Below are 132,152 nucleotides of genomic sequence, written 5' to 3'. Positions count from 1 at the left end.
CAGATTTGATGAAAAACCATATAGGTACTAGTGATGTAATAACTGGTAAAATGATGTCATTTAACTTGAGGTCTTAGCAGATCAAACATTTTTCGTAGACACAATTCAGCCATAAATTTTGGAAGGAATTCGTTGATGCATTTTATCATTGCTTTTATATATGACTTGTAAGCACAAGCTGATTGATGACGCCTAACTGATCAGTTAGAATGTGGTGTAGTGGTTTATAAGTTAATAGAAGGTCCCTTTACCATTTTGTCATATTTTATGACTCCCTTCAGTCAATGTTAAATTTGTGTATTATGTATTGTGTCATAATGTAAAAAAGGGTATATTGGGTTTCGAAATTTACTCAGAAAAAAAGTATCCCCAGGTAAAACAATTATTGTTCTGTACATGATCTTTGAATTTAAAAAATAAAAATAAAATAAAAGAAAACCAATTGTATCTGTTTTGTGTTTCTGGCAGTGAGATCAGGAGAGAGTAAGCTACAAACGTTAGACATTAGTTAGGATTAGGGTTGGTCAATTAAAGAAACCAATCCGTCTATACGGGCAACAGATTCATCAAATCTGTTATTCGATGAAACAAAAGAAAGAAAAGATAAGAAAGATTTACGTGCAGATGACTTTTTAAAAGTACAAGGAGAATAAGAGCAGGTGTTTCGGGAGAGTTATCATCTTCTACCTTGGCAACATCCTCCAATAATTCTTGGTCACTTCAAGTATAGAGAGTAATATTACACTCCCAACTGAGAACAACGAACTAAATTGCGTTAAACACGTCCATCTTTATACAACAAAAGGAAATATCGTTCCCAGTAAGATCATTATGACGGCCATAATATTCAACCTGCATCTCTCGACCGTCATCGAAACGTCAAATTTAAATCTTTTTTTGGTTGTATTAAGAACTTCTATTAATTTTGATTTAAATTTGCATATTCGAATTCGCCGAAAATCTCCTTTTTCCGACCTATTTTCATTTGGTAATGGTTAGTTTGAACGAAATGCCAATATTTAGATGGATTGGTCCAATTGCCCCATAAATCAGGTGGAACAGTGAAACCATGGTGGACACCTAGCGAGAGCAGTTATTGGCATACAGGAGAGATGGAATATACGATTTCCTGAGAGTCCAGGTTAACCGTTCTATGATCCCGTTTCCGCTCGGATGGTATTGGGTTGTCTGAGACAATTTCCAAAATACCACAAAGCTCAGTGATGATTTCGCACTCAATGTTGGAACCTTGGTCTTGAATGAAACCTTCTAGGTATCCCGTAATGCATTATAAAATTGTTATACAGTACTTCAGCTGTCGTCTTCGTTTTATCACAGGTTGGGAAAACCTGAACGGATGTCGTGACGTGATCGGTAACTACAAGTACATTGGTTAATCCACCTTTACATAGTTCCAATAAAAGAAAGTCCATGCATAAGAGCTCTAGGGGGTGTGAAGTATGAATTCCAAATAGAGATGCGCGTTCGTTCCATGGGGACTTCACTCAGATCTCCGCCAGGATGTCCAATGACAACATGAAACCCTTCAAGGGCTTTGTCGATATATGCCGAGGGTAGCATGGTACCAACTGGTATCTGTAAACGCCATCTTTATTTACTTCTTTGAAGAGAATACCACGGAGCATTTTCAGACTCTTGGCGATATTGAACATCTGTGTGTCATGGCGATTGGTGTCTGTATACTTGGCATCCACTGCATCCATTGTTTAAGAAATTAATCTTGCCGCTGTGCTCTTCTCCAATCCCATGATATCATTCCCTCTTGTCCACCTATCCCTGGATCCTGTAACACATCCAACACCTGTACAGGTACATACAAACTCTTAACACACGGCTGTGTGATACCAGAATAACAGACTGGTTCACTGCACGCACAGCACCAATGGTTATTGGTAGTCTGGAAAGGGCATCTGCGTCAGTATTCTCTTTGCCAGGACGATTCTGAATGTAAACATCATGCGCAAGCTACTTTTTTGGTCTGGAAAATAGAAACTTCACATACAAAATCATTCAGCAAATTCAGACATATGAAAAATTTATTTTCACAAAGCAGAAGAGAGATATTGGAAAGAATTAAGTTATTTTATAAAGTCTCTACATAAGTGTTGATATAACAAATGTGAAGACTTAATTTCAACAACAATCCAAAACTTACTGTTGCAGAATTAAAAAAATTAGAAGGTTAGTAAATGTCTAAAGAATATGAAAAACAACAAAACTCCAGGATCAGATAATTTCATCGTAGAATTTCTTTATTTTTTCTCGAATCAAAAAAAGTAGTTTTGTGGTAAGGTCTCTAAATTTTGGGTATTTACAAGGAGAGTTATCAGTTATTCAGAGACAAGCTAATATCACCTGTCTACCTAAAGGGAACACTTTTTAATGCCAACAATTTTGTGCATAAAGACGTTACATTGAGTTTGTATTGGTAACAAAGAGGTATGGCAAGCTGTTACACCATCTGAAAGTTCACCTTGACTACCTTAGCCAGTCACTCCATGTCAAGAAGTTCCCATATCTACACACAAAAAACACTTAATCAACTTCTACCCTGTACAAAAACAAACTGTCACTTTCCATTACCAGACAGTGAGGAAGAAATTGAGAAAGATAATGCAGTAGAGTACCAACAAGAACAACAAAAACGGTCTATCATGTTTACTACAGTACAAATGAGCGATATTGTGAATCTTGCACCTAGTGAGGGCCAGCACTCTGTTTCTGTGTACAAGCAACCACACTTGAAAGAAGTGACATTTCCCATTTGTACCTTACCGGAGAAAACACTTTCAATACAGCACGTCCAAATAAGATACCTGCTAAAGCTTCTGTTATTCAGAGATTGCTGAATAGCGACGGTAGATCTGCAGACAGCACAAAGTATATATTTCAATCTTTACACTGGCTTGAAGCAAACCACCTTCAAAATTGCATCAGTATAGTACAAATCATGTAAATTTAACTGTTCAACACATCAAAGACCCCTCAACTGTGAGAGGACTATTATCTAATTGACTTAGAAACTAACTTGAAAGGAAGCATCCAATAAATGTATGCGAGATAGACTATATGACATAGACAATTTGTTTCTAAAGCGTGAGGGGTTTCTGAGTATAAAGCATTTTCAAGAATCTTGTCAATTACAATGAACAGATCTAATGTCAAGGTAGCTTTCATTCCAATAGACCTAAAAGAATAAATAGAACCCGAATGCTGAAACCTCCCTTGGTAATTCAGACGATGAATGATGATGAGGGATATATATATATATACTGGACGCAGTACGCAGCCTGTCATAAATCACTGGAGGCATGTTCTCTTTTTTTTCAAACTACACTTATCAGGGAAACTGATGAGGATGAGGTGCAGGCTGTGGAGTAGTCTAATAAGACAAAATAGCTACATAACTCTTTCAAATGGATTAGGAAGAATGTGCAACAGGAAATATCCTTGTTTAATACGGATATCACTGTGTTTCAAAAGAGAAAGATTCTGAGATGTATTATGACTGGCTGCTGGTGTTGTACTACCACTGGAGATCAGAAATGATTCACATCACCTGAAATTTAATCAAGAAATGTCAGAAATTGTGTTTGTCGTCAAGCACTTAAAACCTTTCTACGAAGGAAAATACATACGAGATCCAGAATATGAATTCCTCAGCCCTCCAGATATTACTCAAGACAACAACCAGAACATTCTCGCATTTTTTATACTATTGGATTGGCAAACATGTTCCTGATGATTTATTCTTGTCATTGGTAATATCTCTAAACAAAGAAGTTTTTACTTCATTTATTAGTGGTCACCGAAAAACTGCCTAAGGCAGATGAATATCAAGAACCATTCTACAATTTCCTGAATGGTGGTGCTGGAGTAGGGGAGAGTTATATAATGAACGTCGTATATGATAGTATTATCCATGCACTTTGAACACCTAGTGTACCAACCGACTACTAATTGTAATCCCTGGAAACACAGCCAGAAATATTCAAGGTAAAACATTTCATTCCACTTTTTCTCTCCCAGTTCGTCAAATGAGCAAGTTATTTGTGTATTGCAAACCACCAAGCAATTTTCTGGTGTACCTGCATTTGGGCTCACTGTCAACAAATCACAAGGCAGCACCTACAAGTACATATATGATGAACTGACTGTGCTGCACCAAAACACCACAAGGACTTGTTTTATACATGTAGCGTCAAGCTTCTTGCAAAGTTGGGCTGAAAATTACAGCTTTGCAAAGGAAAAAAACTAGACTAAATTGCGTTGGAAGATATGCAAGACGAAAACTCCTTCCTGTGGAAGAACCTGTTGGTATTATTCTCTCTCTCGCAGATATAGTTGTGGCACATCTCAATGTTGTCTGTATATATGAAACCCATCTACCAAACAATCCATCACCAGATCAGTATACACTGCCAAAATATTCAACAGTTCTTTCAAACATCCACCATGAACCATTTTTATGAAAGAAGACATTGCTTATCATGATACCCCCCTTCCATCAAAGTACACTTTAAGCAATGGCTTGCATCGTTCACACTAATATATAAAACTTGGAACATACAAATTATCTACTACTAACTGTAAAACAACAAGTACTAATTGTAATGGGGACCATTAAAAATGTCCTCCAAACGACCCCTTCAGCAGTAAATGATCACAATAATCAAATCGGACAATATCTAAAATTTGGCCAAATTTTGACCACCGCTGACCGCAAAGATGACCGAATGAAAATTGATACGCCATTTTGCTCCTATAGTGCCACCTAATACATATCAACCAATTTTCACGAAAATCACACAATATCTAAAATTTGGCCAAATTTCGACCATAGCTGACCACTCAGATGACTGATTGATGGCCGAATGAAAATGGACTACGCCATTTTGCTTTTATAGTGCCAACTAATACACATATACACAGCTGACCGCTCAGATGACCGATCGATGGCCAAATGTAAATGGACTACGCCATTTTGCTCCTATAGTGCCACCTAATACATATATACCAATTTTCACGAAAATCAGACAATATCTAAAATTTAGCTACATTTTGACCACAGGTGATCGCTCAGATGACCGATCGATGGCCAAATGAAAATAGACTACGCCATTTTGCTCCTATAGTGCCACCTAATACATATATACCAATGTTCACGAAAATCAGACAATATCTAAAATTTGGCCAAATTTTGACCACAGCTGACCGCTCAGATGACCGATCGAGGGGCAAATGAAAAATGGACTACGCCATTTGCTCCTATAGTGCCACCTAATACATATATACCAATTTTCAAGAAAATTGGACAATATCTAAAATTTAGCTACATATTGACAATAGCTGACCGCTCAGATGACCGATCAATAGCCGAATGAAAATGGACAACGCCATTTTGCTCCTAGCGCCACCTTTTACATGTATACTAATTTTCACGAAAATCAGACAATATCTAAAATTTGACCAAATTTTGACCACAGTTGACCGCTCAGTTGACTGATCGATGGCCGAATGAAAATTGGACTACGCCATGTTGCTCTTATTGTGCCACCTAATACATATATACCAATTTTACGAAAATCAGACAATATCTAAAATTTGGCCAAATTTTGACCACAGTTGACCGCTCAGATGACCGATCGATGGCCAAATGAAAAATGGACTACGCCATTTTGCTCCTATAGTGCCACCTAATACATATATACCAATTTTTCGAAAATCAGACAATATCTAAAATTTGGCTACATTTTGACCACAGCTGACCGCTCAGATGACCGATCGATGGCCAAATGAAAATGGACTACGCCATTTTGCTCCTATAGTGCCACCTAATACATATATACCAATGTTCACGAAAATCAGACAATATCTAAAATGTGGCCAAATTTAGATCACAGCTGACCACTCAGATGACCGATCGATGACCGATTGAAAAATGGACTACGCCATTTTGCTCCCATAGTGCCACCTAATACATATATACCAATTTTCAAGAAAATCAGACAATATCTAAAATGTTGCCGATTTTGACCACAGCTGACCGCTCAGATGACCGATCAATGGCCGAATGAAAAATGGACTACGCCATTTTGCTCTATAGTGCCACCTAATACATATATACCAATTTTCAAGAAAATTGGACAATATCTAAAATTTGGCCAAATTTTGACCACAGTTGACCGCTCAGATGACCGATCAATAGCCGAATGAAAATGGACAATGCCATTTTGCTCCTAGTGCCACCTAATATACTGAAAGGATAAAGAAACGTAGGGTAATATTTGTTCCGATATTTTGAAAACGCGTTCTCCAAATAAAGTGAAACTTTGTGGATTGAGTAATTAGGTCACATTACACCTTGTCATGTATCGAAAATTTAGTCACGGTACAGTGCGCAGCTCTGGTAAATGGAGGAAGGAAAAAACAAGAATCTCGTGCACCGTGTTGTTCTGGTCTCATGCAGCGTTGGTCAAGTCACTCTTCGTTAGTCTTTATTCAGACCAACTGCTTCCCTAAAATGAATTGAGAATTTGATTCGTTTTAAGAATGGCACGACTCACAGAAGTTCAGAGGGGTCAGGCCATTCAGATGCTGATGCAAGGACAGCTGCAAAATCAGGTTGCTAGGCACTTTGGTGTTAATGTTTCCACCATAGAACGTCTTGTAACACGTCTTCGGGAAACTGAGCGATTGGCCGATCGACCTAGGTCAGGACGTGCGCGCGTAACGTCACGACGTCAGGATCGCTATATCGTCGTTTCTCATGTGCGTAATCGGCGCATTACTGACGTTGAGAGTGAACTTAATGTTCGTGGAAATCATGGGCGTCCTATAAGTTAAAAAAACTGTAAGGAATCGATTACGAGAAGTTGGTGTAAGAGCACGTCGCCCCTACGTAGGTCCACACCTTACCCCTGCTCGACGTCAGCGTCGTATGGCCTGGGTCGCTGCACATGCTCCAGGACGGTTTCCACTGAGGCAGTGGAGACAAGTTTTCTTCACGGACGAGCCTCGATTTTGTCTTTATCGATCTGACGGCCGTCAACGTGTCTACCGACGTCGTGTCGAACGTTTTACGGACGCTTGCGTTGTAGAGAGGGATAGGTTTGGGGGCGGTTCAGTAATGGTGTGGGGAGGAATCTCACACGGGTTAAAATCACAATTGGTTGTTATTGATGGCAATTTAACAGCAGCTAAGTATAGAGATGAGATGCTCCGACCCCATGTTATCCCTTTCTTACAGCAGCATAATCTAACCCTCCAGCAGGATAATGCTAGGCCCCACGTAGCAAGGATTTTCCAAGTCTTTCTGGCCAACAACAACATTCAACCACTAGATTGGCCGCCATATAGCCCTGATTTGTCCCCGATCGAGCATCTTTGGGACCAGTTGAATAGACAGGTTCGAAAACGCCAGCCACCCCCTGCTACTCGAGAGCAGTTGACCAGAGCTCTGATTGAAGAGTGGGACAACATCCCCATAAGACGGATTAACGCTCTCGTGAACTCTATGACCAGAAGAATAAGGGCCATGATCACAGCAAACGGCGGACTCAGTTCAATTTCAAAATCCTATGGGTCCATTCAATTTAATCGTTAGTACCTCTAAACCAATTGTCAGATGCAAATTACAGACTTTGGAAATTTTTAAGCTTTAATTTATATCTGTAAGTATACAAAATTTCGTTTTCAATGAAGCCCGATATCATACTTAATTTCTTGTTTAAAGTTCACCCTGCGTTTCTTTATCCTTTAAGTATACATATATACCAATTTTCACGAAAATCAGACAATATCTAAAATTTGGCCAAATTTTGACCACAGCTGACCGCTCAGATGACCGATCGATGGCCAAATGTAAATGGACTACGCCATTTTGCTCATAGTGCCACCTAATACATATATACCAATTTTCACGAAAATTGGACAATATCTAAAATTTTGCTAAATTTTGACCACAGCTGACCGCTCAGATGACCGATCGATGGCCAAATGAAAAATGGACTACACCAATTTGCTCCTATAGTGCCACTTAATACACATATACCAATTTTCACGAAAATCAGACAATGTCTAAAATGTGGCCAAATTTTGACCACAGCTGACCCCTCAAATGTCCCATCGTTGGCCGAATGAAAAATGGACTACGCCAATTTGCTCCTAGTGCAAATTGGACAATATCTAAAATTTGTTCCTTGCCTAAATATTACCAAGTGAAAATCACAATATCTAAAATTTGGCCTAAATTTTGATCACAGCTGAACGCTTAGATGACCGATCGATAGCCGAATGAAAATGGACTATGCCATTTTGCTCCTAGTGCAAATTGGACAATATCTAAAATTTGGCCAAATTTTGACCACAGCTGACTGCTTAGATGACCGATCGATGGCTGATTGAAAAATGGACTATGCCATTTTGCTCCTATAGTGCCACCTAATACATATATACCAATTTTAACGAAAATCAGACAATATGTAAAATGTGGCCAATTTTTGACCACAGCTGACCAAGCCATTTTGCCTATAGTGCCACCTAATACATATATACCAATGTTCACGAAAATCGGACAATATCTAAAATTTAGCTACATTTTGAAATATCCCATCGTTGGCCGAATGAAAAATGGACTATGCCATTTTGCTCCTATAGTGCCACCTAATACATATATACCAATTTTCATGAAAATCAGATAACATCTAAAATGTGGCCAAATTTTGACCACAGCTGACCGCTAAGATGACCGATTGGAAAAATTCAAGAGGCCTACACTCCGCCTCGCATGTATGAATATGTGTGTAAAGATTTGTTAAATTCCATGCAATAGTTTTTGAGAAACGCATCGGAAACCTCGCCGGCGGAAGAAAGTGAAAGAAATAAGAATAATAGAAATAATGATAATAATAAGTATAAGAAACGGAGCAAACACAATATGTCCCCGGGGACATAATAATAATAAGAAGAAACGGAGCAAACACAATATGTCCCCGGGGACATAATAATAATAATAAGAAACGGAGCAAACACAATATGTCCCCGGGGACATAATAATAATAATAAGAAACGGAGCAAACACATCAAAATTTTGCTAAATTTTGACCACAGACAATATGTATATGTCCCCGGGGACATAATAATAATAATAAGAAACGGAGCAAACACAATATGTCCCCGGGGACATAATAATAATAATAAGAAACGGAGCAAACACAATATGTCCCCGGGGACATAATAATAATAATAATAATAAGAAACGGAGCAAACACAATATGTCCCCGGGGACATAATAATAATAATAAGAAACGGAGCAAACACAATATGTCCCCGGGGACATAATAATAATAATAAGAAACGGAGCAAACACAATATGTCCCCGGGGACATAATAATAATAATAAGAAACGGAGCAAACACAATATGTCCCCGGGGACATAATAATAATAATAAGAAACGGAGCAAACACAATATAATAATAATAATAAGAAACGGAGCAAACACAATATGTCCCCGGGGACATAATAATAATAATAAGTCCCCGGGGACATAATAATAATAATAATAATAAGAAACGGAGCAAACACAATATGTCCCCGGGGACATAATAATAATAATAAGAAACGGAGCAAACACAATATGTCCCCGGGGACATAATAATAATAATAAGAAACGGAGCAAACACAATATGTCCCCGGGGACATAATAATAATAATAAGAAACGGAGCAAACACAATATGTCCCCCCCACTTGGTTTGGGGGACATAATTATCAATCAGTTAGATCATTATCTGCAAATCATGCCTATCAGTCGAACGTGCAGCTGCTGCTCTCTAACATATGGTGGAGAAATATGGACTCGTTCAGTATGTAAAGGAACCAACTCAAACCCATGGCAAAATTTTGGATTTATTCTTCTCTCCGCCTGATTCACCATAACTATATCATTCCTTGTACCCTATTCAGATCATCATGCTGCGTGTGGAAAGCTGTCTAGGTTATAGGAGGTATCCCAGTGGCCATTCAGTGCCATCCATGTGCGTCCTCTGCCGTTACATTATGTTACAATATATGATGAAACAGTGTCATCTTTATTTTTATGTTTCCAGTTTTATACAAAATATTTATAATCTTATATAATACTTACATCATTGTTATTTATACATCACTTATCCACATGTGGAATTTTGATTATACATCGTCTCTAAATCTCTGCAGCAACTGTCTGAACAATTGCTTATTAGAATCGGATAGATACCTCTTGACTTATTCAGATGACCATTGTATATCAACATCACATGTGTTATAAATAAGATGAAGTTCCATGATTTTTGTGTCACCTGCAAAAACATCAATATATCGACGGTGGCATTGTCCGCACAAAGGTATTTGCCTAATAACTTGAGTTTCCTTGTCGAAGGGGGCTTACTAAGGATTGCTTTTCAGGTTCAAAGATCAAAGGTCAAGGTCGCTGTTACTATCAATTGAAAACCAAACTGTTTGGTGTCTTGACACATCTATCACTCTTGTGTTGATCACAGCAACTAATGCCAACTATTGATTTTCAAAAAGACAGAGTAAGATTGAGCTTGTGAACCTGATAGAGACCAAGCTGTTTAGACTACTCTCATCAAATGCACTTGTATGAAGTGAAGATTGCAATGTACTATGCTGAAAAAAAATTACCACCTATTATCCAGGAAATTAAGACACATAGATTATTAATTTCCACAATGTCAAAACTACCATAGGAAAATCTATCTTTGGGATTCAGTTCCCTTAGACACTACATCTATTCTGCAAATTTACTCATCACATGGGATTCCATGGACAAATTGTAAAATTGATACAATGAGTATCTACAGCAATAGTTCCTTAAAAGTCATATCCAGAAAGAAGAGCACCTGGTCTCATTCACCTTTTTCAGGAGTCTTCGTGTAAAGCTTTCTTTTGTTAATATTTTGCCAAAGTTTCATTGAATTCGAGTTTAGATTATGATTCTGTTGGTATGTTGGTATTTTCCTCTTGTTTTTGCAACAGTTCGCCATCAGATCTGGTAAACATTACAGAGGTACATTCTTGAAAGTATCACAGGGACAAAATCATACTATCACCTTGGTATATAGTCATTTCCAACATCACCCACATATCAATCAATATTGTATACTATTCATTTGCACATCTCATTACTGGGTTTCCTTTATGAAACATAAAGGTTATCCATACTCCAAAACAGAATTACCTGGCAAAGGTATGTTCTGTATGGAAAAAGTATCATTATGACCAATGACACTGTAAACTTGGACAAGACTTTAACTTCAAAAAGTGACCTTGAGCTTTAACCTCTGATGCATTTGCTGTCTAAAGTATGTTGGTGTAAATGAACATTTTGAACATTGAAGCTATCACAAAAATGAACAGCAACTCGGGTATTCTCAAGTTGAACAATTTCAGAGATGGATAATGTGTTCTCACAAGGTGAAGCAAGCTCAACAAAATATGATAGAGAAATGTATGCAACATAATTGTGCGATATTTCTTGTCTTTGAAATTGATTCCAACGTCAAATACACACATCTTGAAATCCATGTGTGCACGTCTAGGAACAAAGGAAAACATACATATACATAGAAACTTAAGAATTATATATCTAGTAATTCTCAATGAAAGAAATTTAAAGAAATCAAAAATAATATCACTGTCCTTGAAGTCTCAAAATATGTAATTTACAACCAGGAACAAAAAAAAAACCCAAGAATGTAAGAATTTAAGTCAATTCAGAATTTCTCAAGAGGTTACAACTAAAACAGTTGAGATCCATATTTGCATGTTTATTATGTCACCATTCTACTATCATAATGAAATCTCCCGTCAATTGTCCATTAGGTCAGAGTTAACATAACACCCCTGAGAGTACTTCAGGGCAAAATTCTGAGAAATTTTGTCCTGATGAAGCCACTGCGATAGAGGTGAAACTAGTAAACAGAATAAAACCCATACTTAACTGGTAACGCGAGTATGTTGTGATTAATATCTTCATCAAACATACTTTTAGTCTTTGTTTAATTGCCCTGCATACCCCTGGATCCATACTCCAGTGAAGTACCCATCTAATACCCTTTTATTCACATCTGATAATGGTTCCTTCCCTTTGAAGTTTCTTGAACATTCTACTAACTGCAATTATAAATTCACAATTCAATGAATGTACAAGTAATCAACAGTCACTGAGGGCGGTAACCAGAGGTTCTACACAAGGTTACAGCTTACAGAAATCCCTATCATGGATTTCAAGATATGGATTATATAACAACAAAACAGTTAAAAGTAGTACAGGTCATATTGCATCAAAATAAATGACTTTAGAAGGACATAAAATTCCATCTAAATCTGCCAAGAAATGTTTACATAAGCTTGACTGATGACTGACAGGGCTATAACTCACAGGTGTGTTTTATTTTTCTCCTCTTCTTCATTTGGGTTCAGAGGGATATAAATAAACAATGATTTGATACCAATACAGTGTAAAGTTCAGTATACTCTGGTCCCTCACAACACTAATTCTCCTACAAAGAAGTAGATAAACATTCTTTTAATTCTACTGTCAAGGAAGGCTTACACAAAAGTGTTGATGCAATATAGAAGACCATGTGGAAGATTAGCCGTTTAGCTTAACATGTTCCTTCCTCAATAAAGAAAGTTTATTATTATCATACAATACATATCTATAAAAAAAATACAACTCATGCAAGTTTTTCAATAAAAAGTTTATTAACAAAACTAAAACTGAAATATTGGTAACATGTAACTGACCAGCAGTCTGCCACATAAAATAAATGTACTGAACAGGTTACAGAAGGTCATAGGTCACATATGTAACATTTCATTATGTTAATTTTGGTTTTTACCAAATCTCATTGAAATCTGTTCAGGAGTTTTTTAAAAGAAGTCAAAAATGTTGAATATTTAATGCAATAGGTCATCATGAGAGATTGGTTTGCATGTCCAAACGATCTAAGAACTTGAAACCAGTTATCACCTTTAATATTGTTCCCCCTGAATTAATGTTTACCTGTTTTCCTGTTTCCATGTAAATTTTGTTGATGGAAAGAAAAGCATTGAAATAATTTCCTTACTTGAACATATACTCCTTTTTTAAGACAACATATTGAACAAATGCATGAATTTGACAAAACTTAAATATAGTATATATACACCAGACTCACAAAAGTTTATAAATTAGTATGTACAGTATGTACAGAAACTGAGGACAAGAATTGCACAATAAATGACAAATGGAATGTTAAAGGAAATGAGTTGGGCTGTTATAACAATCAAAGTCAGGTCCACAAAATCAGTGTATCACTATGAAAGGAAATCCATTTGTGTTTCACAAACAAGGATATCCTTATTTATCTAACAAGCAAGAATTTATCAACTGTCTCAATAATACAAATTTCTGTAACTGTCTCACAAAGATTCCATTATTGTCACACTAAAATTATTCACCTTGTATTACTGTAACTGTCTCACAAAGATTCCATTATTGTCACACTAAAATTATTCACCTTGTACCACTTAAGATACAGGATCTTGGCCTTCATACAAAAGTCGAAGGATTTTATGAAATTTTTTCTATTTTTACTATTTTCCCGATTGGGCTCTTCTCCTCCTGCTCCAGGGCAACAAGACCTGATTATATATAGAACTGACTCTCCTTTCTGTCTCACCAACATAGAAATCCCCTTCTGTCTGACTACCAACAATTTCTTTTGTTGTCTCAGTAACAAGACTTTCCTGTCTTTCTCACCAACAAGCGTTTCCCTGTCTTTCTCACCAACAAGCCTTTCCCTTTCTTTCTCACCAACAAGCGTTTCCCTTTCTTTCTCACCAACAAGCGTTTCCCTGTCTTTCTCACCAACAAGCGTTTCCCGGTCTTTCTCATCAACAAGCGTTTCCCTGTCTTTCTCACCAACAAGCGTTTCCCTTTCTTTCTCACCAACAAGCGTTTCCCTTTCTTTCTCACCAACAAGCGTTTCCCTGTCTTTCTCACCAACAAGCGTTTCCCTGTCTTTCTCACCAACAAGCGTTTCCCTGTCTTTCTCACCAACAAGCGTTTCCCTTTCTTTCTCACCAACAAGCGTTTCCCTGTCTTTCTCACCAACAAGCGTTTCCCTGTCTTTCTCACCAACAAGAGTTTCCCTTTCTGTCTCAACAACATAGAAATCCCTTTCTGTCTGACTACCAACAATTTCCTTTGTTGTCTCAGTAACAAGACTTCCCTGTTTTTCTCACCAACAAGCGTTTCCCTGTCTTTCTCACCAACAAGCGTTTCCCTGTCTTTCTCACCAACAAGCGTTTCCCTTTCTTTCTCACCAACAAGCGTTTCCCTGTCTTTCTCACCAGCAAGCGTTTCCCTGTCTTTCTCACCAACAAGCGTTTCCCTGTCTTTCTTACCAACAAGCGTTTCCCTTTCTTTCTCACCAACAAGCGTTTCCCTGTCTTTCTCACCAACAAGCGTTTCCCTTTCTGTCTCACTGACAAGAATGTGCCTTTCTGTCTTACAAGCAAGAATTTCTGTTTCTTTCTCACTAACAAGAATGTCCCTTTCTGTCTTACAACGAAGAATTTCCGTTTCTTTCTCACTAACAAGAATGTCCCTTTCTGTCTTACAAGTAAGAATTTTCGTTTCTTTCTCACTAACAAGAATGTCCCTTTCTGTCTTACAAGCAAGAATTTCCTTTTCTTTCTCACTAACAAGAATTTCCTTTCTGTCAATTTCCCTTTCTTTCTCACTTACAAAAATGTCCCTTTCTTTCTCACTAACAAGAATTTCCTTTCTGTCTCACTAATAAGAATTTAGTTGCTGTCTCACTGACAAGCATTTCCTTTCTTTCTCACTAGCAAGAATTTCCTTTCTTTCTCACTAACAAGCATTTCCTTTCTGCCTCACTAACAAGCATTTCCTTTCTGCCTCACTAACAAGAATTTCCTTTCTGTCTCACTAACAAGAATTTCCTTTCTGCCTCATTAACAAGCATTTCCTTTCTGCCTCACTAACAAGAATTTCCTTTTTGCCCCACTAACAAGCATTTCCTTTCTGCCTCACTAACAAGCATTTCCTTTCTGCCTCATTAACAAGCATTTCCTTTCTGCCTCACTAACAAGCATTTCCTTTCTGCCTCATTAACAAGCATTTCCTTTCTGCCTCACTAACAAGCATTTCCTTTCTGTCTCACTAAAAAGCATTTCCTTTCTGCCTCACTAACAAGCATTTCCTTTCTGCCTCACTAACAAGCATTTCCTTTCTGTCTCACTAACAAGAATTTTCTTTCTTTCTCACTAACAAGCATTTCCTTTCTGCCTCACTAACAAGCATTTCCTTTCTGTCTCACTAACAAGAATTTTCTTTCTTTCTCACTAACAAGCATTTCCTTTCTGTCTCACTAACAAGCATTTCCTTTCTGTCTCACTAGCAAGAATTTCCCTTTCCGTCTCGCTAGCAAGAATTTCCTTTCTGTCTCACTAACAAGAATTTAGTTGCTGTCTCACTGACAAGCATTTCCTTTCTTTCTCACTAGCAAGAATTTCCTTTCTTTCTCACTAACAAGCATTTCCTTTCTGCCTCACTAACAAGCATTTCCTTTCTGCCTCACTAAAAAGAATTTCCTTTCTGTCTCACTAACAAGAATTTCCTTTCTGCCTCATTAACAAGCATTTCCTTTCTGCCTCACTAACAAGAATTTCCTTTTTGCCCCACTAACAAGCATTTCCTTTCTGCCTCACTAACAAGCATTTCCTTTCTGCCTCATTAACAAGCATTTCCTTTCTGTCTCACTAACAAGCATTTCCTTTCTGTCTCACTAGCAAGAATTTCCCTTTCCGTCTCACTAGCAAGAATTTCCTTTCTGTCTCACTAACAAGAATTTAGTTGCTGTCTCACTGACAAGCATTTCCTTTCTTTCTCACTAGCAAGAATTTCCTTTCTTTCTCACTAACAAGCATTTCCTTTCTGCCTCACTAACAAGCATTTCCTTTCTGCCTCACTAACAAGAATTTCCTTTCTGTCTCACTAACAAGAATTTCCTTTCTGCCTCATTAACAAGCATTTCCTTTCTGCCTCACTAACAAGAATTTCCTTTTTGCCCCACTAACAAGCATTTCCTTTCTGCCTCACTAACAAGCATTTCCTTTCTGCCTCACTAACAAGCATTTCCTTTCTGCCTCATTAACAAGCATTTCCTTTCTGCCTCACTAACAAGCATTTCCTTTCTGTCTCACTAAAAAGCATTTCCTTTCTGCCTCACTAACAAGCATTTCCTTTCTGCCTCATTAACAAGCATTTCCTTTCTGCCTCACTAACAAGCATTTCCTTTCTGTCTCCCTAACAAGAATTTTCTTTCTTTCTCACTAACAAGCATTTCCTTTCTGTGTCACTAACAAGCATTTCCTTTCTGCCTCACTAACAAGCATATCCTTTTCTGCCTCACTAACAAGCATTTCCTTTCTGCCTCACTAACAAGCATTTCCTTTCTGTCTCACTAACAAGCATTTCCTTTCTGTCTCAGAAGCAAGCATTTCCCTTTCTTTCTCAATAGCAAGAATTTTCCTTTTTGTCTCACTAACAATAATTTCTCTTTCTTTCTCACTAAAAAGAACTTCCCTATCTCACTTACATGAATTTCCCTTTCTTTCTCACTAACAAGCATTTTCCTAACTCACTAACAAGAATTTTCTATTCTGTCTCACTTTCAAGGATTTCCCTGTCTCACAAACAAGAATTTGTGTGTCTCACTAACAAGAATTTCCCTATTTCACTAACAAGAATGTTTTTGTCTAGCTAACAATAATTTCCCTTTCTGTCTCATTAACAAGGATTTCCCTTTCTGTCTCACAAACATTTTTTTTGTGTCTAGCTTACAAGAATTTCCCTGTCTCACTAACAAGAATTTCCCTGTCTCATTAACAAGAATTTCCCTGTCTCCCTAACAAGAATTTCCCTGTCTTGCTTTTTAACAATGATTTCCCTTACAGTTTCATTTACAAGAATTTCTCTTCATCTCATCAACAAGAAATTCTCTTACAGTCTTATCAACAAGAATTTCAATTACAGTCTCATTCACAAGGATTTCCCTAACTTTCTCAATAACAAGGTTCTTCCTTACTGTCTCATTAACAAAAATGTGTTTTTCTGCCTTACAAAGATATCCTTTAATGTGTCATAAACAAGAATTTAATGAGAATTTCCCTTCCTGTTTCACAAACAAGAATTTCCTTAACTGTCTCATTCACAAAACATTTTTCTGACTGTCTCATTAACAAGAATTTCCTAACCTGTCTCACAAAAATTTCCCTTTCTGTCTCATTAACATGGTCTTCCCTTACTGTCTCATTAACAAGAATTTCCTTAACTGTTTCACAAGGATTTCCTTCACTGTGTCATTAACAAGAATGTCCTTAACTGTCTCACAAGGATTTCCCTCAATGTCTCATAAACAAGAATTTCCTTATCTGTCTCGAAAGGATTTCCTTACTGTCTAATTAACAAGGACTTCCCCCACTGTCTCATTAACAAGGACTTCTCTTTGCGTCTTACCAACAACTATTTCCTACTTATTAACAAAAAAATTCTATAACTTTCTCATTTACAATGACTTCCCTTACTGTCTCAATAACAAGAATGTCCTTAACTGTCTCACAAGGACTTCCCTCACTGTCTCAATAACAAGAATGTCCTTAACTGTCTCACAAGGACTTCCCTCACTGTCTCAATAACAAGAATGTCCTTAACTGTCTCACAAGGACTTCCCTCACTGTCTCAATAACAAGAATGTCCTTAACTGTCTCACAAGGACTTCCCTCACTGTCTCAATAACAAGAATGTCCTTAACTGTCTCACAAGGACTTCCCTCACTGTCTCATTAACAAGGACTTATCTTTGAGTCTTACTTACAACTATTTGCTTGTCAAAGTAACAAATATTTTTTTACCCATAATACTGATCATCCTTTTACATCATCTTTAAATCATGAAATAGCAGAAGGCTACAAAAACCTAAAAAAAACAATTATGCATCACAACAACAGAAGTCTCTTGATTAACAAATCTGTAATGAAGTGCTGCCTTAATACAAGTGGCCAACTGAGCCTGCATCATGTATTCAGATCTATTTATTTTCAGAAATCATATTTGTAATTCCTTTGCATGAAGTGTCGGTCTCTTAAAACAAACATTCACAATTGGTTAATGCCAATGGAAGAAAGGAGTGGGACCAAATTAGAAATCACCTTGTAATAATGAATGCTTCATACTGAAAGAGACAGGCGGGACCAAATTAGAAATCACCTTGTTTTAATGATTGGTTCATACAGAAAGAGACAGGTGGGACCAAATTGGAAATAACCTTGTTGTAACGATTGGTTCATACTGAAAGAGACAGGTGGGACCAAATTAGAAACTGCCTTGTTTTAATGATTGGTTCATACAGAAAGAGACAGGTGGGACCAAATTAGAAACTGCCTTGTTTTAATGATTGGTTCATACAGAAAGAGACAGGTGGGACCAAATTAGAAATCACCTTTTTCAAGAGGCCAAGGAATAACAATTATAACAAGATATGTAACTACATGATACACCACTTTCACATACCTCTAAATGAGTAGGGAAAAACTGACTTTATGTTTAAACACTGCAGAATACCTACAGCTGAAAACCATGCAGTCACCTGTAGCTAAGGTGTGGTTCACCACTGTGACATACCTCTAGCTGAGTCAGTGACAAGTGACTAGATGGTTCACCACTATGGCATACCTCTAGCTGAGTCAGTGACAAGTGACTAGATGGTTCACCATTGTGACATACCTCTAGCTGAGTCAGTGACAGGTGACTAGATGGTTCACCACTGTGACATACCTCTAGCTGAGTCAGTGACAAGTGACTAGATGGTTCACCACTGTGACATACCTCTAGCTGAGTCAGTGACAAGTGACTAGATGGTTCATCACTGTGACATACCTCTAGCTGAGTCAGTGACAAGTGACTAGATGGTTCACCACTGTGACATACCTCTAGCTGAGTCAGTGACAAGTGACTAGATGGTTAACCACTGTGACATACCTCTAGCTGAGTCAGTGACAAGTGACTAGATGGTTCACCACTGTGACATACATCTAGCTGAGTCAGTGACAAGTGACTAGATGGTTCACCACTGTGACATACCTCTAGCTGAGTCAGTGACAGGTGACTTGATGGTTCACCACTGTGACATACCTCTAGCTGAGTCAGTAACAAGTGACTAGATGGTTCACCACTGTGACATACCTCTAGCTGAGTCAGTGATAGGTGACTTGATGGTTCACCACTGTGACATACCTCTAGCTGAGTCAGTAACAAGTGACTAGATGGTTCACCACTGTGATATGACATAATCATGGGTTCAATGAATCTGTCTTTGTTAAAATTGCATATTTTTTGTTTAGTTTTTTAAACAAAGGTTTTGATTATATCAGAATTTTAGCACCTGATTGATGGTATACTGTCATCTTTAGATGTCCATTTAAAAAATCACAAAATAAAAGATGACATAAACATCCTCCCAGTTCTGCTTAAAAAAAGGTACGACAAGTCCTGGTAACAAATTTTACCCACAAAGGAACATAACGGTTCTGCTGCTGGAAGGTTGCTTCTATAATAGTGGATGAACGTTGGTACAAGTCCTCATGTTCCTTTGAAACAACAGAAGAAAATATATGTGAGTGACAGAAGGTACAGATACTCTAAAGCATAAGGGATATTGTGAGAATGTACAGACACTTCAATAATATGTAGAATATAGTGAGAATGTACAGACACTTCTATAATATGTGGAATATAGAGAGAATGTACAGACACTTCTATAATATGTGGAATATAGAGAGAAAGTACAGACACTTCTATAATAAGTGGAATATAGAGAGAATGTACAGACACTTCTATAGCTATACAAGATATTGTGATAATGTTGAGATGCTTTGATAACCTGTGTGATATTGTGAGAAATTAAAAACACTTAAATACATTAGGGATATTGTAATAATGTTGAGATACTCCAAACAAATGTGGAATGTTGTGAGAATGTTTAGACTTTCCAATAATATTGATAGCATACAGGAAATTTAGAGAAAATATAGAGATGACGTATGGAACATTGTGAGAACATACAGATAATTCAAAATGGCAGGAACGATTGAAATAACAGGAACTGTAGTAGAAAGAGTAGAAACTGTAGCAGGAAACAAAGTTTTACCTTTTTGAGTTGTTTCTGAAGATAAGCATTGTCTGTCACCACAACTGCTTGGCACTCTAAATCTCGGTAAACAGATCGATGACCTGCAACAGTGATCAAGAATTAGTGTTCATCACAAAGAGCTTATAATATGCAAGGTGTGGAATATATTCTATAGCTTTCAGTTATATCTGATTTTAAAAAACAGACCATGATATATTTACCCCCTCACTTCCCCAAGTCTCAAGAGTTCCTAACATGTAAAGATATCCACGACAACAATATACAGATGAAATGGGAAAACATGTCTAATTCCCTTTTGATATTACTTTTGATTTGAGAATTATTATATATATACTTTTAATTGTATATGATACAAATTATCCAGGCTCACTATATGAATTAACTTGTCAAATACATATTGTATGTTCACTACTTGATTAAGGTAAAGAAATAAGCTAATGTTTACTTCAGCCTAAATGGCAATATTTGTGTTTCATCTGTCCAGGAAACAGAAAAAAATTTCTCAACAAGCTTAACAAGATAAAAACGACAAGGGGCAGTACTCTTCCAAATACAGATTTCTCAACAAGCTTAACATGATAAAAACAACAAGGGGCAGTACTCTTCCAAATACAGATTTCTCAAAAAGCTTACTTAACATGATGAAAACAATGGGCAGTACTCTTCCAAATACAGATTTCTCAACAAACTTAACATGATAAAAACAACACGGGCAGCACTCTTCCTAATACAGATTTCTCAACAAGCTTAACATGATAAAAACAACAAGGGGCAGTACTCTTCCAAATACAGATTTCTCAACAAGCTTAACATGATGAAAACAATGGGCAGTACTCTTCCAAATACAGATTTCTCAACAAGCTTAACATGATGAAAACAACAAGGGGCAGTACTCTTCCAAATACAGATTTCTCAACAAGCTTAACATGATGAAAACAACAAGGGGCAGTACTCTTCCAAATACAGATTTCTCAACAAACTTAACATGATGAAAACAACAAGGGGCAGTACTCTTCCAAATATAGATTTCTCAACAAACTTACCATGATGAAAACAACAAGGGGCAGTACTCTTCCAAATACAGATTTCTCAACAATCTTAGCATTATGAAAACGACAAGGGGCAGTACTCTTCCAAATACAGATTTCTCAACAAACTTAACATGATAAAAACAACAAGGGGCAGTACTCTTCCAAATACAGATTTCTCAACAAACTTAACATTATGAAAACGCCAAGGGGCAGTACTCTTCCAAATACAGATTTCTCAACAAGCTTAACATGATGAAAACAACAAGGGGCAGTACTCTTCCAAATACAGATTTCTCAACAAGCTTAACATGATGAAAACAATGGGCAGTACTCTTCCAAATACAGATTTCTCAACAAACTTACCATGATGAAAACAACAAGGGGCAGTACTCTTCCAAATACAGATTTCTCAAAAAGCTTACTTAACATGATGAAAACAATGGGCAGTACTCTTCCAAATACAGATTTCTCAACAAACTTAACATGATAAAAACAACAAGGGGCAGTACTCTTCCAAATACAGATTTCTCAACAAGCTTAACATGATGAAAACAACAAGGGGCAGTACTCTTCCAAATACAGATTTCTCAACAAGCTTAACATGATGAAAACAATGGGCAGTACTCTTCCAAATACAGATTTCTCAACAAACTTACCATGATGAAAACAACAAGGGGCAGTACTCTTCCAAATACAGATTTCTCAACAAGCTTAACACGATGAAAACAACAAGGGGCAGTACTCTTCTTCTGGTGGTTATGATTGAATTAGGTCCATTGCTTATCTTTCCCAAGAATTTTAGTAACATAAGGCATGATATCCAATACCAGAAAATTTTTAATTTTAAATTTAATGAAGTTATTGTATAGGTAAGGACCTGAGGCACTGAAGTTGGAAAAGGACACAAGTCTGTAAGTTATAACCAAATATATTGCACTGCTGAATGTGTACAAGATCTTTTATATATATAAGGCTGCATATCTGATTTCATCAAAATTGTTTATATGTACTCAAGTTATCATGTTCTCAAAGTCTTATGAGAATGAAAGTCCAAAAGGATAGTAATTTGCAAGTTGTGATAAAATTTGTCCCATTGCTGTACAAAGTAGAAAAATTTCATAGATGACTATAAGTCAATGTCAATTTATTTCCCTAACTTTGTCGGGTTTCATCCTAGGACCATATGAGCCAAATATAATGCCTCTAGGCCTTTTAGTTCATGAGAAGAAGTCATCTAAATGTTTTAACAAATTTGAATCCTTTGACCTTGAATATCAGTCAAGGTCATTTCTTTTTGCAAACTTTGTCAAGCTTCATTACAGGAACATACCAGTCAAACATCATGCCTCTAGGCCTTTTAAGTTCATGAGAAGTCAATTAAAGGTTTTAACAAATCATACCCCAGTGACCTTGAATACAGATCATCCAACAACCATTCATATAATTTCTTTGACTAAGGTGAGTTAAAATAATGTATATGATGAAGCCTAACATCACAACAAATCTCATAATTCCTTTGACTAAGGTGGGTTAAAATAATGTATATGATGAAGCCTAACATCACAACAAATCTCATAATTCCTTTGACTAAGGTGGGTTAAAATAATGTATATGATGAAGCCTAACATCACAACAAATCTCATAATTCCTTTGACTAAGGTGGGTTAAAATATTACATTATTAAACTTAACATCACAAACTATAATTTGATTACTTTGATTCTAGTGAATTAAAATAATACTATAAAACCTTGTATCTGAACACATTGTTTGATTCCTAAAGTAAGTTAAAATGGTATGCTATAAAGAACACATCATTTGGTTAGGAATATAAAACCTCGGCTACAATGTCATTGATAATGACAATTTTGTTTAAGTGAGGTCTTCACAAAAAGCTTTTTACCAAAATTGCTGGAGCCAATAATGGTCATTGCTGGATACTTGGAATCACAGAGATAGTACCACAAGCCCTTCACATGAAAAGACCAAGTATGGTGGAAGTACTCTTGCAATTTTATACGGGCCTCCTGGTCCCCTTCACAGATCCTGTTGTAAAACTCCTTAGCAGTCTGTACATACACGTAAGGCACAGCTCCTGACACACCTTTTGCACCAAAGAATCCATTTGTCTGGAAACAGCAATCAATATCTATAATATTGAAATGATTTTAACACATTTGGCCCTTGTGACCATTAAAGTGGAACAAGGCCATTAATTTCATCAAATTTGATGTGCCCTTTCGTTCTGCATTTTACACATCTAATGCTAATACCTGAGGCACTCTTTATTATAGAGATGAAATCACTTGAAGTGTTTTACACTATCAACCTTTATGAAAATCAGTCAAGGCCATTCATTTGAATACACTTGGTAGCCCTTCATTCTGGCATGCCAGTAACCTAGTATCATTACCCTGGGCTTTTCTTTTATGGAGCAAAAACAAGTGTTCAGCTTACTCCAAATGGACAGATGTCTTACCGTGGCCAATGCACACTTGTCTTGCAGGCAGTTTGCACAAAAGAATGGATAACTAATAATAACCTTTGACCTTGACCTATCATCAACAAGAGTTGGCAACCGTAGGATTGTATACCTCTGGTGAAGACATTAATATGTCGAATTCAGCATCTGTTTCTTGTAAAATTATCTGCATATATTCTTCTGTCAAGTTGAAGTATCCAGATGCTAGTAGTAGTTTTTCATCCTTCTTTGCTTTTCTGAACATGTGTTTCATGACCTGTTCATCATCCTGGATCCCTAGTGGTCCCATCTGTACCAGAGGGTATACCCACGTATCTACACCCTCTCCAGCTAGTTGACCATCACTCATCTGATTCTTAACAATGTCTAGGATTCTCTGACGAGCCTCTTTCTTGTAACCCTCACCATCATCTTTGTCTACAATTCAAATTTTATGCATAAATAATCATATCTGCATGCAAGTGTAGGACCTAACTCTAACCCTAACCCTATTCTTGGGTAATGAGTTGTCATAGGAGAAAACAAATGAGGGGTAAAAAGAAGGCAACAAAAAAGTATACAAAATTTGGTAAGGAAGAAGAGTTACATAAACTCAGGGTTAGCTTTATAAATAGCACAGTAGCTAGTAGTCAGTATTGTTTACACTAAAGAAAGTGAAGCTTAGTTAAAAGGTATTGCATAAAGGTTACTGCAGGGAACACAGATAAAATACTGATTCAAAAGATCCCAGAGGGATACCCACCATTAATTAATCTTTATTTGTTATTTGAAAGTTGGATCTCTCCTCTTACCTCTGTTTATGCTCTTAATTATATGAAATTTTAAAAATCCTTTAAGAAATAACAATAATAATAATTAAGAAAATGGTCACCTGAGAGCTGTTTTTTGCAAAATCAAATGGGCGCAGCCAGGGACCAAGAGGGTCTACATATGAAATTTGAGAAAGATCCATTCAGAACTTCTCGAAAATAGCAGTAACATTTTTTCTTTGTCAAAATCCAAGATGGCCTCCTGGTTGCAATTTTGCTTCTCCTGATCAGTCCCACTTCAAAATGGTACAAGAAGAGACTAAGGGAAAGTAAGAGACATCTAATTGAATACTTCGCAAGAAATAGCGATAACAAACTTCATTGTAAAATGAGTCTCATGGGCCTTAACGGTCATCTGACTATAAAGATCTACATATGAAAGAGACAAAGTAGGCTTGAAATAAATTGCCCAACTACTCTACAGCTTATACAGAAGATAGAAGACATTGTTGGTTCATCAAGACATTTTTTTTACAAACTTGAAATCATTTTCTTTATACATGCACTATACAACTGCCATTACTCCAAATGTATTGCTTGTTGAAAAAGCAAGCTACAGGCCCAATATCAAGACCCTTGGCATGCTTCAGGCATAATAATATCATCCCAAACCTTTCCATTATTGAGAGAAAGTTTTAAGCATTTCAACATATTTGACCCCTGTGACCTCTCAAGTGGATAAAGGACATTCCTAATAACAAGGGGTAAAATCAAATTTCTGAATTTAAGAAATGATTCTCCAATATCAATGATGTTTCAGAAAAAATATGGTTGAAATCCATTACAGCATTAAAAAGAAGTAGTGTTTTGAAACAAAATATTGACTGATTTCCCCTTTTGGGGCCCTGCATGAAAGTCCCTAGGGGTCAAATCATATGTCCTGCTCACTAGTAGAGTCATTGTATCTGTTTCCTCATCATTTTAGGACTTACTAAATATATAATATGTCCTACTCACTAGCAGAGGTTTGTCCTCGTCATTTTAGGACCTTCTAAATAGACTATGTCCTACTCACTAGCAGAGGTTTGTCCTCGTCATTTCAGGACCTTCTATATAGACTATGTTCTACTCACTAGCAGAGGTTTGTCCTCATCATTTTAGGACCTTCTAAATAGACTATGTCCTACTCACTAGCAGAGGTTTGTCCTCGTCATTTTAGGACCTTCTATATAGACTATGTCCTACTCACTAGCAGAGGTTTGTCCTCATCATTTTAGGACCTTCTATATAGACTATGTCCTACTCACTAGCAGAGGTTTGTCCTCATCATTTTAGGACCTACTACATAGACCTACTATACAGACTATTTCCTACACATAAGCAGAGCCATCTATATCAGTGCCCTAGTTATGAGTAGTTATATTGTTTACAGACATATGAATAACAGTTGCTGGAGTAGTAATGAAAACACAATATTGTTTACAGACATATGAATGACAGATCCAGGACAACCTGCCAGGAAATTCTAATCTTTGCCCAGAAGAATTTATAAAAATCAATTGTTGTATAACTGATATGAACAAACCATCAAAAGGATGTGCCTTGCAGTGTGGTGAGAGTGTGACAGTGTTGTCTGAGTGGAGGATGAAAGAAGATGCTGCAACACCCTTCACTAGGGCAGAGAAAAAGTCAGCCATCTCCACACAGTCATTGAAGAGTATATAACGGTCCTGTCTATCTGTAAAGTAGGATTCACTTAGGTTGGCCCTGCAAAAGCATTACATTTTATCATCATAACTGAGTTTGCGCTGCTGCTGCATTTACATTTTATTCCATTTACTGAAGTTGACCCTGCAAAAGCATCACATTTCATCATCATCTCTCAGGTTGGCCCTGCAAATGCATCACATTTCATCATCATATCTCAGGTTGGCCCTGAAAAAGCATCACATATTATCATCTCTCAGGTTGGCCCTTAATCATATTAAGAGTGCGGCTTAAACCCTGGTGCAGCTAATACTTCGTGAATGTTGAAAATTGCTAAAAACTGGTTTATAGGCCAGGAAATACGGTAAATTCTTTTAAATCTCCAGCTAGAATCACAACTATGGATGGACCAATAGGAACTTACAAATGAACTTCTATCTACCAAGCGCTTCATAAGAAATAGTAATTTAGATTATTTCCAAATTTAAACAATTGATACTCATAAATGTAATCTTCCAATATAAACTATAGTACATTTTACACCCATAGGTCAAGATATTCATAATTTTGGTAAAGCGCCAGAAGATAATTCCATCCATGAAAAGTACTTCTCCAATATCTGGGTGCTGAGAAGATGTTCAAGTCAAAATGACCACTAAAAAACCAAGATGCCTCTCTTGAGCCATTTTATTTTTTCTGACTAGTCTGAAAGTTGAATGGGCACCATTATGGTCCAAGGCTAATTTTCATAAAAGGATTAAGAAGGATTTCTCCCGAAAGGGCAATAACAAGAACAGACGGGAGGCAGACAAATGAATAAAGGACCACAGCCATGGGCTATCAGAACAGCATCTTATGATAGTGGGATAAAAAGCTCAATTAAGATACCAAACAATGGGGGTGACTAGTATGCTACCCTCACATAGTCATAGACAGACCATCATCATATTTCTCATATAACCTCCACCCTCTAAGTTGGGGTTTGGAGGCAGGATAAAAATAACTTACCCACTGATGATGAAACTATCATCAAACAAGTACATCTTCATGTGGTGCAGTCCAACAATTTCATCAAATCGTTGTGGCAATAAAGAACGGACTAGACCACGCAAGTTTGGTGAATGGAAAAGATGAACATGAAGCATTCCTTTGAATTCTTTTAACAGTGGTGTGAGCATTGTTCTCGATGAATTGTCATGTCCTCGTGAACCACGGACAAAATCCAATAGTACATGCACTTCAAAGTTCTCATCTTTGTTCCTTCTGGCTTGAAGGCAAGCCTCACGTATATTGTCTACCTGTACAGAGAAACAACAACGGGCTATTAAAACTTTCTACATATTTCTTGGACCCTAGAGAGACCTCCGGATTATATGTTGTCTACCTGTACAGAGAAACAACAACGGGCTATTAAAACTTTCTACATATTTCTTGGACCCTAGAGAGACCTCCGGATTATATGTTGTCTACCTGTACAGAGAAACAACAACGGGCTATTAAAACTTTCTACATATTTCTTGGACCCTAGAGAGACCTCCGGATTATATGTTGTCTACCTGTACAGAGAAACAACAACGGGCTATTAAAACTTTCTACATATTTCTTGGACCCTAGAGAGACCTCCGGATTATATGTTGTCTACCTGTACAGAGAAACAACAACGGGCTATTAAAACTTTCTACATATTTCTTGGACCCTAGAGAGACCTCAGGATTATATGTTGTCTACCTGTAAGGAGAAACAACAACGGGCTATTAAAACTTTCTACATATTTCTTGGACCCTAGAGAGACCTCTGGATTATATGTTGTCTACCTGTACAGAGAAACAACAACAGGCTATCAAAACTTGCTATGTATTTGTTAGAAAATGATAAATCTTGCTTTCTTTGTTTGAGAAACATATTTAGTACATACCAATTCTTGTTCCAACACTCCAGTCCCCAAGTAGAGAGAGGCAAGCACAACTCTTTTCTTAGCCTGTTTAACTCTCATCTGCAAGATTGTAACAAATTTAATGGGTACACAGATAGTTTTAATAGCAACTATTTATTTTAAGCTCTTAAAAATCAAATGACGATTTCTCATCAATAGTCAGGAAAGATCAGTTTTGCTTTGACAAATCTGTACCTAAATGGGTGACCCCTGATGTAAGACAACTATCATAGTGACACCTGATGTAAAACAACTACCATAGTGACACCTGATGTAAGACAACTATCATAGTGACACATGATGTAAGACAACTACCATATTGACACCTGATGTAAGACAACTATCATAGTGACACCTGATATTAGACAACTACCATAGTGACACCTAATGTTAGACAACTATCAGAGTGACACCTGATGTTAGACAACTACCATAGTGACACTTGATGTAAGACAACTATCTGAGTGACACCTGATGTAAGACAACTACCAATGTGACACCTGATGTAAGACAACTATCAGAGAGACCCCTGATGTTAGACAACTACCATATTGACACTTGATGTAAGACAACTATCTGAGTGACACCTGATGTAAGACAACTACCAATGTGACACCTGATGTTAGACAACTATCAGTGTTATCTGATGTAAGACAACTATCATAGTGACACCTGATGTAAGACAACTATCAGAGTGACACCTGATGTAAGACAACTACCATAGTGACACCTGATGTAAGACAACTACCATAGTGACACCTGATGTAAGACAACTATCAAAGTGACACCTGATGTAAGACAACTATCATAGTGACACCTGATGTTAGACAACTATCATAGTGTTATCTGATGTAAGACAACTATCATAGTGACACATGATGTGAGACAACTATCATAGTGTTATCTGATGTAAGACAACTATCATAGTGACACATGATGTGAGACAACTACCATAGTGACACCTGATGTAAGACAACTACCAAAATGACACCTGATGTTAGACAACTACCATAGTGACACCTGATGTAAGACAACTACCATAGTGACACCTGATGTAAGACAACTATCATTGTGTCACCTGATGTTAGACAACTATCATAGTGACACCTGATGTAAGACAACTATCATAGTGACACCTGATGTTAGACAATTATCATAGTGTTATCTGATGTAAGACAACTATCATTGTGTCACCTGATATTAGACAACTATCATAGTGACACCTGATGTAAGACAACTATCATAGTGACACATGATGTGAGACAACTATCATAGTGTTATCTGATGTAAGACAACTATCATAGTGACACATGATGTGAGACAACTACCATAGTGACACCTGATGTAAGACAACTACCAAAATGACACCTGATGTTAGACAACTACCATAATGATATATTTATTTCCACTTTCCAATAAGAACTGACTCCTAATATCAGACTCTTTCTCTGTTTGGTGGTTGAATTAGAATTGATCAGATTACCTTTAAAGTTTCATAAAACTGATCAGGTTGCTGTAGAACTTGAACTTGGTGGCCGTTGATACCAAAACAAGGAGCCTTACTGCCAATCCAGGAAAAAGCATTCTTCACTTGGTCATTTGTTGATATAATCTGTTCTTGTTCATTACTGACTTGTCTCTCAATGTCTTTCATGCAGTTGGTCTGTGATAGATATCTATGAATATAAGAAATACAACTGATAAACCTCAAACCTTACTGGTTGATGAACACTACAAACATCTTTATTTTCCTTATAATTTGCCACTTGGGCTTTATTTCTTCAACTGGAGTTTGAATAAGATTCAATAATTAATTTTTATTATTTGAACACAAAATGCAATTTTTTCTTTCATCAATTTTTTCTTTTCCTTTCTCCATGAATAAAAATGCATCAATCTCTGCCCACTTGATAATGATTGGAGGAGTCAATTGCAACATGTCACCTTGTACATGTCGAACTCATTTTTTGAAAGACAGGAATTCAATTGGTGCATTGAACATTGTCATTCAATGATGTAAACAAAAAAAAAGTGAACATCATGAAATTCAAATATCTTACAATGTACAATAAACAATGAATAAATAACAGATCTAACAGAGGCAAAATATCTGTTATTTCATATTTTTACACATTTTGAACTCCGGGCTAAAAGCAATATGACAACACCAGATCAAAACATAGTCTGCTTATAAATTTTATGTCCAACTTCCAATAACAGAATAGATTTCAATCTCAGTGGTGTCTTTAGCTTTCCGAAGCCTGCCAATGATTTTCTGAATGGTGAATTAGATGAGAATCTAAAAAACACTTTATCTGTTGTATCAGGACCACAAGAATGCTAGCAACTCTTTTCCTACTCACTACTGTCACAAATCACTTCTGCTTTTAATCCAACAGTGCTCTTTCCAAATAATGATGTAAACCAACCACTTGTCACATATATACTGAGCCCCTTTGTCCATCGTCTGTTACTATGATTTCTGCTTGAAATGTGATGGGCCAACTGATGAATGAATTTTGAATTACTGAAAATGCTGCAAATTAGCTGTAAATAATGTCAACTCATATCCTGCAAGCTGTTATGTGTAGTGATTGTTATAATTCTTCATTAAATTATCATATCTATTCATTGATGTGATATTTTTGTTTTTGAAATGTATCTAAGAAATTCATTTGTGTGATATTTTTGTTTTTGAAATGTATCTAAGAAATTCATTGATGTGATATTTTTGTTTTTGAAATGAATCTAAGAAATTCATGGATGTGCATTCATTCAGCTTGCAAATCAGTTTTTCTTTCATACCACCATGAAACCAAACAAATATTCCTTATCCAACCTTAATTAAACTGGTAAGAAAAACCCTTCCATGTATACAAAATTGAAATTCCATCATCCAAAGATGCTCTTGGTTCCTAGTATTTTGTTTTCTATAATCCAAATCCATTTCATTCTCTTAACATTAGCATTTTTAAGGCAGACACTATATACTCATATCACATCAACACCATGTCCTTATCTCATAAATATACAAGTTCAAACTCACATCATCATATCATATAAACTTAAAATACATATCTATAGCTTCAAATTCACTTCCTGCTTATCTAATACCATGTAAGTAAGTTTCCCGAGGCCTGTATCCAAAGCTTTACTCAGGTTTTTGGAATCCCTTTATCTGAGCAGATGGATTTCCAAAATTATTTTCTCTTTATTCAGCGAGTCCTTCTTGGCTTGTAGTATCTCAAGAGCAAAAGTAGAAAGAAAAACATATAGGCACCTAATGCCCCACCACATACCTGCCAACTTTTCAAAATTCTGATGCAGAGAAAAGTGTGTGAACAACATTTTTGACTTACCACGATACCTTGCATGTCAGGACATTTGTCACAAAGGAAAAATTGATTAATAGATATTTAATAAATACATCTTGACAACTTTGAATTGATAAAGTGCCTGCTTTGCTAAACTATAACAATGAAAAAAATATGGGTTTTTTTTCACAAGTAGGGATCAAGTTGGAATTTATTCATTTAAATTATCAGTATTCATTGAACTCGCACAATATAACAGATATTAAGATTTATGAATGTCTGTTTGATTGTTAGTAAACATATTTATTTTCAAATATGATGCTTCTAAAAGAATTTGTTTAATTGAAATATGGAAAAAGTAATATAAAATCATCTCATGAAATTTTAAGCTATTATTTGATTAAAATGTTGAAAGAGGCAAAAGCAATCATTAATGAAAAAAATTCTTCCATAAAATTCAAAATGTTTTAATCTAGATAAAATGGTCCATGATAATTGAATTTTATTTGAAATATTTACTGTTATATATATATTTAGATAAGAATTGTAGACAGATACAAATACGGAAATTTGGTCTGGATCCTTTCGTCTTTTTAAGTGTAGCTACTTTCTATTCAGCTATAATCACGTTTTCAGGGGGGGGGGGGGGGGGGAACCAAACATGCTTGAAATCTTATTCAACTCTTCACTGAGTGAAATATTTTTTTATCTGAATTTTAACTCATAATGCCAACTTAAGGAATGGCATGGTTAAATTACAGGTATTGACTGGCATGGTTCAATTACAGGTATTGACTGGCATGGTTCAATTACAGGTATTGACTGGCATGGTTCAATTACAGGCATGGTTAAATTACAGGCATTGACTGGCATGGTTAAATTACAGGTATTGACTGGTATGGTTAAATTACAGGTATTGACTGGCATGGTTAAATTACAGGCATCGACTGGCATGGTTCAATTACAGGCATGGTTAAATTACAGGCATTGACTGGCATGGTTAAATTACAGGTATTGACTGGCATGGTTAAATTACTGGTATTGACTGGCATGGTTAAATTACTGGGGGGGGGGGGGGGGGGGGGAACCAAACATGCTTGAAATCTTATTCAACTCTTCAGTGAGTGAAATATTTTTTTATCTGAATTTTAACTCATAATGCCAACTTAAGGAATGGCATGGTTAAATTACAGGTATTGACTGGCATGGTTAAATTACAGGTATTGACTGGCATGGTTCAATTACAGGCATGGTTAAATTACAGGCATTGACTGGCATGGTTAAATTACAGGTATTGACTGGCATGGTTAAATTACAGGTATTGACTGGCATGGTTAAATTCTAGGCATCGACTGGCATGGTTCAATTACAGGCATGGTTAAATTACAGGCATTGACTGGCATGGTTAAATTACAGGTATTGACTGGCATGGTTAAATTACTGGTATTGACTGGCATGGTTAAATTACTGGTATTGACTGGCATGGTTAAATTACAGGTATTGACTGGCATGGTTAAATTACTGGTATTGACTGGCATGGTTAAATTACAGGTATTGACTGGCATGGTTAAATTACTGGTATTTACTGGCATGGTTAAATTACAGGTGTTGACTGGCATGGTTAAATTACAGGCATCGACTGGCATGGTTCAATTACAGGCATGGTTAAATTACTGGTATTGACTGGCATGGTTAAATTACAGGTGTTGACTGGCATGGTTAAATTACTGGTATTTACTGGCATGGTTAAATTACAGGTATTGACTGGCATGGTTAAATTACAGGCATGGTTAAATTACTGGTATTGACTGGCATGGTTAAATTACAGGTGTTGACTGGCATGGTTAAATTACTGGTATTGACTGGCATGGTTAAATTACAGGTATTGACTGGCATGGTTAAATTACTGGTATTTACTGGCATGGTTAAATTACAGGTGTTGACTGGCATGGTTAAATTACAGGCATCGACTGGCATGGTTCAATTACAGGCATGGTTAAATTACTGGTATTGACTGGCATGGTTAAATTACAGGTGTTGACTGGCATGGTTAAATTACTGGTATTTACTGGCATGGTTAAATTACAGGTATTGACTGGCATGGTTAAATTACAGGCATGGTTAAATTACTGGTATTGACTGGCATGGTTAAATTACAGGTGTTGACTGGCATGGTTAAATTACAGGTGTTGACTGGCATGGTTAAATTACAGGTATTGACTGGCATGGTTAAATTACAGGTATTGACTAGGTAGGGAACAATCAGTCATGTACCCTGATTAGGTAGGAAACAATCAGTCATGTACCCCGAGTCCTGACCAATATTTAGGTAGGGAACAATCAGCCATGTACCCCGCGTCCTGACCAATAGTTAGGTAGGGAATAGTCAGTCATGTACCCTGATTAGGTAGGAAACAATCAGTCATGTACCCAGAGTCCTGACCAATATTTAGGTAGGGAACAATCAGCCATGTACCCCGTGTCCTGACCAATAGTTAGGTAGGGAATAGTCAGTCATGTACCCTGATTAGGTAGGAAACAATCAGTCATGTACCCAGAGTCCTGACCAATAGTTAGGTAGGGAACAATCAGTCATGTACCCCGAGTCCTGACCAATATTTAGGTAGGGAACAATCAGCCATGTACCCCGCGTCCTGACCAATAGTTAGGTAGGGAATAGTCAGTCATGTACCCTGATTAGGTAGGAAACAATCAGTCATGTACACTGAGTCCTGAGGGCTGGGTAATTAAAATCAGGAAAATCACCACTGAATCGGGAAAGTTAGCAGATATGCCATCATATGAATTCATGCACACAGTACTAATCTAGACCAAGTGAACTAATCAGCAGTACCAGTCTAGACCAAGTGAACTAATCAGCAGTACCAGTCTAGACCAAGTGAACTAATCAGCAGTAACAGTCTAGACCAAGTGAACTAATCAGCAGTACCAGTCTAGACCAAGAGAAGTAATCAGCAGTACCAGTCTACATCAAGTGAACTAATCAGCAGTACCAGTCTAGACCAAGTGAACTAATCAGCAGTACCAGTCTAGATCAAGTGAACTAATCAGCAGTACCAGTCTAGACCAAGTGAACTAATTAGCAGTACCAGTCTAGACCAAGTGAACTAATCAGCAGTACCAGTCTAGATCAAGTGAACTAATCAGCAGTACCAGTCTAGACCAAGTGAACTAATCAGCAGTACCAGTCTAGACCAAGTGAACTAATCAGCAGTACCAGTCTAGATCAAGTGAACTAATCAGCAGTACCAGTCTAGACCAAGTGAACTAATCAGCAGTACCAGTCTAGATCAAGTGAACTAATCAGCAGTACCAGTCTAGATCAAGTGAACTAATCAGCAGTACCAGTCTAGACCAAGTGAACTAATCAGCAGTACCAGTCTAGATCAAGTGAACTAATCAGCAGTACCAGTCTAGACCAAGTGAACTAATTAGCAGTACCAGTCTAGACCAAGTGAACTAATCAGCAGTACCAGTCTTGACCAAGTGAACTAATCAGCAGTACCAGTCTAGACCAAGTGAACTAATCAGCAGTACCAGTCTAGACCAAGTGAACTAATTAGCAGTACCAGTCTAGACCAAGTGAACTAATCAGCAGTACCAGTCTAGACCAAGTGAACTAATCAGCAGTACCAGTCTAGACCAAGTGAACTAATCAGCAGTACCAGTCTAGACCAAGTGAACTAATTAGCAGTACCAGTCTAGACCAAGTGAACTAATCAGCAGTACTAGTCTACACTAAGTGAAGTAATCAGCAGTACCAGTCTAGACCAAGTGAACTAATTAGCAGTACTAGTCTACACTAAGTGAAGTAATCAGCAGTACTAGTCTACACTAAGTGAAGTAATCAGCAGTACTAGTCTACACCAAGTGAAGTAATCAGCAGTACTAGTCTACACCAAGTGAACTAATCAGCTATGTCCAGAATATATATATTTCAAATCTTCTGTCAATTACTGATATGAAAATTCTACGCATTTATACATTTTTGTATGTAGTACTATCAAATTTGTATATATATTGATCTGATCTATATATATATTTACCAACTTCCTTTCCTTGTTAAATAAGTGGACATATGGCTTAAAGGCTAAAGATCAGTAAAACCTGTATGACTATGTGACACATTGTGACATGGCATTTACACTTCCTTGTTCCTAGTGTTCAGCTCCTTCCCCAGGCTATTTCATATATGTAGGATATACGTGTGAAGGTAATACCTAGAGGTGAACATTGATATTTGCGGAAGTCAAATCAACAGGTAGCTGAAATATAACATTATCTTCAGAATATCATGATCACTTAATTTTTTGTCTGCATATAGATAATCTTTTAAGGCACTGTTTTTAGGGAAAAAAAATTTCTTCAACATTTAACAGAAGGCAAGCAAATCTTTTTATGAATTTGCAAATTTATGAGCATAATGTAGCGGTATGATCATAATGAATCCGCTGGGTTCGATGTTTTACTTTTATCAAAAGAGAGCAAGATTAACTTGTATCATGCAATAATGTTACACTCGACAGCACAGATGACACCACAATAGCAGATGCAAATGCCAGAAAAATACAGAGACAGGCTTACTAACACAAGAATTCCACCCGTCACTCAGAGTGATAGAATTCAAATGTACCAAAGTACTAATGACAAATAAAAGAAAGCAACAAGACAGAAACTTTCAACCAATCTAACAATTTCGTCAAAGGCTGTCAAGTGTTACATGTCCAGTCCGCAGCTGACCCCAACTCACATACAGCACACATACGTACAAAGTGCAAACAAAGAAACATACTTGCACTATACTTGATACATTGACAGGAAAAATGTAATGCCAGTTTTACTGATAATATACAAGTGATTAAAAAACCAACAAATTCAGTATATTGTACTAAATGACAAATAAATATCTTTCAAATCCAAAAGAATTTGACATTCAATATAATAACTTAATTTTGATCCTGTTACAATAAGGGTTTGTCTTTGGAAAACTTACATGAACTGTGTGGAAATCACGTAATCGATACAAGACTTGTTGTCCAATGACAATTATAACAGTTACGTACATATATATGTATCACCCACTAGTCCGCCAGCGGAAAAGGTGTCTGATCCTATGACAATGATGACTATAGTACAACAGAATAGCATTTTACATACATTGTATAAAAAATACTGCCAGTACATATCAACCACAGACTGATGACAATATAATGATTAATAATGTTAATATGCTGCTCTCTTCTTGGGGTTGATCTGTTCCATATTAACATACATCCTTGATTGGTGAGGTGCCTTTGAACTCAGGCACAATGGTTTACAAATAAGTCATTGAATGGTCTTTCAAAAAACTGAAAAAAATAGTATTCTTTTTTAATTCACAGGCTGATTTGTATTTCCAAAATATGTTATTGACTTTTTATGAAAACAGTTCAACTGCTCCTTTATTCAATATTGCTAATGATGTCATTGAAACCTTTTGTTACAAAAAACACAGGTGGGAACATTCAAAAAATAGTTTCAAATTCTTGTGCATAATTTTGCTGAAAATGACCGCTGAACTACAATGTGCAGTGTATTGTTCACTGAATTGTAAACAAATTAGACAACATATATTTGGTTTTTTTTTCACACGCGCATTTTATGGATTGATCATTTTAAAGTGAATATGCCATTCTGTCCGGTTATTTCCACAAAGCACTTCATGACTTACCTGTAGACCATTGTGTTGGAGTTCCACTTCCTGTGCAAATCTAAGGATGTTCCGTAGTTTATAATTAATTACTAGTGTACCCCGAGCAAGTACCTTAAATCTTATATTATAAGAGGATGTTTCGCTGCATCCTATGATCCTCACAATCATAATAAAATTATCATTTAATTTTTATTTCTGATAAATTCTTTGGTCAAAATGGAGTAAATGTTACCTTAGACTGCCGAACATCCCCATAAAACCAATCACTTTTTGTCCACATGATTGGAAGAGACGGCTGAAACCACGAAGTGCCATGTTGTTGTCTTTGAAATATTTTGTGATTTATCAATGTGTTCGAGACTATCCGAAGATACAAACGTTTTGATGATTCAGGACAGTTTCCGTGTTATTCCGACAATGTTCGTTTAATCATGGTTGTAAATACGCTTAACGCTTTTAATGTGAACGGAAACTCACGAAGTACAGCGCTTTGTAAGGCGGAAAGTGACGATACCTGCGTCTCGTGTTTATTGCTGCTATTGGCAACGGCTGTCATTACCAACGAGAGAAGGGAAGGGAAGACAGAAGAAAGTCTCTTTGATTTGAATGAATTAGGCAAAACAGTCATCAAGATCTCGTCCTGTGGGATGCAGGAGTGAAACGGGATTATTTTGAAAGCATATAGACTGAGTTTTCGCAACTTGTAAAGCTCAGAATGGCGTCTGACTTGGAACTCGGCGATAGCCGAGTAGAGTTCATTGCTGACTATGTCATCAAAACACTGAAAGTTAAGCCTGACAAGTTTTCAAAGATGTACAGTCAAGAGGAAACAAAGTTGATGATACTTGAATTTTTTGAGAAACCGGAGTTCGTTTCTTTGGTGGTTATTTCATCAGGCAGCGGCGCTTTGAGTGTCCAGTATGAATGGCCATCAAATCCCAAAGCAAAGGCATGCTACTTCGTGAAGAGAGGTCGTGAAAACATTCAGAAAGACGCAGATTATAGGAAAAGTTTCATCTATGGTGATTTGTCTTATGCACCGTTGGATCAACTCTCTGCATTTGTTGACGAGGTAACCGTTTAAGTTTAACACTTTAATATGGATAACAATGATGATATGTTCAATGAATGAAAATCTCTCTGGTATACTCATAAGCCCTAAAAATAGACAATCTCAAAGGGGTCAATAGGGACCCTTTAATTAGCACTATGAACATGTACGTAACAGAATAATGCCAACTGGCTTATAAATGTGTGATGAAATTCCAGCTAAAGCTAGAAAAATGATAAAACTTGGGTATAAATTTAACATCCCAATGACGGGACGATGTAAGACCGATGTTGGGTGGGTAATGAGAAGTTAAGGAGGAAATCAAGGTGTTATTTTGCTGATGGGACAGAACAGAATTTTAAGTAGAATAGATTAGATTGAGAAGTAGGGAGGCTAACTTCACCTCAGAATGTGGAATAAGATCGGCTGCTGACTAGAGGTAGAGAGAGCAAAGACAAATTATCGGCTTCATAGACCCAAAATAATCTCTAAGCAGGATATTCTACTTTCAAAATCCTACAAAGCAAAACAAAGTCCACACGGAATAGGCAACCAATCAAAAGTTGGTTAACATAAATAAACCACTTCTGCCAACATGATGATTAAATAGGACTGCAAACAGGGTACAAAGTACTCTGTGACACAATACCAGCTTTATGAAATTCCCCAATAACACACAGTATTACAAAATGGAACCTAGTAGAAACAAACTATCCTAGCTGGCCTAGTGATACAGTGTCACTATATGCAAAGGTGTGTATAACTGGAAATCTTGTATCGCAAAATCTGACTCTGCTAAAATACTTGCCTGATATTATGTTGTATTTGGAACACAGAACAGAGAAATAAACACACAAAATATTCTTCACAATAATAACCTAAAATCTTAATAAAAAAAAACCTAATTATATGGCCTTAGAGACTCCTAGTGGTGCTTTTTACCCAGATTTTTAGAAACTTAACTTTGAGATAAATAATCCTTTTCAAAAAAGCAGACTACCGGTACATTACTTCCAAGTTTCAGAAGACATTTATTTACAAACAAAAGTTTGAAAAACGATGCCTGGTTACAGATCAGATCATCCTTGTATATTTTTCAAAGTCGAGCCAATAGTGGATACTGAAACAAAATACTTCTCTATCAAAAGATAGACTAACTTTTATACAAGTCGAGCATATAACAGAAACTTAAGACAAATGTCTTGTCAAAGGTGATATAGAAATAACATTGTAGATATTGTGGCCTAATTGACAAACTCTCTTTTTTTAAGATTTTAGATTAAAGTTCACTTACTGAAAAAAGTTTAGAGTTGAAATTAGAAGAACTAGAAAAACATATGTATTGGGAAAAAATTAAAAACAATAAAGGAGAACTGGAATCTGGAAAAGTAAAGTGGAAGGGCTTCTGTCATGATCAGAAGCAAACTGGTATGATAATGGGAAAAAAAACCCAGCAAATTATTTCTGATCAAGATGAGACGATCTCATGATCAGTTGAAGAAATTCTCTAAGAATCATCATCTCACCAAGAGTGTGTACAGTAGCTAGTTCATCTGCTAGGTTGAGAAGGATACCTAGTGGTTAGTCAGAAGGGTTCTGACTACCATATATATATCAATCTGCTGTTATATTTTTGCCTTGGTTGTGGTCTTCTTCAACCAAGACAAAAATAAAATTGCAGATAGATGGTGAGAACCCTTTGGGCTACCTAGCGGTATGTAAGCCGTCTTAAAAAGTTAGTAAACAAACTAAAAACGAGGAAGAAGAACAACTCCTGAAGTCAGGTTTCAAACAGTATATTCTACTTTCTTCTTTGAAAGTTGGTTGCCAACATGTTTAGGATAACAGGAAACCCTTCAGAATTTTGTGATGATCTCTTGTGAGATCTCTGTTATTGAACTCTCTAGAACTTATTTCTTGTTCATGACCTATAAACAGTTCACTTCACTTCAGCCATACCTCTCATGCTCGCTGCTATAGACCTATGCAAAGAGTCAGTCAGCTAAGACTGAACTATATGAACTATCCAGCAAAATCAGGCAAAATTAATAGCATTAAAAGATAGTCAGATGTTTCCGATTATGTCTCAACTCTCTGGTTTTAAGAAATCAATGATTTTATGTGAAAATTAGTGTAAAATCAACAATTCACTGGAGTATAAAATTACCTTTACTATTTTGCTAGTGTTAACTGTTTGGTACAAAAATACAAAGTTCTTGCATGCATGTCTTTTATGATACTTCTGGGTTTTTTCCAAAATTGCATAACTAATCTTTTCAAAAGCAACAATAAGAAAAAGCATAGAAATTTTCAAGTTGAACTGCAATGCTAATTATCATTATAAATCATTTCTTGCATGTGATATAACTTAAATGAAGGTTGGAACTTTTTTTACCTAGCATTACAGTAACTACTTTCAGTCTCAGATTTGAATAAAGTTGTTTCTAAATCAGTTTCACTGACATTTTGAGATAAATAATCTTATTTTTATTTGTAAACTAGTTGATAGATTTACTTGTCAGACTGGTCAGTTCTAAGTGGACACTAACTACAGATGAAAACGAAATGGGCATAAGTTAGATTAACAGCTGTGAAAAATATAAGGGGCTATATATGACAAGTTCATGATCATGGCTCAGTGAAGAAAAGCTACAACTGTATGATTTCAATGAAAACTGATAAACAAGAGATTTGATGTTATCAACTATAAAACTGCATGTTGGTCTGGGTGAAACTAAAAACTTGAATCTTGAGAATCAAAATGTTATGGAAAGATTTCTTTTTTCTGACAGGTGCTAGTTCCTCTGCTATCAAATGATAGGAATCACGAACAATGGCCCCAAGTAGTGTCAAACGATGTTACTCGCCATGTACACAATTTGAAAAGCAATGTGTATGTGGTTTCTGGACAAGCCAAAGGGAAAACTCTTCTGCCATTACCAGTTGGTGCAGAAAGAGTGGAACAGGCGGATGAGGATAAGTATGTTTACTTGAGTAAAACATTAATATGAAATAATCTGATGAATTGATAAAGGTAACAATATGTATGTATATTTCTTTAAAAACCCAGAAATTCCTGAAATGCAGATGTTGATTAAAAGTAATGTATTGCATATCTAATGTGCTAAAAAAAAATAAATGCTGTGGAAAAATTTTGTTGAATGCAATCAATATTGCAAGTAATTGACTTAATCCAATTGATTAAATGTAAAATAAAAAATGGCAGGCAAATACTGGTAATGAGGAAGGGTATTCATTTTTACAAAAATAATAAGTAATAAAGTATTATCATAATAATCTTAATATGATGTCACAAAAATTGTGTTTTTTTTTGTCAACTAGGGATTCGTTTGACAGAACTTTGATACACGCCATTGAGTCTGTGATCATTGAATGGACTCATCAGATCAGAGATGTACTTAAGAGGGATTCTGCACAGCCCATCCTTGAAGGTCTCCATCCCACACCATTTGTTGAAATTGAGTTTTGGAAAAACAAAGCTACCAACTTGGAATGTATCTATGACCAGGTAATTAGGATGGGGATGTTATATATATATATAAGACATTGTCACATACCTGACAAAAGAAGACAGTTTTTCACTTGTGCCCTATATGGGCCTCCAACACATTCAATGGCACCAAATTGCCCAGATAAGAAATTCTACAACTGCCTAATCATTACACCATCTGTGTCATAGTGGTGTCAGGATGTTTCGATGGTGTAATAATTGACCATCGTTGAATTTTTTGGCTAGGCAATTTGAGGCCATAGGTCATTAGTTTGAAGTCTGGATAGGGCATATGAGTCAATAATTGTCTTTCTTTGTCATTTCTGTTACAATGTCCAAAATATTAGTAAAATCCAGATTTGCATTACCTGTTGTAATTGTACCTGTGTATGTTGTGTTTTCATTAAGTTCTACTACAGTGCAAATTATATTACATTTACTTTCCTTTGTTAAGTTCCACTACAACACATACATGGGTGTCTATATTGATTTTTTTCCTATGTTCATAAATAGAACTACTCTTTTTAATAGCTTCGAGATTCCAAAGTCAGAAAGATGGCAGAGTTGTTGGAGCGCACTCAAAGTAGTTATTTTCCTACCTTTAAAGACATCTTCAGAGATGTTGTGGCAGGTATGTTATGACTGATTTCTTTCAATTATAATTCTTCTAAAAAATGTATGTATGAAATAAATATCACTTATCATGGTGGTTATAAAAAACGCTGCATGCTGAACATAACTTACAAACAAAATTTAAATATTGTAAAATTGAAAGATCACACAGCACTTCATTGATTCAGAATGCCTATGTGATTTATATTTCAGCCCTCACCGAAGCCCAAGATATTAATATGTACATGACACCACTTCGTCATCACTTTGAAGACTATGAACAGGCTGAATTTGATGAAAGTATTCCACTTTTGGCTCCAATGATGCAGACTGTTTGTCTGGTGTGGTCTCACTCTCAGTATTACAATACACCAGCTAGAATCATTGTCCTACTCAAGGAGATGTGCAACATGACCATCAATATGGTGTGTATAATCATTAGACAATCTGAGGGAGAGTTTAATAATATTACAAAATTTACTTCCCTAATATCTCATTGGTTTTATTCTCAAAAAAGAAGATACTCTGTCAGAAAAATAGGTTTAATACCTTAAGTATAAAAACAATGAAGGATAGTATCTTTTGTGTAAACACATAAATCCCTTATTTTCATTTCATGATTTAGTTACAGTTTTCAATGCCTTTTGATGACTAACAATATAACAGAAAAAACACCAGTATGCCAATAAGCTATAAATGTATACTTTGTCAGTGGTATATGCTAACTAATAAAAGTCTCAATATGCCCCCATTAATTTGTTGTTACAGTGATCAAAATAATTGATCTATTTTCTTTAATTTGTAGGCATCAAATTACTTGGAACCAACAGAGATTTTCAAGGGGGAGCTGGAGGAAACCATAGAAAAAGTACGCAAAGCTTGTGATGTTCTTAATGCATTCAAGGCCACCTATGAGGACCACAAGAACAAACTGAAGAGCTACTTTCCAGAGGGAACTGAACCAAGACTATGGGAATTCGCTCCAAAACTTGTGTTTGCAAGATATGACAAATTTCTTGAGAGAGTTGAAACTGTGAAGGTAATCAAGTTATAGTGACACTTTCAAATATACATCTTTTGGTCAGAACATATTTGGTACCCACTATACAAAATTGAATATCTCTCTACAAAACGATCTCAGTTTCTACTTATCTGCAGAATAACTTGAGAATATACCAATATTTGTAATATATAGCATTCTGTAACTTTGTTTTGGCATGTAATTGTTCTTACAGATATAACTGTGCGAGTTATATGATGTGACATGCATTAAAGATTTTACTTACAAGTATCTTAGAATAAGTCTGGTTAATATTGCTGTGTTTACTATTTGCCTCCTTATTAAGTGAGCTTTGTGGAATTAGTTTATATTTCCTTCCCCCTTTTTCAATTTCAAGGAGTTGATGGAGACTGCTCTTGAATTTATGAAGCTGGAGAAGATAGAATTAGGTGGAATAAAGGGTAAAATGCTCAGTCAACAAGTTGTCCAGCTGTTTGAAGAGTTCAATGCCCAATACAAGGTGTTTACAGAGAAGAACTATGACTGTCTGGATCCAGCAAGCAATGTGAGCAGATATTTTTACTTCACTGATCTTTTACTAAAACCATAATTTAGCATAAGGATATGGTCCATTGAAAATGTAACTTAATGCAAACAAAAAACCATGAATCTTTTATGGACTTGGAAAGTTGGCAAGAAAGTAATTCCTCCAAAATTCTTTCTTAGATCTAAGGGATATATTGCATCTTAATTCAAGACAAAAAAAGGTATTTCAATTAATTGATATGGTCCATTCTTGAGATGTAATACATGAAATTGTGATGAATTATGAGAATTTTCAAGAACTTTGAAAATTATAGTGAGTGAAATTGGGATTGGGAAAACTTACAATTTGGCAGAATTCTTATTTAAAAATCTTTGCTTGGCTTTCAAATTTCAATCAATGAAATCTTCTTGGTTTGACAGGAGTTCCAAGATGATTACAACACTTTTTTGGAGAAGGTTTTTGACTTTGATAGACGACTTGCTACCATTATCTGCCAAGGATTTGATGACTGTTCAGGCCTGGAGGCACAATTTAAGGTAGGTTTTCAACAACTATTCTGATCAGAAGGCCAGCATCCCTATTGCAATACAAATGGATAATTAAAGACATTTCCTGATTTTGATTATATATACTACTTATCCCTTTCCAATTTCTAGTAGGGCTGGTACGAGAGCTTGAGTAAATAGACATGAGTGGAATAAGAGGAGTTTGATGGTTTGAATGTGTACCCAGATTGCTGTTAAAATAGGAAACATTCTGTCTGCCATTTGTGTCAATGGTAAAAAGTGATTCACCAATACAATATCTCACTCACCAAGGAAGACATCTTTTTATCCCCCAGGAAATGCTTTTGTTGGGGATATTAATTTGGACTCTGTCCATCCAAGGGTTTTTCCAGGCTTGAACTTCAAAACCGTTCAACTCAACTGAACAAAACTTAAAGTAATTATTAAGTTAGTGCCCTTGTTGTGCATTTTGCTATTGACAACACTTAAGTTTTCAATTTTTTTTTCTGTTACCATGGAAACAGTAAAAAATTAAATTAGTGTTAACTTTTCATTCTGGGCTACAACTTCGGAACAATTCCACTCAACTCCACAAAACGTTTTGATATATTAGGTTAGTGCATTATTTTTGCCATTTCTTATTGAAGATATTTTTTCATTTCTCTTTTTACTGTTATCAAATTTTTCAATTTCCTGTAACTTCTTTTTTACTTCAAAGCTTATAGAGTGTTGCATAAATTTGTTCAAGGATGATACCAAGCTCTATTCATATATCAACAGTCAAACAAACAGGATCTACATCAAGATGTAATTTCTTACTACAGGGTTGATATGTAAGATATATATATATATAATGTTGAAATTGAGGAGATACAAGGAAATTGAATTTATATTTGACAAAAGGAGATGTTACATTTTGCACTAGCACTGCCATAATATTAGATCTTCAGGTGATAGTAGCAGTACATAATTGATGTTACAATAGTTATACAAGTGTAGTATGATAAAATGAAGCTCATGGTAAAGTGAACTGGGGTTAATTTTACCATTATGGTGCAATTCATCATGGCCATGTTAAGGTGAACCATTACACTAATTTCTTACTAATTACCTATTTTTACCATTTTTTTCATAATCACCCTTTTTAAATCTTATAAACACACAAAAAACAAGAAATATATCTTGAGTGAGGACATTTACGGTGGGGCAGAGGTTCACTTCATCATGGCCATGATAAAGTGAAATATTACACTATTTTCTTTATCACTTTTTTTTCTTTATCACTTTTTTTCACCATTTTTTTCTAATTACCCTATTAATTAAATTAAACACATAAATAACAAAAAAAATATGTCCTGGGTGGGGAAGTGAACCCCTCTTACCCTGCCCTGCCTTGCCCTGCCCTGTCCTGCCCTTCCCTTCCCTGCCCTGCCCTGCCCAGCCTTGCCCTGCCCTAAATTTCCCCACCCCAGAGATATTTGTTCCTTACATGTATATATGATTGAATCAGGGTGATAAGGGGGAAAAAAATGATGAAACACATGGTAAACAGTTTATGACGTCTTGCACTGGTACAACATTTCCCTCCCTATTCTGCTGTTTTTGTTTGTTTTATCCACATATAAGCCACACACCCAACTCATAAGGAAAAAAGTTGTGGCTTATAGGCCTTAAAATATGGTGCACATTTGAAATGATCTGTTTTTAAGCTTCTGGACATAATGGGTAGTCTGTTGGAGAGAGAGATGATCAAAAAGGACTTTGAAGAAAAATATCCCATGGTTATAGCCACAATGCACAAGGAGCTGGACAAGGTGAAAGTGATTTATGACAAACAGATGGACATAAAAGACAGTACAGGCAAAGCTGCTATCCACAAGAATATGCCCAAAGTGTCAGGCAGTCTGAGATGGGCACAGGAGCTTCGTGACAGGATCAAAATTCCAATGGTCAATTTTAAACATTTAGAACATCCGTGAGTGTCATCAATTTTTTTTATCAATGAATGTTTTTGTTTACACTTCGTTTTGGATTGAAGTGAAAAATAAAAGAATAAAGAAGAAACATACTAGGGAGCATAGTAGGTGAAACTTCAGATCAGGTCACAAAATGAATAAAGAAATATTTTTTGACCATGCTATTTTATTAGACATGTTTGATTGAGTAACCAACTCCTCTACTCAAAGTATACGTTCCAATCTATGAATTTTCAAAGTCACAAGACAATACTGTTCAATGATTATGTTAACTGGTAGCCTATAAGTGCTTAAACATTGTGACTATTAACTTGTCACAGAGTATAAATTTTACTCGTCACTTGATGTAGAAATTGTAAAATAATTAGAATTCGTCATTCTGTAGATTCCTTTTTGTATGATGTTTTTCAAACCTCTATCATCATAACAGATGTATGCAGTCTGAAGATGCGAAGCTGGTCTTCACTAAATATGAAGAAATGCTACAGCTGCTAAGTGGGTATGCATCTTTACTTTCTCTCATTTACATCAGAATGTATTTTTAGGTCACCTGAGAGTATCAGGGTGACCTATTGCGATCCCCTTTTGTCCTGTGTTGTGCGATGTAAACTTTTAACTTTTTCGACTTTTTCTGGAAAACTCCCAAACAGATTTCAATGACATTTTATAAAAACCTTCCATGGCTAAAGGTGCACCGAATTTGTAAATTATATGGTTCCCAACCCCCAGGGGCCTGAAGGGTGGGGCCAGAAATGGTAAAATTGATTGAAACTTCAAAAATCTTCTTCTCGAATCCCAGGTATGGTGGAATCAAGTACTCATCATTGATGGAAAGGCCTTTAGATGCTTTATCAAAATCATAAATTTCATAACCCCAGGGTCTCACATTTTCCTTTGGGGAGGGGGTAAAATTTTCTATAGTTGATATAGGAAAATGACATTTTTGAACAGTATTTGTTTATTTTCTTTTTGCGCATAGTTTAGACCTGGTTAGAATTATTAGTTTAAGATGAAAGTTTAATGAGATGCACATACTGACATCGGCTGTCCTCAGGGGCTGTAGAACCGAATACTCTTTATGGACAGAGGTGTCTTATGGTGGTTTATAAAAATTGTAAATTTCATGATCCTAGAGTCTCACATTTCCCCTTGGGGAGGGGATAGAATTTACTACATTTTATATAGGAAAATTCAAATCTTGAGTGTAATTTCTTTTAATTCAAACTTGGTTAGAAGCTTTAGCTTGGGACAGCAGTTAATGTATACACAATTTACATTTGCATTATGTGTACCATATAAATAAAGTTATCTTACTTTATTTTAACATAATCATTTGTATGACATGTTACAAGAAGCATTTTGACTCATGTGACATACAAGCTATATACAATGTCTCTTAATTTTGGAGCAATTACATGTATTGATAGAACATTGAAACATACAAGTGTTTAAAGAACATCTTAAACATTAGAACAGGCCTAGGGTAATAAAGAAACCTGTAGGTTAGTGTTCTAGTTACATCAGTTAACAAATGTTGGACTTTACATACAGACATATCTTTGTTTGTTAGGGTTAGGGTTATGTAATAAAGAAACCTGTAGGTTAGTGTTCTAGTTACATCAGTTAACAAATGTTGGACTTTACATACAGACATATCTTTGTTTGTTAGGGTTAGGGTTATGTAATAAAGAAACCTGTAGGTTAGTGTTCTAGTTACATCAGTTAACAAATGTTGGACTTTACATACAGACATATCTTTGTTTGTTAGGGTTAGGGTTATGTAATAAAGAAACCTGTAGGTTAGTGTTCTAGTTACATCAGTTAACAAATGTTGGACTTTACATACAGACATATCTTTGTTTGTTAGGGTTAGGGTTATGTAATAAAGAAACCTGTAGGTTAGTGTTCTAGTTACATCAGTTAACAAATGTTGGACTTTACATACAGACATATCTTTGTTTGTTAGGGTTAGGGTTATGTAATAAAGAAACCTGTAGGTTAGTGTTCTAGTTACATCAGTTAACAAATGTTGGACTTTACATACAGACATATCTTTGTTTGTTAGGGTTAGGGTTATGTAATAAAGAAACCTGTAGGTTAGTGTTCTAGTTACATCAGTTAACAAATGTTGGACTTTACATACAGACATATCTTTGTTTGTTAGGGTTAGGGTTATGTAATAAAGAAACCTGTAGGTTAGTGTTCTAGTTACATCAGTTAACAAATGTTGGACTTTACATACAGACATATTTTTGTTTGTTACAGATGGGATGAGGACATCTACAAGGAATGGGTTGCTGGGGTTGGTGAAGCCTGTTCTTTCAATCTCAGCCAGTCATTACTGATGAGAAATGAAGAAACTAAGTTGGTTTCTGTAAACTTTGATCCCCAGCTGACAGCTGTTTTGCGAGAAGTGAAGTATTTGGAATCCCAACAAAAAGAGGAAATTCCTGATAGTGCCAGTGAAATATTCAAAAGGAACGATACTCTCTGGAAGTTTGTAACTAACTTAGATCTGACTGTGCACCTGTACAACAAAGTACGTAAGACAGTTCTAGAGGTGGAGTTCCCCTTAATAGAGAGCCAGCTCCAGGACATTGATCAGGAACTTAAACAGGCTGAACAGACCCTGAACTGGAATGGGGAAGGTATGCAAATCGATACAGATGTGGAAAGGATATCACACAGTATAATCTATTGTAATTAGCACCTGGCTAATCAGAGTACCTGTTTATGTCTAATTTAAGCATGTGTACAAGATTTACCATGAAACTCTAAATAGATTTAACTGATATTTACACCACATTATCATAACATCAAGTTCTATGCCGCATAAGATTTTAATGTTAATCAAGGTTTCACAATATCTAATGAAACCACACAAAGTCTATCACCTGGTCAAGCATACATATACATGAGCTCCTTCCTGGCCAAGTGATGGAGACAAATGTAGATGTGAGCTCCTTCCTGGTCAAGTGATGGAGACAAATGTAGATGTGAGCTCCTTCCTGGTCAAGTGATGGAGACAAATGTAGATATGAGCTCCTTCCTGGTCAAGTGATGGAGACAAATGTAGACATGAGCTCCTTCCTGGTCAAGTGATGGAGACATATGTAGATGTGAGCTCCTTCCTGGTCAAGTGATGGAGACAAATGTAGATATGAGCTCCTTCCTGGTCAAGTGATGGAGACAAATGTAGATGTGAGCTCCTTCCTGGTCAAGTGATGGAGACATATGTAGATGTGAGCTCCTTCCTGGTCAAGTGATGGAACCATACATGTATGAGCTCCTTCCTGGTCAAGTGATGGAGCCATACATGTATGAGCTCCTACTCACCCGTTGCAGCATTTCCCTCTTTAAATACAAATGTAGAACTGTAAGACTGAAATGTATTCTGGACCACCATTCTGACCTTTGTATTCCTATATCATTCTGCTGAAAACAATGAACACAACCCCAGCACTGCAGTTGACTGCCTTTTAAAGTACTGAATCAATTTATATCTGATGTACTATAGATACGTGGTAATGTAATTACAGGTAGGCATCATTAAAAAGAAATGTTACAAAATTGTAGCTAAATCTTCGAGAGTTCTTGATTATGTTTTTTCTCCTTAGGTGTATGGGAGTACATTGAGAAGACACGTGACCATGTGATTGACTTAGAATCTAGAGTACAAAAAGCTAAAGATAATGTGGAGGAGATTAAAAAGTTAATGAACACTTGGAGCAAACTGCCTCTGTTTGAGAGAAAAGAAGACAAGCATGAGACTCTGCTCAATTTGGAGGACAGAAAAGATCGTATCAACAAGCGATACACAGAGATTAAAAATGTTGGAAACAAAATACATGAACTTCTAAAGGTAGGCAAACAATGATGGTTAACAATAAGTGTCGCCTTCATTAGGTTTGTATATCACTTACACTATATGTTATATGAAATTAAAGAATGCACTTGACACTTTTTATTATGAGAATAATTTCAATAATGATATAATTTTTTGCAGCAAAATCTGGAGTTTTTCAAAGCAGATGCATCTTCAGATATCTGGAAAGCTTATGTTGACTATGTGGATGAAATGATTGTGGATGGATTTTATGCCACCATTCACTGCAGTGTAAAGTTTATGTTGGATAATACAGACAGCAAAAACAACCCTGACTCTCTGTTTGAGGCCATGCTGGAACTGCAGGCCCCCGAGATGGTCTTCCAGCCTTCATTGGACTATGGTGTGGCAGATGGTTTCTATGACCTTGTTGATGGTCTAATTGGAGATATCTACAAACAGGCATCTCTCATACCCCGTCTGGCTGCTCACAGTGGACAGGAACACTACCAGCCTGATCTAGAGGACATGGAGGAGCTGTCAGAAATGCGTCAGGAATTGATGGACCGCATAACAAACATTATGAACAAAGCCTGTGAGTACAGGAATTCCTTTGACAACTACTCCTATCTTTGGACGGATGACAGAAATGAGTTCATGCGTCAGTTTCTTTTATACAACCATGTCCTTACTACAGAAGAAATTGAAGCTCATGCTGAATTAGGTGTACCAGAATGTCCTCCAACTCTCAAGCAATTTAAAGAACAGGTAAGTGATCAGGTTATAAATGAAATTCTAGGTTGATTAACTATTGTAAAGTATTGTGACGATCATGGTGTGAATAATCCAACAAACTCATTTATTTATCTTTTGACTGACACAAATGAGGATATAGATAGGAATTAGGTTACATTTATTTATCTTTTGACTGACACAAATGAGGATATAGATAGGAATTAGGTTACATTTATTTATCTTTTGACTGACACAAATGAGGATATAGATAGGAATTAGGTTACATTTATTTATCTTTTGACTGACACAAATGAGGATATAGATAGGAATTAGGTTACATTTATTTATCTTTTGACTGACACAAATGAGGATATAGATAGGAATTATGTTTTGTTGATTTATCTGCAGATTGATACATATGAGAAGATATATGAAGAGGCTGAGACAGTAGAACCAATAATGATATTTGAAACATGGTTTAGAGTCAACTCAAAGCCATTCAAACAGGCTCTACTCAACACAATCAAGAGATGGAGCTTCATGTTCAAACAGCACCTCATTGACCATGTGACCAATAGGTAAGTCTGTAAACTCAGAGAACTGAGAATGGACAATATTGAATGACCATGTGACCAATAGGTAGGTCTGTGTCAGGAAGACTCATGTTTTACTGACAGACCATGTGACCAACAGGTAGGTCTGTGTCAGGAAGACTCATGTTTTACTGACAGACCATGTGACCAACAGGTAGGTCTGTGTCAGGAAGACTCATGTTTTACTGACAGACCATGTGACCAATAGGTAGGTCTGTGTCAGGAAGACTCATGTTTTACTGACAGACCATGTGACCAACAGGTAGGTCTGTGTCAGGAAGACTCATGTTTTACTGACAGACCATGTGACCAATAGGTAGGTCTGTGTCAGGAAGACTCATGTTTTACTGACAGACCATGTGTGGACAGAAAATGTTTAATTATGAATGATTACCATATGTTGCTTCTATGAATTGTGGGATGAACATCCAACATCTTTGGGAAAAGGTTTAAAAGAGGTAATAATTGGTTGGTAATAATTGGGTTGAAATAGTAATAATTGGTTGAAAGAGATAATAATTAGAAAATATGATCTTCATTTGACACACTTCTTTATTTGTGACATTTTATTGTAAAATAATGTTTAAAAAACACATAAACACATATGGATCCCTGTATATTTAAATGTAAATTTAAAATTGAAAACCAATGTTAATTTAAAGTTATGGTAAGTAGGTTGGAACTCATTGTATAATGGGCAGATGTATATTGTAGCTTGCGTGAGCTGGGTGATTTCATCAAGACAACAGATACAGGCTTGACAAAGCCTGTGGAGGAAGGAGATTACAACGGTCTGGTTGAGTGTATGGGCTACTTGTTTGCTGTGAAGGAGCGCCAAGCCACTACAGATGAAATGTTTGAACCTCTGAAGCAGACCATTGAACTTCTCAAGACATATGAGCAAGAAATGCCCGAAGAAGTTCATATACAACTCCAGGTAAGAATTCCGCCTCCATCATAACTCCAGGTAAGAATTCCACCTCCAACTTCATTCATGTTAGATTCCATGTTTGACTACAACTCCAGATAAAAATTTCACCTCCAATATAACTTAAGGTAAGAATTCCACCTCCAACTTCATTCATGTTAGTTTAATGTTTGACTACAACTCCAGATAAGAATTCCACCTCCAATACAACTCAAGGTAAGAATTCTTCTTCCAACACAAGTCCAGGTAAGAATTCCACCTCCAACTTCATTCATGTTAGATTTAATGTTTGCCAAAAAGAAAAGTCAGCGCTATTTTCCAAGAAGTCAGTGTTGATATTCAAAAGTACCTGAACTTGACATATGTAATGATGTTGTGCCTCCGCCCACTGTAGTGAGATGACATATGTAAATTATATATATTGATAAAGATAGAAAAGAAGTAAGATTTTCTAAATGCTGTTCTTTTCCCTTTGTCTATCAGGAATTGCCAGAACAGTGGAACAACACAAAAAAGATCGGCATCACTGTTAAACAACAGGTGGCACCATTACAAGCCACAGAAGTGGCCAACATTCGTAGGAAAACTGCAACATTTGATGTGAACCAGCACAAGTTCAGAGAAAAGTTCCGTTCCATACCACCATTTAGATATGACTGTGAAAAGGCGTACCAACACATAGATAAAGTAAGGATATGTTTGTCAACAAGCTTTAAATTGATTCAAGTAATTTTTTTGTGATCCTGAAATATGAATCTTATAAACTCCCTTTATAGCCTTAACAAGTGTATTTAAACTATGGTGTAAGGTCAAACCAACAACAGATTTGATTTTGATGATAAATTGGTTGATATCAACCACACATCCTGATTTGGTTCATGCTGTTGCCATAACCATATTTGGTGTAATTAACAGTGTTAAAAAAACAAATCTATTTTATAATCTTTATTTAAATACCTATTTCAGTACCATGAGGAGATCGCTGCCATGGAAAAAAATATGAGTGACTTGTTGGACTCTGCTGGGTTATTTGAAGTAAATGTACCTGACTTTAAACAACTGAAGCAGTGTCGTAAGGAGATAAAGCTCCTTAAGACTCTCTGGGATTACATTGTGATGGTTCGCAGTAGTATTGATGATTGGAAGACTACACCCTGGAAGGACATCAATGTTGACCAGATGGACATGGACAGCAAGAAATTTGCCAAGGACATCCGTACTCTAGATAAGGAAATGAGGGCTTGGGACTCCTATCTGGGACTGGAAAATACAGTCAAGAATATGCTGACCTCATTGAGGGCTGTAAGTGAACTCCAGAACCCAGCAATCCGAGACAGACATTGGCAGCAACTTATGGCAGCAACAAAGGTACGTAAAATATTGGTAAGGTGAACAGCTAAATTAAGTACTTGTTAGACCTAGTGTCTTTTTCTCACCTGCTTGTTTCTGTTCCAGTGGTCAAGTAAACAGTTATATTAAGTACTTGTTAGACCTAGTGTCTTTTTCTCACCTGCTTGTTTCTGTTCCAGTGGTCAAGTAAACAGTTATATTAAGTACTTGTTAAACCTAGTGTCTTTTCTCACCTGCTTGTTTCTGTTCCAGTGGTCAAGTAAACAGTAATATTAAGTACTTGTTAAACCTAGTGTCTTTTCTCACCTGCTTGTTTCTGTTCCAGTGGTCAAGTAAACAGTTATATTAAGTACTTGTTAAACCTAGTGTCTTTTCTCACCTGCTTGTTTCTGTTCCAGTGGTCAAGTAAACAGTTATATTAAGTACTTGTTAAACCTAGTGTCTTTTCTCACCTGCTTGTTTCTGTTCCAGTGGTCAAGTAAACAGTTATATTAAGTACTTGTTAAACCTAGTGTCTTTTCTCACCTGCTTGTTTCTGTTCCAGTGGTCAAGTAAACAGTTATATTAAGTACTTGTTAAACCTAGTGTCTTTTCTCACCTGCTTGTTGTTTTTTTCATCAATATTGAATGTTTGTTAGACCTATTCTTTCCCCTAAATGTTAGATTAGTTGCATATGTATTTGTAAACTGATGTCAACTCAAGAAATAAAATTCATCCATTTTTAATTAAAGATATAAAAAATAACCTTCACATTATTATGTATTGTTTTCATCAAAATATTGATTCCAGACTGAAAATGTACGTTGGGGCTGCAAGTATATTAAACAATTTTTCTGATGTTTATTTTTGTTGGATCGTTGGACAATGCATGACCATGGTATATTGTTTATTTTTTGTGTTATTTACCGGTTACCTTGTAAATCAATCTGCATTATGAGTTCACTTCTTTATCAAAATTTGGATGTAAAAATGTTTTCTGAGTGAAAGTCAAATTGAATCATCTTCAGATATCAAGTTACAATCTTCATCACTTTATCACCCACCATTCAGTAATGAAAAAATCAAGCAATTTCCTGAAGAGGCAAGAAATCAGCATCTTTAGTAAGAAGAAACAATGTGAAGAATTGAGAAATTAGTTAAAGTACAAGAAATCAAGTAACCATCTTCCATAGTTACCATGAAGTTATTACCTTCCATGGTTACCATGAAGTTATTACCTTCCATGGTTGCCATGAAGTTATTACCTTCCATGGTTGCCATGAAGTTATTACCTTCCATGGTTGCCATGAAGTTATTACCTTCCATGGTTGCCATGAAGTTATTACCTTCCATGGTTGCCATGAAGTTATTACCTTCCATGGTTACCATGAAGTTATTACCTTCCATGGTTACCATGAAGTTATTACCTTCCATGATAAATATTTAGTTACTGATCTCAGTATTGAAAATCTAATTACCACCTTCAATTGTGCCTATCAAAATATCACCTTCAGATGTGAATATCAAGTTATCACCTTCAGTAGTGCCTATCAAAATATTACCTTCAATTGTAATAAATCAAGTTACTGCCGTCTAAATCATTATTTACCATCTTCAGAAGTATAAATTATTAACCTTCAGTAGTAAATATCAAAATATCACCTTCAATTGTAATAAGTCCGGTTCTTTTCTTCATTACTACCTTCATCAATCAATACTGAGTTACCTATTTCAGCACTGAATATCAAGGTTCATCTTCAGTTATCAGTTGACAAATGTGCCTATCTGGATGGACTGTGTATGATATTTGTATCTTGTACTAGGAATTTCTAGACATCTTGCTGTGATGCTGCATTCAATGTTCACCACATAACTGTCTATCAATGTTTCTTTAAAGCTTTGACTCCTGCATAGCGCATAATTTAGGAAATATTACACCATGCACAATTTTCTGGATGTGTTTTTCCTGCAGTGCCTGTCTGTGAATAGAGTTGGTATTTCCACAGGTCTTTCTGCTTCTGTGAATTATTGGCTGAACCTCAATTTTTCATTCACAGAAATTTGCACTCGACCCCAAAAGCCAGCCTAGTTTTAGAGTATTCTTTTTTTTAATGTCATACATACGAAAAGTAACATTATTTTTAGATTGGTATGATCTTAATTGAAGTCAATATTCACTTGATACACATTGCTAAAATTTGCTGTTAGAGACTTTTACTAAAAAAAATAAATACAAACTAAGGTAATAATGAATAACAATAATAATAATAGGTTAATAGTCACTCATTGTATCTGTCATCTCACCTGTAATACAAATCTGTATTGAAGACTAAAATATACTTTTAAAGGTACGTTTTGTTATGGATGAGAGTACCACATTGGCGGACTTGCTGCTACTTAACTTGCACAACTTTGAGGATGAAGTACGTGGCATTGTAGACAAAGCAGTGAAGGAAATGAGCATGGAGAAGGTGCTGAAGGAACTTGACACTACCTGGACAACGATGGAGTTTGACCATGAGCAACACACACGTACAAAAATAACTATGCTCAAGACCAGTGAGGAGCTCATTGAAACCCTAGAGGACAATCAGGTAGTCACATCACACAATGTTAAGTTTTTATACAGTCATGATATTATACAAATTTTACAGATTTTACATAGTCATTACATAACATCATTACAGATTTTATATAGTCATTACATAACATCATTACAGATTTTATGTAGTCATTACATAACATCATTACAGATTTTACATAGTCATTACATAACATCATTACAGATTTTATGTAGTCATTACATAACATCATTACAGATTTTATGTAGTCATTACATAACATCATTACAGATTTTATATAGTCATAACATAACATCATTACAGATTTTATATAGTCATTACATAACATCATTACAGATTTTATGTAGTCATTACATAACATCATTACAGATTTTACATAGTCATTACATAACATCATTACAGATTTTACATAGTCATTACATAACATCATTACAGATTTTATGTAGTCATTACATAACATCATTACAGATTTTACATAGTCATTACATAACATCATTACAGATTTTATGTAGTCATTACATAACATCATTACAGATTTTATATAGTCATAACATAACATCATTACAGATTTTATATAGTCATTACATAACATCATTACAGATTTTATATAGTCATTACATAACATCATTACAGATTTTATATAGTCATTACATAACATCATTACAGATTTTATATAGTTATTACAGATTTTATATAGTCATTACATAACATCATTACAGATTTTATATAGTCATTACATAACATCATTACAGATTTTATGTAGTCATTACATAACATCATTACAGATTTTATGTAGTCATTACATAACATCATTACAGATTTTATATAGTCTTAACATAACATCATTACAGATTTTATATAGTCATAACATAACATCATTACAGATTTTATATAGTCATTACATAACATCATTACAGATTTTATATAGTCATTACATAACATCATTACAGATTTTATATAGTTATTACAGATTTTATATAGTCATTACATAACATCATTACAGATTTTATATAGTCATTACATAACATCATTACAGATTTTATATAGTCATTACATAACATCATTACAGATTTTATATAGTTATTACAGATTTTATGTAGTCATTACATAACATCATTACAGATTTTATATAGTTATTACAGATTTTATATAGTCATTACATAACATCATTACAGATTTTATATAGTCATTACATAACATCATTACAGATTTTACATAGTCATTACATAACATCATTACAGATTTTATGTAGTCATTACATAACATCATTACAGATTTTATGTAGTCATTACATAACATCATTACAGATTTTATATAGTCATTACATAACATCATTACAGAATTTATATAGTCATTACATAACATCATTACAGATTTTATATAGTCATTACATAACATCATTACAGATTTTATATAGTTATTACAGATTTTATATAGTCATTACATAACATCATTACAGATTTTATATAGTTATTACAGATTTTACATAGTCATTACATAACATCATTACAGATTTTATATAGTCATTACATAACATCATTACAGATTTTATGTAGTCATTACATAACATCATTACAGATTTTATGTAGTCATTACATAACATCATTACAGATTTTATGTAGTCATTACATAACATCATTACAGATTTTATATAGTCTTAACATAACATCATTACAGATTTTATATAGTCATAACATAACATCATTACAGATTTTATATAGTCATAACATAACATCATTACAGATTTTATATAGTCATTACATAACATCATTACAGATTTTATATAGTCATTACATAACATCATTACAGATTTTATGTAGTCATTACATAACATCATTACAGATTTTATATAATCATTACAGATTTTATGTAGTCATTACATAACATCATTACAGATTTTATATAGTCATTACATAACATCATTACAGATTTTATATAGTCATAACATAACATCATTACAGATTTTATATAGTCATTACATAACATCATTACAGATTTTATATAATCATTACAGATTTTATATAGTCATTACATAACATCATTACAGATTTTATGTAGTCATTACATAACATCATTACAGATTTTATATAATCATTACAGATTTTATATAGTCATTACATAACATCATTACAGATTTTGTATAGTCATTACATAACATCATTACAGATTTTATATAGTCATTACCTAACATCATTACAGATTTTATAAAGTCATTACATAACATCATTACAGATTTTATAAAGTCATTACATAACATCATTACAGATTTTATAAAGTCATTACATAACATCATTACAGATTTTATATAGTCATTACATAACATCATTACAGATTTTATGTAGTCATTACATAACATCATTACAGATTTTGTATAATCATAGCATAACATCATTACAGTTTTTGCTACAATCATAATCATGATCATAACATCATTACAGATTTTATATAATCATAACATTACATAACATCATTACATTTTGTATGCATACTTGACAAAAACAGAAAAAAATTCAAGCTGGAATGCAATACCAAACATATATTGAATCTGTTGAAATTGAAATGTTAACACTTTCTATGAATTCTGTGTATTGCTTTGACAGGTACAACTACAAAACATGTTGTCTTCCAAGTATATTGCTCACTTCCTTCAAGAGGTGTCAAGCTGGCAGAAGAAACTGTCAACTGCTGATCAAGTCATTTCCATTTGGATGGAAGTTCAGCGTACATGGTCGCATTTGGAGAGTATTTTCATTGGCTCTGAAGATATTCGAGCTCAGCTACCAGAAGACTCCAAGAGATTTGATGGAATTGACAATGATTTCAAGGTTGGTGATGTTATAAAATTCTGTAATCCGAGCTGTGTTATATTAATCGAATTTAAATGTCTTAGACTACCGAAATAATTCCATTGCTTGTTAACATATTTCAACACTTGCTGTTGAATTTTATGATTTCAGGAATTGGTGTCAGAGATGGAGAAAACAAAGAACGTGGTGGAGGCAACTAACCAGCCGAACCTATATGAACGCTTGGAGGCCTTGCAGGGTTCCCTGACTCTATGTGAAAAGGCTTTGGCTGAGTACTTGGAAACCAAGCGTCTTGCTTTCCCAAGGTTTTACTTTGTCTCCTCTGCAGATTTGTTAGACATCCTCTCTAATGGCAACAATCCAACAGCAGTAAGTTTTTTTCCTCTTCTTACTACCCATATAAACTGACCAACCAGGAGATACTGAACTAGGAAACTGTACTACACAACAGAAATCATGAAGCGACCATATACTGAATTATTTACTACGTGCCTTTGCTTTGATGTTATGAATAAACAAAAACTCTGTGACATATTTCACTGCTTGAAAATGGAGTTCTATTGGGGAAAAAACCCACTATAGTAACAGATAAAAGTTTTGCTAGTTGAAATTGTGTTTTAGAATGATAGCAGATAATGAAAACTCTGTTTCGTAGCATGATAGTTTTACTAACTTCAGAAAGAATGCTTGACAATACACTGATGTTTTTTATCAGGTACAACGTCATTTGACCAAGTTATTTGACAGCATGGCCAAGCTGAAACTTGTCCAAGATGATCAGGGTAATGATACTAAGGTAGCCACACTGATGTGGAGTAAAGATGGTGAGAGCGTGGAGCTAGATAAGGAGTGTGACCTCAGTGGACAGGTCAGTCTTACCAACAACAAAGTGGTGTATACACTGCATCAGACCTTATATAATAATTGAGTCAAGTATCGTATTGATGTTGCTTTATATTTTATATTGTGTATAATTTGCAGGGAGATGCTTGGTTCTGCTTTCTTCTATAATTTTCGAGTGATGGGATTCAGTTTTATCATTATACTTTAATAACAGCAATACAGAGCAAATGAAATGTAAAAAGGTTTGAAGAGATAAAGTCTTAGACTGAAATAAAAGATAAGAAAGATGTAAGTGCAACGAAGTCATTGAAGCGTTAAATTGATACCAAATATATAACTTCAATTGTATGTATAGGTGGAGGTGTGGTTGATGAGACTGCTCCATGCCATGTGTAGCACAGTGAGACATGAGATGACTGAAGCTGTTGGAGGATATGAGGAGAAGCCAAGAGAACAATGGCTGTTTGACTTCCCTGCCCAGGTAGCTTTGTGTGGCACACAGATTTGGTGGACCACTGAGGTGAACATTGCCTTTGGAAGACTAGAAGAAGGTTACGAAAATGCCCTCAAAGACTACAATAAAAAACAGGTAACAAGTTGTCTACTCTCCAATGTAGTTCCTTCCCAGTCTTCTCCAAATAGTTGGTTCCTATCCAGTCTTCTCCAAATAGTTATTCCCTATCCAGTCTTCTCCAAATAGTTGGTTCCCATCCAGTCTTCAGAGAGTTCCTATCCAGTCTTCTCCAAATAGTTATTCCCTATCCAGTCTTCTCCAAATAGTTGGTTCCCATCCAGTCTTCAGAGAGTTCCTATCCAGTCTTCTCCAAATAGTTATTCCCTATCCAGTCTTCTCCAAATAGTTGGTTCCTATCCAGTCTTCAGAGAGTTCCTATCCAGTCTTCTCCAAATATTTATTTCCTACCCAGTCTTCAAAAAGTTTCAATCCGATCTTCGCAAACAATTAGTTCCTTCCCAATCTTCTCCAAATATTTAGTTCAAACCAGTACTCATATAATTCCTACCCTGTCTTCAAATGGCTTTCCCCATTTACTGTAAATTATACCATCCCTGTATTGCTGACTGTAGAACTTCACAAGGGTAAAGGTCGGAGATCAAGCATGTGTGCCACAATAGATATAATCGTGAAGTGTAAATCTATATTTATCTTAGAAAGGTACTAAAATAGTTACAATAGATATAGGTATGTGAACCCTTGTTCACTTTGTTTTTATTGATTTTCAGATTGCCCAGCTGAACAGCCTCATCAGTATGTTGATTGGTCAGTTGACCAAAGGTGACCGTCAAAAGATTATGACCATTTGTACCATTGACGTGCATGCTCGAGATGTGATTTCTAAGCTGATAGCAACCAAAGTTGACAGTGCTCAGGCTTTTGCTTGGCTGTCCCAGCTCCGACACCGATGGGATGACAATGACAAGGACTGTTATGCAAACATCTGTGATGCTCAGTTCCGTTACTCTCATGAATACCTGGGCAACACTCCACGACTTGTAATTACACCTCTGACTGACAGGTAATCTTCTATTTAACAGAATTGTGTAGAATATCTGTTGTATCTAACAGTTGTTAGTGTTTGATGTAATGCTTTGTTACAATATAACTGTTGTACCGATGTGTTGTTAGAGTTTAACACTGTACCTGAAAGTTTTACGCTGTACCTGAAAGTTTTACACTGTACCTGAAAGTTTTACACTGTAACTGTGAGTTTTACACTGTACCTGTGAGTTTTACACTGTACCTGTGAGTTTTACACTATACTTGAGAGTTAGATACTATACCTGAGATTTTAATACTAAACCTGAAAGTTTTACACTGTACCTGAAAGTTTTACACTGTACCTGTGAGTTTTACACTATACTTGAGAGTTAGATACTATACCTGTGAGTTTAACTCTATACCTGAAAGTGTTACACTGTACCTTAGATTTTAATACTAAACCTCTATACCTGAAAGTTTTACACTATACCTATGAGTTTTACACAATACCTGTGAGTTTTACACTATACATAAGAGTTTTACACTATACATGAGAGTTTTACACTATACCTGTGAGCTTTACACTATACATGAGAGTTTTACACTATACTTGAAAGTTTTACACTGTACCTGTGAGTTAAACACTGTACCTAAAAGTTTTACACTGTACCTGTGAGTTTTACACTGTAACTGTGAGTTTTACACTGTAACTGTGAGTTTTACACTGTACCTGTGAGTTTTACACTATACTTGAGAGTTAGATACTATACCTGTGAGTTTAACTCTATACCTGAAAGTGTTACACTGTACCTTATATTTTAATACTAAACCTGAAAGTTTTACACTGTACCTGAAAGTTTTACTCTATACCTGAAAGTTTGATACTATACCTGAAAGTTTTACACTTTACCTATGAGTTTTACACTATACCTGTGAGTTTTACACTATACATGAGAGTTTTACACTATACCTGTGAATTTTACACTATACATGAGAGTTTTACACTATACCTGAAAGTTTTACACTATACCTGTGAACTTTACACTATATGTAAGAGTTTTACACTATACCTGAAAGTTTTACACTTTACCTGTGAGCTTTACACTATACATGAGAGTTTTACACTATACCTGAAAGTTTTACACTGTACCTGTACGTTTAACTCTATACCTGAAAGTTTTACACTTTACCTGTGAGTTTTACACTATACATGAGAGTTTTACACTGTACCTGAAAGTTTGATACTATACCTGAAAGTTTTACACTATACCTGTGAGTTTTACACTATACATGAGAGTTTTACACTATACCTGAAAGTTTTACACTATACCTGTGAGCTTCACACTATACATAAGAGTTTTACACTATACTTGAAAGTTTTACACTGTACCTGTGAGTTAAACACTGTACCTGAAAGTTTTACACTGTACCTGTGAGTTTTACACTGTAACTGTGAGTTTTACACTGTACCTGTGAGTTTTACACTATACTTGAGAGTTAGATACTATACCTGTGAGTTTAACTCTATACCTGAAAGTGTAACACTGTACCTATGATTTTAATACTAAACCTGAAAGTTTTACACTGTACCTGAAATTTTTACTCTATACCTGAAAGTTTGATACTATACCTGAAAGTTTTACACTATACCTATGAGTTTTACACAATACCTGTGAGTTTTACACTATACATAAGAGTTTTACACTATACCTGAAAGTTTTACACAATACCTGTGAGCTTTACACTATACATGAGAGTTTTACACTATACTTGAAAGTTTTACACTGTACCTGTGAGTTAAACACTGTACCTGAAAGTTTTACACTTTACCTGTGAGTTTTACACTATACATGAGAGTTTTACACTATACCTGAAAGTTTTACACTGTACCTGTGAATTTAACTCTATACCTGAAAGTTTTACACTGAACCTGAGAGTTAAAAACTGTACCTGTGAGTTTTACACTAGACCTGTCAGTTTTACACTATACATGTGAGTTTTACACTATACATATTAGTTTTATACTATACATGTGAGTTTTACACTATACCTGAGAATTTGACACTGTTCCTGAGAGTTTTACACTGTACCTGAAAGTTTTACACTATACCTGTGATACACTATACCGGTGTGTTTTACACTAAACCTGAGAGATTTGCACTTCACCTGAGAGTTAAAAACTGTATGTAAGTGTTATGCATTTACAGATGCTACATAACCCTGACTCAGTCACTACACTTGATCATGAGTGGTGCCCCTGCTGGTCCTGCTGGAACAGGGAAGACTGAAACTACCAAAGATTTGGGCAGAGCTCTTGGTGTAATGGTGTACGTCTTCAATTGTTCAGAACAGATGGACTACAAGGTATGTTGCTTTTGGTCATCTTTACACTATCTGACCAACAGAGTCTAAATTAATGTCATCACTGTCTGCCATGTAGAAGCTTGTTCTTACAACTTTATAATGTTTCTGCTTCCTTATTCCTGAACATATTTCAATCAAATATTAACATTACAGGGGAAGGCAATCCTAATTTATATATTTTAGCAGGAGGACCATTCCTTCAAATTTTAACTACAAGAAATAATTATACTGTTTAATTTTTATGCTTATGTTTTATAAGAATGTAATTCACAATAAATTGTGGTCTGAAGTTTATCCAAACATATTTGTATGTTATCTTGATTCAAGAGTGACCATCACCTGAAATTCCAAAGTCACTGAGGTTGATAGCTCTAGTAACTTAATGTGCTGCTCCATGGTGGGTATTCAATTATTAGCAAATGATTGTCTCTAGATTATTTTACCACAAATAAGATAGAGAAGATTTGACAGAAGTGTTGTTGTTGGCAAAGTTATCAGTGTTGAAATGCATTCTCATACAATGATCTCAATGGTAAAGTGAAGCATAACCCTATTTCTTAATAAGTAACTTTTTCTACCATTTTTGTTCTATTGCCCCTGGTTAAATCATATGAAACACACATAACAAAAAATATGTCTGGGGTGGAGAAATTTCAGGTGGAATGGATATGAAAAGGTATGGGTCACCTGCCTGTCACACTGTGGGTTTTCTGCACGCACTCCAATTCCCATCCACACCAACGAGAGTGATTAATACTTGTTGGGAAAACTTGATTCGCATTTGTTGTAAAGTAAATGAATTCTATTTATATCTATCTCAATTTTTCAGTCAATTGGAAACATTTACAAAGGACTGGCTCAGTCTGGAGCTTGGGGCTGCTTTGATGAGTTCAACCGTATAGCAGTGGAAGTGTTGTCTGTCGTAGCTGTTCAAGTGAAATGTATCCAGGATGCCATTCGCGACAAAAAACAAATTTTCAACTTCCTTGGAGAAACCATCAAGCTTCTACCCACTGTCGGCCTTTTTATCACCATGAACCCTGGTTATGCAGGTCGGACTGAACTCCCAGAAAACCTCAAAGCTCTGTTCAGGTAAGAGAACTTTGCTTTTTTCTTGTTGTTTGGTCTAACTTCAATGTTGTAACTGAACACATGTTTTATTGGATATTTTTCTGATCGAACCTTTTTATTTATGTGGTAACTATTCTCGCAGCCTTACATGAAGGGCAGGTCAACATTACAGAAATAATTATAACAAATAATGCTTTAGCAGTTTTATATTCTATACCAAGTTGAGTGACATGTAGGTCCCTGATCAACTGTCTGTTAATTGTTTGTAGTAGTTCTGGTTTAGGGGTTTGCTGAAAAACAATCTAACACAATGTTTATTACAAATTGACAATAATTCCTGTTTGTGTCAACCCTTTCTAGTTGGTATAATTGGTGAACTCTAAGTAAAACTGAAAACAAAGACCACATGATATACAAGATGCAGCATATAAATATGTGTTGGATGTAATGTATATAAAGAGGTTATCTTATGATTTTCCATTTGGTGTCATATATGTATTTCATAAATATGACAGAATATCTATATTTTTCAGATGTGCAAAGAACACATGAAAATACAGATGTGTTTTGTCTTATCAGTGAAATCTTTGTGATATTTAAAAACATTAAATTTTCTTTTTATTACATATTTCTAAAAGAACAGGAAAATTTCATTACAGTGACTAGGAAGCACCACTCTGATAGGTCAAAAATAATTCATATATCATCACTGCAGTAAATATCAATTTTCATCAAATTTATGAATTCTAGTTTTTCACAGGCAAATTTCTAATGTTTTATAAAAATTGTCACCGACATTAAACTTGAGCTTATGCAGTGGCGCAATATCTGTTGTCTGCCCAGCATCAACTTTTCCATTTAAACATCTTCTTCCCAATAATCAACAGACTAGATGTCATGATAGGTAGGCCAAAAGTCCAGGATATTTGTTGGAAAGGTGTTACAAGGTCAAAGCCGAACAAATTTCAAGAAAAAAAGAAATGACGTTTACTTTTTAACCAGGTCATACCTGTCAATGTTTAGAATTGATTGGTTGAACTTTTGAAGTAACAAAATTTTTACTCAAAATACTTCATAATTTACAGACCATGTGCTATGGTGGTGCCAGATTTTGAGCTCATTTGTGAAATCATGTTGGTGGCTGAAGGCTTCCTGGAAGCTCGTCTTTTAGCCAGAAAATTCATCACTTTGTACAGCTTGTGTAAGGAACTGCTATCCAAACAGGTGAGTACAGTTTTTGTAAGGAACTTTGTGTAACATAGCAGACAGAAACAAGGAAATTTCAGGTTTAGTATAGATAGTTTAGGATAGAACCCAAGGAAGACTCTCCTATATTGTAGGTGTAGTAGATAGAAACAAGCAAGACTCTCCTATATTGTAGGTGTAGTAGATAGAAACAAGCAAGACTCTCCTATATTGTAGGTGTAGTAGATAGAAACAAGCAAGACTCTCCTATATTGTAGGTGTAGTAGATAGAAACAAGCAAGACTCTCCTATATTGTAGGTGTAGTAGATAGAAACAAGCAAGACTCTCCTATATTGTAGGTGTAGTAGATAGAAACAAGCAAGACTCTCCTATATTGTAGGTGTAGTAGATAGAAACAAGCAAGACTCTCCTATATTGTAGGTGTAGTAGATAGAAACAAGCAAGACTCTCCTATATTGTAGGTGTAGTAGATAGAAACAAGCAAGACTCTCCTATATTGTAGGTGTAGTAGATAGAAACAAGCAAGACTCTCCTATATTGTAGGTGTAGTAGATAGAAACAAGCAAGACTCTCCTATATTGTAGGTGTAGTAGATAGAAACAAGCAAGACTCTCCTATATTGTAGGTGTAGTAGATAGAAACAAGCAAGACTCTCCTATATTGTAGGTGTAGTAGATAGAAACAAGCAAGACTCTCCTATATTGTAGGTGTAGTAGATAGAAACAAGCAAGACTCTCTGATCTTGTAAATCAATCAAGCATGTCAAGATATCTATGGTGCTTCCTCATTATCATTCAATAATAAAAAATATCTTCTAATGACAATATTTTTTTCCCTTTTTAGGTCATCTGACCCGAAGGGTCCGATGACCTATAGTCATCATGCTTCGTCCGTCGTCGTCCGCCGTGCGCCGTGCGCCGTGCGCCGTGCGTAAACTTTTCATTCAAACGACTTCTTCTCAAATACTAGAAGGTCTAGGGGGCTAATACTTGGCACAGAGGATACTGGCATGGAGCTCTACCAAGTTTGTTCAAATGAATGACCTTGACCCACTTTAAAGGTCACAGGGGTCAAATATGTTAAAATCTTTAAACAACTTCTTCCCATTAACCAAAAGGCTCAGAGTGTAGATATTGGGCCTGTGACATGCTGGGATGAAGGACTACCAAGTTTGTTCAAATGAATGACCTTGACCCACTTTAAAGGTCATAGGGGTCAAATATGTTAAAATCTTTAAACAACTTCTTCTCAATAACCAAAAGGCTCAGATTGCTGATATTGTGCCTGTGGCATGCTGGGATGAAGGGCTATCTAGTTTGTTTAAATGAATGACCTTGAACAACTTTCAAGGTCACAGGGGTCAAATATGTCAAAATCTTTAAATAACTTCTTCTCAAATACTAGAAGGCCTAGGGGGCTAATACTTGGCCCATAGCATGCTGGCATGGAGCCCTACAAAGTTTGTTCAAATGAATGACCTTGGCCCACTTTCAAGGTCACAGGGGTCAAATATGTTAAAATATACAAAGGACTTCATCTCAATAAGCAAAAGTCTATGAGTGCCGATATTGGGTCTGTAGCATGCTGGGAGGAAAGGCTACCAAGTTTATTCAAATGAATGACCTCAACCCACTTTCAAGGTCATAGGGGTCAAATATGTTAAAATCTTTAAACAACTTCTTCTCATTAACCAAAAGGCTCAGAGTGTAGATATTGGGCCTGTGACATGCTGGGATGAAGGACTACCAAGTTTGTTCAAATGAATGACCTTGAACAACTTTCAAGGTCACAGGGGTCAAATATGTCAAAATCTTTAAATAACTTCTTCTCAAATACTAGAAGGCCTAGGGGGCTAATACTTGGCCCATAGCATGCTGGCATGGAGCCCTACAAAGTTTGTTCAAATGAATGACCTTGGCCCACTTTCAAGGTCACAGGGGTCAAATATGTTAAAATATACAAAGGACTTCATCTCAATAAGCAAAAGTCTATGAGTGCCGATATTGGGTCTGTAGCATGCTGGGAGGAAAGGCTACCAAGTTTATTTAAATGAACGACCTTGAACAACTTTCAAGGTCGCAGGGGTCAAATATGTCAAAATCTTTAAATAACTTCTTCTCAAATACTAGAAGGCCTAGGGGGCTAATACTTGGCCCATAGCATGCTGGCATGGAGCCCTACAAAGTTTGTTCAAATGAATGACCTTGGCCCACTTTCAAGGTCACAGGGGTCAAATATGTTAAAATATACAAAGGACTTCATCTCAATAAGCAAAAGTCTATGAGTGCCGATATTGGGTCTGTAGCATGCTGGGAGGAAAGGCTACCAAGTTTATTCAAATGAATGACCTCAACCCACTTTCAAGGTCACAGGGGTCAAATATGTTAAAATATACAAACGACTTCTTCTCAACAAGCAAAAGTCCATGAGTGCTGATATTGGGCCTGTAAGATGCTTGGAGGAGAGGCTACCAAGTTTGTTCAAATGAATGACCTCAACCCACTTTCTAGGTTTGGCTTGCTTTTTGTCAGATGACCGTTAAGGCCCATGGGCCTCTTGTTTAAAAAGTGGTATATATGGTAAATAAACCAGAATGGTTATTTGATGATATCATAAAAGGTATTGGTGGAACTGACATTATTCTGAAAATAATTCTGCTTATACCAGATGAATCATACATGTCCTGTGGGCCTCTTATTTGTTTATATAATCATATGTAAAGCAGTAATATTTTTGACATTTGTTTGCAAACAGGACCACTATGATTGGGGACTTCGTGCCATCAAGTCTGTCCTTGTAGTAGCTGGCTCCCTAAAGAGGAGTGACCCTGACCGTCCTGAAGATCAGGTTTGTATCAAACTTTTTAATTATACTGCAAAGAGAATTCTGTTGATAATTCTCCAATAATTGGCTATTATTTTATAGAAATATTGGAGGAAATAAACATATCCATCATTTAACCAAAATTTATTGAATCAAACAAAAGTGCTCCACATGAATGTAGTTGTTGAGTTTCATGTCTGTAAACATTTATGTGTTGATTTGTCCTGTAGACTACACTTTTACGTTTCTTTTTACCAAGGTGTTGATGAGAGCATTGCGGGATTTCAACATTCCCAAAATTGTCTCAGATGATTTGCCAATCTTCATGGGTCTCATTGGAGATTTGTTCCCAGCACTCAATGTGCCACGAAAGCGTGACCTTGACCTTGAAAAATTAATAAAAACAGCCACTCTTGACCAGAAACTTCAACCAGAGGACAACTTCATTCTCAAGGTAAGCCGTTGTGGATATCTTGATTTCTTTATTCCCAAAGTAAGATTATATATCATAAGCTTAATCAAGATTGTGTCAGAAACAACAGATGAAATATAATGAATTATTTTGCTTGATTTTATAGTGTGTTCAGCTTCAAGAGTTGTTTGAGGTACGTCATTCAGTGTTCTGCCTTGGAAATGCCGGGGTAGGAAAAAGTAAAGTGTGGGGTACACTCATCAGGACATATAGAAACCAGGGCAAAAAGCCTTTGGCCATTGATCTGGATCCCAAGGCAGTCACAAACAATGAATTGTTTGGCATCATTAACCCAGCCACCAGAGAGTGGAAGGATGGTAAGTACAAACCCCAGCAACAATTCCATTTTTGCACATTTTTTTTTAATATGCTGTTGTTGGTATCGAAATATTGCGCAGATATTTTATTCACCTGGCAAGTATTAATTGATGGAAATAAGATAAATCAGCTTCAGTGGGTTTTTGTATTGCCTGTGATTGAGAGTTTACAGATTTTGCATTATGATCCATCACTCAAAAAATAAGTTCTACTTTGCCAAATTTCACATGACAACATGGCAAAAACACTTACATGGTGTTTCCATTTCATCAATTGAAATTAATTTGCAAATGTGGATGAATTTTTTGTTTGTTTGGAGATAGTTGGGATGTTTTTAAGTCTTGTATTTTGCTTAGAAATAATCCTACTAACATAGTAAGGCAGTTAATATATCTAACTACACATAATTCTTGGTTTCAGTCTTGCTTTGGAAACATTTTATAATAGAAATAATCTTTGGCAGGTCTATTTTCTGTGATCATGCGTGACCTTGCCAACATGACTGGGGATGGACCCAAGTGGATTGTCCTCGACGGAGATATTGATCCCATGTGGATTGAATCCCTTAACACTGTCATGGATGACAACAAGGTGTTAACCCTGGCCAGTAATGAGCGGATCCCTCTCACCAACTCTATGAGACTGCTGTTTGAAATCTCCCATTTGAGGACTGCCACTCCAGCTACTGTGTCTAGGGCTGGTATTCTCTTTATCAACCCTGCCGATCTTGGCTGGAATCCGTAAGTGGTTTCAGTATGTAACAACGGTAACTGGTAATTGCAAAAACTGCAATTGCCATGACAACCATGCTAAGATCAATGGTGGCCTCTGATTGAAATTTAGATATTGCCAATTTTGACCAAATTTGGTTTATAGGGTGCCATTACTAAATGGGTTTTATTGTCATGACAACAAATTGTGGGCTTTGTAAAATTAAATGGCCTTGACATATATTCAAAGTCACAGGGGTCAACTTTGGTCTAACATTCCAACTACTTTTTCTCATGAACTGAAAGACTTAGATGCATGATATTTGGCCGGAATATTACTAGGATGAAACCCATAAAAGTTTCCAAAAAAAATGACCTGGACCTATTTTCTTACCCTAACCTTTAAACGACTTGTTCTCATGAAGTAAAAGGCCTAGAGGCATGAGAAGCTTGACAAAGTTTAGAACAAGAAATGACCCTGACCTTCATTCCAGGTCACAGCAGTAAAATTTGTTAAAACATTTAAACAACTTATTTTCTTGAACTAAAAGCTGTGAGGCATGATATTTAGCTAGTATATATATATATCTACCAGGTGAGCGCTGCAAGCCCATTTTTACTGTTTATAGCTTTTTCATGGAGTTTTGACCACATTTGGTATTTAGAGGTCTTTGCATCTGTAAGAGAGGTATCAGTTATTCTCAGAGTGACAGTTCTTGGTGCGTACATCATTGTGTCATATGTCAGAAAGGCAGTTGGGTATGGCATTATTTTGGTTGTAATGTCAAATGTTTATCGTCATGTGAAATTAAGGTACCTGATAGATTCAATGAGTGAGAAAAATCCAGCAGTGACAGAATGTGTGATCTCACTGTCTTGTATATGAGAAAAGATTTGATTACATGTTAAATATTGTTTTCAGTGTTCATGTTTCACTCCATTGTTCCTTTAATGTGTTTTTAAGATGTAAATGCTTGTTTTGGTTTTTACAGGTATGTACAGAGCTGGATAGACACACGTGAGGTACAGTCAGAGAAAGCTAACTTGTCCATTCTCTTTGAAAAGTATATACCGTTATGCCTGGACACTATGCGCTTCCGCTTCAAGAAGATCACTCCAGTGGCTGAAGTGTGCCAGATCCAGATGTTGTGCTACTTATTGGAATGCTTCCTCACTCCAGAGAACACTCCTCCAGACTGTCCCAAGGAACTGTATGAACTGTACTTTGTGTTTGCATGTGTGTGGGCATTCGGCGGAGTAACCTTCCAAGATCAGGTAGAATGAGCAGTTATCTGATGCCTGTATTTTAGAATTCATGATATCAAATAATTATATGTCTGCTGGACCTGTATTTTAGAATTTATGTCATCAATGCATTATCTGCTAGGCTTGTATTTCAAAATAAAGTCATTGATTCTATTTTACTTGAATAAGGCTCGATGATAAAGACAAAGAATTTTAATATTTGAGGATCTGATAAGCACAAGGCATTAATCATACTTTATTAAAGTTTCATTACGGAACAAATTGTTTTATCTCCAAAGCTTGTCGACTATCGAGTTGAATTTACTAAGTGGTGGACAACAGAATTCAAGACTGTGAAATTCCCAATCCAAGGCACAGTGTTTGACTACTACATTGACAATGAATCAAAGAAGTTTGAGCCCTGGACTAAACTTGTACAAAAGTTTGAACTTGATCCAGACGTACCATTGCAGGTAACATATTTATCTTGTACCTTCAAAAACTTGTGTATTGATATTACTAAAATTTAAGTGTATAAATGAATGTTGCTATTTTGATAAATGTTATTTTTGTTTATCTTTAGGCTGCATTGGTGCATACCTCAGAGACAACCAGGATCAAGTTCTTCCTTGACATGTTGATAGACAGGAGACGACCTGTCATGTTGGTAGGAAATGCTGGAACAGGCAAAACCGTGCTCATGTCTGACAAGCTAAACAATGCCTCTGAAGAGTACATGGTTGCAAATGTGCCCTTCAATTTCTATACCACTTCTGAGATGTTGCAGTCAATCCTTGAGAAGCCACTAGAGAAAAAAGCTGGGCGAAACTTTGGACCTCCAGGCACACGCAAGCTCATCTACTTTGTAGATGACATGAACATGCCAGAGGTAATCATAGTAAAGTCTTTTCAGATCTGTTAAATGTAAGTTATGGTGAGAAATTCCAAGATTTCTATTTTCAGCCTGACAAGGCGTGATTGGGTTGTTCCACTAAAACTTTGTTATTAACATACTGTTGACAGGTGGACAAGTACTTCACTGTACAGCCCCACACACTGATGAGGCAACACATCGATCACAGCCATTGGTATGACAGGACTAAACTGACACTGAAGGACATCCACAACACCCAATATGTTGGCTGTATGAATCCCACTGCGGGTAGCTTTACCATTGACTCTCGTCTACAGGTACATCTCATAATCTACTGTTTGAAAGCCATAAAAATAATATCTTGATAATGTCAAGTTTTTTCCTGCTGACAGATTAGTGCATGTTTCATTAAAAGCATTTTGGAAAAAGTTAGCATTTACTAACCATGGTCTGGGGCAGATTTCTCACAAGAGGAATTCCTCTCATTCTTCATTATCTTTTGATTCTAAGAATGATGTGTCTACTTGTAATATTACTTAAATTCAGGAATGTTTAATGTTCCATTTTATGGTCTGAAAATATGATCATTTGAGAATATGTTTTATAACTATGCATTGCTTTGTGTTTTCAGAGACATTTCTGTGTGTTTGCGATGAATTTCCCGAATGGGGAAGCCTTGACCACTATCTACACTAGCATCTTGTCCCAGCACTTGGCTCAGAACAGCTTCGCTCAGGCAGTGCAGAAGTATGTCCCTGCAATTATTACTGGTGCCCTAGCTCTCCACGCCAAAGTCACCAGCACCTTCTTGCCCACTGCCATCAAGTTCCACTATGTCTTCAATCTCAGAGACTTGTCCAATATTTTCCAGGTAAAAGTTGAAACTATTTGAAGGGTTATAAGTAACCTGTACAAATATATCATTTACATCAAACCTGCACAATCTTGGTGTTTGTACTCTATGTGTGTACTCCTGATTCACACTTGGTGTTTGTACTCTATGTTTGTACTCCTGAGTCACACTTGGTGTTTGTACTCTGTACTCCTGACTCACACTTGGTATTTGTACTCCTGACTCACACTTGGTATTTATACTCCTGACTCACACTTGGTGTTTGTACTCTATGTTTGTACTCCTTACTCTATGTGTGTACTCCTGACTCACACTTGGTATTTGTACTCCTGAATCGCACTTGGTATTTGTACTCCTGACTCACACTTGGTGTTTGTACTCCTGACTCACACTTGGTATTTGTACTCTGACTCACACTTGGTGTTTGTACTCCTGACTCACACTTGGTATTTGTACTCCTGACTCACACATGGTATTTGTACTCCTGACTCACACTTGGTGTTTGTACTCTATGTTTGTACTCCTGACTCACACTTGGTGTTTGTACTCTGTTTGTACTCCTGACTCACACTTGGTATTTGTACTCCTGACTCACACTTGGTATTTGTACTCCTGACTCACACTTGGTGTTTGTACTCTGTTTGTTCTCCTGACTCACACTTGGTATTTGTACTCCTGACTCACACTTGGTATTTATATTCCTGATATTTATACTCCTGACTCACACTTGGTGTTTGTACTCCTGACTCACACTTGGTGTTTGTACTCCTGACTCACACTTGGTGTTAGTACTCCTGACTCACACTTGGTATTTGTACTCCTGACTCACACTTGGTGTTTGTACTCTGTTTGTACTACTGACTCACACTTGGTATTTGTACTCCTGACTCACACTTGGTATTTATACTCCTGACTCACACTTGGTGTTTGTACTCCTGACTCACACTTGGTGTTTGTACTCCTGACTCACACTTGGTGTTAGTACTCCTGACTCACACTTGGTGTTTGTACTCTATGTGTGTACTCCTGACTCACACTTGATGTTTGTACTTGGTGTCTACATCTTTTTTGTGCTACTGACCCTGTGTGCAATCAGACCCTTTATTGTACCCTTAACTCATATCATTGACTTGATCAATTTATAAGCAATAATCATTTCACAAGACTTCATTTTCTTGTGGAGGGATTCTTATTTTATGTGCTGATGAAAAATATTGAAATTCTGGCATTCTTTTATTAGATTGGAAAAACTGAAATAGATTTGTTAATTCCTTTTTATTGTCAATTTTCTGCAGGGTCTTCTGTTTGCTTTGCCTGAATGTGCAAAAACACCGGTGGAATTGGTCCGGCTGTGGCTTCATGAAGCAGAAAGAGTATACAAAGATAAACTTGTTGACCAGGCTGACCTAGAAGGATATGACAAAGTTGTCAAAGACATTATCAAAAAGAACTTTGAGGTAATGGTTTTTAAAGATATTTTTAATCAATAACAAGTTATTTTACTATTAGATGATGAAAAATATCATTTCAAAATTTATTCCAATAAATGGAGTATTTTCATTGCAGGATGTTGATGAGGCAGTTCTGTACAAAGAACCGTTGATGTACTGTCACTTCTCACAAGGTGTTGGAGATCCAAAGTACAACCCAGTTACATCTTGGGAAGATCTGAACAAAATCTTAGTGGAAGCTCTGGAAAACTATAATGAATTGAATGCTGCAATGAATCTGGTTCTGTTTGAGGATGCTATGATGCACGTGTGCAGGATCAATCGTATTCTGGAATCACCAAGAGGAAACGCTCTCCTGATTGGTGTGGGTGGCAGTGGAAAGCAAAGTCTTTCCCGACTTGCTGCTTCTATCAGCAGTCTGGATGTATACCAGATCACACTGAGGAAAGGATACAGCATTGCTGACTTAAAACTTGAATTGTCCACTCTATATCTGAAGGCTGGACTTAAAAATATGGGCATAGTATTCCTCATGACTGATGCTCAAGTGGCAGATGAAAGATTCCTTGTACTCATTAATGATTTGTTGGCTTCTGGAGAAATTGCTGACTTATTCCCAGATGACGAGTTGGAGAACATCATCAATGGCATCAGAAATGAAGTGAAAGGTGTAGGACTGGAGGACAGTAGAGAAAACTGCTGGAAGTTCTTCATTGACAAAGTCAGGAGGTTGTTGAAGGTATTGTGTTCATAATTGTTCATAATATAAACTTGGAGAAAAAATGTGTATAACTGCAAGATGCTCATTATTATTGAAGTATTGAGTATATGCCTTGGATAACTTAAACAAATCTGTGCAGTGTTTTCAGATTTTTTTTGCTTAGTTAGCCATAGTTTTTTTCAAATATTTTTGAAACTTTCCAATGGAGACCATAACCTGGCCGATTGTATAAAGAAATGTTTAAAGTATTCTGGTAATGTATGACATGACATTCACAAAGTGATATACAAAATTTTATGACAATCTTAAGAATTTTTGTGTACAGGTTTACTGTAATATAAATCTTTGTGTACAGGTAGTACTGTGTTTTTCTCCTGTTGGCTCTACTCTCCGTGTCAGAGGAAGGAAATTTCCAGCTGTCACCAACTGTACCTGTATTGACTGGTTTCACGAATGGCCCGAAACTGCTCTTATCTCTGTGTCTAGTAGGTTCCTGGAAGAAATTGAGCTACTTAGTGTAAGTTCATAGCATTTAATTAATTTTCATTTACTGTAGAGTACTGATGGTTTTCATTTTGTTTAATCTTCAGAGTAATGAATGTTTCATAATATTTTAACTCTAGTGCTAAAAGTACTAAGGACTATTTTCAATTACTTTCTTCAGTCGGACATGAGAGAATCCATATCAAGATTCATGGCCTTTGTGCATCAGTCTGTCAATGAAACCAGCCACAAATATCTGATCAATGAGAAACGATACAACTACACAACACCAAAGAGTTTCTTGGAGCAGATCAAGCTGTATGACAACCTTTTGAACAAGAAGAACGTGGAGTTGCAGGCTAAGATTGTTCGGTTAGAGAATGGTTTAGAGAAGTTGAGAAGTACAGCTACACAGGTAACATTTTCATCAGAATAAGGTAGTTTTGTCAGTGAGATGATCTGTTCATCCCAGTTACAAATGGTCAATTATTTCCAAGATACAACAAAAGTGACCATTCTGAGAAGTCTTACCTGCACAAACTCTCCTCACCTTAAGGTTGAGTCTGGGGGATTCCCCTTTCTTAACACAATTATGTGGTGATAACAATGCTAAGCATTGGTATAATGACATGAAGGTCAGCAGGATAAAAGAAAAATAATCATTCACCCTTTGGAGAACAAATCTCATGTAACTTTTTAATTTGTCCTGTTAAATACCCCCTACCACAACCCCAAGGAGATAAAAGATGCTATAGTCTCCTATGATATAAAGACGTGACCCCAATCAATCACTGTTTCAAAATCTTCTCTATCATCTGCAGGTGGCTGATTTGAAATCAAAGTTGGCATCACAGGAGGTAGAACTGGCCCAAAAGAATGAGGATGCCAACAAGCTGATTACAGTGGTCGGTGCAGAGACAGAGAAGGTATCCAAAGAAAAAGCAATCGCTGATGAAGAGGAGAAAAAAGTGTCTGTAATCAATGAAGAAGTTGGTAAAAAGCAGGTGGATTGTGAGCGTGATCTTGCAAAAGCTTTGCCTGCCCTGGAGGCTGCCAAAGAAGCATTGAACACTCTGAACAAGGTATATACCCTGTATTTAGCTAACACAAAACAACACCATAGGTTATCTTATTATAACCCTCAGCCTGTTTATATACAAGTGAAACAGGTTGTTCATGTATTGTCTATATTATATGCTGTCTTACAATAAAACATCATTTTACAAATCAAACTAAAGCTTCTTAAGAGAGGGGGGTGTTTGTAATCCCCTTATACAGCTTAGCTTTACATAATTTATTACTAGGGAAATATTTTTTACTTCAAACATGGTCCATTAAATCTTACATTTTACACAGTCTTGGAGAACAGTTTCAGAGAAGGGTACACATCTATATAGTCAAGTAATTATGATGTACTACATACAATCTTTTATTGTCTAGGTTTTGATGATTCTGAAAAGCTTTAATGCCTCAGATAACATTACATCTGAAGTTGAGCACAAAACATATAAATAGCTTAATGAGTCTTTATTAAATATTCTTACATCATTTCATGTTATCTCATGTTGACTTCACTCAAATATGGAAATGTGTGTCAGTGCACCTGGTTTGTATCAGGATAAACAGGAAACATCTCCTTGGATGTAAATAACAAATCTGAAAAATCCTTTTTTTCTTGAATAAGTTGTATTTAGAGTAGATAACTTAAACAAATGTATAAAAAAAACTTAAAACAAAGCAAATATTTCAAAATGCTAGTATTTTTTTTCTTTTTCTCTTTTTTTTTTGTGAAAATTTCATTTAGGTTAGATAGAATTGATGCATACCTGTCAACCTTCCCATTATTTGCAGGTGTCTCCCAAAAGAAAAAATAAAGTTTCCTTACTTTGTTATAAAGAACAATTTAAAGAATATTAGCAGGGGTAAAACTGAAATACATTACTGTTATCTAGAAAAAAAATTGTGTAAGTGCAAAAGTTCCACAGTTAATCAGCTTTTATCAAAGTAATGTAATGTTATACATAACTCAGAAATGAATATTCTAAAATACATTTCTGGGATGGAATTGAAGCACATGTGAACTTTGTTATATAGATAGGGATATGGAGATATTTTTGTCTGCACTCATCAATTAACATAACTTTACATCCATTCCCACCCACCCCTGTTTACCATCCTTTTTTTTGTCTTAATGCCAATATTCTGTTTTTCAGACGAATTTGACTGAATTGAAGTCTTTTGGTAGCCCCCCTCCCTCTGTTATCAATGTCACTGCTGCTGTCATGGTTCTGTTATCACCAGGCAACAAAATTCCTAAAGACAGAAGCTGGAAGGCTGCTAAGACCCAAATGATGGGAAAGGTAAGGCAACCTATTTTTATTTGTGCCTAGCAAGCCTCAATCAAACCAAGTGTCAGTGAGTGTACCAGATAATGACAGTCTGTGTATCAGGGACCCTAGTGGCTATAAATAAATCAAGTTACCCTAGTTACGACAAATGGAACAGTTACCTTAGGGACAGTAAATGAATTAGTTACCCCTAGTGATAATTAGTGAATCAGTTACCCCTAGTGATAATTAGTGAATCCGTTACCCCTAGTGATAATTAGTGAATCCGTTACCCCTAGTGATAATTAGTGAATCAGTTACCCCTAGTGATAATTAGTGAATCCGTTACCCCTAGTGATGATTAGTGAATCTGTTACCCCTAGTGATAATTAGTAAATCCGTTACCCCTAGTGATAATTAGTGAATCAGTTACCCCTAGTGATAATTAGTGAATCCGTTACCCCTAGTGATAATTAGTGAATCTGTTACCCCTAGTGATAATTAGTGAATCAGTTACCCCTAGTGATAATTAGTGAATCCGTTACCCCTAGTGACAATTAGTGAATCAGTTACCCCTAGTGATGATTAGTGAATCAGTTACCCCTAGTGATAATTAGTGAATCCGTTACCCCTAGTGATAATTAGTGAATCTGTTACCCCTAGTGATAATTAGTGAATCCGTTACCCCTAGTGATGATTAGTGAATCAGTTACCCCTAGTGACAATTAGTGGATCAGTTACCCCTAGTAATTAGTAAATCAGTTACCTTAGTGACAATTAGTGGATCTGTTCCAAGAAAGTACTATACATTTACATCACATTTTGTCTCTCTTTACAGGTAGATCAGTTCCTTGACAACTTGGTCAACTATGACAAAGACAACATCCATGAGAACTGCCTAAAGGCAGTGGATCCATACCTGAAGGATCCTGAATTTGATCCTGAGTTTATCAAGGCAAAATCTGCTGCTGCTGCTGGGCTGTGTTCCTGGGCAGTAAACATTGTTATGTATTACAATGTATTTTGTACTGTAGAACCAAAGAGGCTTGCCTTACAGCAAGCAAATGCTGAACTGTCTGCTGCCAGAGAAAAGCTGAGGGTCATTACCAACAAGATTCAACAGCTAGAGGCTGATTTGGGCAAGCTAACAGCAGAGTTTGAACGTGCCACATCTGAGAAGTTGAAGTGTCAACAAGAAGCAGAGATGACAGCAAAGACTATTGAATTAGCTAATCGTCTTGTTGGTGGTTTAGCTTCAGAAAATGTACGTTGGGCTGATGCCATTGGAGACTTCAGAGAGCAAGAGAAGACCCTTGCTGGAGATGTATTATTGATCACTGCTTTTGTGTCGTATTCAGGCTGCTTTACCAAACTCTACCGTGTGGATATGATGGATAACCACTGGCTGCCATATTTGAATGCACTGAAAGTCCCTATTCCTGTCTCAGAAGGATTAGATCCATTGACACTTTTGACAGATGATGCTCAGATTGCCTCATGGAACAATGAAGGTCTTCCCAGTGATAAGATGTCTACAGAAAATGCCACTATATTGTCGAACTGTGAACGTTGGCCCCTGATGATAGATCCCCAACTACAGGGTATCAAGTGGATCAAAACAAAGTATGGAGCTGACCTGAAAATAGTTCAGCTAGGACAGAAGGGATATTTGGATGCCCTAGAACGGGCAGTGTCCTCAGGAGATGTGGTGTTGATTGAGAACTTGGGAGAATATGTAGATCCTGTCCTTGATCCTCTTATTGGCCGCAACACCATCAAAAAAGGACGAGCCATCAAGATGGGAGACAAGGAGGTGGAGTATCACAAAGACTTTCGTCTAATTCTCCAGACTAAGCTGGCCAATCCTCATTACCAGCCAGAGATGCAAGCTCAGGCAACTCTCATCAACTTTACTGTGACTAAGGATGGTCTTGAAGATCAGTTGCTGGCTGCAGTGGTCAGCAAGGAAAGACCTGACCTTGAGAAACTGAAAGCAGACCTCACTCGCCAACAAAATCAGTTCAAGATCACCCTGAAGGAGTTAGAAGATTCACTCCTTGCACGATTGTCTGCTGCTGAAGGTAACTTTTTGGGAGATTATGCACTGGTAGAAAATCTGGAGACAACAAAGAGAACTGCAGCAGAGATTGAAGTTAAGGCTGAGGAGGCTAAGAAGACAGAAATCGAAATCAACATTGCCCGTGAAATCTACAGACCAGCAGCTGCCCGTGCCTCACTGCTCTATTTCATCCTCAATGACCTACACAAGATTCACCCTATGTATCAATTCTCTCTCAAGGTAAAGTACTTATTCAACAAACAAACCATTGCATGAATGCCACACATCATTTGCTTGACAGTTATTTGATACTATGTTAGACATTTAATTTATCTATTAAGATCCACAATACAACCATCACAAAATTTATCTACGAGAATAAACAATACAATGTTTTCATAATCAGTATCTCACAATCAACAATACAATATTTCATAATCAGTATTTCACAATCAACAATACAATGTTTTCATAATCAGTATCTCACAATCAACAATACAATGTTTTCATAATCAGTATCTCACAATCAACAATACAATGTTTTCATAATCAGTATCTCACAATCAACAATACAATGTTTTCATAATCAGTATCTCACAATCAACAATACAATGTTAACACAATTTAGAAATTATCTTTCACTATTAAGTATACCATAGTGATGCAATTTATCTATCAAGGTACACATGGTTTATTTTATCATACTTAGACCAATGCCTTCTTTGGAGTTTGTTACATGAGTTAATTTCATATATTTGTATTAATTACTTTTGATAAATATAAATATTGTTTATACTTTTACAGTCAAGGTTCTAATCCTTTTGTCATTGATACAGGCATTCACTGTGGTGTTTGAGAAGGCCATAGATAAAGCTGAAGTAGCAGAGGAAGTGAAGGCAAGAGTGAATAACTTGATTGACTGTATAACCTACTCTGTGTTCATGTATACAGCCAGAGGTCTGTTTGAGAGGGACAAAATCATCTTCACTTCCCAAATGGCATTCCAGGTAGGTAGTGGTCACTATAGGTCAGTACCTACTGTTGTATATGTATTTACAACTGAGCTCACTATTCTAGCTATATAGTGGTCACTATAGGTCAGTACCTACTGTTGTTAATCTATTTACCACTGGGCTCACTATTCTAGCTATATAGTGGTCACTATAGGTCAGTACATACTGTTGTTAGTGTATCTACCACTGAGCTCACTATTCTAGCTACATAGTGGTCACTATAGGTCAGTACCTACTGTTGTTAATATATTTACCACTGAGCTCACTATTCTAGCTATACAGTGGTCACTATAGGTCAACACCTGCTATCAATATTGTGTCAAAGTCTGACTACTATGGAGTTTCTTATCAATCATATTAGGCCAGCTGCCTAGAGGGAACTAACACACCAATGATGTTGATTTGTTTGATGAATTAATCATCTCAGAAAATCAAAGGGGGACACAAGAAACATATAAGGTTACTAGTAGTATTGTATGGATTTATTGACAGTGTAAAGGCTATTACATGGTATATCCTGATGGTGTAAAGGGCTGTAACATATATTTTGACAGTGTGAAGGGTTATTACTTGATGTATTTTGATAGTGTGAAGGGTTATTACTTGATGTATTTTGATAGTGTAAAGGGTTATTTCTTGAAGGGTTATTGCTTGATGCATTTTGATAGTGTGAAGGGTTCTTACTTGATGTATTTTGATAGTGTGAAGGGTTCTTACTTGATGTATTTTGATAGTGTGAAGGGTTCTTACTTGATGCAATTTGACAGTGTGAAGGGTTATTACTTGATGTATTTTGATAGTGTGAAGGGTTATTACTTGATCTATTTTGATAGTGTGAAGGGTTATTACTTGATGTATTTTGATAGTGTGAAGGGTTATTACTTGATGTATTTTGATAGTGTGAAGGGTTATTACTTGATGTATTTTGATAGTGTGAAGGGTTATTACTTGATGTATTTTGATAGTGTGAAAGGTTATTACTTAATGTATTTTGATAGTGTGAAGGGTTATTACTTGATCTATTTTGATAGTGTAAAGGGTTATTACTTGATGTATTTTGATAGTGTGAAAGGTTATTACTTGATGTATTTTGATAGTGTGAAGGGTTATTACTTGATGTATTTTGATAGTGTGAAGGGTTATTACTTGATCTATTTTGATAGTGTAAAGGGTTATTACTTGATGTATTTTGATAGTGTGAAAGGTTATTACTTAATGTATTTTGATAGTGTGAAGGGTTATTACTTGATCTATTTTGATAGTGTAAAGGGTTATTACTTGATGTATTTTGATAGTGTGAAAGGTTATTACTTGATGTATTTTGATAGTGTGAAGGGTTATTACTTGATGTATTTTGATAGTGTGAAGGGTTATTACTTGATGTATTTTGATAGTGTGAAGGGTTATTACTTGATGTATTTTGATAGTGTGAAAGGTTATTACTTAATGTATTTTGATAGTGTGAAGGGTTATTACTTGATCTATTTTGATAGTGTAAAGGGTTATTACTTGATGTATTTTGATAGTGTGAAAGGTTATTACTTGATGTATTTTGATAGTGTGAAGGGTTATTACTTGATGTATTTTGATAGTGTGAAGGGTTATTACTTGATCTATTTTGATAGTGTAAAGGTTTATTACTTGATGTATTTTGATAGTGTGAAGGGTTATTACTTGATCTATTTTGATAGTGTGAAGGGTTATTACTTGATGTATTTTGATAGTGTGAAGGGTTATTACTTGATGTATTTTGATAGTGTAAAGGATTATTTCTTGAAGGGTTATTGCTTGATGCATTTTGATAGTGTGAAGGGTTATTAGATAATGTATTTTAATAGTGTAAATGACTATTGTGTGATGTTTTAACAGGCTACAAATTTTACAAGCTATTTAATTTTCTGCTAAGCTAACCAAAATTGACTGTAAGTTTGAATAGTAATGCTATATTCATTGTAATTGTACAGATCCTTTCAACTAATAAGGAACTGAATCCCGTAGAACTGGATTTCCTCCTACGTTTCCCTGCTGTGCCTAACGTTATTTCCCCAGTTGACTTCATGAACAACAACAGCTGGGGAGGGATCAAGGTAAGAGATGCAAATTTCCTGTTCTTTTTCCTTTTTTTTTTTTTTCCTGTTCCATTTTCTGGAGGGTAGGGAATATTTCTGACCAGGTCTATCCTTACCTGAGAACTATATGTAAAGGTCAAATATGACAATTAATGGAACAAATTTTAATGGAATCGCTGGTATCTATGTCTTATATGCAATTTCTACTTAATAAAATCTTTTGTAGTTGAATAGGGTAGAGTATTGAAAAACAGTATATAGTACTAGGAACAAACATGTCTGTTATAGGCTATGGCAAATATGGATGAGTTCAGGAACTTGGACAGGGACATAGAAGGGTCTGCCAAACGATGGAAAAAGTTTGTTGAGAGTGAGTGTCCTGAAAAGGAGAAGTTCCCGCAGGAGTGGAAGAACAAGACATCACTACAGAAACTGTGTATGATGCGTGCCCTCCGTCCAGACAGAATGACATATGCTGTCAAGTATGTATATCATAAAAAAAAATTGGATTTTGTATTTCTGATATAAATCTGATGTTGTGTTAAGAATGATATTCTTGACGGTTCATGTGCACCTGTGATAGGTCTAACTTGTTGCTAACAATTGTTTCAGGAATTTTGTGGAAGAAAAGATGGGTACTAAATATGTTGAGGGCAGATCTGTGGACTTCGCTACATCTTACGAGGAAACCGATCCTGCCACCCCAATCTTTTTCATTCTGTCTCCAGGAGTTAACCCTCTTAAGGATGTTGAAGCTCATGGAAAGAAAATTGGATTTACTGAAGACAACAATAACTTCCATAACATCTCCCTGGGGCAAGGACAGGAGGTGGTAGCAGAACAGGCCATGGATTTGTCAGCAAAGGAAGGACACTGGGTTGTCTTACAGGTAACTTACACTGTAGCCTACTGGTCATTTCACTTGTGTAGCTTGACATCTGACAGGTAACTTACACTGTAGCCTACTAGTCATCTCACTTGGGTAGCTTGACATCTTACAGGTAACTTACACTGTAGCCTACTGGTCATTTCACTTGGGTAGCTTGACATCTTACAGGTAACTTACACTGTAGCCTACTGGTCATTTCACTTGGGTAGCTTGACATCTGACAGGTAACCTTTACACTGTATCCTACTGGTCATTTCACTTGGATAGCTTGACATCTGACAGGTAACCTTTACACTGTATCCTACTGGTCATTTCACTTGGATAGCTTGACATCTGACAGGTAACCTTTACACTGTATCCTACTGGTCATCTCACTTGTGTAGCTTGACATCTGACAGGTAACCTTTACACTGTATCCTACTCATCTCACTTGGATAGCTTGACATCTGACAGGTAACCTTTACACTGTATCCTACTGGTCATCTCACTTGGGTAGCTTGACATCTGACAGGTAACCTTTACACTGTAGCCTACTCATCTCACTTGGATAGCTTGACATCTGACATGTAACCTTTACACTGTATCCTACTGGTCATCTCACTTGGGTAGCTTGACATCTGACAGGTAACCTTTACACTGTAACCTACTCATCTCACTTGGATAGCTTGACATCTGACAGGTAACCTTTACACTGTATCCTACTCATCTCACTTGGATAGCTTGACATCTGACAGGTAACCTTTACACTGTATCCTACTGGTCATCTCACTTGGGTAGCTTGACATCTGACAGGTAACCTTTACACTGTAGCCTACTCATCTCACTTGGATAGCTTGACATCTGACAGGTAACCTTTACACTGTATCCTACTCATCTCACTTGGATAGCTTGACATCTGACAGGTAACCTTTACACTGTAGCCTACTGGTCATCTCACTTGGATAGCTTGACATCTGACAGGTAACCTTTACACTGTATCCTACTGGTCATCACACTTGGATAGCTTGACATCAGACAGGTAACCTTTACACTGTATCCTACTGGTCATCTCACTTGGATAGCTTGACATCTGACAGGTAACCTTTACACTGTAGGCTAGGGTCACAGGTCATCTCACAATTCAATACAAGAATTTTCCCTTCATCAGAATAAATTGATTTAAAAGGTTATTGATTTTTCATGTATCACCTTCCTTATTCTGTTTTCCTAATCTTGACAGAATGTTCACTTGGTGGCAAAATGGCTGGCAACGTTGGAAAAGAAAATGGAAATTTACAGTCAGGAGAGTCATGAAAACTACAGATTGTACATCAGTGCTGAGCCAGCAGGTTCACCAGAATACCATATCATTCCTCAGGGAATCCTGGAATCTGCAATAAAAATTACAAATGAACCTCCAACAGGAATGTTTGCCAATCTACACAAGGCTTTAGATAACTTTAACCAGGTAAATCTTACTAGACCAGTTAATTGGTAATGTTTTATAATAAAAATGATCCAACCAGGTCAGTTAATTGGTAATGTTTTATAATACTAATGATCCAACCAGGTTAGTTAATTGGTAATGTTTTATAATACTAATGATCCAACAAGACCATTTAATTGGTAATGTTTTATAATACAAATTATCCAACCAGACCAGTTAATTGTTAATGTTTTATAATACAAATGATCCAACCAGGTTAGTTAATTGGTAATGTTTTATAATACAAATGATCCAACCAGGTTAGTTAATTGGTAATGTTTTATAATACTAATGATCCAACAAGACCATTTAATTGGTAATGTTTTATAATACAAATTATCCAACCAGACCAGTTAATTGTTAATGTTATATAATAAAAATAATCCAACCAGGTTAGTTAATTGGTAATGTTTTATAATACAAATGATCCAACCAGGTTAGTTAATTGGTAATGTTTTATAATACAAATGATCCAACCAGGTTAGTTAATTGGTAATGTTTTATAATACAAATGATCCAACCAGGTTAGTTAATTGGTAATGTTTTATAATAAAAATGATCCAACCAGACCAGTTAATTGGTAATGTTTTATAATACAAATGATCCAACCAGGTTAGTTAATTGGTAATGTTTTATAATACTAATGATCCAACAAGACCATTTAATTGGTAATGTTTTATAATACAAATGATCCAACCAGGTTAGTTAATTGGTAATGTTTTATAATACAAATGATCCAACCAGGTTAGTTAATTGGTAATGTTTTATAATACAAATGATCCAACCAGGTTAGTTAATTGGTAATGTTTTATAATACAAATGATCCAACCAGGTTAGTTTATTGGTAATGTTTTATAATACAAATGATCCAACCAGGTTAGTTAATTGGTAATGTTTTATAATACTAATGATCCAACAAGATCATCTAATTGGTAATGTTTTATAATACTAATGATCCAACAAGATCATCTAATTGGTAATGTTTTATAATACAAATGATCCAACAAGACCATTTAATTGGTAATGTTTTATAATACTAATGATCCAACAAGATCATCTAATTGGTAATGTTTTATAATACAAATGATCCAACAAGACCATTTAATTGGTAATGTTTTATAATACAAATGATCCAACCAGGTTAGTTAATTGGTAATGTTTTATAATACAAATGATCCAACCAGGTTAGTTAATTGGTAATGTTTTATAATACTAATGATCCAACAAGATCATCTAATTGGTAATGTTTTATAATACAAATGATCCAACCAGGTTAGTTAATTGGTAATGTTTTATAATACAAATGATCCAACCAGGTTAGTTAATTGGTAATGTTTTATAATACAAATGATCCAACCAGGTTAGTTAATTGGTAATGTTTTATAATACTAATGATCCAACCAGGTTAGTTAATTGGTAATGTTTTATAATACAAATGATCCAACCAGGTTAGTTAATTGGTAATGTTTTATAATACTAATGATCCAACAAGATCATCTAATTGGTAATGTTTTATAATACAAATGATCCAACCAGGTTAGTTAATTGTTAATGTTTTATAATAAAAATGATCCAACCAGGTTAGTTAATTGGTAATGTTTTATAATACTAATGATCCAACAAGATCATCTAATTGGTAATGTTTTATAATACTAATGATCCAACAAGATCATCTAATTGGTAATGTTTTATAATACAAATGATCCAACCAGGTTAGTTAATTGGTAATGTTTTATAATACAAATGATCCAACCAGGTTAGTTAATTGGTAATGTTTTATAATACTAATGATCCAACAAGATCATCTAATTGGTAATGTTTTATAATACAAATGATCCAACAAGACCATTTAATTGGTAATGTTTTATAATACAAATGATCCAACAAGACCATTTAATTGGTAATGTTTTATAATACTAATGACCCAACAAGATCATCTAATTGGTAATGTTTTATAATACAAATGATCCAACCAGGTTAGTTAATTGGTAATGTTTTATAATACAAATGATCCAACCAGGTTAGTTAATTGGTAATGTTTTATAATACAAATGATCCAACCAGACCAGTTAATTGGTAATGTTTTATAATACTAATGATCCAACAAGACCAGTTAATTGGTAATGTTTTATAATACAAATGATCCAACCAGGTTAGTTAATTGGTAATGTTTTATAATACAAATGATCCAACCAGGTTAGTTTATTGGTAATGTTTTATAATACAAATGATCCAACCAGGTTAGTTAATTGGTAATGTTTTATAATACTAATGATCCAACAAGATCATCTAATTGGTAATGTTTTATAATACAAATGATCCAACAAGACCATTTAATTGGTAATGTTTTATAATACAAATGATCCAACCAGGTTAGTTAATTGGTAATGTTTTATAATACAAATGATCCAACCAGGTTAGTTAATTGGTAATGTTTTATAATACAAATGATCCAACCAGGTTAGTTAATTGGTAATGTTTTATAATACAAATGATCCAACCAGGTTAGTTTATTGGTAATGTTTCATAATACAAATGATCCAACCAGGTTAGTTAATTGGTAATGTTTTATAATACAAATGATCCAACCAGGTTAGTTAATTGGTAATGTTTTATAATACAAATGATCCAACCAGGTTAGTTAATTGGTAATGTTTTATAATACTAATGATCCAACCAGGTTAGTTAATTGGTAATGTTTTATAATACTAATGATCCAACAAGATCATCTAATTGGTAATGTTTTATAATACAAATGATCCAACCAGGTTAGTTAATTGGTAATGTTTTATAATACAAATGATCCAACCAGGTTAGTTAATTGGTAATGTTTTATAATACAAATGATCCAACCAGGTTAGTTAATTGGTAATGTTTTATAATAAAAATGATCCAACCAGGTTAGTTAATTGGTAATGTTTTATAATACAAATGATCCAACCAGGTTAGTTAATTGGTAATGTTTTATAATACAAATGATCCAACAAGACCATTTAATTGGTAATGTTTTATAATACAAATGATCCAACCAGGTTAGTTAATTGGTAATGTTTTATAATACAAATGATCCAACCAGGTTAGTTAATTGGTAATGTTTTATAATACAAATGATCCAACCAGGTTAGTTAATTGGTAATGTTTTATAATACAAATGATCCAACCAGGTTAGTTAATTGGTAATGTTTTATAATACAAATGATCCAACCAGGTTAGTTTATTGGTAATGTTTTATAATACAAATGATCCAACCAGACCAGTTAATTGGTAATGTTTTATAATACTAATGATCCAACAAGACCAGTTAATTGGTAATGTTTTATAATACAAATGATCCAACCAGGTTAGTTAATTGGTAATGTTTTATAATACAAATGATCCAACCAGGTTAGTTTATTGGTAATGTTTTATAATACAAATGATCCAACCAGGTTAGTTTATTGGTAATGTTTTATAATACAAATGATCCAACCAGACCGGTTTAAACTTGAGTATCATGTGGGGAAAAAAAGCCAACATTAAACAGATAATGAAGTGACAAAGGTGCAGGCTACGGACTTTTGTAAACATCATTAGAATGAAATTATTTCTGAAATAATTGAGGTGGACCCAAACGTTACTCCTGAAATATCATTGAGGGTGGAGACATTTCTTATATACAGGAGGCAGGGTTAACCCTTTTTGACCCAAGGACCGTGCCTACAGAAAAGAAACTGACTCAGATTAAGAGTTGAATGCTATCTGAAAACTTTTATTGTCAAAAAATAGGTAACACTTGTTACAGTTACCTACTGCTCACCAAAACTACCATCTGAATCATGGAAAATAGCTTCTTAGTAAGATTTCATTCCAGTAGAAAAAGTAGAAAAATAATGCCTCCTTGCTGAAAGTTTTTGTAGTCAGATGACTGTAAGGCCTGTGGGCCTCTTGTTTATAGTGGAATGGCTTGGAAACGTGAAGACAAGAACCAAACAATTTACAGTTATTTTCATCAGATTTTCTTTCACTTGCAAATCAGTAACAAACAGTAAGTCTGGTTTATGTCTTTTAAGGTGAGATATAAGATTTTGTTCTAGTTTTTTTAATGAAATGGAATTGTCTTTTTTCTGACATAGGACACCATGGAAATGTGTGCAAGAGAGACAGAGTTCAAAAGTATCCTTTTCTCACTGTGTTACTTCCACGCAGTGGTGTGTGAGAGGCGTAAGTTTGGGCCTCAGGGCTGGAACAGAGTTTATCCCTATAACACTGGAGATCTTACCATTAGTGCCATGGTACTGTACAACTACCTGGAAGCCAATGCCAAGGTGCCATGGGAGGATCTACGCTATCTCTTTGGTGAGATCATGTACGGAGGACACATCACAGATGACTGGGACAGGCGACTTTGTAGGACATATCTGGAGGTCTACATGCATCCTGAAATGGTTAGTTGCTTCTCAAACTTTAATGTCAATCATAGTATGGCTGCTTGAAATCTATGGTGGTAGATAAATGTGGCTCATGATGAAGTTTCAGTGAGAGGCATTTCAGTCCAATCATTCCATTTCATAAGTTGACCTTATAGACAAGTAGGCTAAATGGAAAAAATGTTTTTGAGAGGCATTTCATTATATGATCATAATTTATTTGTATCTACAAATTAATTTAGATCACAAATTTTTACAATAAATTTGTCATTGCAGTTGGATGGTGAACTATACCTTGCTCCAGGTTTCCCTATTCCTCCAAACTCAGATTACAAGGGCTACCATGCCTACATTAATGAGTGTCTTCCTCCAGAAAGCCCATACCTTTATGGCCTCCATCCCAATGCAGAGATTGAATTTTTGACAACAACATCAGAGACTTTGTTCAGAACAGTGTTTGAAATGCAGCCTCGTGAGGCAGGAGCAGGAACTGGTGCTGGTATCAGTAGGGAGGAGAAGGTAAGTTAAGCAGTATATTGACGAGAAGAGGTTGACTGTGGAGGTGGCCCTGCCAAATTAGGCCAGGTGTCATTAGGGAGAAGGTTTACATGACAAAACTAGGCCATGTATCAGTAGGGAGAGGGTGGCCTTGCCAAATTAAACCAAGTGTCATTAGGGAAAAGGTTTACCTGTCAAACTGAGCCAGCTTTCAGTAGGGAGAGGGTGGTCTTGCCAAATTAAACCAAGTGTCATTAGGGAGAAGGTTTACCTGTCAAATAGGCCATGTGTCAGTAGGGAGAGGGTGGCCTTGCCAAATTAAACCAAGTGTCATTAGGGAGAAGATTTACCTGTCAAACTAAGCCAGATTTCAGTAAGGAGAGGGAGGCCTTGCCAAATTAACCAAGTGTCATTAGGGAGAAGATTTATCTGTCAAACTAGGCCATGTGTCAGTAGGAAGACCCTGCAAAATTAAGCCATAGTCAAGCTATAGAAAGTGTCTGTAAATGGTTTTCAAAAATTTGAACTACACTGAATATGTGAGAAATTTGACTGGAAACTTCAAATATTTGCTTAATTGTTTGCATATCATTATCCACGAGTGAAACATGTTGCTCTGGATCATTATATTCAAAGTTTGCATTTGTACTTGTCTTGTACTCAGATTAAATCCATCCTTGACGAGATTATGGAGAAGCTTCCTGAAGAGTTCAACCTTGTCGAAATCCAAGCCAAAGTACCACCAGATGAGAGGACCCCATATGTTTTGGTGGCATTCCAGGAATGTGAGCGTATGAATTCACTGACAAATGAAATAAGAAGATCATTGAAAGAGCTGGATCTTGGTCTGAAGGTAAGGCATCTTCATTTCAATTTTAATTGGTTTAGCTGTCCAATAGGACACAGTCAATGAAATGCTATAGGATCTACTTCAGAGTCTAAGCTGTTCAAACAGATTGAATCCCCCGAGTCAAGGGTATCCTACTAAAGTTACCCATGACCATCAATTGTCTTGATTACTAAGTTTCTGGGCCAATGATAAGGGGGAAATAGTAGGACCTTAGGGTTGGATCTGCCCTTGCACCATCCAACCTAAATAAAGGAGAAAAGTATCTGTTTTGAGATTTTGAAATTTGTTTACTTTACATCCGACATTGGGCATCTCTGTCATGTGATTGGTCAAAGCATTTTTGTCTTTGATAGCCTCCAGTCTAACTTCTTAATCAGAAACATGTGAACAATAAACTGTCCATGACTATCGTCATTATCAAAAAAACATAACATTGACATGAACTGCACATCCCTATTTTGGATCCATTTCATGAGAAACATGACTTAAAAATGAATATTCTCTTTCTCAATCAATAGAACTATTTGAAAGTATATTAAAAATGTAAAAGTTGTATATTGACGAGGATATGCCATAATCTCTCATGAATGTCTTCTACAGGGAGAACTGACAATTACTGCCGATATGGAGACCCTTGGAAATTCCATGTTCTTGGATGTTGTACCAGCAAGTTGGACAAAGAGAGCTTATCCTTCCCTGTTTGGCCTTACTGCTTGGTATGCTGATCTTCTGCTTCGTATCAAGGAGTTAGAAACTTGGACATCTGACTTCCAGCTTCCTGCTGCAGTATGGTTGGGTGGGTTCTTCAATCCACAGTCCTTCCTTACTGCCATTATGCAGCAGATGGCACGTAAGAATGAGTGGCCCCTTGATAGAATGGCACTACAGTGTGATGTGACCAAGAAGAATAGAGAGGACATGGCTGGCCCACCACGAGAGGGTGCATATGTCCATGGCCTTTTCATGGAAGGTGCTCGCTGGGACATGCAGACAGGCATGATCAACGAAGCCAGACTGAAGGAATTGGCTCCACCAATGCCAGTCATCTTCATCAAAGCCATACCAGTAGACCGTATGGACATGAAGAACATCTACGAGTGTCCAGTGTACAAGACAAAGAGTCGTGGTCCAACATTTGTCTGGACATTCAACCTGAAGAGCAAGGAGAAGCAGAGCAAGTGGACCCTCGGTGGGGTAGCATTGCTACTGCAGGTTTAGGCTTGGACTATAAGTGGATTTTCTTACATTCCCAAATGCATGGATTTTTTTTGTTTTTGTTTTTTTTGAAAATGATAAAGACTTTACAGTTTACATTTGCATTATTTAAAAAAATATTAATTTTGTGTTGCAGTGTTTAAATGTTGAGTACCTTTACATAATTACACGCTATGTTTGAAATTTGCATGGCAGCATGTTTTATCTAGACCTGCAAAATTTTGATAGAAAATGACAATCGATATAGTCTTTTATACTAAACATGAGAATATTGCTGAAGAGCACTTGTCAGCTGATAAGGAAAATGTATCAACCCAACCTGCAGAATTTTATGAACAAATGATTAATCAATGAAGTCTATCATATTAGAACAAGAGAACATTGCTGAAGAGACATATGGCATCTGATGACACAAAGAAAGGACAGAATTTGATTCATCTATGATTGTGATCTATTCAGTGGAAGTTTTGATGAATAGCTTTAAAAGTGTTTTAATTCATCATTTTGTTAAAGAAATATTTATTTTCATAATAAATATATTTGCTGAAATTGTGTTTTATTTCACGATAAATAAAGTTATAATTGTACATGGCTGTGTGTTATTAGGGAAACATAGTTGTGGGAATACTTTGTAATGGCCTTATGAGTAGCCATACATGAAGATGTGTGAATAAGTAATAGGTCCCCCTTGGTCTCTAGTAATGGAGACACCTTGTAGTGGACTTATATGTAGCCAACACAGGATTCAGTAGGTAATTGGTTCCCCTTGACCCTAGTAGTAGAACATCTTGAAGTGACTGTATTGGTAACCTAAAATTTACTCACTCCTGCCCATACAGTCACTACAAGGTGTCTCCACAACTAGGTACAAAAGGAGAACCCATTACTTCTCTTCATGTATGGCTAATCATACAGTCACTACAAGGTGTCCCCACAACTAGGTACAAAAGGAGAACCCATTATTTACTTCTCTTCATATATGGCTAATTATACAGTCACTACAAGGTGTCTCCACAACTAGGTACAAAAGGAGAACCCATTACTTCTCTTCATGTATGGCTAATCATACAGTCACTACAAGGTGTCTCCACAACTAGGTACAAAAGGAGGACCCATTACTTCTCTTCATGTATGGCTAATCATACGGTCACTACAAGGTGTCTCCACAACTAGGTAAAAAAGGAGAACCCATTACTTACTTCTCTTCATATATGGCTAATTATACAGTCACTACAAGGTGTCTCCACAACTAGGTACAAAAGAACCCATTACTTCTCTTCATGTATGGCTAATCATACAGTCACTACATGGTGTCTCCACAACTAGGTACAAAAGGAGAACCCCTTACTTCTCTTCATGTATGGCTAATCATACAGTCACTACAAGGTGTCTCCACGACTAGGTACAAAAGGAGAACCCATTACTTCTCTTCATGTATGGCTAATTATACAGTCACTACAAGGTGTCTCCACAACTAGGTACAAAAGGAGAACCCATTACTTCTCTTCATGTATGGCTAATCATACAGTCACTACAAGGTGTCCCCACAACTAGGTACAAAAGGAGAACCCATTACTTACTTCTCTTCATGTATGGCTAATCATACAGTCACTACAAGGTGTCTCCACGACTAGGTACAAAAGGAGGACCCATTACTTCTCTTCATGTATGGCTAATCATACAGTCACTACATGGTGTCTCCACAACTAGGTACAAAAGGAGAACCCATTACTTCTCTTCATGTATGGCTAATCATACAGTCACTACATGATGTCTCCACAACTAGGTACAAAAGGAGAACCAATTACTTACTTCTCTTCATATATGGCTAATTATACAGTCACTACAAGGTGTCTCCACAACTAGGTACAAAAGGAGAACCCATTACTTCTCTTCATGTATGGCTAATCATACAGTCACTACAAGGTGTCTCCACAACTAGGTACAAAAGGAGAACCCATTACTTCTCTTCATATATGGCTAATCATACAGTCACTACAAGGTGTCTCCACAACTAGGTACAAAAGAACCCATTACTTCTCTTCATGTATGGCTAATTATACAGTCACTACAAGGTGTCTCCACAACTAGGTACAAAAGGAGAACCCATTACTTCTCTTCATGTATGGCTAATCATACAGTCACTACAAGGTGTCCCCACAACTAGGTACAAAAGGAGAACCCATTACTTACTTCTCTTCATATATGGCTAATTATACAGTCACTACAAGGTGTCTCCACAACTAGGTACAAAAGAACCCATTACTTCTCTTCATGTATGGCTAATCATACAGTCACTACAAGGTGTCTCCACAACTAGGTACAAAAGGAGAACCCATTACTTCTCTTCATGTATGGCTAATCATACAGTCACTACATGGTGTCTCCACAACTAGGTACAAAAGGAGAACCCATTACTTCTCTTCATGAATGGCTAATCATACAGTCACTACAAGGTGTCTCCACAACTAGGTACAAAAGGAGAACCCATTACTTCTCTTCATGTATGGCTTATCATACAGTCACTACATGATGTCTCCACAACTAGGTACAAAAGGAGAACCCATTACTTCTCTTCATGTATGGCTAATCATACAGTCACTACAAGGTGTCTCCACAACTAGGTACAAAAGGAGAACCCATTACTTCTCTTCATGTATGGCTAATCATACAGTCACTACAAGGTGTCCCCACAACTAGGTACAAAAGGAGAACCCATTACTTACTTCTCTTCATATATGGCTAATCATACAGTCACTACATGGTGTCTCCACAACTAGGTACAAAAGGAGAACCCATTAATTCTCTTCATGTATGGCTAATCATACAGTCACTACATGGTGTCTCCACAACTAGGTACAAAAGGAGAACCCATTACTTATCTTCATGTGTGGCTAATCATACAGTCACTACAAGGTGTCTCCACGACTAGGTACAAAAGGAGAACCCATTACTTCTCTTCATGTATGGCTAATTATACAGTCATTACAAGGTGTCTCCACAACTAGGTACAAAAGGAGAACCCATTACTTCTCTTCATGTATGGCTAATCATACAGTCACTACAAGGTGTCCCCACAACTAGGTACAAAAGGAGAACCCATTACTTACTTCTCTTCATATATGGCTAATTATACAGTCACTACAAGGTGTCTCCACAACTAGGTACAAAAGGAGAACCCATTACTTCTCTTCATGTATGGCTAATCATAGTCACTACATGGTGTCTCCACAACTAGGTACAAAAGGAGAACCCATTACTTACTTCTCTTCATGTATGGCTAATCATACAGTCACTACATGGTGTCTCCACAACTAGGTACAAAAGGAGAACCCATTACTTCTCTTCATGTATGGCTAATCATACAGTCATTACATGATGTCTCCACAACTAGGTACAAAAGGAGAACCCATTACTTCTCTTCATGTATGGCTAATCATACAGTCACTACATGGTGTCTCCACAACTAGGTACAAAAGGAGGACCCATTACTTACTTCTCTTCATGTATGGCTAATCATACAGTCACTACACAGTGTCTCCACAACTAGGTACAAAAGGAGAACCCATTACTTCTCTTCATGTATGGCTAATCATACAGTCACTACATGGTGTCTCCACAACTAGGTACAAAAGGAGAACCCATTACTTCTCTTCATGTATGGCTAATCATACAGTCACTACAAGGTGTCTCCACAACTAGGTACAAAAGGAGAACCCATTACTTCTCTTCATGTATGGCTAATTATACAGTCACTACATGATGTCTCCACAACTAGGTACAAAAGGAGAACCCATTACTTCTCTTCATGTATGGCTAATCATACAGTCACTACATGGTGTCTCCACAACTAGGTACAAAACGAGAACCCATTACTTACTTCTCTTCATGTATGGCTAATCATACAGTCACTACACAGTGTCTCCACAACTAGGGATAAAGGGAAACCTATGATTTACTAACTTTTTTTCATTATGGCTTCTTATACTGCCACTACAAGAATTCTCCACAACTAAGGATATGCTACAGGTCTAATATCTGCATGGCTATTGAGAAATCATTGAAAATTTGGGTCAAGGTCAATCATTATAACAAACATGGAAGTCTCCATCCCAACATGTTACAAACCCAATATCAGTACCCTGGACCTTTACGTAATTGAGAAGAAGTTGTTTCAATTGAGAAGTTGAAACTGATTAGAAGACAGACGCTGAGTTGAGCTAAAAACAGAATACTTTGATAGGGTCATAAGGCTGAATACATCTGTACATCATGCAGTCATCTCTGGTAAAATAACTTTTCAGAATAACATTAAAGATGCTTACACTATTGACATAAACTCATATTTGATTAACGTCTTATTAATCTCTACTTAATCAATGACATACTTAATGTATGCAGATAATTGTCTTTACTTATTCATCCGTAATCTCCCGCTAAGTGTGTGCCATTCTTAAATTGGTTTACACAGAAGGGCATACTTTCGTTTGAAGAATGATGACTTTTTTCCAACATTGAGTTCAAGAATTGGGGATCCCAGAGGGATCTTGGCGCCCACCATTGTTTATTCTTTATTTGCTCCTTTGAGGTTGGATCTTATCCCTTCTTTTCTCTGTTTTTGCTCTTAATGATAGAAATTTGAACATTCCTTTGCAGAAATAGTAATGATAATCTTTACCTAACAAATCCAAGATGGTCACCTGGAGGCCATTTGGTTTTTCTGATCAGTCCAAAAATCAAATATTCACAACTAGGGACAAAGGGAACATACATATGAAATGTGAGAGAGATCGATTGAGTACTTCTCAAGAAATGCAATAACAAATTCCAAGATGGCTTCCAATTGGTCATTTTGTCTTTCTGATCTGATCCAAAATCAAACAGATATAACTAGGGATAAAAGGAAACCTGTGTATGAAATTTGAGAGATCCCCATTCAGTACTTCTGAAGAAATTGTGATAACAAACTTAAAAATAGCTCCGCAAACGCGGGCAATACCCCACAGCCTTATTATAAAGTTGGAAATGTGTAGTTGGGTGAGTTGAAAGTTATCTCCAACATCCCCAGTGAAAATGGTGATGACCGGTGATGTAGTTTTTTTTAGATAAGCGGTATTCAATTGTGGACGGACGGACGAACAGACAGACGGGCGGACGTCGTGCGTGATCGCAATACCCCACATGCTTTCGGGCAGTGGGGTAACTAGGTGCAAGAGGCCCATGGGCCTTAACGGTCATCTGACATAAAATACAAGATTTCAAATTTTGAACTTATTTCACCTGGATTTAAGAATCAAGGGCACTCAGCCACCACCTTGAAAGTGGGTTAAGGTTATTCATTTCAACAAACTTTGTAAACCTTCATCCCAGCATGCTACAGGCCAAGTATCATCACCCTGGGTGTTCTGGTAATTCAGAGGACGTTTGAAGTAACAAACTTTGGTCAATACCATGTCATGATCATTTCATGTATTTCGGACCGACCTGAAATTAACAAACTTTGGTCAGGACCATGTCACGAGCATTTCAGGTAAGCTTCAGCTCAATGTCACTGGTAGAACTTGAGAAGAAGTTGAAAATGTGTTTTCAATGTATTTTCAAAATGGCGGCCATGGCAGCCATGTTGGATTTCAGACCAACCCGAAATTAACGAACTTTGGTCAGTACCTTGTCATGATCATTTCTACAAGTTTTGGCTCAATCACACTGGTGGAACTTGAGAAGAAGTCGAAAATGTGTTTTCAAGATGGCGGTCATGGCGACCATCCTGGATTTCGGACCGACCAGAAATTCACAAACTTTGGTCAGGACCATGTCACGAGCATTTCAGGTAAGCTTCAGCTCAATGTCACTGGTTGAACTTGAGGAGAAGTTGAAAATGTGTTTTCAATGTATTTTCAAAATGGCGGCCATGGCAGCCATGTTAGATTTCAGACCAACCCGAAATGAACAAACTTGGTCAGTACCTTGTCATGATCATTTCTACAAGTTTTGGCTCAATCGCACTGGTGGAACTTGAGAAGAAGTCGAAAATGTGTTTTCAAGATGGCGACCCTGACTGCCATGTTGGATTTCAGACCGACCCGAAATTAACAAACTTTGGTCAGAATCATGTCACAATCATTTCTGGTAAATTTCAGCTCAATGAGACAAGTAGAACATGAGAAGAAGTTGAAAATGTGTTTCAATGTATTTTCAACATAGCGGCCATCTTTGATTTCGGACCAAACTGAAATTTTCAAATTTTGGTCAGAATCATGTCACGATCATTTCAGGTAATTTCAGCTCAATGAGACATGTAGAACTTGAGAAGAAGTTGAAAATGTTTATGACAGATGATGCCGGACAAAAGGCAATCGCAATAAGTCATCAGACCCTTCGGGTAAGATGACCTAAAAATCCAAGATGGCTGCTGGCAGACAGTTTGTTTTTAGGATAACTCAAACAGACACAACTAGGGACAAAGAGGAACCTAAACATGAAATTTGAAAAAGATCTATGCAGTATTTCTCAAGAAATAGCAATATCAATATTCCAAAGCTGAAAATCAAAGATGGCCACCTATGATCAATCCAAATATCAATGGAGTACTTCTCAAGAAATAGTATTAGCAAATTTGATCATGCGAAATCCAAGTTGGTCGTCTGTTGGACATTTTGTTTTTCTGATCAGTCCCAAAATTAGACAGCTACAACTGCAGAACAAGGAGAGCTTACATATATATATCTTGAGAGAGATCCATCGAGTACTTTTCAAGAAATAGTGATAATAAACTTCATTGAAAAGATCCAAGTAGTTGCCTGTCAGCTATTTTTTGTCTAATTATTCCGAAAATCTGTATAAACATTAGTGATCAGAACTGTTCCCCTTAAGTTGGGCCTAGTCGAGTAATGATACAGATAAGTAAATTTTGGCAAGCATGACACTTGTTTGACAAAATGAGGAGGTAAATGCTTTGAACATGAAACAATGTGGATACAAATTAGTTTGAGGAATGCAGCGTTAAATAACAAGAAATATATAAGGACATGGTTGGGACCAAGTAATCAGTTCCACCAATAGGTGGTATTCCAGGAATGCAGGTTCTAGTGGGGTTTTACTATATCACACATTCTACTAGGGGATAAGATATGAACCGAATCTGTCAAGAGGTTCATGAAATATCTTAGTGTACATGCATTATACAGCAAAAGTTATAAAAACAAAACTATTATTATACTACAAAATATACATATTTATTTCATGTCTCCTATTCTCAAGAGGTCATGACCCATATTTCATACAAAATAGATTTTTCTTCGGCATAGAAAATACAATTATCAAGAAATTTTATCCATTTCATGTATGAATAAGTAACAAGGTGCAAAAGACAATATTAAAAAAATTGTCCCTCAACAAACTAAAATGTAGAATCAGCGACCCACAGGTAGGATAATCTTCTGTGTCGGGACCTTCATAAAAGTGGGTTTCAGATGCTGTAATGTACTGATGATTTTCATCCTTTATAAAAAAAGTCTGTGTAGGAATTTGCATTTAGATAAGTGTCATCTTAATATATTGAATTGCACAGAAAATTCAAGATTCCATAAAAATTTGAGTAAGTATGAAGAGAGCTGATTCATCATGACAGAACTTGATAAAGAAACTTGATTTATCCAGACTTAGGTAAGAGCCTCTTTCAGATCCTGTAAATCCACTTTTTCTATGTCTACATGAGTGTCCATTTTTTCTGAACACCTGTTATACCAGTGCTGTCCCTTTTTATACACATGTCCACGCTCCCTGGATCTCTGGAATCCTCGACTGGTTCCTTGTCCAAAGCAAATACTTAGAGGCACTCTGTAAGAGACAAGTGATATGCAACATTTGCTTTAGATAACAAAAGGCCCAATGGGTCTGCATCACTCACCTGGTATTCAATGTTCATGAACACAGTTAATATCACAAATATATTGACATATACACCACTGGAATTCAAAGTGGGCACATCCAATCAATTTTAACATATTTCCACTATAAAGAGCTATTACTCAACTCTAAACAGTGATAGTTTTGACCTGGATTTTCAGTAAATGCCAGTTCTTCCTTTTTCTAAAAATCTGTTGGGCTTTGACCTAAAAACACCTTTACATCACACTTCTCTGACTTTTAGTTTACCAGAAGAAATCTATTACTGGTTTCAAGAAATTTTTATCTCTGTGACCTTCAATATTGGTGAAATGTCAGTCATCATTCCAGCAACCTATCAACCAAATACTATGCTTTTACATCTTCTGGTTAGTCAGAGAAGTCATCAAAAGGTTTAAACTAATTTGATGCTGAAGACCTTGAATAAGGGTCAAAGTTATTTTTTGTCACAAAATTGGGCTTCATCCTTGGAACCTGTAAGTCAAATACCCTGCTTCTACATTGTAATGTTAATTGTTTTCAGGTTTTAACAAGTTTCATCCCTGTGATCTTGAATAAGAGTCTCAGCAATTTCTTTCCCCAAGCTTATTCGTGAGGCATTCTAGGAACCTATCACCAAAATATTATGCATCTATGCCTTTTTGATAGTCAGAATTCTGTGTCTTTTTGTTTTTTAGAAGAAGTCTTTTTGTTTTTAACAAATTTGACTTCTTAAACTTTGAATAAAGGTCAAGGTCATTTCTTTTTGTAAACTTTGTCAGGTTCATCCTAGGAAAATATGGTACCAATATCATGCTTCTGCACCTCTTGGTTAGTCATAAGTCATTTTAAGGTTTTAACAAATTTGACTCCAGTCACCTTGAATAAGAGTCAAGATAGTTTCTTTTTGCAAATGTGATGGGGCTTCATCTTAGGAACCTATCAGTCGAATACCATGCCTCTGTGTATTTTGGTTAGTCAGAAGAAGTTGTTTAAATGTTTTAATGAGTTTGACACCTGTGACCCTGAATATGGGACAAGGTCATTTCTTGGTAGCATTTCATCCTAGCATGCCACAGGTCCAATATCAGTCCTTTTGGCCTTTAAGCCAAAGGGAAGAAGATTTTCATACATTTGACCCATGTGACCTTAAAAGTGTGTCAAGATCATTCACAAATTTAATAGCCATACATCCTAGCATTCCACATGCCTAATATCAGCATCCAGTGCTTTTTGGGAGACTGAGAATAAGTTGTTTAAGATTTTAACATTTTTGACCAATGTGACCTTGAAAGTGGATCAAGGTTATTCATATTTACGAAGTCTGTAGTCCTACATCCTTGCAAGCTACAGGCCAACCATCTGCACCATGGACCTTTTGGTTATTAAAAAGAAGTTGCTTAATGATTTTAACATATTTGACACATCAGACCTTTAAAGTACATATTTACAAACTCTGTAGCCCTATATCCTTGCATGCTACAGGCCTAATATCAGCACCCTGGACTTTTGGTTATTGAGAAGAAGTCATTTAAAAGATTTAAACATATTTGACTCCTGTGACATCGAAAATTGGTCAAGGTTATTCCTATAAACAAATTTTAATAGCCCTAAATCCTTGCATGCTACTGGCCTGATATCAGTATCCTGGGCTTTATGGTCACTGAGAAGTTGTTTAAAGATTTTACTATATTTGAGCCCTGTGACCTTGGACATGGGTCAAGGTCATTCATATGAACTTAGTAGCCCTACATCCTAGCATGCTACAAGCCCAATATCAGCAATCTGGTCCTTTTAATTGTTGAGGAGTCATTTAACATATTTGAATGGAAAGTTTACATATGATTGCTATTGGGCATCATAAATCTTCAGGGCAGATGACCTGATAACCTTCACCTTTCAGTTACTGAGAACAAGTTGTTTGAAGTTTTTCATATATTTGACTTGAAAATGTGTCAAGGTCATTTATTTGAACCAAAAACTTTGTAGCCCTTCATCCAAGCATACTACAGGCCGAGGCATTAATTTGTTCCATTTTTTCATTGAGAAGAAATTTAACACATATGACATCTGTGACTTTGAAAGTAGGTCAACGTCATTCAATTGAAGAAATTTGGTAGTCCTTTTTCCCAGTATGCCAAAGACCCAAAATCATTACCATTAGTGAAGTCATTTGAAGATTTTGTAAAAACACTTGACCCCTGTGACCTTGAAAGTTAGTCAAGGTCCTTCATTAGAACTACATAACCCTTCATCCCAGCATGCTGCAGGCCTATATCAATTCCGTTTTGGTTACTTAGAAAAATCGTTTGAAGATCTTCATATATTTGACCAATGTGACCATGAAAGTGGGTCAAGGTCATACCAGCATGTCACAGGCCAAATATCAGTACCCTGTAAACATGAAAACCTTTTGTATGCTGTCATTGATGTTGCATAAACCTAGTGAGGGTATAATTGCCTTTGTAGTTACACCTGTGACATTCTGTGAAATTTCTAAATTTAACATACTTGTAAGAAAACTGACGTCTCTGTGGTGCTGTGTTCTTAACATCCATTCTGTTCACTCCTTCCACACCAGATGATGTGTCCTTGACATCCATTCTGTTCACTCCTTCCACACCAGATGATGTGTCCTTGACATCCATTCTGTTCACTCCTTCCACACCAGATAATGTGTCCTTGACATCCATTCTGTTCACTCCTTCCACACCAGATGATGTGTCCTTGACATCCATTCTGTTCACTCCTTCCACACCAGATGATGTGTCCTTGACATCCATTCTGTTCACTCCTTCCACACCAGATGATGTGTCCTTGACATCCATTCTGTTCACTCCTTCCACACCAGATAATGTGTCCTTAACATCCATTCTGTTCACTCCTTCCACACCAGATGATGTGTCAAATTGTATCCTGGTAAACTGTTCTTTCAATGACTGATCATCCTTATGGCTACAACAACCAACATCATATACCACTTACTGAAAATCATGGAATCTATGTCATTTGTGAAAACATCATTGCAAAACTGTGAATTGTTTTGATTGTGCCTTAATTGTTACTTGTTTTAACACCATGCTCTAGCTGAAGCAACTTTCAATCACTAACAAGACAAAAATGGCAACTATACATGATTTGTACATATGTGTGCTTGGAGTTTATGCTAATTGCATGAAAATTAAAAACATTGCATTGCAAAGGATACAAATCCGCTCCTGGTTTCACTCAAATGCAACATACAAGTTAGCCAATTGTCTGAAGTTTTATCAAAATCCCTAAAAACCTTAAGCCACTGCACTTCACTGCACTTTCTAAAAACAATGATATTGATCCTGGTCCTAGGACCCTGAAATTGGATCTTGTCTATGACATAATAGTCCTTTAAAAGTTTAATTAAATTCCCTGAAAAAATAGCCAGGACATGGCAAAAAAGAATTTTCTATCAAGATATTGCAAAGCGTGACATTATACACCCACATTCCAGAAGGAAATAAACAACATAATGTTCAAAAATGGAATTTTTCTACCAAAATTAAAGTAAAGTTAACTTCCTCCCTGGTGAGAAATGCAAGACCCATTTTGGTAATTAAAGCACCTAAAGATGCTTCCAATGGAAATTAAACAAATAATGCTCAAAAATCTATTTTTCCTAAATCAACTGTGGTAAACTTTACCTCCTCCCCATGGAGAAATGTGAGACCCTTGGGCTATGAAATCCAACATTTTGGTAAACCACCTTAAGACATTTCCATCCATGAAGAGCATACTACCATATATTGGTGTTGAGAAAAAGATTTTTGAAATCTGAGTCAATTTGACCCCTTTTGAACTGCCCATAATCCCCTAGGCTTCAACCAAGATTAATATGGGCGAACCATTGAGCCTTCATCTCTTGCTTATAACAGGCACAACTAGGGATCATGGGAAACATATACATGAATTTTGAGAAAGTTCTATGATGTAGTTCTCAAGAAATAGCAATAACAAACTTTCTTGGTAAAAATCCAAGATGGCCACCAGATGACTATTTTATTTCTGATCAAACCCCAAATCAAATGGGCACATTAGAGACCATGTGGAACCTACATATGCAATTTAAGAAAGATCCATCCAGTACTTTTCAAGAAATATTGATAACATTAATTGTTTACAGACGGGTAGACAGACCACAGATGCTGAGTGATTTGAATAGCTACAAATACAAGAGGCCAAGAGGGCCTGTATCACTGATGTGGATATTGAAGTCAATAATGCAAAAATTTACATTTCTATAAAAGGAAAATATTTCCCATGATGAGCCTCACCCCACATATACAGCTTCAAATTCCCTAGGGGTGGGGACAGAGATTAGTTGTTAATCTCTTGATATCCTGCAATGCTATTAACATATGGGATGGTAATCTCAGTGGCTTCAAAGATATAATCAGTCCTGGGGTAACACCAGACCCCTGGACAAATTATCAGTTATGATTGTGTTGATCTCCTGATGCTCAGCAATGCTATAGTTATTCAGTAGTCATCACAACTGTTTCAGATAACCAACGATCCAAATGTCCATGTTGCAAGGCAATGAGAAGAAACTGAACTAATTCTACATTGGGGTTAGATTTTCCCTGTTGGGCCCCACCCATTTGACCGCATGGGCTGAACCCCATGCTTTATACAAAACTCACTTCACCCAAGTATGCTTCAGACCAAATTTGGGCAATATCCTGTAATTCCTGAAGAACAAGATAAATTTCAAAGAAATTGATTGATTTTCCATATGAGTGCTCGCACATCTGGCCCCAGGGAGCCAAGACCCCACCATTTATACAAATTGATTTCCTTTCACCCAAGCATGCTTCAGACCAATTCTCGACAATATCCTTCAGTTCCTGAAGAACAAGATAGATTTTAAAGAAACTGATAGATTTTCCCTATTAGCCCCTGACCCTCAGGCTCCAGGGACACTGATGAAAGTAAGCCAGTGTCAATACCTACATACCTTCAAAACAGTTATCTTATACTAATATTCCTGTGGGAAACTAGAACTGTCGCCTAGATGGCTGACCAATACCCCCTGCACACTGCAACGAGTCAATGGATAAGTTAGTGTTATTCTGAGAGTAATTGACATATTCTGCATGTGCCTGCATCTTCTTCATGCCGAGAAACCGTTAAAATCTGACGATATCTAATAACTTTTGACCAATGATGGCAAATTTGTTTAACTGAAAAATGTCTGCCATTATGTTCTTGATTTACACTAAACACTCATGTTTGTCATGGCAACGAAACCTATTTTATAATGTTTGGCATCCCCTAATAACCCTATATACCAAATTTGGTCAATATTGGACAATATCTAAATTTTGACCAATCAGAGGCCAGGATTGTGTTTCCACGGTAACAGTTTTGGAAACGTCTAATATGTCCAATTATTGGCCTTACTGAATTACATCTTTTTACTTGAATACAATCGGTCTAATAACTGAGGAGTTATGGACATTTATTAGAAAACTTGTTTGTAGTGACCAGTTACCATGGCAACCAAAATTTTCAAAAAAAGAAAGGGGCATGCATATCTACACATGATCCTGTAAAGTTTCATCAAAATTGGTTCACAGGTTTAGGAGGAGTTAGCTGGACAAAATTTGTCTACAGACAGATGGACGAACAGACGGACGGACGGACGGACGGACGGACGGACGGACAACCTGATTCCAGTATACCCCCCCTAACTTCGTTGCGGGGGGTATAATAAGCAACATTATGCTCAAAAATTTCTACAAAAATTACAGTAAAGTTAACCTCCTCTCCAGTGAGACACATTTTGGTAATAAAATCACCTTATGACACAGGTAGCCCCTTATCCAGCAGATAGCTGACGGCACATGGTGCACCATATCCTGGGTACTCCAGAGGTTATGATCACTTTTGTCCTCTGCACACTTGGAACATGTCATGGCAAATTTGAATGCTGAAGTGAAGTAATTTGATTTGTTCCGGGAGAAAATAACTTACTAATTACAGGCTGATATGCTACATTTGAAGATTACAAAGGAAGCGCAACCAACTTCAAAGCCATTGCAATATATATTGTTATGCAACCTTGAAATTCGTATGAAATGGTCAAAACTAGTTGTCTTGTCCACAAGAGTCGCACATGGAACGGTAAATTTTTCCATGACATGTTCCAAAGGTGCAAAGAGATTGGAACTCCTGGAGTATCGAGGATGGGCGCATGGCAATAGCATACAGCACACAATGATGGACGAAACACGAGGACTATAGGAATGCAAAGAGAGTGTAACCCCTGGAGTATCGTCGATTGGCACATGGCACACAGCACAGGACAATGGACAAAAAATGATGGCTTTAGGTCATCCTGACTCTTCAGATCAGATGACCTGAAAATCCAAGATAGCCCCTTGTTGACCATTTTGTTCTTTCTGATCAGTCTTAAAATCAAACAGACAAAACTAAGGACCAAGAGGAACCTACATAAGAAAGGATCTCTTTCAGGAACAATGGAATTTTGCCCACACACGAACTTAAATAAAAGTGGGTGGCATTTGTAGCATCTTGAGTGGCTACCCATGAAATAGGATTCAAAAATTCAAAAGGTCCAAAGGGCCTGTGTTACAACCCATTCAGATTCATAACCATAGGAGTATGAAAGGGTTCAGTTTTTTTAAAAAGTATTAAAACCACAGCATATGTTAGATCAAATGAAATACTGTTTGATTAACAAGGTTCAGTCTGACAATATGGTGGTAAATATGTATCAAAATATTGCAAGATATGAAAAAAATCATATAGTTTCGAAATTGATAAAGTATGATTTTTGTCAGCTAAGACAATTTTTCAAAGAAATGAGGCATGTAATTTCAGTCTGAGTGCACCAAAAATCTTTATATATTATTTGGTCCTTTAAGTCAAAAATATTTGGTGAAAATTTTAGGAAAATAGAGAATCAGTAAAGATGTCATTTCATGGCCAAAAGATTAGTGATTCAATTTTGAAATTGTTTTACAACGCATTACGTCAGACAAAATGCGATCACAATAGGTCACTTTAAATTTCCTCTCAAGTAGGCTAAAAATCTAGAAAATTTCTTTCAGGCATGAAAGCTCCAGTTCCTGTGCAAACTTGAATTTATCAGGTGTAGAAATTAATATGAACGAAATCTGTTGAGAGATTTCTAAAATATTATTTTGATTCAGAACAAGATGAAATGTAGCTTGACAAGACACTAATGCCAGACAAGGGTAACACCACATGCATCCTGATAAAATGGGTGAGGAACTGAAATAAAAATTCAAATCATAAACTGATATGGCATGGCCACAGAGGTGATGATCTAAAATTTACATACCCATGTTTACTGGGATTCCGATCAAATCTGTAGTTACTGGGATACTTGTGGTTCTTCACAACATGATTTTTCCTCTCTTTTCTTGTAGAAAATTTGCATTTGCATGACTCCACCAAACAATTAAACTGCAACAGGAAGATTAAGTTGAGAAATCCATTCATGACTTGCTTCTTTATCTGGCTATACTCAACTCAAGAAAACCAAAACAAAAAAACAAGTGATCAATACAGGACATGCAGAATTCAATACCACGCCATTATCTATGAATAACTAGCGATGCAAACAGTCACTTACATTTAGATATACGTAACCTCGTCTCACAGGGCCTGAGGCGCCTAAATCACAAACAGTCATATAGCATACCGAGAGGCTGGTAACCATCTTATTGCTCACAAATTGATGTAAATTCACTTGTTGAAGGTAAAATAACTTAACATACCATAAACTTTTGTAATTTAAGTAATAGTTTATGCCATGGAAATTTTGAATATTTTTCACAAATATTCTTTTCATTGAACTAGAATGGATGACTTCTCGTGGGTACTGTTACTTACATCTACTTCCATCATACTAACTATTGTACAGAAATGATCTAGTACTTAATTTTGAATACAGTAAAACACGGATAAACTGAACCTGATGGGACCAAACGAAATGTTTAACTTATCCGATGGTTCAACGTAATCATGTTTCTATGAACAGACTTATCCGATGAATTGACTTAATCATGTTTCTATGAACGGAAACATCGTACATGGAAGAATGACCATATTTTCATCACTTATTTACTAGTTACATGTCTCATAAAATGGAAAGATCTACATAAAAGTTCTAACAGTGATAACAAACTTTCAAAGTCAAAATCAAAATGTGGGACATTTGCTTTTTCCTAATCAGTACCAAAATCAAACAGACACAACTAGGGATCAAGGGAAACATACAAATGAAATTTGAGAAAGATCTACGCTGTAGTTCTCAAGAAAGAGCAATAACAAAACTTTCACAGTCAAAATCTAAGATGGCTGTCGGTTGGCCATATTGCTTTTCTGATCTGTCCCAAAATCAAATGGATCTGTCCCAAAATCAAATGGGAACTAGGGACCAAGAGGAACCTACATATGAATTTTAAGAAAGATCTATACAGTGCTTTTCAAGAAATAGCCACTTTTAAAACCAAAAACAAAGATGGCTACCTTTCAGCATTTTTTTTCTGTGATCAGATAAAAAAAAAAATGGGCACTTCTAGAAACCAAGGGGAATCTACATATGAAATTTAAGAGAGATTGGTCAAGTAATTCTCAAGAAAATGTGAAAACAAAACATTTTTATGGACAGCCGTTGGTCTACGGACCACAGACCACCACAGGGCAATTTGAAAAATCTGCTGAAAGCATACAATGTCGAGAAAGTGACACAGTCGGCTGAACTCTGTGATTTGGTCTACCAGTTTCCTTGGTAACAGGAACAGTATTTAAATGGAAAACTTCCCAATAGCAAAAGACACTACTACCACGTTAGCTGAATAACTGTACAAAGTTTTGCATAATTATCAGGAACAGTATTTGAACACTAGTCCAGAAAATCTGAAATTTGTGATTTGGTCAGTTTTCATAGCAACAGAAAAAGAATTTCTCCATAGCAAAAAGCACTACTACAGCATTAGATTGATAATTCTCTACACACAGATCAAACAGAAATAGCTTGCCATCTCAGTACACAGATCAAACAGAAATAGCTTGCCATCTCAGTACACAGATCAAACAGAAATAGCTTGCCATCTCAGTACACAGATCAAACAGAAATAGCTTGCCATCTCAGTACACAGATCAAACAGAAATAGCTTGCCATCTCAGTACACAGATCAAACAGAAATAGCTTGCCATCTCAGTACACAGATCTTACAGAAATAGCTTGCCATCTCAGTACACAGATCAAACAGAAATAGCTTGCCATCTCAGTACACAGATCAAACAGAAATAGCTTGCCATCTCAGTACACAGATCTTACAGAAATAGCTTGCCATCTCAGAACACAGATCAAACAGAAATAGCTTGCCATTCTCAGTGCACAGATCAAACAGAAATAGCTAGCCATTTTAAGTACACAGATCAAACAGAAATAGCTTGCCATTCTCAGTGCACAGATCAAACAGAAATAGCTAGCCATTTTAAGTACACAGATCAAACAGAAATAGCTTGCCTTTCTCAGTACACAGATCAAACAGAAATAGCTTGCCATCTCAGTACACAGATCAAACAGAAATTGCTTGCCATTCTCAGTACACAGATCAAACAGAAATAGCTTACCATTCTCAGCACACAGATCAAACAGAAATAGCTGGACATATTCCACACACAGACCAAAACATCTTGCTACTTTTCTTGCACAATGAAGTAAAATTAGATGTTGTACTCCAACAGACAAAGTTACCATTGGTTCTTTCTTGGTTTGCAAGGCAAACATGGTGTCATGCCATTCTAGGATGTGCAGGTCAAGTAGATGATTTGTGGGAAAGCTCTTATGGCATGTCTGGCATACTCTGCTGTGCACCAACCCATAGTGGTTCTCATAGCTGTAAAACAAATGTACAGAACTAAAACGGTCCATACACACACTTCTGGTCTAAACCAACCCATAGTGGTTCTCATAGCTGTAAAACAAATGTACAGAACTAAAACGGTCCATACACACACTTCTGGTCTAAACCAACCCATAGTGGTTCTCATAGCTGTAAAACAAATGTACAGAACTAAAACTGTCCATACACACACTTCTGGTCTAAACCAACCCATAGTGGTTCTCATAGCTGTAAAACAAATGTACAGAACTAAAACGGTCCATACACACACTTCTGGTCTAAACCAACCCATAGTGGTTCTCATAGCTGTAAAACAAATGTACAGAACTAAAACTGTCCATACACACACTTCTGGTCTAAACCAACCCATAGTGGTTCTCATAGCTGTAAAACAAATGTACAGAACTAAAACGGTCCATACACACACTTCTGGTCTAAACCAACCCATAGTGGTTCTCATAGCTGTAAAACAAATGTACAGAACTAAAAGTGTCCATACACACACTTCTGGTCTAAACCAACCCATAGTGGTTCTCATAGCTGTAAAACAAATGTACAGAACTAAAACTGTCCATACACACACTTCTGGTCTAAACCAACCCATAGTGGTTCTCATAGCTGTAAAACAAATGTACAGAACTAAAACTGTCCATACACACACTTCTGGCCATCATGAATTAATTTGGGTTTAATGATATTAGTTTCGAAGGTGTATCACTGAAATCATTAACATACTTACATGATGCTGTTTCATATAAACATACCTTGCATGGGAATTAAATTTCCTTCCACAGTTGGCAAGTTGACAGGAAAACTGCTGGTTTCCTTCACTAAAACAGAATCAAACTAAATCAGTTCAATGAAATGAGTTATGTACATGTCTTCTAGTAAAAAGAAATTTCAGTACGTATATGAAATTACAGAAATTTGTTTAGATACATTTACAGCAAAAAGAATTGGTCTACTATCTGAAATATAGAAATCTGTTTAGGTTAGTCTTTAGTACGGAGTCTAATAACAAGCAAGAAGGAGTTTTTGAGTCCACCATAGTTTGATCTTATCTTTAAAAGTTGGATCTTTTCTCTTTACCTTTTCTTCTATCTTATTTAGTTTTAAAATCCCTCTCAAGATCTTTAAGTGTCAAATCTAAGATGGTCTCCAGTCGAATCAAAAGGGCATAACTATATATGGATCAAGGGGAACCTACATGAGAAATCGGGCAAAGATTCATTCACTACTTCTCAAGACATAGTAGCAACAATCTTTTGAGAAAACTCTTGAAAAAACTTGAGAAAAATCTATCAGGTACTCTAAAGAAATAGCAATAACAATTTTTCCTATTCTAAATACAAGATGGCCACCTGCCGGTAATTACATTTTTTTTATCAGTCACAAAGTCAAAAGGGCACAAAGGAACAAAGGGATCCTACATATGAAATTTGGGAAAGATCAATCCCGTACTTCTCAAGAAACAATGATAACAAATTACCGCTGTCATAAACCAAGCTGGCTAACTGTGGGCCACATTATTATTCAGACCAGTAAACCTCCATATGACATTTGAAAATTATCTATCCTATACATACTTCTCAACATATAGCCATAACAACATACTACTGTCAAAATTCAAGATGGTTACCTTTGGGATCAGCCCCAAAATGAATAAAAAGAAACAAATGAAGACCAAGGGGAACTTCCATATGACATTTCAAAATGATCTATCTAGTACTTCTCCAGAAAAATGACAACAAGAACTGTTAAATCAGGACAGACAGATGGAGGCCAGATGGTGGTTGAGCCAGTCTAAAATACAGAGGTGTTCTAACTCAAGTCTAAAATATACAGCTGTTTGTAGTCAAGTCTAAAATACATAGCTGTTTGTAAATAAGTCTAAAATATACAGCTCTTTGTAATTAAGTCCTAAATACACAGCTGTTTGTAGTCAAGTCTAAAATACATAGCTGTTTGTAATTAAGTCTAAAATATACAGCTGTTTGTAGTCAAGTCTAAAATACACAGCTCTTTGTAGTAAAGTCTAAAATACACAGCTCTTTGTAGTAAAGTCTAAAATGCACAGCTGTTTGTAATTAAGTCTAAAATACACAGCTGTTTGTAGTAAAGTCTAAAATACATAGCTCTTTGTAGTCAAGTCTAAAATACACAGCTGTTTGTAGTCAAGTCTAAAATACACAGCTGTTTGTAGTAAAGTCTCAAATATACAGCTGTTTGTAGTAAAGTCTAAAATATACAGCTGTTTGTAGTCAAGTCTAAAATACACAGCTGTTTGTAGTAGAGTCTAAAATACATAGCTGTTTGTAGTAAAGTCTAAAGTACATAGCTGTTTGTAGTAGAGTCTAAAATACACAGCTGTTTGTAGTAAAGTCTCAAATATACAGCTGTTTGTAGTCAAGTCTAAAATACACAGCTGTTTGTAGTCAAGTCTAAAATATACAGCTGTTTGTAATGAAGTCTAAAATACACAGCTAATTTTAGTCAAATCTCAAATACACAGCTGTTTGTAGTAAAATCTAAAACACACATTTTTTTGTAGTCAAGTCTCAAATACACAGCTGTTTGTAGTAAAATCTAAAACACACAGTTTTTTGTAGTCAAGTCTCAAATACACAGCTGTTTGTAGTAAAATCTAAAACACACAGTTTTTTGTAGTCAAGTCTAAAATACACAGTTTTTTGTAGTCAAGTCTATGTAATATAAGTGTTTACCTGCTGCTAGCCTCCTCATCCACCACAAGTAAATGTTTGGATGGACTGTAACACATGGTGTTTCCTTCCTCAAACAAAGGACTATCCATCCAAAGCCTCCTCTTACATAGATTCCATTTCACTGACATAACTTTTTTAAAAGTATCAATCATAAATCCTGACTAAAAAATACAAGTTTATGCTTTTACAATAATTGCATACAAACTAAATGCAGAACTCCTTACTTAAAAATGCGAGGAAAATCATGTAACTTTAAATGTTATGCTGAGCTTCAGATTTTATTTTTCTACCAGAGGAAATGATAATCGGTCCATAATGTCATCAATTCTGTTTTGAAGAGTATCCAAGATGTCAGCAGAAATAAATAGGTGTGTCTCATCAAGGTCCTGTAGAACAAACTTGGTTTTGAATGCATCAGTTTCATCCAAATGGAGAAGGAACTGTTTCATCGCTGGGTCACATTCTACAAGGATCCCCTTTGTCACGTTGACCATCTTAGATGTCTTCCTGCATTATAAATGAACAATCATCAAATATAAATTTACAATATACATCTACACACTACAGAAGACTTTCAAAGAGCAAGCCTACAGACAATACAGCAGTACATCAAATGTACAGACAAAGCAGCAGTATATCAAATGTACAGACAACGCAGCAGTATATCAAATGTACAGACAACGCAGCAGTATATCAAATGTACAGACAAAGCAGCAGTATATCAAATGTACAGACAACACAGCAGTTTATCAAATGTACAGACAACACAGCAGTACATCAAATGTACAGACAACGCAGCAGTACATCAAATGTACAGACAATACAGCTGTACATCAAATGTACAGACAATACAGCTGTATATCAAATGTACAGACAACACAGCTGTGCATCAAATGTACAGACAATACAGCTGTACATCAAATGTACAGACAACACAGCTGTACATCAAATGTACAGACAATACAGCTGTACATCAAATGTACAGACAATACAGCTGTATATCAAATGTACAGACAACACAGCTGTACATCAAATGTACAGACAATACAGCTGTATATCAAATGTACAGACAACACAGCTGTGCATCAAATGTACAGACAATACAGCTGTACATCAAATGTACAGACAACACAGCTGTACATCAAATGTACAGACAATACAGCTGTACATCAAATGTACAGACAATACAGCTGTACATCAAATGTACAGACAACACAGCTGTACATCAAATGTACAGACAATACAGCTGTACATCAAATGTACAGACAACACAGCTGTACATCAAATGTACAGACAACACAGCTGTACATCAAATGTACAGACAACACAGCTGTATATCAAATGTACAGACAACACAGCTGTACATCAAATGTACAGACAACACAGCTGTATATCAAACCTGGAAAATCTATAAACACTCATGTAATATTTGATATGATTCAATACTTATGTTTGTTACAAGTGAGAGGACAGCATTTGTCCCCATATCTGGACTTGCTGAGAGCTAATTCTTCTACAAGTTCATTGACACTTTTCAGTGAATCATGAAAACACCATCCATTTTCCAGTGAAAAAAAATTTAAGATGTGGTCATGTTTAAATCAGAAGATCTCGAGTCAAGACTGAATCTAAATCTAAAACATGCATTTTACACATATACTTCTGAGTTAGGTTACAACACGAGTTTCACACGCTGATGTAGTTTGGACTTTGCAAGCGAATATATTTTGTGTGATTGAACTAACCAGTTTTGCTAAATAACATGTGATCTCAAACACTGCAAAGTGCTAAGATTCAAGATATGGCATAATAGCCAAACAAACACGTAAATAAGCAAGACTTGCTCTAGTCCGCGGTTTGGTAAACAGTCATGGACCTTGAGATTTCTGTACACTTAATTGTGAATTTACAAAAGTATGTTTCTTTAATAGATTTACATACCTTTACATACTTCGTTTATTGAAATTTGGAGATTATTTGAACTAAAACCGTTTAGTGGGTAATTTGTTCTGACTTGTGCATTCTGTCCTGTGATGCCTGTGAACTAAACATGAATGCACGGTCTATCGATTGGTGCCGTTTTGGATGAAACACCACTTTTCCCTATCTCTACATGGCAATAGATTACCTTAACTACTGAGATCCCACTTACATCAACAGGTTTTCAAATAAAATGGAACATCTTTCTTCCCAACTCTTTCCTCTCAATGATAATGATAATAATGTAAAATAAAAAACATTATTTTGCTCTTTAACAGAAATTCAATAAAAATAAAATTGTTTCTTAATTTGAAAAGTAAACAAAAATAGGCAAAGATATGTCTTTTAGATACTTGTTTAGTCTTCATGGGAAAGGTTATATTAGTCTAAGTCAGATATAAGTAGGGAAAGTAACACTATGTTTCACAATATATGTCAAAATATCCACATCCACAATTAGAATTTAGTGCAGAAAAAGTGCAGTTGAAAAATTTTGAAGTCCTACAAAAGTATGAAAAAAAGTACCACTATAGTTATTAGCAATGTTGTGAAATTCATAAGTCAGAATTAGGTACAAAAAAGGTACACTGAAAAATGAAAAGTCAGATTTAATAACAAAAACTCTGGAAAATTTATAAGTCCAGAGAAGTAGGAGGAAAGTCTATTGAAAAGTTTCAGAGTCCAAATTTAGTACTAAAAAAAAGCAAACTAGTGATGATGGCTTGTTTTGAAAAGTACAAAAAAGTTAAATTGTGTTACATCATAATTTAAATAGCAATACCACCAATCTGGCACCACTCAAATATGTCCCATGATAGAGAAGTCAATGTCTTTGGTTATCCCTTTTCCCACAATTTCAAGTTTTTTGACAAATAACAATCAGTTTAATTTGGCCTTGAAATATAGGCATTGTAATAATTACAGAGAATATATATTGAAACATGACGAAAGTTTGTTATTTTCTTTCATATTTGGTCATCAGTTTGATTATGAGGTGTTAATGACTGTATATCCACGAGTAGAAAGCTGCAATACATTAATGTACGTTATGTGACAACCAATAACGGTATTTTTTTTAAAGACATTTGCTATTATACCATGCAAACGCTAGTTAAAAGTAACAATTAACTGTAATTATTACTAATATTAGCCTTTGAATCATCTTGGCCGAGAGCGTTCACTTACTGTATTATAATCATGTCTACTTGGTGCATCTCTTTCAAACTAAATTTTAAAAGAATGAAAAAAAAATATACCATTTTTCGCTGTCACACATCATTATGTAAACAATAACTATAAACGATGGTAGGTTTGTAAATGAGTACAGGTTTAACCCTGTTAAATTACTAGCCGCAATATACCTCTCGGCTAGAGAGAACTTCTCTTTAGCTCGATTGGTTGAGCGTCAGACTAGTACGTCAGGAGTCTCGGGTTCGATTCCTAGCGGAGGCATTGAAATAAATAATGACCTCTGTTACACAGGCCTCACCTGTTTAGTATTGTATTGTAAGGTAAAATGAATATCACTATCACCGAGGTAATACTTTGTCACATACCAGGTAACCTTGTTTTGCATTAAACATATGCATATTCACCATGGCCATGGGACGGGTCAGCTTTGTAAGTCATCAGTGTGCCAGGCGTGATAATATAGAATGCATACGTTATGGCGTCAATTTAGACTGAAATATGGCGCATTATGAGAAATCGTGGCCAAAACCCTTTAATACTTTTAGTTCTGATATTCTGAAAGTTGACTAGGAGAAGAGATTAATCGCATGCTAATTTGAAAAAGCTGAAACGTTCATGACATTAACACTACAAGCATTTGTATTCAGATTAAAACAGCGACGAAAATGTGTGGTGTTCTAGCAATGGTCAGATGAGTATACATATAGTTTAAGTACTGTGTGTATAGATCTTAACATCAGTGACAGGTCCTCTCGTTATAATACTAGACTTAAATTTCTTACAAAATATATCGTCGAGCTGAAATATACCCCAAAACAAAGATATCTTGGCAAGCTCTATGAACTTTATCTAGCTCCACCGGATTTCCACTTGGCACAAGCCTCATTGCGCATGCTGTAAAGTCAATTCTACCATGGCCATGAGTGATTTTTTTTTTTCATTAAATTATCCCATTATAAAGGTTTCAATAAAAATTAAAAAAATAAAAACTTGCTAAAATTGGTCTTGTCATGTTAAAGTGGAAACGCAGGGTTTAATATTTTTCAGGATAATATTTAGCGTAAGTCTCGAATCTGTGTCTACGTATCAAAAACTAGCTCTACCGGAAGTGAAATTTTCATAGTGTTTTAATGTGGTCATATTAATAAGGATTTCCTAGTTGGAATTTGCTGAAATGTAAGTACTTTGTTACTGCAATAATGTTATTGATTATAAGATAGGTGCTTAGAATTAAATTTATTTTAGAAAGTTGTAGTATTAGGATGGAATCAACAGTATTTTTGCATTTTTAGCATTTTTTCAGTAGGTAACCATGACAATCACGTCAGAAATCAGAGAAAATTTTTGATATACACAAATTTCATCTCTTTACTATTAATGTAATTGTTATCAGAGACATATATACGTCTCTGTTGTTATTTAGTTTATAAATACATGTACCTGTAGTGATGTATTTTTCATAACCAATCTGCTACACCTGTACATCTCAAACATGACCAATAATTTCAGGAAAAATGCAAATTAACGATTTCCTGCTACCATATATCCCGTACGCAGACAGCAAGGAAATGTGCAAACTGAACCATATCAATGGAAAATATCTATTTTTTCCAAACATCTCTTAAAGTATTGTTAAGATCGCCACATTTTAGGATTTAACAGAAATCTGTACGAAGCCATTTTTTTTTCATTTATTTACAGAATAATTTGAAACCGGGGAAATTCGATTCCATACAACTTGAAAATTCAGTAAATATATAACTTTCACTCACAAGACAGGTAATGTTCACCTATCTATTCGTATCTGTATTGTTCTTATTAAAACATTATTTTCACGCTTAATTTCTATCAATTAGTGTTGTATTGAGCGTTTTTTAATTGTTGCCGTGTGGAAAGTATAGAACCCTTATTAACGCAGTATATGGGTGATTCTACGAATTGATACCCAGTTTGTGTCCCAAACGTTAGTTTTTTATATGGCTTAAAGCAGGGTTCGACATTAAGGCACGTCCGAAAGACATTGTCTGGTAAACTACTGGTTCGGGCTAGTTGAGACTGCGTCAAGCTAGCTCGAATGATCTAGTGCAAAAAAAAAATCGAGAATTTTTTATTATCTAAATGCATTAATCGCATAATTATTCGATGGAGATCATTGAACCCGGCGTTCACTGCAGAAGATATCTAGCATACATAATGAGATCGTTAAATCGCCGAGAGTGTATTGAAAGCATTTTTTCTTTAACTGGAAAACTGTCAATTGTTGCGCATGCGCAGTATTCCATTGTTATTGAAAAAAAAACAACTATCCGTGACTAGACCTATTTTTAGACTGGTAGCCTGATTCTGTTCGTCGTAATATTTTTAGCCCTGATTACAAGTCGTAAAATTTATCTTGATCTTTTTCTCCTTCATCATCACACACTTTCACCGAATTTGTCTTATGTCTAGGAGGATTTAAGAAATATAGAGTGAAAAGATAGTTTTCGACGACAACCGAAAATGAGTCTTCCAGCTGTTCATATAGACAACGAAGCAGACGACGCGGGAAGATGCCCAACCTATATAAGTTTGGATTCACATCTGATCGAGGCGGAGCTGAAGCTCAATATGAAAATCCAAAAAGAAAAAATAAAGCTGAATCAAAACAAAACTATGAAAAAAATAATAGGAGAAGGTCGTTTTCTACCAAATGGAAGGATGAATTTTCTGGGCTGGACTTTGATTCTGAGGAAAATGTGATGATTTGTTTTCCCTGCAGAAAACATGAAAAATTTGGAAGATTTTGAAGGTACTGATAACTTTAGAATTGATGCGATTAAAAGCCATAATGAGTCCTCATCCCATGAAATAAACATGAAAAATTACCAGATCAAGCAACAGCAAAGTAAATCTGCATTGACAGGTGCTAAATCTATATTCACAACTTATACTGGTGAAATTGACAATCGATCTCAAGCTATAACAACTGATTTACAACAGCCAGGAACCAGTACAAGCCAAGTATATGCATTGCAGCCTGCTGTTGTTGGTCCCATGGATGTTGCTATTCACCGACTGAATGACGACCAAATGAAACAATTAACTGTATGTTTTAACACAGCTTATTTTGCAGCCAAGGAAGAACATCCATTTACATTATATCCCAAACTTCTATCACTTCAACAGAAAAATGGTGTTTCTTTACCGAGTAGCTACCAAACTGATAAGGCCTGCTGACGTTTCATGAAGTTAATTGATAAGGACATACAAATGTATAGGCAAACCCCAAAACACTGCTAAAAGAAGCAAATGTAATTTCTGTCTTGTTTGATGGAGCAACTGATGTATCTATTTCTGAAAATGAAATTTTTTATGCCCGGGTAGTTGAAAAGGGGATCCCAAGAAATGTGTTTGTAAAGATGTGTGCTGTTGAACATGCTTATGCAGAAGGGCTGCTGCATGCAATTGAAAGTGCTATGGACAGTGTAGATCCAGGTTGGGACTCGAAAAGTAAACTTATTGCAACCGGCTCAGATGGAGCAAGTGTGAATATAGGAAGACGGCACAGTGTTGCAAAGATATTGAAATATGAAGTGCCTTATTTGTTTGCCATGCATTGTGTTAGTCATAGACTTGAATTGGGTGCCCTTGATGCAATGAGGAAATGGGATGGCAAAATTTTGCTGACCTAAATTCAGTGCTGACCAATCTCCACAAACATTACCATTACAGTGCCAAAGCACTTAGGGAATTGCAGGTGTTGGCAGATGCTATGGGAGAAACAATGTCTAGACCTGCCAATCTGTCTGGTGCGAGATGGATGCCTCACCTGCAACGAAGTCTTGATGTTCTTCTGAAGAAATAACCAACGTTTGTAACACATTTTGAGAATACTCTTGAAGCTAGATCAGGAACCATTGAGATGCAAGCAAGAGCCAGGCAGATTTTAGGCCATTTAAGAGACTATACTCTTTTGTATTATATGCCTACGTCTCACTGCTTTACACCATCGACCTGGAGAAAATCTCAGAGAATTTCTTGTAGAAGTGACCCAGGATCACAAATTCTGAAATACCCAACTAACTGCCCCAACTTTGACCCAAGAACAACTCAGAAACAAACAGAATACTTTTGTTGACCTTGTTATTGATCACATTGCTCAAAGAAATGGAGATGTATAATCTGACCAGCTTCTTAAGTCTATGCAAGTGTTTTACCCTGTCAACTTACCAGATTCCGAAGCAGAGCGAGCAATATATGGGGAAGTAACTGTGAATGACCTTTGTGACCATTATTCAGTGGTACTGAACAGGATGGGTGGTGATATTCCTCATCTTAAAGAAGATGAATGGCCCTCTATAAAAGTGCACATGAATAGACAGTCAAGGAATATCAGTGTTACAGATTTCTATCACAGAATTTTCACAAACCAAAACCTTTAAAAAAACTTTGAAAACATTCTTGTGCTTGTAGAAATAATTTTGTGTATTCCAGTCTCAAGTGCAATATGTGAGAGGGGATTCTCTACAATGTCTAGGATTAAAGCTGATTGGAGGTCTAAGCTAGATATTGAAATGCTGAATATATTAATGGCCAATTCTATTGAAGAGCCAAGTTTAGGTGACTATAACTGTCTGAGAGCTTTGGAATTATGGTGGCTTGGAGGCCAAAGGGCCAGGCGCCCTGTTTGACTGAATGTGACATGATACTCCAAGTGTGATTTATTCTTTTAAAGTGCAAATGACATAATCAGAATAATTACATTAATGATTCTGACACGTACTTGTGTAAGTCTAAAATGTTGTCCACTGGTAAAGGATTGTGAATGATTATTGACATTGTTTGTATGATTTATCATGAATAACATTATTTTACATTGTAATTTTGTTTTTGTCTCAATGTTAGTAAAATAACAACTGAGAGAATGCACTTTAAACTTGTTCTTCATTTTTTACAAAATGGTCTAGTAGAAATCTCAAGTGATCTAGTAAAAACTGTAAGTTACTAGTCCACTGGTCTAGTTGAAAAAATGTTAATGTCGAACCCTGGGCTGAAGAATTTCTAACTCAAATGATGTCTTAAACGATTGAAGTAATATAGAAGTCCCATTCAACCATTCTATATCGCTGATTTGATTTTATATGTCGAAAATCGGGAAAAAATACACTTGATACTGACAGTTGTTTCAACTGACGTGTTCCGCTTTCAGACATTACATGTTTGCATCGCATTTAATGATATAATTTGTACATTTTGTCGAATTTTGTTGCAAATGTCACTTAAGATACTTCCATTAAATATATTTCACAATTTAATGTACGGATATCTTATTAATGTAATCGTAAAAACAATGACAAAATATGGTCAAGAGGTTTGTTGTCATTATCGAAACGGCGTCATTATAGTGTGCGACAAAGGGAGATAATATGACACACGAAACCAGGTGATTTTGAGTGCTGCTGGCGTCAAAGATGACTTTAGATCGTCCTGCAAAGGTCAAATGAGTAAGTATTTATTCATCCGTATAGTTCGTGTGAAATAGCTTACCGTATGTTTTTAATCTGTCATTACCGTATGATGAACATGATGGCCGAGTTTGAAATTACAACATTTTCGATTTTTTTGAGAAAATAGCAAAAGTATCACACAGGGCCAGACACAAAATTCTGGGAGTTTTGTAACACAGGGCCCCTTATATCGATAATAATAAGTAAAATTGTCATACCGCAACAGGGTCATTCGCGAAACTTCCAATGTCCATTTTCGTTACGGTAATGACAGTTGATAATTGCCAGTTACCACATTAAATTCTAATGTCAATGTTAGAGATATAAAGTCTCAACTGTTGATGGCTGTCATATTAACTCATATTGATCCCCCTACCCCTCCCCCAAGTATGAATGATACATTTTAGCGTGATATACGATTCACAATCATGTGTAATAACAGTATATATTTGATAGATTTAATGCTGCACAAAACGGGTAAAATATTGATAATATTGATAAGGTCTTTCATACATTTGCAATTTTAAAAAAATCAACGTTATGAAAATCAACCATAAACTTAAATGCTTTGTATAGAAAAGTTGACACTTTTAATAACGGCTCTATCTTCTGTAATGTTTACTGAGGTTTCATTTGTGAGATTTGTGAAATTAAGAAGTCAACAAAGTTGAGAGAAATACTTTGTTTCTTTGAACTAAATAGATAAAATACTTTCTTACAGAGTTTTTATCGTTTAATCGGTAAACCAACAACAATCTTTTTGGGGTTTTTAAATGTTAATTTCTGACAGATCATGGAATGTCATTTAGGCTAGTTATAAGGGGCACCCCTTAAATTTGGGGGGGGGGGGGGTCTGAAGCCCACTTTTTCCATCGAGTAATATCAACTGTTAAAATTCAGTTTGCGAACGTTTTGTGGGTGCACGAAAAAGACTTCTACCTACCACATGAAACTGATATCGAAAGAATATTACATTTCAAATTATATAAAGGATTCTCGATCAATGAATGCTTTCGGCATACGATAAATACAACACTTTACATTTCGTTACATAACATGTGCTGTTGGCCGGTAACGAATTATGTAGTTTTGTACATGAGCTATGTACATTGTATAATGAATAGCATTATGCATTCTTAACGACATTGTAATCCTGATTTTTTTTAACATTATAGACTTTCAATATGGCTCTATCAGCAGCTGAGAGGTCTTAAAGGTGGCGGGAAAAACAGAAAGCTGATCCGTCTAGGCACGAAAAATATTTGAAAGAAGAACAAGAACCTTACGTTGCAAGGAAGAATAGTGGGAAACTAAGAAAAAGTATAAACGATGTTTCGGAACGCAAACAAAGAGCCATAAGAAAGCAATGGAAGAAAAACCAACGGAATAAACGAAAAAGGACAAAGAAATAAAAGGCATTATTACAATCAACACCCCACCTCATTCTCCACAATACAGCCCTGACATTGTTGATCAAAGACGCAGTGCAGGGAGAAGAAAAGTAAGAAAAGACAGGACAAAGGCGTATCGAGACATTGGAAAGCTGCAAGATAAATTGAGCAAAACAGAGTCACAAATAGAAAAGTACAGGAGAAGAATTTACAGGCTAAAAATACGAATGAAAGATACAGGTTCGCCAAGGTCGAAAATGAAAAACACGTTGAAAGGCCAGAAAGTATCTAGTGACGTTAATGCCCTAATAAAGACAATCAGAGAAAAATACAAACGTACGAAAAGCAGGAAGAAGCAGGCAGATAAAGCAAATCTGGTGTCATAAAAAATTCTTAGGAAGCACAGAATAAAACAATTAACAGCAGAGGAACTGGGATTTGGAAGAAAACGAAAAAATCTTGAAATTTTACATGAACGTTGGTTATATGGAAAAGTTCTGGAAGGATAGAGGAAATCAGAAAAGCCGTGAAACATTTCTTGGAGCGGGATTACAATACCCGTGCAACGGCCGGAAAAAAAGAAACTATCACACGATTTAAACAAAAAAAAAATAAAAACGAAATAAAAACAAAAGAGGCTTTTGAATGACGATTTACGGCATCTACATGACAAGTTCCTCAGCGAAAATCCCCAGATATCGGTTTCATATTCCTTATTTTGCAGATTTAGACCTTTTTGGGTACTGAAAGACAGAGATAAAGACCACGAAACCTGCTTATGCGCTAAACATGAAAACATACAATATCAGCTGGATAAGCTAAAAAGAACTTAAAGCTGTTGCATCATGCGATTTAAATATCTTGGCTGAAATATGTTGCAGTGCTGAAAGAAAGGAATATATGTACCGAGAGCGTTCACAATGCATCAACAAACAGCTTGAAATTGGAAACATTGAATTAGGTCTTAAGTTAAATGGAAGAAGTGGACTACAAGGCGCGAAGAGAGAACCAAGAAAAATGCTGACGGTGAAGAAGAGAAATACACTACTCAAATGACTGTGAGAGAAGAACAAAATGGACCGTTGGAGATACTCGTTGAGGAATTCCATTGCCAAATAACGAAAATATGCCGTCATGTTTGCAATATCAAACATCAATATCGCGCCCTGAGACATTTACGAGAAAACATGAAAGAAAATGAAACACTCCTGCACATCGACTTTTCAGAAAATTACAGTTGCAAGTACGACAAAGAAATCCAGAGCGTCCATTTTGGCGCTAGTCAAAGGCAAGTTACGTTACACACTGGAGTTTTAATGCAAATAAAGAATCTAAAGTCTACTGTCAACACAGCTTACTTTATTAGTGACGGCCCTACCACCCAATATAGAAGTTAAAACAAATTTTTATCTGCTGTCCATTTTCTTCCTTGATATGGGATTCAAAGTTGGCAACTGCTGATGGGATTTGCTATAATATAGTTTACACATCTTGAACACATAGATAACGGATATATATAGATACCATGTACCATAAAACTACCCACTATATATATATATATATAGATACCATAAAACTACTCACCAGATATATATAGATACCAGATACCATAAAACTACTCACCAGATATATATAGATACCAGATACCATAAAACTACTCACCAGATATATATAGATACCAGATACCATAAAACTACTCACCAGATATATATAGATACCAGATACCATAAAACTACTCACCAGATATATATAGATACCTGAAACCATAAAACTACTCACCAGATATATATAGATACCAGATACCATAAAACTACTCACCAGATATATATAGATACCTGAAACCATAAAACTACTCATCAGATATATGTAGATACCAGATACCATAAAACTACTCACCAGATATATATAGATACCTGAAACCATAAAACTACTCACCAGATATATATAGATACCTGAAACCATAAAACTACTCACCAGATATATATAGATACTAAATATCATACTATAGACTTAAAATGTATAGGGGGACAATCTGTCCGCTTAGTATCATACCACACACTTGAATAGTAAAGGGCGGTTAAGGAATCCCTAAAGGTGGTATATACAAAAAAGGATATTTTATGATTAATCTATTAATTTGGATACAAAACTTTACTACCATATTTAGTAAAAAAACATTAATGAATACGCACCTGGCTTTGAGCCGAACTTTAGATCATTTTACTGAATTATTGAAAAATTAATAAAATTAAGTTAACCCAGGGCCCTATACAAGAACAAAAATATTCAAGGTCACAATGACCTATTTTGTTCAAATGTATGCATGTACGAGTACGGCAGTACACTGTATTTGCTCAAACATCACACTATTTTATACATTATCACGGTAGTACACTGCTGTGTGTTTACATTCCTATCCTCATACCCAGATAACCTGATATCACACGTACATGTGTTGAGGCCTCGAAGATGTAAGTACTAGATTTTTATATCTAAACAGTAATGTAGCATTATATACCCACCCAATATGATAATCTTCACATGAATGATGTATTTTTTGGGTATCCTAAATACTTTAGGAACACACGTTTTACTACAGAGAATGTTATCTCTCCTTTAATAGAGGAATATATTAATACACACATGTATGTACATACTCTTCTCTGACATAACCGGACATTTTTGTCTCCCAACATTTGATTTTAATGACTGATTTGAATACAATAAGACCATAAGTGATATAGTCTTGATGTCATTATACATCATACGAGTGTTAATTTTATATTTATACTTAAAAAAAACCATAATGCCCCCCTACCCACACACACAGATATATATATATATATATAACCATGATGTCATTCTATACCATCTGGGTGTCAGTTATAAAATCATGATGTCATTCTATACCATCCGGGTGTCAGTTATAAAATCATGATGTCATTCTATACCATCCGGGTGTCAGTATTATAATCATGATGTCATTCTATACCATCTGGGTGTCAATAATATAATCATGATGTCATTCTATACCATCTGGGTGTCAGTGATATAATCATGATGTCATTCTATACCATCTGGGTGTCAGTGATATAATCATGATGTCATTCTATACCATCCTGGTGTCAGTATTATAATCATGATGTCATTCTATACCATCCTGGTGTCAGTATTATAATCATGATGTCATTCTATACCATCCGAGTGTCAGTATTATAATCATGATGTCATTCTATACCATCTGGGTGTCAGTGATAAAATTTAGTCATTCAATACCATCGGATTGTTATGTATATATGTATATTAAATATTGATGGTAAGGCCGTAATTATGAGTTTTTTTGTGTTACCTTTCCGTTAGTAGCACGGTTCTAAATATAGTACCTGACGTTTCACTGAGTTACCTTTCCGTTAGTAGCACGGTTCTAAATATAGTACCTGACGTTTTACTGAGTTGCCTTTCCGTTAGTAGCACGGTTCTAAATATAGTACCTGACGTTTTACTGAGTTACCGTTCCGTTAGTAGCACGGTTCTAAATATAGTTGTTACCCCTCTATGTTGTACTATCCTTATGTTATACAAAAGACAAGCAACAACCGTTCTCAAGTACAAATGTTGAATATTAACACAAGTTAAGCCACACCAGGACTGACTCTATTTGCTGTGATCTCACAGTTTATCCTAAAGTAATTATAATCTAATTCTGATAGGGAAAGTGTCTTCTTCTGATCTGCAATTAAACTGTGACCAGTTAATGTCTCACTGGTGGAGAGCATGTCCAGCCAATGTTTCACGGCATGACTCTGACACCAAGGTGACCGCAATTAGACTATCTGTCTGATAAGCCAGCCGGTCACATTAAGATTTAACACAAATTATGTTCTACACTTGAGTGACAAATTTCACCATTAACAATAGTACCTGACGTTTTACTGAGTTACCTTTCCGTTAGTAGCACGGTTCTAAATATAGTACATGACGTTTTACTGAGTTACCTTAGGGATAATAGCATAGTCATACTTTTCAAAATTCACGACTCATTGTAAAATTATGGAAATATTATCTTAATTTAGTTATAGTTTGTGTAGTGACAAGATTATTTTGCAGAATATAAATAATGAAGTAATTGTCTGGATTGAGTTATAATTTATGTAATTACAAGATGTTTTTGTAAATACAAATACTATGGTGTTTTCTTTTTTTGATAATAATGTTTTTGTTTTCTTATTTGTAAATATAAATAATAAGATATCTTTTTAATTTATTGATATTTGATGTTATCACGTGATGTCTTTGTAAATTTGTCTGAATTTAGTTAATTAATAATTAATATCAACTTATAATAAAAACGGGTAGTTAACACTCCGTGCACAATATTATGGTAGTGTAACGATCTGCTTGCCCGTTGCCAGTATAATGTGACTGGGTCAGGTGTCTTGCTTGGGGCCTTCAGAATGGTAGCAGTATAAAGTCGGCCTTAATTCCTGAAAGAACAATATTTTTATATGTACCTGTTGACGTTAAACAATATAGAACAAAACAATTCGTGGGATTTGGCAGAAGGACAATTGTAACTACATTCACTATAATTATATTCAGACTAAACTAATACTTGTTTAGGTGACTATTAAATGACTGCATCTTGCAATAACTTGATTCTCTCACCAGATGCAGTATTGTATGAACAACACAGCTGTTGGAGGTTGGCATGATGATGGTATCGACTCCTGTTTGTATGGAACATTAGGAACTCTGATACCGTTCGTGTACATCCTTCTTGTACGAGTATTTACTCTGGCGAGGAAAACACACAGAAAGAAGCACAAGCTTGTACAAGTAGACAAACCTGATGCTGAGAACCCTCCAGAGGAGGATGCTTCAGAAGAACGCAATCCAGACTTTAGAGGAAGATCCTGGCATTACGTTCTACGGATAATGCTTGGTAGGAATTTCTCTCATTCTCTCTGTCTGTAAAGATGCCACAAAATACAGGACATGTCATTTAAAACATAATTTGAGATAGGAGCATTGTGAATATGATTAAATGTGTTTGTATTTTATCAGGAAGTGTACTGGTGTTAGAGTCAGCTGTAAGGGGTGTCCTGGATGATATGGTGACAGGACAAAGGGAAATCACAGGTCAACAGGTCATGACTGCTGTTCTGGGAGCGATTACGTGGATATTATATATCAGCATAGAAAACTCTGAATCTTCCGTCACCTGCAATACTCAGATAAAATATTACAACACGTCAAAATGGCTGCTATCAGGGTTCCTATGTCTGGTTTTGTTGAAAGAAATTTTAGCATTTGTGTCCTGGTTCAGCCCTTGGTACTGGTGGTCAATGGAAACGTAAGTTATGCGTGTGCATCCTTGTACTAGGTCAAGTGAAGGGTGAGGTAGATGTGCGGATGAGTGTGTATCCTTGTCTAGCCAGTGGTACTTTGTCAAGAGAAAGATCAGTCGTATGTTCGGATTAGTGTGTATGCTGGTCAAGCCAGTGGCACTATGTCAAGAGAAAGATGAGGTAGATGTGCGAATGAGTGTTTATCTTGGTACAGCCCCTCGTGCTGGAGGTCAGTATCCTGGTCCAGCCGGTGTTACTATCACAACAGAGAGGATATGTATGAGTATTGTGGAGTGTGTATCATCGTCCAGCCAGTGGTACTATATCAAAAGAAAGATCAGATTTATGTACGGATTAGTGTGTATCCTGGTCCGGGCTGCGGTACTAGTGGTCAATAGAAAGGTAAGGTGTATGTACGGATTAGTGTGTATCCTGGTCCGGGCTGGGGTACTAGTGGTCAATAGGAAGGTAAGGTATATATGTACGGATTAGTGTGTATCCTGGTCCGGGCTGGGGTTCTAGTGGTCAATAGGAAGGTAAGGTGTATGTACGGATTATTGTGTATCCTGGTCCGGGCTGCGGTACTAGTGGTCAATAGGAAGGTAAGGTGTATGTACGGATTATTGTGTATCGTGGTCCGGGCTGCGGTACTAGTGGTCAATAGGAAGGTAAGGTGTATGTACGGATTATTGTGTATCCTGGTCCGGGCTGCGGTACTAGTGGTCAATAGGAAGGTAAGGTGTATGTACGGATTATTGTGTATCCTGGTCCGGGATGCGGTACTAGTGGTCAATAGGAAGGTAAGGTGTATGTACGGATTAGTGTGTATCCTGGTCCGGGCAGCGGTACTAGATGTCAATAAAAAGGTTGGGTTTGTGTACGGATGAGTATATAACCTGGTCTAGCGCCAGCGGTAGAGGTTAATAGAACGATGATATGTGTGGAGGAAGTTGTATCATACTCCAGTTCGTGACACCAGAGGTCAATACAAAGTTGAGATGTTTGTGCTGAGAAGAGTGTATCCGGGTCCAGGACGTGGTACTAGAGAACAATGGAATGATGATGATGTGTGTGTGCGGAGGAGTGTTTATCAAAGTCCAGCCTGTGGTACTATGTCAATAGAAAGGTTGGATGCGTTTTCGTATGAGAAACCATTTAACTGACCTAATAAAAAACAAGTTTCTTTCAGTCGCAGATTATATTGAAACTATATAAATAGTAGAAACCAGATAACTGACCTTAACAGAAGAGCAAAACGGAAATATATGGAGAAGCTCACTTAGTAGCATATTTCTTTCTCCTAGTGAATGGTGGAAAATTGCCAAATCAGTACTTAAATCTTATACTTAATCACACTCTCGGTCTCCTTTAAATGATGATGGTTTGTTAATCACCCATCCCTTTAGAAAGGCTCTAACTTTGAAGACTTACTTAAGATCAATTTCTGTTTCTACCAAAAGTCTTGTCTTCGCTAATACTCCAATAATAATAATTATACTTATTAAAACCATATACATAAATTATCATATATATCATTTGAATATTTATATAAAACCAACCAAGCAGAACAGTGGAGACAATTAGTGACAAGGGGCGATAACTCGTTGGGTGATCACGTCATACACTCTGCCATGATGAAATGATGTTACTGAGGGATCGTAGGTTAAGAAGGTTCTATGGAAATCCAAGATGGCAGACTCCTTAGCAACCCTCCCCCTCAGTAACATCATTTCATCAGCTGGTGTTTTCAAGAGCTTATTTCTCGATCCATGCTTTTGTTATTATCATATATAAATGGTTTCATCTCCTTGTTCAGAATTGTAGATCATAATGTTACTTAAGAAAAACGAAGAAGTTTTGGCCTTCACTTTGGTAATGTTGGAAAATCGTACAAAGATATTGATTCTGTTTACAAAAAGCAAATCAAGGAATGAACACTCAACAAACATAAGACTCTAAGATTCTTGGAAATGAGCATGAAACAAGTGAATTGTACCGATAAGATGCACAAGTTACTACTACTACCGACACTTTGATATATAGTACATAAAGAGACATTCACAGCTACTTCCAAGCATAGCTTAGAATCTGAATCCCGTGCACAATTCACGTCAATTGACGAGCGAGTGTTCTTTCTAAAACACTTCAGTATGCTAAGTTTGACTTTCTGTACACCACAAAACACCGTCTTGCAGATGCGTATCTGACGAAGTATAGCACAACAAACAACACTTGTATCAGCGAGTCAACCACGGCATGAATCGTTGGCTCTAAGTCTAGTATGCTCGTAGAACGATCAAATCATCGCCATGACCTACCTATATCTGACCTGTGGTAAACCAATGAAATAATCTTATCGTATCGCCGAAGTGTAAAAGCCTTGTAGAGTCCTGTATGGTGATTTAGTGGTGTGTAGATAGGGAATGTTGTGTAGGAAGGTGTTTTGTGTTGTATTGGTAGGTGTACAGTAAGATGAAGGAAGGTGTTGTATGTATAGGTGCTATGTCGTTGAGTGCTTCGTGGTGTCTAGATAGGGAATGTTGTGTAGGAAGGTGTTTTGTGTTGTATTGGTAGGTGTACAGTAAGATGAAGGAAGGTGTTGTATGTATAGGTGTTTTGTGTTATGTAGGTGATTGCTTCATGTTGTGTAGGTAGGTATTGTGTTGTGTAGGGAGTGCTGTGTAGGAAAGTGTTTTGTGTTGGCAGGTGGACAGTAATATGTAGGCAGGTGTTGAATGTATAGGTGTTGTGTGTTATGTAGGTAGATGTTTTGAAGTGTGTAGGTAGGGAGTTCTGTGTAGGACGATGTTTTTATGTTGTGTTGGTAGATGGATAGTGATGTGTAGGTATGTGTTGTATGTATAGGTGTTTTGTATTATGTAGGTGAGTGCTTCGTGGCGTGTAGGAAGATATTATGTAAGTAGGTATTGTGTTGTGTAGGTAGGAAACGTGTAGGACAGTGTTTTGTGTTGGCAGGTGGACAGTAATATGTAGGCAGGTGTTGAATGTATAAGTGTTGTGTGTTATGTAGGTAGATGTTTTGAAGTGTGTAGGTAGGGAGTTCTGTGTAGGACAATGTTTTTATGTTGTGTTGGTAGATGGATAGTGATGTGTAGGTATGTGTTGTATGTGTAGGTGTTATGAGTTGTGTGCGTAGGTAATGTATGTTATATATATAAGTGTTGTATATGTATGTATTGTGTGTAGGTAGGTGTTTTTGGTGTGTAGCTAGGGAGTGCAAT

At 36.0% G+C, this 132,152-nt stretch overlaps 4 protein-coding genes across 4 annotated transcripts in view; 2 read left to right on the top strand and 2 right to left on the bottom strand.

The window, feature by feature from the left end:
- Positions 1 to 19,541: 19,541 nt before the first annotated feature.
- Positions 19,542 to 37,550, bottom strand: LOC132559094 (CDP-diacylglycerol--glycerol-3-phosphate 3-phosphatidyltransferase, mitochondrial-like). The gene is made up of 9 exons (XM_060223705.1): positions 37,468 to 37,550; positions 29,692 to 29,884; positions 28,191 to 28,268; positions 27,284 to 27,573; positions 26,154 to 26,335; positions 23,932 to 24,236; positions 23,241 to 23,466; positions 20,305 to 20,387; positions 19,542 to 19,744 (listed from the first exon to the last, which is right to left on the bottom strand). The coding sequence occupies exons 1-9, from the start codon at positions 37,548 to 37,550 to the stop codon at positions 19,625 to 19,627; spliced, it is 1,560 nt and encodes a 519-aa protein (XP_060079688.1). The 3' UTR covers positions 19,542 to 19,624.
- Positions 37,551 to 37,950: 400 nt separating this feature from the next.
- Positions 37,951 to 93,512, top strand: LOC132559091 (dynein beta chain, ciliary-like). Its single transcript, XM_060223702.1, has 51 exons — positions 37,951 to 38,307; positions 41,079 to 41,266; positions 41,629 to 41,815; positions 42,329 to 42,428; positions 42,623 to 42,834; positions 43,215 to 43,448; positions 43,807 to 43,974; positions 44,376 to 44,492; positions 46,172 to 46,437; positions 46,869 to 46,937; positions 48,704 to 49,086; positions 50,056 to 50,300; positions 50,445 to 51,032; positions 51,408 to 51,577; positions 52,307 to 52,529; positions 53,004 to 53,207; positions 53,487 to 53,888; positions 56,199 to 56,444; positions 59,033 to 59,257; positions 59,390 to 59,608; positions 59,955 to 60,107; positions 60,438 to 60,671; positions 61,325 to 61,617; positions 63,788 to 63,944; positions 64,774 to 65,036; positions 66,101 to 66,239; positions 68,977 to 69,069; positions 69,305 to 69,499; positions 69,624 to 69,834; positions 70,299 to 70,575; positions 71,538 to 71,820; positions 72,090 to 72,263; positions 72,374 to 72,679; positions 72,814 to 72,981; positions 73,296 to 73,535; positions 74,813 to 74,974; positions 75,084 to 75,707; positions 76,045 to 76,206; positions 76,354 to 76,587; positions 76,994 to 77,254; positions 78,386 to 78,532; positions 79,338 to 80,798; positions 81,395 to 81,565; positions 83,536 to 83,658; positions 83,929 to 84,122; positions 84,253 to 84,529; positions 85,749 to 85,976; positions 90,107 to 90,418; positions 90,677 to 90,919; positions 91,563 to 91,751; positions 92,349 to 93,512. The coding sequence occupies exons 1-51, from the start codon at positions 37,951 to 37,953 to the stop codon at positions 92,964 to 92,966; spliced, it is 13,395 nt and encodes a 4,464-aa protein (XP_060079685.1). The 3' UTR covers positions 92,967 to 93,512.
- Positions 93,513 to 100,179: 6,667 nt separating this feature from the next.
- LOC132559090 (uncharacterized) lies at positions 100,180 to 113,771 on the bottom strand. The gene is made up of 6 exons (XM_060223701.1): positions 113,515 to 113,771; positions 111,556 to 111,621; positions 110,644 to 110,785; positions 108,214 to 108,338; positions 103,362 to 103,805; positions 100,180 to 100,802 (listed from the first exon to the last, which is right to left on the bottom strand). The coding sequence occupies exons 1-6, from the start codon at positions 113,664 to 113,666 to the stop codon at positions 100,625 to 100,627; spliced, it is 1,107 nt and encodes a 368-aa protein (XP_060079684.1). The 5' UTR covers positions 113,667 to 113,771; the 3' UTR covers positions 100,180 to 100,624.
- A 15,251-nt stretch (positions 113,772 to 129,022) lies between these two features.
- LOC132559089 (ATP-binding cassette sub-family B member 6-like) overlaps positions 129,023 to 132,152 on the top strand; it is a gene marked incomplete at its 3' end in the record, with an annotated part of 11,931 nt that continues 8,801 nt past the window's right edge. The window contains exon 1 of the mRNA XM_060223699.1: positions 129,023 to 129,090. Within this exon, the coding sequence (XP_060079682.1) occupies positions 129,086 to 129,090 (5 nt within the window). The remainder of the gene's footprint in view (positions 129,091 to 132,152) is intronic.

The sequence above is a fragment of the Ylistrum balloti genome, unplaced genomic scaffold, assembly GCF_031769215.1.
Source record: "Ylistrum balloti isolate Yb309-2 unplaced genomic scaffold, AGI_CSIRO_Ybal_v1 Utg370854, whole genome shotgun sequence".
NCBI classification, from domain to species: Eukaryota; Metazoa; Mollusca; class Bivalvia; order Pectinida; family Pectinidae; genus Ylistrum; species Ylistrum balloti.
Note: the sequence above shows the minus strand (reverse complement) of the source record. Positions and strands in the feature narration are given on the sequence as shown.

Excerpts from the sequence above, each read along its gene's own strand:
- LOC132559094 (XM_060223705.1), bottom strand. The coding sequence starts at position 37,550 with ATGGCACTTCGTGGTTTCAGCCGTCTCTTCCAATCATGTGGACAAAAA. Across the intron at positions 24,237-26,153 it reads CAAGGCACATCCTTTTGATG|ACAAAGATGATGGTGAGGGT; the intron begins GTTTGTTCATAT and ends TTTGAATTGTAG. Across the intron at positions 23,467-23,931 it reads TATTAATGTCTTCACCAGAG|ACAAATGGATTCTTTGGTGC; the intron begins GTATACAATCCT and ends TGCTGTTTCCAG.
- LOC132559091 (XM_060223702.1), top strand. The coding sequence starts at position 37,951 with ATGGCGTCTGACTTGGAACTCGGCGATAGCCGAGTAGAGTTCATTGCT. Across the intron at positions 72,680-72,813 it reads ATGACATGAACATGCCAGAG|GTGGACAAGTACTTCACTGT; the intron begins GTAATCATAGTA and ends TACTGTTGACAG. Across the intron at positions 78,533-79,337 it reads AGACCCAAATGATGGGAAAG|GTAGATCAGTTCCTTGACAA; the intron begins GTAAGGCAACCT and ends CTCTCTTTACAG.
- LOC132559090 (XM_060223701.1), bottom strand. The coding sequence starts at position 113,666 with ATGATTGATACTTTTAAAAAAGTTATGTCAGTGAAATGGAATCTATGT. Across the intron at positions 110,786-111,555 it reads AAATTTAATTCCCATGCAAG|CTATGAGAACCACTATGGGT; the intron begins GTATGTTTATAT and ends TTTGTTTTACAG. Across the intron at positions 100,803-103,361 it reads AGACGTCAGTTTTCTTACAA|AGTGCCTCTAAGTATTTGCT; the intron begins GTATGTTAAATT and ends TGTCTCTTACAG.